The sequence below is a fragment of the Lepidochelys kempii genome, chromosome 9 (genome assembly GCF_965140265.1).
Source record: "Lepidochelys kempii isolate rLepKem1 chromosome 9, rLepKem1.hap2, whole genome shotgun sequence".
NCBI lineage: Eukaryota > Metazoa > Chordata > Testudines > Cheloniidae > Lepidochelys > Lepidochelys kempii.
In genome coordinates, this window is record NC_133264.1 from 18,304,042 (window position 1) to 18,423,233 (window position 119,192).

General features: G+C 41.5%; 2 protein-coding genes across 6 annotated transcripts; both read left to right on the top strand.

Moving 5' to 3' along the window:
* Positions 1-1,436: 1,436 nt before the first annotated feature.
* Positions 1,437-77,883, top strand: WDR49 (WD repeat domain 49). The gene is made up of 21 exons (XM_073359476.1): positions 1,437-1,614; positions 6,657-6,828; positions 10,459-10,675; positions 25,577-26,017; positions 28,070-28,246; positions 29,601-29,775; positions 37,821-37,988; positions 38,482-38,630; positions 41,163-41,396; positions 50,403-50,567; positions 54,338-54,453; positions 57,174-57,304; positions 59,876-59,974; positions 61,459-61,617; positions 62,798-62,985; positions 63,398-63,595; positions 65,991-66,187; positions 68,987-69,087; positions 70,075-70,221; positions 73,717-73,882; positions 77,614-77,883. The coding sequence occupies exons 3-20, from the start codon at positions 10,517-10,519 to the stop codon at positions 73,860-73,862; spliced, it is 3,150 nt and encodes a 1,049-aa protein (XP_073215577.1). The 5' UTR covers positions 1,437-1,614; positions 6,657-6,828; positions 10,459-10,516; the 3' UTR covers positions 73,863-73,882; positions 77,614-77,883.
* A 2,711-nt stretch (positions 77,884-80,594) lies between these two features.
* On the top strand, positions 80,595-100,721 carry SERPINI2 (serpin family I member 2). 5 transcript variants are annotated; one of them, XM_073359471.1, is made up of 9 exons: positions 80,595-80,705; positions 82,176-82,485; positions 86,330-86,557; positions 88,374-88,568; positions 88,673-88,865; positions 89,774-89,871; positions 90,526-90,612; positions 93,866-93,955; positions 100,441-100,721. In XM_073359471.1, the coding sequence occupies exons 2-9, from the start codon at positions 82,221-82,223 to the stop codon at positions 100,515-100,517; spliced, it is 1,233 nt and encodes a 410-aa protein (XP_073215572.1). In that variant the 5' UTR covers positions 80,595-80,705; positions 82,176-82,220; the 3' UTR covers positions 100,518-100,721. The 5 variants fall into 5 exon arrangements, with proteins under 5 accessions (XP_073215572.1, XP_073215574.1, XP_073215571.1 ...); XM_073359473.1 differs by having other exon boundaries at positions 82,283-82,485; XM_073359470.1 differs by lacking the exon at positions 80,595-80,705 and adding an exon at positions 81,817-81,835.
* Positions 100,722-119,192: the final 18,471 nt, after the last annotated feature.

Below are 119,192 nucleotides of genomic sequence, written 5' to 3' on the forward strand. Positions count from 1 at the left end.
ATCCAGCTTCTCGTCCACTGTAACCCCTAGGTCCTTTTCTGCTGCTTAGCCATTCAGTCCTTTGTCTGTAGCGGTGCATGGGATTCTTCCATCCTAAGTGCAGGACTCTGCACTTGTCCTTGTTGAACCTCATCAGATTTCTTTTGGCCCAATCCTCTAATTTGTCTAGGTCCCTCTGTATCCTATCCCTTCCCTCCAGCATATCCACCTCTCCTCCCAGTTTAGTGTCCTCTGCAAACTTGCTGAGGGTGCAATCCATGCCATCCTCCAGATCATTTATGAAGATATTGAACAAAACCAGCCCGAGAACCGACCCTTGGGGCACTCCACTTGATACCGGCTGCCAACTAGACATGGAGCCATTGATCACTACCTTTTGAGCCTGACAATCTAGCCAGCTTTCTATCCACCTTAAAGTCCATTCATCCAGCCCATACTTCTTAAGTGTTGCGGGTCCTGGTCAGTGAGGAGGATGCTTCTGATGATGAGCTTGATGAGGTTGGGGGAGGGGGGTATTGAAGTCCAGAAGAGGGGATTTGGGAAAGATTTTTTTCAGAATATATGGTTCCCATCAACTGTTAACTGTTTAATGATGTCCCATATGGGTCCCAGTGTGTGAGGGTAGGTGACAACTAGGGGTGTGTGGTGTTAGAGGGAGGTTGTCTCTTTCACCAACAGAAGTTAGTCCAATAAAATATATTACCTCCTCCATCTTGTCTCTCCAATCTCTCTTGGGACCAACATAGGTACTTTGGGGAGACATTTCATTCAAATCTTGATTTGCTCCTAAATCTAACTGAGACCTGTAGGCTGGGGGCAAATTCTGATGTCAGTTACACCAGTGTAAAATTGGAGTATCTCCACTGACTACAGTGATTTTAGGATTTACAGTTTTTCCAGATTATGTCTGTGTAAATTAAATCAGAATCTGACCCACTTCCTTTTCAGTCTATCTCTAATCATGACATCTGTTGTTGGAGTGCAGTGGGCAAACAAAATTTAAAGGGAATTTTAAGGGAGGTGGAATTACAGTGGCCTTGATAGATTAGGTCTAGATTAATTTCTGTGAGTGCAAACTGATGATGGTTGCTGCAATAACCTTTTCTCCCCAACCCAGCTGTGATGGAGTAGGGGGTCAGCCTGACATCATCCTTCACTAGGTGTTGTGCAGGGTAGGGTAGATTTACTCTCCGCTTGGATCTTTGTAGGCACCCCTTCCGAGGAAGTGGCCCAAACTACCATATCAATGTTCCCCATCAATCTGGCCCGACCTTTCTGTAGGCAATGATTACTGGCTCTGTAGGCAATGATTACTCTCTCCAGCAGAGGGGGTTACAGATGATTTGCTCTCTTGACCAATTTACCCTGTGATGGGATTCCAAACTGGCTTCTGCCAGTGAAATTCAAGGAGTGATCAAGCCTTGCATGTTTGTATCTATAGGTTCTGCCATGCTTTTATTTATGATATATTGTATCGTTTTCCCTCTCATTTCCTTTTCCTTAGCAGAAGCTTCTTTCAAAATAGGCCATTAGAAGAGGTGTAGGAGGAGCAGACCTCCCTTCCACGTCCAACCACAGCACCTGTGTGATGCCTCTGAGCACCTCCCACTGACGGTGAGTTTTCAGGACCCTACTTTTTTAACATCTCACATTTTTACTTGGACAGAGCAGAGAGAATATAGTGGAATCCTTTGCCCAAATGTAGGGGCAAAAGTGAAAAGGTAAAACAATAGGCATTGCAAATAAATCCAGCTACATTCTCACAAAATAGAAGAGAAGGTAAGATAGGGTTTACATGATTGCTGGAAGGAAAAGAAAAGTAATAGCTATTTTTCCATAAACTCAACAAGGGACTTAAAGAAATCCCCATGCCTGGGAGATACAGTGGAGTCGCATCTTACACAGGGTTAGGTTCTAAAGTCAGCGCAAAAGGCTAAAATCGTGTATAGTCAAAATTACCCTTGAAAATCCCTTAAATCGCCCATAAAGTATAGTATACTGTACATGGTTTTGTGTATACAACCTGTACAGTAATATGTATAATGTATACAGTAATGTACAGTATATAATAAAGACAGGTTTCAGAGTAACAGCCGTGTTAGTCTGTATTCGCAAAAAGAAAAGGAGTACTTGTGGCACCTTAGAGACTAACCAATTTATTTGAGCATGAGCTTTCGTGAGCTACAGCTCACTTCATCGGATGCATACCGTGGAAACTGCAGCAGACTTTATATACACACAGAGAATATGAAACAATACCTCCTCCCACCCCACTGTCCTGCTGGTTATAGCTTATCTAAAGTGAGCATTAGGTTGGGCCATTTCCAGCACAAATCCAGGTTTTCTCACCCTCCACCCCCCCACACAAATTCACTCTCCTGCTGGTGATAGCCCATCCAAAGTGACAACTCTTTACACAATGTGCATGATAATCAAGTTGGGCCATTTCCTGCACAAATCCAGGTTCTCTCACCCCCTCATCCCCCTCCCAAAAACCACACACACAAACTCACTATCCTGCTGGTAATAGCTCATCCAAAGTGACCACTCTCCCTACAATGTGCATGATAATCAAGGTGGGCCATTTCCAGCACAAATCCAGGTTCTCTCACACACACCCCCCACCCCCATACACACACAAACTCACTCTCCTGCTGGTAATAGCTCATCCAAACTGACCACTCTCCAAGTTTAAATCCAAGTTAAACCAGAACATCTGGGGGGGAGGGGGGAGCGGTAGGAAAAAACAAGGGGAAATAGGCTACCTTGCATAATGACTTAGCCGCTCCCAGTCTCTATTTAAGCCTAAATTAATAGTATCCAATTTGCAAATTAATTCCAATTCAGCAGTTTCTCCCTGGAGTCTGGATTTGAAGTTTTTTTGTTTTAAGATAGCGACCTTCATGTCTGTGATTGCGTGACCAGAGAGATTGAAGTGTTCTCCGACTGGTTTATGAATGTTATAATTCTTGACATCTGATTTGTGTCCATTTATTCTTTTACGTAGAGACTGTCCAGTTTGACCAATGTACATGGCAGAGGGGCATTGCTGGCACATGATGGCATATATCACATTGGTGGATGTGCAGGTGAACGAGCCTCTGATAGTGTGGCTGATGTTATTAGGCCCTGTGATGGTGTCCCCTGAATAGATATGTGGGCACAATTGGCAACGGGCTTTGTTGCAAGGATAAGTTCCTGGGTTAGTGGTTCTGTTGTGTGGTATGTGGTTGTTGGTGAGTATTTGCTTCAGGTTGCGGGGCTGTCTGTAGGCAAGGACTGGCCTGTCTCCCAAGATTTGTGAGAGTGTTGGGTCATCCTTTAGGATAGGTTGTAGATCCTTAATAATGCGTTGGGGGCTGAAGGTGACGGCTAGTGGCGTTCTGTTATTTTCTTTGTTAGGCCTGTCCTGTAGTAGGTAACTTCTGGGAACTCTTCTGGCTCTATCAATCTGTTTCTTTACTTCTGCAGGTGGGTATTGTAGTTGTAAGAAAGCTTGACAGAGATCTTGTAGGTGTTTGTCTCTGTCTGAGGGGTTGGAGCAAATGTGGTTGTATCGCAGAGCTTGGCTGTAGACCATGGATCGTGTGGTGTGGTCAGGGTGAAAGCTGGAGGCATGCAGGTAGGAATAGCGGTCAGTAGGTTTCCGGTATAGGGTGGTGTTTATGTGACCATTGTTTATTAGCACTGTAGTGTCCAGGAAGTGGATCTCTTGTGTGGACTGGACCAGGCTGAGGTTGGTGGTGGGATGGAAATTGTTGAAATCATGGTGGAATTCCTCAAGGGCTTCTTTTCCATGGGTCCAGATGATGAAGATGTCATCAATATAGCGCAAGTAGAGTAGGGGCTTTAGGGGACGAGAGCTGAGGAAGCGTTGTTCTAAATCAGCCATAAAAATGTTGGCATACTGTGGGGCCATGCGAGTACCCATAGCAGTGCCGCTGATCTGAAGGTATACATTGTCCCCAAATGTGAAATAGTTATGGGTAAGGACAAAGTCACAAAGTTCAGCCACCAGGTTAGCCGTGACATTATCGGGGATAGTGTTCCTGACGGCTTGTTCCGCATGGCTGAGGTTAATATCACTTGCCCCATAACCTCAGCCATGCGGAACGCAATGCCATCCACAGCCTCAGAAACAACTCTGACATCATAATCAAAAAGGCTGACAAAGGAGGTGCTGTTGTCATCATGAATAGGTCGGAATATGAACAAGAGGCTGCTCGGCAGCTCTCCAACACGAGTTTCTACAAGCCATTACCCTATGATCCCACTGAGAGTTACCAAAAGCAACTACAGCATTTGCTCAAGAAACTTCCTGAAAAAGCACAAGATCAAATCCGCACAGACACACCCCTGGAACCCCGACCTGGGATATTCTATCTACTACCCAAGATCCATAAACCTGGAAATCCTGGGCGCCCCATCATCTCAGGCATTGGCACCGTGACAGCAGGATTGTCTGGCTATGTAGACTCCCTCCTCAGGCCCTATGCTACCAGCACTCCTAGCTACCTTCGAGACACCACTGACTTCCTGAGGAAACTTCAATCCATCGGTGATCTTCCTGATAACAGCATCCTGGCCACTATGGATGTAGAAGCCCTCTACACCAACATTCCACATAAAGATGGACTACAAGCCGTCAAGAACACTATCCCCGATAATGTCACGGCTAACCTGGTGGCTGAACTTTGTGACTTTGTCCTTACCCATAACTATTTCACATTTGGGGACAATGTATACCTTCAGATCAGCGGCACTGCTATGGGTACCCGCATGGCCCCACAGTATGCCAACATTTTTATGGCTGATTTAGAACAACACTTCCTCAGCTCTCGTCCCCTAAAGCCCCTACTCTACTTGCGCTATATTGATGACATCTTCATCATCTGGACCCATGGAAAAGAAGCCCTTGAGGAATTCCACCATGATTTCAACAATTTCCATCCCACCACCAACCTCAGCCTGGTCCAGTCCACACAAGAGATCCACTTCCTGGACACTACAGTGCTAATAAACAATGGTCACATAAACACCACCCTATACCGGAAACCTACTGACCGCTATTCCTACCTGCATGCCTCCAGCTTTCACCCTGACCACACCACACGATCCATGGTCTACAGCCAAGCTCTGCGATACAACCGCATTTGCTCCAACCCCTCAGACAGAGACAAACACCTACAAGATCTCTGTCAAGCTTTCTTACAACTACAATACCCACCTGAAGAAGTAAAGAAACAGATTGATAGAGCCAGAAGAGTTCCCAGAAGTTACCTACTACAGGACAGGCCTAACAAAGAAAATAACAGAACGCCACTAGCCGTCACCTTCAGCCCCCAACTAAAACCTCTCCAACGCATTATTAAAGATCTACAACCTATCCTAAAGGATGACCCAACACTCTCACAAATCTTGGGAGACAGGCCAGTCCTTGCCTACAGACAGCCCCGCAACCTGAAGCAAATACTCACCAACAACCACATACCACACAACAGAACCACTAACCCAGGAACTTATCCTTGCAACAAAGCCCGTTGCCAATTGTGCCCACATATCTATTCAGGGGACACCATCACAGGGCCTAATAACATCAGCCACACTATCAGAGGCTCGTTCACCTGCACATCCACCAATGTGATATATGCCATCATGTGCCAGCAATGCCCCTCTGCCATGTACATTGGTCAAACTGGACAGTCTCTACGTAAAAGAATAAATGGACACAAATCAGATGTCAAGAATTATAACATTCATAAACCAGTCGGAGAACACTTCAATCTCTCTGGTCACGCAATCACAGACATGAAGGTCGCTATCTTAAAACAAAAAACTTCAAATCCAGACTCCAGGGAGAAACTGCTGAATTGGAATTAATTTGCAAATTGGATACTATTAATTTAGGCTTAAATAGAGACTGGGAGTGGCTAAGTCATTATGCAAGGTAGCCTATTTCCCCTTGTTTTTTCCTACCGCTCCCCCCTCCCCCCCAGATGTTCTGGTTTAACTTGGATTTAAACTTGGAGAGTGGTCAGTTTGGATGAGCTATTACCAGCAGGAGAGTGAGTTTGTGTGTGTATGGTGGTGGGGGGTGTGTGTGAGAGAACCTGGATTTGTGCTGGAAATGGCCCACCTTGATTATCATGCACATTGTAGGGAGAGTGGTCACTTTGGATGAGCTATTACCAGCAGGATAGTGAGTTTGTGTGTGTGGTTTTTGGGAGGGGGATGAGGGGGTGAGAGAACCTGGATTTGTGCAGGAAATGGCCCAACTTGATTATCATGCACATTGTGTAAAGAGTTGTCACTTTGGATGGGCTATCACCAGCAGGAGAGTGAATTTGTGTGGGGGGGTGGAGGGTGAGAAAACCTGGATTTGTGCTGGAAATGGCCCAACCTGATGCTCACTTTAGATAAGCTATAACCAGCAGGACAGTGGGGTGGGAGGAGGTATTGTTTCATATTCTCTGTGTGTATATAAAGTCTGTTGCAGTTTCCACGGCATGCATCCGATGAAGTGAGCTGTAGCTCACGAAAGCTCATGCTCAAATAAATTGGTTAGTCTCTAAGGTGCCACAAGTACTCCTTTTCTTTATATAATAAAGAGTACATATGCAAAATACAATTTTACAGTACTGTATTTTTAATTACAGGGGGGTAATTACAGGGTGTCGTCAGAGCTTGATGTCAATCCAGGAGACAGAGGTGACGGAGAGCTTGGGTGACGGAGAACGAGTCGTAGACGAAGTGGTGGGCTCTCGTTCAGCTCGAGAAGTTGATTGCGTAGTCTCATCTGCTGCTGGTTGTTTTTCCTTGAAAAACATGGTAATCGGCAACTTTCACTGTTGTCTCTTGAGCTGCTCAAACATTTCTTAATATGGTCTCAAATTGTCTGTAATACTAAGTGTGGTTTTGAGGCTTCATTCCACATAGGGATCGTATTCAGAAATTAAATCATTCTTCATTGGCAGGTGCAGCTTCACCAGTAGTCTGCAATTTTTTGAGGTTGAAGCAGTTCCTAAAACTGTTAAGCCAACCTTGGCTGGCTTTGAATTCCTTCTCGTCAGAAGGCTGTCCCTCTTCGGCGGGAGGTTTGGACAGCGCGTAGAGGTGAAGAGCCTTTTCTCGCAATGTGTTGCCATCGCTAGGCACACATTTACGGTTCATGTCTTCCAGCCATAAGTTTAATGCCTTTTCAGTCTTCACTAAAGTCTTATCATGCACCTGGCTCATCATCTTAGCAGTTATTGGAGCACTTGATGCCACGGCTTGACGAATTTCTCTCTCTCAAATCTTGATGGCACGGATGCTAGATTCATTGAGGCCATATTTACACGCCATGTTGGAGACCGATATACCATCTCTCAGTAAGTCCAACACAGCCAGTTTTTCCTGCAGCGTTGGAACAGATCTGTTTCTTCGGTTGAGCACCAGATGAAGTAGTTGTCTTGTGTTTAGGGGCCATGTTGTCCGAAAAATATGTATCTTTAAACACTAGACTCACACTCAGAGCGGCGAGATGCTCACACTATGAGAGGCATGCGGGAACTGAGACCGACTGAGGGAACAGCAGATTCACGTCTCCCATCTCACGCTCACTCCAGGGCATACGCTCCTTGAGTGGAATGGTGGGTGGAATCGCCCACGCTATTTACAGGTATCTTGTTATTTTTCTTTGCCGAGCACGTATAGTTGAATTCCCATACATTAAATGCGTGTATGATGTGACTCATCTGTACACTGAGATCAAGCAAAGGTGACTGTAATCTGGCTACCACGCTCTCCACAGGAAAGAAAGAGGGTACTATGGAGGATTTAAAGGGACACTTCCAGGTTAAATTTGACCCCGAACTTCAGTTAGGTGAGCATAATCTTCTCAAAAACTAATGGGAATAGTTCCATTGTTTTGTTTAGTTCCAACAAAGACAATTTTTAATAAACCCAAATGCTCCATCACTAGACCAGATTCTCAAGTAACATAAATCAGCTACGAGTTCTGCACAAAACAGAGCATCATAGAATCATAGATTTTAAGGTCAGAAGGGACCAATATGATCGTCTAGTCTGACCTTCTGCACAACACAGGCCACAGAATCTCACCCACCAACTCCTGTAACAAACCCCTAACCTATGCCTGAGCTACTGAAGTCCTCAAATCCTGGTTTAAAGACTTCAAGGTGCAGAGAATCCTCCAGCAAGTGACCCATGTCCCATGCTGCAGAGGAAGGCGAGAAACCGTCATGGCCTCTGCCAATCTGCCCTGGAGGAAAATTCCTTCCCGACCCCAAATATGGTGATCAGCTAAACCCTGAGCATGTGGGCAAGACTCACCAGCCAGACACGCAGGAAGGAATTCTCCTTAGTAACTTAGATCCCGCCCCATCTAACATCCCATCACAGGCCATTGGGCATATCTACCGCTAATAGTCGAAGATCAATTAATTGCCAAAATTAGGCTATCCCATCATACCATCCCCTCCATAAACTCATCAAGCTTAATCTTGAAGCCAGATATGTCTTTTGCCTCCACTGCTTCCCTTGGAAGGCTGTTCCAGAACTTCACTCCTCTGATGGTTAGAAACCTTCATCTAATTTCAAGTCTAAGCTTCCTGATGGCCAGTTTATATCCATTTGTTCTTGTGTCCACATTGGTACTGAGCTTAAATAATTCTTCTCCCTCTGTGGTATTTATCCCTCTGATATCTTTATAGATAGCAAAAGAAATTAGATGTTTAAATTTCTTTCTGTTTTAAATGACTAGTTATGGGATTTAGGTCCTAGGAAAGGAAATGTCCTTTTAATTATTCATAATTGGTATTTCAAAGAAATATAGTTCCACTCTTCCAACAACCATGTTTGTGCTTTCTTCAACCCTGCCACTATGTCTGGAACACCCTCCCTGAAGTAATCAGTAAGGGCCCTACCACTTTGTCCTTCAAATCCCTTCTGAAGATCTGTTTTCTGCCTGATGCCTGCAAGAAAACACACAGTTAGACTAACACCCACTTGGCAAAAGTCAGTGTAATTACAAACAAGCAAGTGTATACACACATATATAAAATGCATATAAAATGGTGTATATTTGTTTTTCTCCTTCTTCCCAACCCTGCATATGTTGCTTGTCTGCTCCATCACCAATCCTGCAAAACATATGCATGCAAGAAACTTTTCTTACCATTCATGGACAAGTATTGGCAGGGTTGAGACCTCATAAAGTAGACCCCTGGCAGTAAGTCTCAGAGCTGAGGTCGACTGATTTGCATGTGCAGAGCTCACACTATGGGGCTAAAAATATCAGTGTAAACATTTGGGCTCAGGCTGGAGCCTGGGCTCTAAAACCCTGACCTGGGTTCTGAGACTTGCTGCCTCTTTTTTTGGCGGCGGGGGGGGACGGGACGAGACAGGACGGGACTAAGGGGTCGCTTGCAGCCTTGACATACCCATAGGCTGCATACTCTTTAGGGCAGGGGAACCTGGTCTACCTTTGTGCTTATACAGCACCTTGCACATAGGCATCCCAACCTGATATGGGTCTCCGAGAACTACCGTAATATAATTATGATCTAAACCCAAACATAGGATAAAAGGTCAAATCTTGCCCACTCTCTTTGCCAAGTTGCATCATTTATTACCTGGTGAAACTTCACTGAAATCAATAAGATTGTGCCTGGCAGTGGGCATGATGAGAATTGGCAAGGTCGGACTCCAAATTTGCTGTATACTGTGATGTAAAAGCTGGTTCACTTAAAACAAATCTTATTTTGTAGTATGTAAAAAAGGTCGCTTTGACAGGAGGGCTTTGTAGTGTATTTGATTAAATGGTGCCATTGCCATTCCTTTATAGCTATACTGTACTTCTAGTCATGCTTGCAAATAGCCCTCTTATGCAAACACCTCCATTTTAACCAATAACCGGAGGAGAGAAGGGAGGGAAGCTTAGCTAGCTTTGTATACGTTGCCAGGAAACATTTGTAAGCACCAAGAATAAGGAAAGCAAAGGACTCTGCACATTCCTTTAATTTAAACTCTTTATTCGAGAGTAAAAAAAGTTGTAGAGCTTACCAAAGTGTTCTGCAAAAATAATGGAGTTATAATCACAACATTAATTATCACAATATTAACGACAAGGTAAGTAAAATGGATTTTCAATAGCTGACTTTCTAATGCGTATTCAGATATCAAATGGAAATGTTTGTACACTTGCTTTCAGTATTAGTTAGTTACAATCCAAGGAAGCCAGGTACACCGTACCTTTTACAGATAGAATGTTGGAGACTATCTTTAATGGTCTGGTATGTTATGAAATAAAATTAAAAGTCAAGAGTTAAAAATGTTTTTATTGCTTTATTTAAATTGACCTTTTCCATCTTGATGTACGTTGTCTCAGAATTTGAGCTATTGGATTTCTACAAAAAAAACTTAAAAAAAAAATAAATAAAATTCTTCTTCTTAAAGGACAAATACTGAGCCAAGTACTCCCCAATGTGCCAGAAGATGTTAAAGTGAATCAAGCATGAGCTACACAAATCTTTCACTTAACGACTTCCAGCCCAGTGCTGGGTGTCTGACCTCAGACAGAACAGAAGACACTGCAGCAATGAAAAATGTTGTGGAACAACTTGAAAACAGACTAAGTATTTATGATTTTATGAAAATGCAGGAGATTTTTATGGTAAGTGAATTTCCTAATTAAAATATTAATTGAAAGGATTTTGAGTTGCGTATCAAGGAAATATAGAAAGCATTTTCAATTGTGTTTATACTGTCATATGGTATCAAGAAAAGCGTGTCTGTGTCTGCATAAGGAAATATAGGATGTAGAAACAGACAAAATTCTGTTAGTTGGGTGTGAATCCAAGATTAGGACAAGAAGCAATGGGCTTAAAGTGCAGCAAGGAAGGTTTAGGTTGGACATTAGGAAAAGCTTCCTAACTGTCAGGGTGCTTAAACGCTGGATAAATTTGCCTAGGGATATTTTTAAGAGCAGGTTAGACAAACACCTGTCAGGAATGGTCTAGATCAGAGGTGGGCAAACTACGGCCCGCGGGCCACATCCGGCCAGCGGGACCCTCCTACCCTGCCCCTGAGCTCCTGCCCGGGGAGGCTAGTCCCGGCCCCTCCCCTGCTGTTCCCCCCTCCCCTGCAACCTCAGCACGCCGCAGTTGCAGAGTCTGACCCGGTGCTCTGGGCGGTGTGGCTGTAACGTGGAGAGGGGGCGGAGGGTTGGATAGAGGGCAGGAGAGTTCGAGGGGGCGGTGAGTGGTCGGGGGTGCGGATAGGGGTCGGGGCAGTCAGGGGACAGGAAGAAGGGGTGGTTGGATGGGGCAGGGGTTCCAGGGGGCAGTCAGGAATGAGAGGAGGGGTTGGATGGGAGCGAGAAGCAGGGGGGGTTGGATGGGGGTGAGGGCTGGGCCACCCCTGGCTGTTTGGGGAGGCACAGACTCCCGTAACCGGCCCTCCATACAATTTTGGAAACTCGATGTGGCCCTCAGGCCCAAAAGTTTGCTCCCCCCCGGTCTAGATAATACTTAGTCCTGCCATGAGTGCAGGGGACTGGACTAGATGACCTCTCGAGGTCACTTCCAGTCCTGTGATTCTATGATTAGAAATACTAGTCAAGTGAAGAAAAAAAAACACCCAGTAATCAGGAATAATAGGTTACTATCTGGGAAGGGGAAGAGGCAACAATAATCTTACTGCCTAAAAGTGAGGCAATCAAAGAAAGGTTTATCTTTTCTTTCCCAGGACCAGCTTTAAATAAAACTCCTGTACATATTCAACATGACACAATACAACCCTAGCTTTAGGCGAACAAGGGGCCATTCACCTAGCACTATTCTTCAGGAAGCCATGCTGCTTTTCTGTGCAGCCATGACTCAGGCAAATACTGACCACAATTAGAGATGGGCTGAAATCAGAAACTTCGATGATTTCAAACCTCTTCCAGTTTCAGGCAGATTATGTGGCTCAGATTTAAATTCCTGGACTAGAACCCACCCCATCTGTTTTGGTGCTGTGTTGGATCTAGGAGAGGAAGGGGCCTGTTGTCTGGTTGAGATGCGGCCAAAATACCATGAGTAAATGATGGAAGTCATATGAAAATATCCGGTCTCATGAGATTTCTGCCCACTTGGAGCTGAAATATCACAAAAACATCTTGTGATTTTGGGAGTCATTTCATTCAAATCTTGATTTGCTCCTAAATCTGAGCCTATAGGCTGGGGGCAAATTCTGATGTCAGTTACACCAGTGTAAAATTGGAGTATCTCCACTGACTACAGTGGTCTCAGGATTTACAGTTTTTCCAGATTATGTCTGTGTAAATTAAATCAGAATCTGACCCACTTCCTTTTCAGTCTATCTCTAATCATGACATCTGTTGTTGGAGTGCAGTGGCAAAACATTTCCATGAAAAATAGTGACACTTGCAATGGCCCAGTTGCCTTGAGAGAGCAAGATAACACTCTTCACTGCTATACAAGGTACCTGGCTTGAGCCCCTGTCCAAGTCACACAGCTGATTAAAAAGGGGCTTTGACATGCATATAAGGGTGTCCCAGTAAATGATCAGATGCAAAATTATGACAAAGACACAGGGATTTAGGAGGTTGAGTGAAGAGGGACCAAAAAGGTTGATGTGGGGGAAAAATAGAGTTGTTCAGACTTACAACTTAGATTCAGTGTTTTCCTGTCCTCAGACAGAATAGCTTTTCTTGATGGTAAATATGTTCTCTTGGGAGGACAGCCCTATTAGCAGTTGCCATCAATAATCTCCACAGGCGCTGCATTCATAAAGCGGAGTCTTAGGGCTTGTCAACACAGTGCGGGAAAGTGCTCTACAGGGGTGTGATTTGTAGAGCTCTCTAACTGCCTCCTGTAGACCCTGCTGGCATGCGCTTTTCAGTAGCTTTTAGTGTGTGCCAGCAGGGTCTACATGGGCCAGTTAGAGCACGCTACAAATCACATCCCTGTAGAGTGCTTCACTGCATCATGTAGACAAGTCCTTATGTAAAACATGGGCTGCATCCATGAAGCAGACACAGAATTAGGAAAGGTGGGCTTGTGCCTTAAAGCACTGGATTGGGATTTGGAAAATCTGGGGTTCATTCTTGGTTCTGAGAGGCTAAATTCATTAAGGTACTCAGATACTACAATTATGAGGGGTGGAGTGAGGGATAAAGTGCTTAGATAGATAAAGTGACAAAGTAGCCCAGAGAAGAGAGGCCTATGACACTGCAAAAGGGAAAATGCCCTTTCTTTTCTTCTTCTTCTTCTTTTTTTTTTTTGGTGCAGTATAATTCTCTTTTCACTTACAGTGGGATATATCTGGAGTAACTCTGGTGAAGTTGGCAGGGATATACCAGTATGAAACTGGTTTAAATGAGGGGAGATTCAGGCCTGATAGCCAAATGTTCTAAACCTACTTGAATAAGCCTCTGTGACACCTGAGCACTGAAGAAAAAAAATATGAACTGAGTCTTACTTACAGTTTATATACTGCTGTGAGTAATGAATGTTTTTAGGTAAACTGCCCCAGAGCCCAATTTATTTGCACAGAAATGTTTCCTCAATATCTAATTAAGAGTCATGGAATCATAGATTTTAAGGTCAGAAGGGACCATTATGATTGTCTAGTCTGACCTCCTGCACAACACAGGCCACAGAATCTCACCCACCAACTCCTGTAACAAACCCCTAACCTATGCCTGAGCTACTGAAGTCCTCAAATCCCGGTTAAAAGACTTTAAGGTGCAGAGAATCCTCCAGCAAGTGACCCGTGCCCCACGCTGCAGAGGAAGGCGAAAAACCCCCATGGCCTCTGCCAATCTGCCCTGGAGGAAAATTCCTTCCCGACCCCAAATATGGTGATCAGCTAAACCCTGAGCATGTGGACAAGACTCACCAGCCAGACACACAGGAAGGAATTCTCTGTAGTAACTCAGATCCAACCCCATCTAACATCCCATCACAGGCCATTGGGCATATCTACCGCTAATAGTCGAAGATCAATTAATTGCCAAAATTAGGCAATCCTATCATATCATCTTCTCCATAAACTTATAAAGCTTAGTCTTGAAGCCAGATATGTCTTTTGCCCCATCTGCTTCCCTTGGAAGGCTGTTCCAGAACTTCACTCCTCTGATGGTTAGAAACCTTCATCTAATTTCAAGTCTAAACTTCCTGATGGCCGGTTTATATCCATTTGTTCTTGTGTCTACATTGGTACTGAGCTTAAATAATTCTTCTCCCTCCATGGTATTTATCCCTCTGATATATTTATAGATAGCAATCATATCTACTCTCAGCCTTCTTTTGGTGAGGCTAAACAAGCCAAGCTCTTTGAGTCTCCTTTCGTAAGACAGGTTTTCCATTCCTCGGATCATCCTAGTAGCCCTTTTCTGTACCTGTTCCAGTTTGAATTCATCCTTCTTAAACTTGGGAGACAAGAACTCCACAGATACCTAAATTAGACTTTTCAAAGAGGAAATATGTTTTGCTCACTTCATTAGATTGTAGATTTTGGCACAGCAGAACTTTATTTTATGAAATACAAGCAATAATACCACCTGAAGATGAAGCTGAGGATCAACCTGTTGACTGCTCTTCTGTGTGGAGGTGCTTCTCATGAACATGCAAGCAACACTGCTGTAATTTCCTGCCAAGATACAGTACGATAATACGGAAGTAGCAGGCATTAGCAGAGTAATGCCCAGGGAAGGTACAACTAAGGCAAAGGAAGCTATTTGTAATCACAGACTTCATTAGACCCAAATTTAACCACCTGCCTGACACAATGGAATAATTAGATCTCAAAAGCTCGATTTGACCAATCCTCGCTTATTGAGAAGTCAAGTATTACGGGTGACCTCACTCTAGTGCTTCATCTGCAAGGACGTTGAGCCCAGCAGGACATGCTCAGTGATCGCACTACGTGCTTCACAGGGATTAAAAGAACTTGTCTGCTATTGCTCTTCATTTGCCAGTTTACCAGTATCAACACACACAAGAAGATACCACTTTAAATAAACTGTGCATAGCTACCATTTCCCCCCAATGCACAATATACATTGCACGTACAACATGCAAGACAAGGAGACAAGAGACAGACAAGGATGAGGTATAAACATCTTGACAGATCAGAGAGCCTTTATTTAGTGATTGCAACACAAAATTATTTGTGTTAGCTTGACATGATAAAAAGTTGCTTCTGAGCGTAGTTTTTGCTTTTAAGGCAAAAAGCATTTGTGGCCTTTGGGTCTTCGTGTTCAGGGCAGATGGACTGGACTGCATTTGGATCCCCTTCCTGTCTGTAGCTGTGCTGTGCTAGGAAATAGCTTTATAATAGCTTTCAGGGGTATAATTTTTAGTGCAGGCTTCATATTTGTTTCCAGTTGCTTTGCTTTTGTGGCCTTTGAGACTGCTTAAAATTGATGGAGTTCATTTTGTGCAACAAACACCTGAAAACTGCCATTTATTTTCATAGCTGCAGTCACTGTGTGTGTTCAGCCTAAGAACTGCAATTTATATTTCTCTCCAGACTATCGGTCACTGTCCTTTGAGCCTAATTTGGGGAACAAATGGAATGATGCATCACCTAACATGCTTGAGATACATGGACTTTACTATGGGTGTGGTCCAGCTGCAACCAACCATTGTTTCTATTTACCTCCAAACTATGTCCTCAGTGCTGTGTGCTGCAGCCTTATCTGGACACAACCCTCCCATCTCCATCCCCACCCCTGGCATGCCTGTCTAGCTCTCAGCCTGGTTTCTGAAGGGGTCCTCGAGAGGCAGCCTTATATATGGCTTCCACAGTGCTTGCACCAGGGGAATCCCCACACAGCTGGCAGCAGCAAATTCACAGGTCTATGATGTAGCCATGGGGGCCTGAAGAATGGACTTTCATCTCAAACAGTCCCTTGCAAGTCTTCTTCCTTTGGCAAGAGTCAGCATGGGAGGGTGTGACAAACTGACACTTTCCTGAAATAGCCTGACTGAACTTTACTGAGTTAAGTTAAACCTTACTGAATTTATTTTAATATCTTTAGGGTCCACTGTATTAAAAATGCAATTGGGTATGTGGTAGTGTGTGAATACACCTTTTCTAGGAGACAGACTAATACAATCTGTGGAACTTCAATGGGTTTTTTGGAACAATACCCAGGAAGTGGATTTCCTCGGAGGTACCAGGGGTAAGGGACATGCAAATGGCCCGCTTCGACTCACCCTTTTGAAGCTATTCTCTGGAGAGGAAAACCCATTGTCTACTAATTACCTCTTCCTGGCAACTCCAAATCAAACACCCCTGAACTGTATCAAGGGTGGACTAAGCATTTTATGAGTATGCTTGTTCTGAACTGAAGCTGTGTTGGACTTGTGACTGCAAAGGAAAGCTCTAGGGTGGGATGTTAATGGACAGCTTCTGCCAGAGCACATGTAACAGTTGGGTGATGTCTGGTAAGCTTGTGTAGGTTCTTCTATTGTTTTTAATGTTTTCCATGTAGTGCTTTTACCTTAAGAATAAAATAGGCTTGCATAGAAAAAGCTGTGGGGTGACCATAACTGTGAACAGTCACACTGTTAACCATCTCTGAAGAGAAAGCAAGCAGGCATGCTTGGAGAGCCTCTCTCTGCTGGGATTAATACATGGAAGGCAGGGAATTGTGCAGCCTCGGAATGCCCTGATCAGAAAGGAGAGAGATGTGGATCTTCACCCAAGAAAGGCAATGGCTGGAGTGCTGGAAGCCTGAGAGTGGGTACCCTTGCTTGCTCACTGAGGTGAGATACAGATGCAGTTGCTCTGAACTGACAGAGGGTTTAGGCTTCTTAAACCCCTCAGAATTGCATCTTCCAATCTCATTTGTAGTCAGCCTCATTCTCATTCCTTCAGCCTAAGTTCTCTTTAAAAGCGTACCTTGAGCATGTTGGAGATCACCCCACCATTTGCAGTCATCTTGTTCTCAACTGCTGCAAGACTGCAACTTGCTGGGATCATCCAAGTATCTTCTTATTTGTGACAAAATCAAACCAACTGCTGTTAAAAATACACTGTAACTTTTGACACCTGTTTTAAAAAAACTTTAAAAAACCTATTTAGTTTCCTCTCCTCAGATGTTAATGGCCATGTTTCTGCTCCAAATAACAGAGATATCATCACTACTGCATTTATCATTCTTATCTTAGTTGTCACACAGCATCCTGCCACCCAGACAGAGGCCCTGAAGATGCTGAAATGCCATCGATGCAAAACCTATCTGGTGTGTGACTTCTTCGGCTATAGAACCTTCCGATGTCAACCAACAGCCCAGATAGATAAAACTATTCACCTATAGTTCCCCAGATTCTCCTTCTTCCCTTTTTTAAAGATGGGCCCTATATTTGCCTTTTTCCAAACGTCCGGCACCTCCCTCCATCACCACAAGTTTTCAAAGATAATAGCCAATGGCTCTACAATCACATCAGCCAACTCCCTCAGCACCCTTGGATGCATTGTATCTGGCCCCATGGACTTGTGCATGTCCAGCTTTTCTAAATAGTCCTTAACCTGTTCTTTCACCACAGAGGGCTGCTCACCTCCTCCCCATACTGTGATGCCCAGTGTAGCAGTCTGGGAACTGACCTTGTCTGAGAAGACCGAGGCAAAAAAAGCATTGAGTACTTCAGCTTTTTCCACATCATCTGTCACTAGGTTGCATCCCCCATTCAGTAAGGGTCCCACACTTTCCCTGACCACCTTTGTGTTGCTAATATACCTGTAGAAACCCTTCTTGTTCCCTTCATATCCCTTGCTAGCTGCAACTCAAATTGTGCTTTGGCCTTCCTGATTACACCCCTGCATGCTCGAGCAATATTTTTATACTCCTCCCATGTCATCTGTCCAAGTTTCCACTTCTTGTAAGCTTCTTTTTTTTTTTGTTTAAGCTCACCAAAGATTTCTGTGGTCTCTGGTTGCCTGCCTTATTTGCTATTCTTTCTGCACATCAGAATGCAGGTTTGTTCCTGCACCCTCAATTAGGCTTCTTTAAAATACAGTGAGCTCTCCTGGATTCCTTTCCCCCTCATATTAGCCTTGCAGGGGATCCTGCCTATCAGTTCCCTGAGGGAGTCAAAGTCTGCTTTTCTGAAGTCCAGGGTCTGTATTCTGCTGCTCTCCTTTTTTCCTTTTGTCAGGATCCTGAACTCAACCATCTCATGGTCACTGCTGCCCAGGTTGCCACCCACTTCTACTTCCCCTACCAATTCTTCCCTGTTTGTGAGCAGCAGATCAAGTGGAGCATGGCCGATAGCTGGTTCCTCCAGCACTTGCACTAGGAAGTTGTCCCCAACACTCTCCAAAAACTTCCTGGATTGTCTGTACAGTGCTGTATTGCTCTCCTAGCGGATGTCAGGATGATTGAAGTTCTCCATGAGAACCAGGGCCTGTGCTCCGGAAACTTCTGTTAAGTCAAGTTCAGGAAAATGGTCTTTTCCTGCAATTACATTCTTCTTCAGGTGCTTGCTTATGTCCATTCCACTCCACGGACAGGGAGGCCATTTGCTTGTTGGACTTCTGTGTGAAACACTACATCCACCTTGAAGCTTCCCACTTCCTGGGAGCCCAGAACGCTCTGGCAGATCACCTCATCAGGTCTTTCTCTTCTCACCACAAGTGGTCCCTTCATCCAGAAGTGACCAGATCATCTTCCAGAGGTGGGGTTTCCCCTTGTAGACCTGTTCGCAACCAAGCATAACAGGAAATGTCAGCAGTTTTGCTTTCTACGCAGTCATAGCAGGCTCTCTCTCAGATGCCTTCTTACTACCATGGACAGAGCTCCTGTTCTATGTATTTCTGCCCATTCTTCTGGTGCACAAGGTCCTTCTGAAAGTCAAGCAGGACAAAGCAAGGGTTATTCTTATAGCCCTTGCATAGCTGTGACAACGATGGTTCGGCATGCTGCTGGATCTGCCAGTAGCATCCCCGCTGCTGCTCCCACCCCTCCTGGACCTGACTTCGCAAGATCATGGCTGCTTGCTCCACCCGAACCTCAGGGCCATCCCCCTGACCATATGGAAGCTCCATGGTTGAACCTGGTGGAGCAGACATGTTCAGAACAAATCTGCCAACCCTTGCTAGGTAGTAGGAAATGGTCCACTAGAGTGACTTACCTAGCCAAATGGGAGCGTTTTTCTGTGTGGCCTCTCACAAACTTGGTCACCCCTCCAATTGGTGTTGGAATACCTGCTCCATCTGAAACAACAGGGCCTAGCCATTTCATCGATCAAGGTGCATCTGGCAGCAATCTCAGCCTTCCACCCTCCAATGGATGGTAGGTCGGTCTTCTCACATGAAAAGTCCATTTGCTTTCTCAAGGGGTTAGAGAGACTTTACCCTCAAATTCAGAAACCTATCCCACCTTGGGACCTAAACCTGGTCCTCTCAAGACTCATGGGCCCTCCCTTTAAGCCAGTGGCATTGTGCCCTCAGTTGTCTTTCTCCTGGAAGGTTGGCTGCCTAGTAGCGAATACTTCATCCAGGAGGGTCTCAGAAATCAGAGCCCTTCTGTCAGATCCTCCCATATACAGTGTTCTTTAAGGACAAGGTTCAACTGCCCCCTCTCCTCCCCCCCAAATGTTCCTCTCAAAGGTGGTCTAGTAGTTTCATAGTAATCAGGCTATTTTCCTACCCATTTTCTTCCCAAAACTGCACAAGCATGCAGAGGAGCAGAGTCTCCACATGCTGGACCTGCCCTGGTCTTCCATGCTGAGAGAACCAAGCTAGTCTGTAAATCCATGCAGCTCTTTGTGGCAGTAGCAGACAGGACGAAAGGCCTACTGGTTTCAACCCAGAGAATTTCATCCTGGATCACTTTCTGCATTTGTATGTGCTTTGAGAAGGTGGTGTCCCACCTCTTGCCATCTTGAAAGCCCTATCGATGGAAGCTCAGGCTTGGCTCTGGCGGGGCTTCGGATGTAAGGGGCAGGGCTGAGGGCTAGCCTCCCCCAGCTGGTGGTTCACACGCCGCCCATGCTTCAAAGACTGTGTTATCCCAGACTCTTAGGCAGAAAACCATCCAGAAAATAATATAATTGAAATTTTAATAAACAAGTGAAACCACTGATGTGGGATGGAAGGTTGGAGGGGTTTGTTTTTTTCCATCAACCTGCAGACTAGTTACATGCTGTCTGCCTCCTTACAATCTTTCATTAACATACCATATTCAGTGGATGGTGAAAATAGTGGAGGAGTAAGATAGACTGGTGCATCTGTTCTGGAGCAACATATCAATCTACTTGAGAGGCTGTTCACAGTAGCTGGCAGTGATTCTGCTGTACATTTTCATTAAAAGTATATTTAGTAGTTGAATCAAATTGACCAGAGAAGCACAGAATCAAAAGATGGGGGAAAATAAAAGGAAGGTATATCAATAGAGGGAGTACAGAAGAATCCTTCTCACTGGGGCACCTCAGTAGACAATTTATCCTGATTAAGGCTCTGATTCTGGAAACACTTAAGCTCATGTAACTATTCATTTGCTTAAAATTGAGCATGTGCCTATGAGTTTGCAGGATCAAGGCCTAAGAGCTGTGCCTATTAAAAATGAAAAAATCTTGAAATAAAAGACTCCAGTGAACCTTTTTTTTTCAAAAAAATCTTTATATTCAATGCTCTTTAAATAAAGCATGCTTAGCTCTCTCTCTGTACTGCATCTTTAAATTTCTAAGCCGTGTGATTCTCTGCAGGGATGGCTGATATTCTGAGAGTCCTAGGCTAAAAAAGGAGCAAACTCTTTCTCATGTCACATTTTAACATCTCAGTGAATTGAGATCAAATTGGGTAAATACAAAACATATCCCTGGAGATGGCTGTCTCATTTACATGGCAATGTCTTGATGCTGAACACATCACAGTGGGAAAATGTTAAATTAGCTCCTGAATTAATATTACATTAAGATGTAAATATATGATGCTGGGAAATGCAAGATTGGGAATGGGTATAGAACTTTTCATTTCTAAGCTGCTGCTATCAATCCTCCCCAGGTTGAGAGCGTAACCATCTGAGGGATGTTAGGTATCCCAATGAGATTCTCAAGGTGTGCATGAGGGGGGACTCAGCCCTGTTTCTGATGGACAACTGTTCACCACACAGGGCTGGCCTTACCATAAGGCGAACTGAGGTGGCCGCCTCAGGTGCCAGACTGGGGGGGGGGGGGGAACCACTAGGACCCAGAATGTAGAAAATTGTGTCTGCTGCTGGTGCATCTGTATTCTCTCTGCTTGAGATGCACAGAGATGGTGGAGTGCTGTGCTGGAGGAAGGAGGGCACAAGAGACATAACAGGCAGGCAGGAGAAAAGGTGAGAGGGAATAACAGAAAGCAGCAGGAGCTGCAGGGAGAGAGAGGAGGAGGAGCCTCTTATGTATCTCTCTAGCACCCCCAGGAGCCTGGACTGATTAACACCAGCTTCGCAGGGAGCTGCCTGTTTCCTGCTGCTTCCCTGAACCCACTTGAGGAGAACAGGCAGTCAACTGAAGTAGTAGGAGCCAGTTAGGCCCTTAAGACGCTGATATCTTCCCTCACTAAGGCCCTGCTACCAGCCTGCTTATTTGTCCCCTTCAGTTGAGTGTTGAGAGCCACTATAGCTGGCACAGAACAGCAGTCATGAGTAAAAGAAGAAAACGCACCTCTGGGGCAGCATTCAGAAAAAGAAAGAAAGCAAAGGAAGCTTTTCTATCTAAGCAGGAAGGACCTCTCCTGAGATACATAGACACAAATGTACACGGCGAGCCTTCTGGCCCCAGTGAGGATGTGAGTGGTGAGGAGATGCCTGATCTTCCAGTTAGTCAGAGTGCAGGTGACCAGGCAGCTACTGCAGCATCCATATCTCCATCTCAAATGGACGCAACCATGCACATTCCTGAAGAAAAGTGTAGATCAGAGAAGAGTGTGGTGGAGGTGCAAGAAACAGCTGCTGCTGAGTTTAGTTCCTTAAGTCTAGATGATCCAGGACTGTAGACCCACTTGAGCAGTAGCCTGAGGGACTTCCTTGTACTGCGTGGACCACAGCAAGTGAAAAACTTCATGTTCCCCAAAGAAAATGAAAATAGAAGTTTCCATCCAACACATTACTGGCGTGAAATCCCCAGTGGTGACAAAGTGGAGAGGCCATGGCTTATGTACTCAAAACCCAAAATGCTGCATACTGTTTTTGTTGCAAACTCTTCCAGTCTAATGTTCCAGCCACACTGGGTTCTACAGGAACAAAGGACTGGAAAAATCTGGCTAGAAATCTGGCATGCCATGAGAAGGCATAATATCACCAGAGAGCATTCCATAGGTGGAAAGAGTTTGAGATGAGACTAAGGTTAAAGGCCATCATAGATGATCAGCATCAAGAGAAGATTGCATCAGAGTCTCTTTATTGGCAAAATGTTCTGAAAAGGCTCATTGCCATTGTGAGAATGCTTGCTACCCAAAACCTAGCACTGCATGGCACTTCAGATCAGCTGTATGTGTCAAACAATGGAAACTTCCTTAAAATTATGGAGCTGATGGCTGAGTTTGATGCTGTACTCCAGGAGCATCTAAGAAGAGTCACCACCCAAGAAATGTACACACACCACTACCTTGGAAAAACCATTCAAAATGAGATCGTACAGTTACTGGCAACAAAAGTCAAACAGAAGATTGTGGCAGATCTGAAGTCAGCAAGATATTTCTCTGTTATTCTGGACTGCACACCTGACATCAGCCATATGGAACAAATTACTTTAATGGTGTGTTTTGTAACAACAACAGAACCTAGTGAAAATGTTCCTGCAATGGTGACTGTCAGAGAGCATTTTCTAGAATTTTCTAGAATTTATTGACATTGATGATACTAAAGGAGCTGGTATGACAAATGTGCTTCTTAAAAAGCTGGAAGATACGGGAATTGTGATAGCTGACATGAGAGGTCAGGGCTATGATATTGGTGCCAACATAAGAGGAAAGAACAGAGGAGCGCAGACACGGATCCAAGAGTTAAACCCTTGAGCGTTTTTTTGTCCCATGCAGTTCTCATTCATTGAACTTGGGGGTCAGTGATGCAGCGTCAGCTTCTAGTGAGGCTGCTGGATTTTTTAATGTAATTCCAAGCATCTATGTATTTTTCTCTGCATCACCTCATCGATGGCAAATTTTGAAGCAACATTTGGGAACATCCTCTCTGACACTGAAACCACTGAGTTCCACATGATGGGAAAGTTGAGTGGAGGCGATAAAGCCTATCAAACACCAAACTGGGAAAATAGATGATGCCATAGTTGCCATTATGGAGGATAATGGTATGACGGGAACTGTTTGTAGGAGAACAGTGGAATCACCAGAAATATACATAACTTCAAATTTCTGTGTGGCTTAGTGTTGTGGCATGACACACTGTTTGAAATAAATGTTGTAAGCAAGAGACTCCAAGGTGTTGACCTTGATATATCTGGAGCAATGGAACAAATGGACAAAGCAAAGTCATACCTACAGTCTTACCGGTCAGATGAGGGATTTCAAAACGTTCTGAAGAGTGCACAGAAGTTGGCAGAGGAACTTGACACTGAAGCTATTTTCCCACCCATTCAAAAATACAAAAATCACTGAAGAAGATGACATTTTGATTACGAGGCATGGGATAATCCCATAAGAGACCCCAAACAACAATTCAAAGTGGAATTTTTTTAACCAGGTGCTAGATTGTGCAATACAGTCAGCTGAAGAATGTTTCATGCAGCTCAAGGAACAGCAGTATATTTGGGATGTTGTATGATATTCCAAAACGCCTCACTATACCTGAAGAAGACCTACACCATCAATGAAGGGCACTAGAGACAGTGTTGACACATGATGACATGCACAATATTGATTCAAGTGATTTAGGCGATGAACTGAAAGCCCTTTCAAGATACATTTCAGCAGGATTAACGCCAAAGGCTGTTCTGGAATATATGTGCACAGATAAGATGACCACTGTCTTTCTAAATGCTTTTGTTGCTCTGCTCATACTTCTAACACTTCCTGTAACAGTTGCCAGTGGAGAACTCAACTTCTCCACGCTGAAGTTAATAAAAACACATCTATGCTCCACAATGACACAGGAGAGGCTGGTCGGCCTTGCAGCCATCTCAGCAGAGCATGAGCTGGTCCAGACTGTTGACCTTCAGCAGGAAGCAGTTCAAATCTTTGCAACCAAGAAGGCACGGAAAGCACCACTTTGATTATTCAAACCGATAAAAATGCCAGTGTTTACTATGCAGACAAGAAAAGTTACATTTGCTGTTCAGGCGTTTGAAAGTTAAGTGTTACTTAAAATTTTTGAACAAGGCATTTTAAGTTGTTAGTTCTCTTTTATTGGGGTAGGTAGCAGAGCAGTACCAAGAGAGGAGTAGAACAGGAAGAAGGCAGAATTGAGACCTCTCAAAGTTTTGGCCCAAGCGAGGGGACATGGGGGCATCATTTGAGCTCCCTGCCTCAGGTGCCAAAATGTTGTGGGCTGGCCCTGTCACCTCATCACCATTGCAAAGGTGCTGGTCATCCAGAACTCCTACTGCCCTCACTGTGGGCACGGTGCAGCACTTTTGAAAATCAGGCCACAAAAGTGGAGATCCCTGTTCTCCTACACAAAAGTAAAATAAAAGTTCCTGTGTCAACACAAGATAATTTGCATTCTAGGATAGAGTGTCATTGATGTGAGACATGGAAAAACAAGATAGGTAACAAAGAAATACTAATGGGATGCAAATAGGAGAAATAATTAAACCTGATTTTCCACAAAGTAACGAATTTACTTTTTCTTTTCATTTCTTTTATCTTTTTTACTTAATATAAAAACGGATGTGTCAGCATCTGCTTGTTTTTTCAGTAACTAATTGCAATAGTGAGCTTGCATGAGGTATTGCATTCAGAGCCTTTTTTAAAAAAAAATGTAAGTACACTTAATTTGATGGCATGAGCAAATGAATGGACTCAGAAAAAATTTGCAGAGTTGACTGAATGGCTCAGGAGATTAGTAATAAGATGCAGAGCCTTCCAGCCAAGTTCACCAGGTCAAATCCAGCCCAGTGACTAAAAATCACTACTATCTGACAGCTATTCAATAGTCCGTATGCAAAGAGGTTTTGGTCACAGGGGTCCACAGTTTAAAATAAAATGCACCATTGCAACTTTGTTATCAATCTCAGCAGAATTTTCTTTTGGGGGGGGGAGGTGATGGGTGATATTCATCCCTGTGCAGAGAGCCACAAGGGTTAAGTGGTGCATGTGGCCTTGTGTTTGGTCCTCTGCACAAAGGAAAATTTTATCCTGGCTGTCTAGAGAACTTTGACTCCAGGGCTGTCAATCTGGTGTGTTATACAGATATTTCATTGTTAAAATATCTACATGACCCTCTTGTGAAGGGGCAGACTCCTTTGATCAGGTTTTGTAAAATAGTTCATTATTACAAACTGAATGTGCCTTTAGATACACGGGTAAGATTACCACTTGGTCTGTGGCAAATCCATGTTTTTGCTTGTTAGCAAGGGGGCACCAGTGCAACTACTGTTGTCTCACTCTGTCCTTTTTGAAGTCTCCAGGTTTAAATGGAAGAGTGGTCATGACTAGAGAAGAGTTCACAGAGCAGATGTGTGCAGTGATCAGACCAAGTACTAAAGAAGAATTTGGTGAGATGTTTGATAAGATAGATTTGACCCGAGATGGTATCATTGACTGGGACAAAGTGACCTCTTTCATGCTCTTAGACCTTAATGAGAAGGATGAACGAATGAGATCATCAGTCATTCCCCAGTGGAAGAATCTCCGACTTCTTTCACCCATCCACAAAGATATAATTCAAAAAGTAACTTTTTTGAAAGGCTCCAGCTGTTACCTGACTGTAAGTAGAAATGGATTGCTGGGAGTCTGGGGAGAAAACTTAAAGCTACAGAGAACTCTGCAGGTTACTACAGAAGCTATCAAACTGAAAGATCTCTGGGTGACAACGCTGGTCTCGCTAGCAAATGTAAACAAGGTATAAAACCCCCTTTTTAAAAAGTCTGTTAGTACTTGTAAAATATGAAATTGATAACCGCTGAAGTTCTCTGGTTATTCGCCAGACCAGTACAGCATGAGGAATGATGAAGACTATTGCACTTTTGCCAGGTGGTGAATGTCAGCCAAAAGTGCTGGGTTCAAAGTCTGTAGAATCCCTCTTGGCAAATAAGTAAACCAGCACCCAGAAACCAGGGGAAACTAAATGCACCTCCCTGGGTGCCTTTAAGAGGCAAAACTTCCACACATTCAAACACTTAGACTGTGCAGAAACAAGGACATCTTTATTAAGGGAAAGGCACACAGTCATAAGCTTGGAAAAACATAGCAACAAAATAGATGTATAGATAAGGAGTAAAATATCCACCCCTTCCAGTAGCTTTGGCAGTAACTCTGGGTAACTCCCTTGCCACCCAGCTTACACAGTTAAATAAGGAAGTTCCCACTCATGTCATTAGGTCCTGGGGTATCTTCTGTGACCTTCAGAGAGTCAGACACCCCCTCTTTTAAATCTTATTCCAGTCCCATTCACTCTTATGGCCCACCCCAAAACTGCCATCCTTAGGTCAAGGAGAGTTTGAAAGGGCTCCCTTTACAGGGTCTTAGATCAGCTAGAAAGGGCACTGTTTAAAAGCAGTAGTATTCCCTCCCCATATCTACACCTTGCTGAGAGTTGAACGTGCTTCCTTGTTGCTTTCAACCCATGTTATCCCAAAAACTGAGAGACCATAACTAGTCCTGGTCTATACTACAAACTTATGTTGGTGTAACTACATCATTCAGGGGTATGGAAAATCCACACTCCTGAGCAGTGACACTCGCCAAACTCCTGGTGTAGACAGAGCTTTGCTGATGGGAGGGCTTCTCCCCTTAACATAGCAATTGCCTCTTGGGGAGGTGGAGTACCCATGTTAATGGGAGAAGCTCTCCTGTCAGCACAGATAGCTTCTTTGCTAAGTGCTAGAGTGGCGCAGCTGAATTGCTGCAGTGCTGTAAGTGTAGACAAGCCATATATCCCTGAACACTAACAATGGACTAGCCACATACTTTATATTAAATGAAGCTCCATGTGGTTACTTTGTCTAAGAATGATATCCCCTAATAAAGCTTAGCGACATTTGTAAAGTCAGGTGTTAAGAGGATAGCAGCTTCAATGCTCAGATACCGGTAGGATCTGTAAGAGTTTGAAAGTCAGTCACTGGATTTGCATGCGGTACATTCAGATGTGTTTTAACTAGTTACCGTATCTTTACTAGGGCTGGATGAACAATTTACACTTTTCAGAGAAATTGTAACCTTTTGTTCAGTTCCTAAATTGTCAGAACACATTGCAACTTTCTCACTTTTAATCTTTAGTCAAAATGATACATTAGATCATATTTGCAAACAAACCTTGGTTCATAGTTCATTTGCTCAGTTTGTTGCAAGTATTTGATATTAAAAAAATTGAAGCTGTTTTGATTGGACACATCGGTCACTTGATGGGGGCAGATCCCCTGCTACATTCAGCTCCCACTGGTACAACATAATGTGCAACTCTCTCAAGGAGCCAGTTATGGCTCCCTGATTCTGTGCCTTGGTCTAAGCACAGGTTAGCACAGGGATATAGGGACCTTATACTGACTGGGAATAGCCTGAACACAGAGTTTTACTGAGAGGAAGTTTCCAGACTTTTGAATCTTCCCTATCCTCGTACATTTTTGCTACCTGCCCTGGCTGGATGAGAGTAACTCTTAGCATCACGTTTGCATAATCTTAATACTTACAATTTTGAATTTAAAGTTCAGTTTTGGAATGAACATTCCTGCCAGCCAGTTTGATTGCTAGAATTCCGAAAGGTAACCTAAAGGAGTTTTAAATGTAGGCTGTAATGTTCCAGAAAATAATTGGAGATTCTTTGTTGCAAATTTGTCTTCCTATAATTTTGACCAGTTCATTAAAGATTATATATACAATCTGTCCTATATTAAAGGATATTTTAACTGCTTAATCTAGCAATGTTGTTCTACCCCTCCCCATCTCCTTCCTCCAGATAGCTATTGCTTTTACGAACAAAGAAATCTGCTTCTATGATCTGAATTCCAAGCAAGGATTGTCTTGTCAGTACAGGCTGCATGGCCTCCAGGGAACAGTGATATGTATGGACTATTGGTATAACCCTCATGATGAAAATGAAGCTATTCTAACATTGGGGGATGTCTCTGGACAGGCAAGTATGGTATAAACAAGACTAAAAGGTTGGCACAGAGAGTTCCCTATTTCTCAGCAGATAACTGTCGTTAGTGGCTGAATCATATAATTGTATCATCGTTATACTTTGTCAGATAGCTGTGCCATTTTCACCCTGGATTTGTTTGAGTAGTAACAGCAGTCTAACAAGGTAGCGACTGATAAAATCAGAAAGCCGGCCCATTCTCGAATAAAACACTAAAGTGAATGACAGTATTAAAAAAAAAAAAAAATCCAAGTAGCACACACTGATACTATGCATAGTATTACATATGAAAAGGCAGAATACAGATTATAGCTATGTTACAAAATCATAGTGGTCACAGATAAAAAAGACCTCTCAGGGCATTTAGGCTACCTCCTGCCAGTGTAGAATTATTCCCTACAGTGCATTTTCTACAATTTTGTCCAGCAATGTGATTCCTACCTCCTAGCTTGAAAGATTGAAGCCACAGCTTCACTATTAAGGAGCTTCTCCTACTACTCAGAATAAATTGTCTCAGTTGCATCCCATTACTCAGCCATACACCTTATACTGCACTAAACAATCTGTTTCCAGATTACTCCTGTCAATTACTTTTAGATTTGTCACCCCCTTATTTGTCACATAGCCAAACTATACAGATTTAGCTCTTTTAATCTCTGCTCATAAGGAAATCCCTGAAGCCTTATTAAAGAAGATAACCATAGCAATGATACTGAAACTCTAATATCTGAAAGTTATGAATTTGTAATAAGGTAGAGAGTTTGTGCTGTATCAGTTTAACTACCTTGCTATCAGCAGGGATGGATACCACTTTGTACAAAAGCCCAGTTTGAGCAGCCTCAGTCAGTCCTTGACTTAGTCAACAGTGGCTTAAATCACATCAACTGGAGGAAAAAAGGCACACTCCGTAAACATAATATAAACAAGTCAAATAGCACTTTATCCTCAGGGCTTCTACTTCTATCTTCCTCCCTTGTACTTCCAAATGATTTTAAGTCTTTCAGAGGCAGGTTCTGATTACCAGGCGCTTGGCCTTTTCTTGCAGGATTGTCAAACCTGAGAAGGGGCCTGGTAAGCCAATTGGCTGGCAGAAAATTGTTATCCTGTGAAGTCCCAAGTTCATCTACACCCCCCCTTCCCGCCCTGGCCTTTATACTTGGGTTTGCCCTTATTAACTACATCCGGTGGGGGCTTGTTCCTCCATAATTGACATTTCTCCTAAATGAGGTTGCATTTGCTGTCTGCAGGCAGAGAATGTTCTTAATCTCTTCCTGCCTGCATTTGGTATGGGGTCTGTAGATCACCCCCCTTTTTTTTGTTAAATAAAAGTTCTTTCTTTCTTTCTCAGGTTCAAGCCATTTCCTTTACCACTGCTCTGATCTCTTTGTTTGAACGACCTGCTAGCTCCCCTGAAGGTGAAGAAGCAACTGTGACCATTAATTGGCAGGAGCTGGTCTCTGGGTATCACAAATGCTGCTATACGTTAAAGCACAAACTTCATTATAAAGATTGGGTAAAGCAAGGTACTGAATCTGAACAACAATGAAAGCTTAAAAAAATCCCATGCTGTAATTATATTCGTTACTAAAAGCTGATGGTCTACTTGTGTTTAGAAGCTATTGCTAATTGCATGTCTAGGGAAACTGGTACTGTATCTATAGTAATGAGTATCACTCATGCGGAGAGAATTATTTTTCCCTTGAAGGCTTACTGCTGGACACAGTTCATCTTTGCACCTGAACTCTCATGATGAGCAGAGGGAAGCAGTTGTGGTTACTAGTATCTGTGTAACTGCAGCCTGGTTCTCTTCATAATAACTATTATTTTCATGTCAAGAGGTTTGTGATGGTGTACACAGGCCTATTGGTGCCCCTTGGAAAGGATCCTGAAGCCCTGCCCCAATAGTGTCTCTGGCCAGGCCTTGCAAACTAGTAAACAGCATGAGGCACTGGGGATTAATTTCTGGGCAAGTTCAGAGACAGCACAGGGTGGTGTTACCAGCTAATTTGCTAATTAGGTACAGCTGAGACCATTTTGGCTAAGCTCCTTAAAAGACAGGAGATAATGACATACAGGAGACCAAAAGCCAGGGCAGGGAGTTCTGTGGGAAACATAGGAGCTGCCGTATATGGTGTATGCATTTTGCATGTTTTGAGTTTATGTGGAAAACTACCTGAATTGTATGGTTAAAGACTTTTGTCAACTTGGGGTGCAGTGTGATCCTGGTCCCACTGAAGTCTGTGTCAGTGCTCCCATTGACTTCAATGGAGCTAGCATATCATGTTTGTCGTTAGCTGGGGATAAACTAGAACATCCCAACTCAGGGAGCATGAGGTGTGCTCAAAGCTGTGAATTTCTTCTTTTAAAATTCTGCCTTAGTCCTGTTACAGCTTGGTGCTAGGAGTAGGGTATTGGACACCCTCTGGGCAAGAGAGGGGTATTATCAAATAACTAGTACAATAGCAGCAAGTACTGCAACAACATTAGTGGTTCTAGGAGCTGCTGCTTTAGAGGTTCACCACCCTGCCCCAATAGGGCTCTGGAAGATTACTTGGCCAAAGACCATGAGGGTCTATAGGTGACAGTATTGGGCTGAATGGGGGGTATCCTCTGTGACTCGCTGGTACAATTCTGGTCAGACCTGTTCCTCCTGAATCCCTACCACAGCTGGGAGCCTGAAGGATGGATTGGGCCTCTTATTAGATCCAGCTCAAGACTCACCCAGTTGGAGATCTATTGGACTCCACTGCACTGGAACAACAAGATGGACATTCTGACATAAATGAGCATAACTCTGGTACTATGGAAGAAGTAGCTTGTATAATAGAACACTATGTCCCAACCAACTGGCTTAACAGGCCCCTTCTCAGGTTTGACAATCCTTCAAGAAGACACCAAGCACCTGGTAATCTGAGGAATCACTGGAGTTGTCAGGGGCGTGGCTTCCAGGTGGGTGCCTGGAATCTTCACGGAGATACTTCCAAGGGATCGCTGGCTATGGTTTCTCTAGAGGATCAGACCATGGGGTGAAAGGCATCTGACTCAGTAATTTATTTTTGGTGTGTGGAACCAAGGCAGGTTAGCTGGGGTTTCCTCTAGGAGGCATAGAAATAATAAATATGAGGCCAAAGATCCTTGCAAATATACCTGCTCACTTCTTCTCCTTGTGAGATTTTGATTACAAGGATTCCTTGCCCCTTTCTGTAGATCAAACAGCTGAATGTTTGTATTCATGCACACCAGGCCTCTGTTCATTCCTGAGCAGCTATATGGACCAGACTGTGCAAACCCAGGGAGGTGTATGGGGGCTGCAACTGTCTGTGCGCCTGTGCAGGAGCTGAAAGGATGGAGAGAGTGGGCAGCTCCTTTACACTTTTCCCCCAGGGACTCTCCCATGGATCAGTCAGAATCTGGCTGTGAGTAATAAAGCACAGTCATGGTGTCTGGCTCTGGTACCTACCCTAAGAAAAGCCAGCATTTTCATTACTTCAAATCAGCTCAGTCATTTCACATTAACATGCAAGCATTTCAAAGTGTGTCTTTAAAAATCTAGTAGCCCCAAACGCTGTTTACCCCTAGATGACCCTGTTAGCTGCTGGGACTAGTAGGTGCACATAGGCACCAACTTCTCCTGGCGCCGGTGGATGCTCGACCCCCACTCACCCCTGGCCCCGCCCTGACTCCACCCCTGCCCTGCCCCAATTCCAACCCCTTCCCCAAAGTTCCTGCCCCAACTCTGCTCCCTCCCTCCCCTTTTAGACTCCTTCCCCAAATTCCCGCTCCAACCCCGCCTCTTCCCCTGAGCGCGCCACGTTTACACTCCTCCTCCTCCCTCCCACAGCTTGTTACACCGCGAGGAGTGCTGGGAGGAGAAGCGGGGACATGGCGCACTCAGGGGAGGAGGCGGAGGTGAGCTGGGGCGGGGCAGGGCAGGGAGCTTGGCTGCTGCCAATTTTTCCCCGTGGGTGCTCCAGCCCCTATTGGTGCATGCTATGTTCTGCGTGTTTTACTACAGCTCAGTGCTGATAGGAACACATGCTCTCCTGTAAAGCCCTCCCTTTGCTTCTCCTGCATTCAAGGGTGGGGAACAGTTGCAGTCTCTGCACTGAGCAGGTACATTGCTTACTCCAGGCACCCCAGCACTGGACATCACTCTAATGGAGCAGGGATCAGGCAGAGCCTATTGCCCCACCACTCCTACAACTAGCCATACAGAATGGGCTGAGGTGGGGGCAGGGGGGAGGCAGGCTGTACAATGTGCACTCTCCCCCTCTGTAGGATTGACAGTTAGGAACTGTGCCTCCCCCAGGTACAATCCCTTCCTGAGCATCCCTGGGGCAGGTGTGGCTCTGACCTGCTTCCTGCTCTGGCCTGAGCCTAACTGCCACAATTGGGCCCGCAGGGAGAGCGAGTGCTTTTTGTTTTTAACTACATAAATTCTGAGAGAAATGTGAAATGTACACCGATCTAAGTAACTGCAAATCAGGCATTTAGGTCTGCTTTTTATTGATGTGGGATGCACGAAGCATGAAAGATAGATCAGCGGGGTATTATAATGAATGCCCCTCTAGAGTGCTGCACAAATTCAGCATTTAGGGCAAAGGCAGTAAAGTCATACAACATTCTGATCTAGTTCCAAATGGATCCCATTAAAGGGAGTTTATTGCATTCTGAGCTGTAATATCTCGTTTTCTTACATTGGCAAAGTAAGCAGTTTTGCAGTTTGAGACTTAGAACACCTAGTGGTGTCTAGAAGGACTTTTCGCTCTATCCACACACACAAATGCATCGTGCGAGGGCACAGATCCTGGCGCTCCATTAAGGAAACCTATTTATCCAGATGGATTTATGGCATGGATTTCCTGATGTGCTCATCTGGGCCATACATGGGGAGACTACATAGTTGGTAGTGCCCAAAAGTACCTTCCAAAAAAGTGTCCCAAAGCAGCTCAGGCTTCTTATTACTAGCCTGTGTCATCTAGTGCAACTCCCAGCACAAGTAAAGAGCTCCTCTACCCTGTCCTACTGAGTGTTAAAACCATACTACTCTTCAGTATGACCTGCGATGGCATCTGAATGACACCTCCAGGTAATTCTTGGGTTCCTCTTCCTCATCTCTTCTTCATTTCCTGTGCTGAACTATTATGTAGTGCTGCGTTGAACCCAATGTACATGCAGAACTAAATCTTGAGGTGCCTGAGCACCAACAACTCCCATTTTAAGGTGAATAGCTTGCAAAAGCACTTCATAATTCTTCTGGATCAGCTATATGAGATCAATGCAATAAGTAACATTAGTGTTTACTGTTCCATCACCTCAATGACCACTTCTTAGGTCTCTTTGTAATAAACTTGTATTTTCCTTTTTCTGTTGTCAAGCCAGTATACTTGATCTTGGGTCCTCACTGACAAACTCCAAATAATTTCTCCTCTTTCTCTTTGTTACAACCCCTGAAGGACATACAAACCACCATAAGAAAGATTCTTTGCAACACCTCTTCAAAGCTTCTCATATCTGATGAGTTCAGCTTCTCTTTAAGGTTGCATCTTGGAATCCTTTTTGTAGCCCTTCCTGGAACTACTTTCATTTTACTGAGACCCCTTTATTATTTTGGCATTCAAAATAGCATAATTAGCTGGTTTTAGTCTTTCTACCTAGGCCTACTGAAGTCAATGGAAAGGCTCCCGTTAGCTTATCGGTCTTTGGATCAAGCCCTTACTAAGGCTTATGGGTGAAATTCACTCTTGTGCAGAAGGCTAGTTCAAGGTCAATGCACTACTTAATTCCTATTTTGAGGATTTAAGTGGTGTGTAAGCCTTGCCTTGGGCCTTGCTTAGGGGTGAATTTCACTCTATTTGTTGGTTATCATACAATCCCTGGCTAAACAATTTCAGTTCAAAATTCACCCACTTCCTAACTGCTCCCAATCTATGGTACTTTCCCCTCGATTTTGAGTAGCTCATATAATTCTCTTCAAGAGTCAGAATTTTTCATTTCTATTTTTTCTTTTCCAGGAAAAAAAAATCTAAACCCTTCTGGCAGAACCATTCATGGAGCACTGTAATAGAAGTAATTCCATCTTTACAGAAAGGATTTTTCTCTCTTCTCAGATTGGAGATGTATAATTTTGCATTTTGAATGGAGAATATTTCAGATGTGGTATTAAATGACCTTGAAATACTATCAAGGGGAGGTAGCTGGAGGAGGAATTACACATACTCAAGGGGCTTTAAATAAGTGAGAAGGCCATTGTTACTAACAAGTGGTTCATATATAGAAGGGGAGATGATAGAATACAAGAAGCCTCAATGCAGTGCAATATGGATAGATTCCAGACATACCTGAGTTACCACAAGGACAAAAGAAGTTAAGGGGGAGGGGGGGAAGAGAATAGAGGGAATAAATACAAGCTCAGCATTTCCAAATGATGTTGGAGCCTTGAGACCATGAATGTGTTAAAGTTGAGAGGAAAATAACACAAGAAACAGCATAACTTATAAAGGCAGAGATAGTACCTGAGACCTTGATAAAACACTTTATAGATAGCCAATGTCATTTAGATGTCCTGTACTCTCTGTCCTTTATTTGTCTACCAAGGCTAAAGTTACAGATTTGGGGAGAGAATAGATTGGTAAACTCACAGTACAGGGAAATGGTTTATTCAACGTGTGGGAACTTCAGATAAAAGGCAAATATATATAGGGTTTTTTTTGGTTTTTTTTTAAAGATGGGATTTAATCAACTTACATGAAGACTTGAAAGAATAGTGATAAGTTTTCTTGTCTACTGTCATTCATAAGAAAGGGCTATAGTTCACTGAGAAGGATGCAAATACTGCAGCAAAATGATACTTTCTGAAAATAACTGGAAGTAATTTTGTGGCAATACAAACAGTGTTACAATGGAACAGGAGGTGTTATAGAGAGGGGAAAACAAAGTCTAGGGTCCCCATTCCACAGTCCTAATGCAGGCAAACCCTCATTAAAGTCCATGGAATTTTTGACAGTACACTTGTGCACAAGGAGGTAGATTTTCAAAAGCACAAGTAACAGTTAGGCACCTAACTCCCAAGGACTCTCAGTGTGATGTAGGTGCCCAACTGCCATTTGTGCACTGGAAAATCTCATCTTTGGTCTGAAAAACGTGCATGAGTGGGGAAAGGTGAAAGACGTTACATGCTTTCTTGATGGGAAGGAATATTTTGGGCTTGTTGAGGTTCCTGTTGAACAAAACATAATGAAAATTTACTCAGAGTATTCAAAATCTGTTGGTAAATACAATGGTGAGAAGGGGCATGGTTGAATTGCAAAAATGTTAGGAAATATTTTAGTGAGAAAGGCAGTAATGGTAGATCCAGGAAAGGAGTGGGTGTGCCTTTCCCCACTTCCCAGATGGGAGCAAAATGGCAGGAATCCAGCATAAACTGAGTCATGGGAGCTGGATGAAGGGGAAAGCTTCTCCAAGGAAGGCTCCATCTTGCCACAAAGCCCCTTTGCCCTTTGTAACATGGAGTGTAGCATTGTGTGGCCACAGAGTGTGGCCTGGGACATGAGTTGTGAAATGCTTGCTCAGCATGGCGCATTCCCCTTTCAGAACAGTGATTCTTACCCTAAAAAAATCCATCTGAACAAGCACTAACTCCCTCTTCCTGGCTTTTGCAGAACACACATGAACTGTAGTTGCCTGGGGGAGCAGGACAGCAAATCACAGTGTGGCTTGTTGCCATTGCTGAAAGGACAAAACAGAGGGGCTCAGACCCACATAGGAAACTGCATATGATCTGAGATTCACAAAGTCTTAAGTGACAATTCCAGAGGATCTTTGACTCCTCTTAAATTTGCTGGTCCCATGGGATCGTGCACTTTGCTGGCTGTTCTACAAAAGCTACTGGACCCTGGAGAGCCACGTGACACTATTTGCAAAGATGAACACTTATTACAATAAAAGGGATTCCTTAGTCAAAGGTGCATCAATGAGAATGGAAAGTAGAGGTAGCTGTGGGTCCACTTTCTGTCAGTTATAATTTGTGATACTGCCTCTATTGTGGGGCTATATTCTGCATTTGCAAGGACTTGCTGATCTAATTAGGTCTTTTAATAGGTCACTAATTTTTCTGATAATATCAGAGGGTAATGTTAGGATTGTCCATGTTTGTGAATGGAATAAAATTGTTCATCACGCTTATTGGAAGAACACTTTGGGGTCAGATCCTTACCTGGTGTAAAATAGGGTAATTCCAAATGAAATCAATAGAGCTATGCTAATTTATAGCACCCGAGGATCTGGACATAGAGAATATTTCCAAGGACAAAGCTACTCGTTGCAAAACATTTGGAAATAAAATTACTTTTTTTCAATGCAGATTCAGATATTTTCATGGCCATATTTTGATTGTTTCCACTCCCTAACCTATGTTTGACACTAAGAAGTCCTTTCTGTCTTAATCTGCCCCTTTTTCTTCTTCTCCATGCAGATAAGCATTTGAATTTGCTACATACTTTGATGTTATGGAAATTCCTTTACCCTCACCTTTTAGTCAGACATTCTTCAAGGAGCTTGACTTACAATACAATTTAGTCAGAAACAAGTTTGTTTTTGTAACAAACTGTGCAAATCACTGAGCTCCTGAAACATACAACATTTTATTCCCGCAAAAGTCACTTATAACCTCCAGATTCAAGTCCTAGGGCAACACTCTGAGTTTAAGATTTCCAATTTGTCTTTCCTGATGGACTGCAGAGCAAGAATTGTAACAGTATTTGAATGTAAAGTGGAAATATAACAAAGTAATTTCCCAGATATTTGCACTTTTTGATCACACAGTAATTAGACTGTAGCATTGCCATGTATTTGTGTAGGAATAATTGTTGTATAATGTGGACTTTAGATTTCAGTATCGCTTTACTGAATAAAGAATAACTAGCTTAGTAACATGGGGTCATATTGTGTCGCCAGTTTTATATCCAACCTCCTCAGGGATTAGAAACCAGTGGCAAAGCTCTGTAGTTCAGAAGGGATTACTGCAAGGAGAGTTAGTTGTTACCAGTATATAGGATATGGTATGTATGGTTCATTAAGTCTCTATACCAAAAATGTAAATGAGACTTCATTGTATCAGCAAAGCAGTGTGATGTATTTTTACCATGCTTCTGTTAGATTTCTTGCTTGTCCAATTACAAAGTATTGAACGCCCTCTAATACTGCTGAACTTCATGAGAGATGAAGCCATTGAGCACTTTATTAGACCCACGCTGTATATTGTATGTCCTTGACATCTAGGGACTCATCCCTGAATTGTGCTGAGAACTCTGGCCACAATCCAGCAAAGCACTTACGTGTGTGAGCAGTCCTGGATCAGGTCCAGAGTGCTCAGCACCTTGCAGGATTGAGCCGTGTGGGCCTGATCCAAACCCCTTTGAAGTCAAGGTTAGTTTTCTCCCTGACAACAATTGTTTTTTAAAATTAGGCTTAGATTTAATATACCTTGTTCTTTATGAAACTAGCTCTGATTGGATTATATTAAAAGAAATCAATTCAAGGCTTCTCTCTTTCTTTTCTCACCCATTAGTTGCATACAGCTCTTCTTTTGATGCCTTTATTTCCAGTACAACCAGTAACGTTAACACATTGGTGCTGGCTTGGAGAGAAAAATTAAAGCCTCGTCTTAAAACTACATCCTTTGACATTGCCCGGGGAATTAATGCTTTTGACTTCCACTCTCGACTCAACTTAATCGGTATGTTTTTAAAAACTGACTAATTTATGTTCTATAGTAAAACCTAAGGGGCTAAGAAAACTGTATTCTGTATGTGTACATATATAGGCATTTTCTTCCTTTGTATGCATTCTGCCTGCAAAAGTGAAAGACCGAGTCCTAGTGTTTTATATTTATGTGATGATGTTTTATATTTCTGGCTTATGAAGTGGAAGACAAATTAGCTGGGGGGAAGGGCATGAGAGAAATTTCTGCTCAAAAAGTGCAAGTTTAGGGAAGTTCTGAGTAACTGCAGATGCGATTACAATGGAAACTGTTCTGCATTATTAATTATTGCAGTCACTACCGTTCTCACATATTCACTGGTAACATAAACAAACACATTCTCATTTAGCAAAGCCATTATCACTGTGTATTTCAGAGAGATGGCAGTTTCTTTACTATTAATTGAAATAAAATCCCCTTTCAAGAGTACTTTTGGTTTTAATGTATTTTGCTTTATGATTGTGAACAGCTACTGCTGGCATCAATCACCGAGTTTGCCTCTGGAACCCCTACGTCACCTCGAAACCTGCTGGAGTTCTTCAAGGCCATTCAGCCAGTGTAATAGCTGTTCAGTTCATTACTGAACGAAAACAGCTTTTCAGCTTCTCGGAGGACAAGGTAAATATAGAAACTGCCTACAGGGCCTGATCTGCAGTCCCTGCATTGACAAACAGAACTGGATCCACAGGGCCAGATTTTCAGGTGTTGAGCACACACAAGTGGAGCATTTTCAGAAATGCGCCAGCAGCTCCCATTGTGACATGATTAAATTTTCAAAAAAAGCTCCATACCCAACATATGAGAATCTGGCCATTTATCTTGCTGCTTAATTGAGAGCTGAGGTCTTCTGGAAATATGACCCCAGTTGTGGATGCAAAACTTTCTTGAAAATATGGTCCATAGTGTGTCCTAGTGCTGGTCTCCACTAGAAAATTAGGTCGAACCAGCCATGTCACTGAGGGGTGTGAAAAACTCACACTCCTGAGTGAGGTAGTTAAGCTGATCTAAGCCCCTATGTAGACAGCACTAGGTCAAAGGCTGAATTCTTATGTCAACCTAACTACTACCTCTGAGGGAGGTGGATTACCTATGCCAATGGGAGGTAGTGTCTATGCTCTCAGGAAGCTCTCAGCAATCGCCTTACCCATCAGTGTAAGGAGTGTCCACGCTAAAGTAAAGTGAAGTAGTGTCCATAGCTGCAGCTGTGCCGCTGTAGTGTTTTAAATGTCGACAGGCCTTAGTTTATTTTCACACTCAACATTTCTCTAATGCTAATTTGAGACTGTGATCCAGGTTTGTCATTATAAGGGCAAGAAAGGACTTGCTGATCAACACCTGAGCAGAACAAGTGAGGCCAGCACCAATATTAAACACCACTGTATGTCTTTCAATTGCAGTGTTAAAATTGTGTTTTCTCTTTAATTGCTAAACCCAGAGCAGTGCATGCTGTTCTTGGCATTAGTATGAATCTATTTCACTCTGATGAATGCATGGTAATCTGAGTCTCTATGTCTATATAATAAACAGAAAGCCCCCTCTGCTACAAAGAGCACTCTCTGATTTACTGCCAGCAGAAACCACAACAAACTTTTTCCATCCGACGTTATGTGGGATGAGAGGGATGCAAAGAGGTAACATTCACCATTTTAAAAGGCGGAATTTTGACAGCACAAGAGAAATTCTGAGTCACTGATTGCACCATGTGTTGTAATGGATAAGTCATGGAGATAGAGTGGGCTTGTTTTAAACCAGCACAAAGTCACATGTTTTAACACTTTTAATCAATGTATGGCTTGTGAATTGAGCTGTGTTCACAGACCTGGAGACAGAAGCCCCATATCCATAGAACAGATTCAGTATGGGAATACTCAGGATTCCAACTAGGATTTACCAGACTGGGTTAAGATGGCAGCTATCGCTCCATGGCTACTCATTCTCTCCCCAGTAGACTTGTTTCTTGCTTGTCTCTGTATAATCTACTTGATGCTTCTGCCTACCCACTCTCCGGTAGTGTTCTGGGATTTGCCACACTGCTGTGACCACATTTAAATAACTGGGTCACCCAATGCTTGGGATTCTTTAAATAGATGAGAACTGGTGTATGCAGAGACCTGTAGGCTCATTGAGTTTGGATGTACTCCTAATGACTATAGCTCTGGAGAGGGGCTTTAACTTAGCACATTTGTAAGTCTTTGCTTCTGGTGAGAAACCTGGTGTAAAAAAAGAGCCAGGTTAGTGAGGCACACCAAGGGAAGTGCATTGGCAATGCTGTTTGAAGAAGCTTGCATAGCAACTACTTCTCTGCATCCACTTGCTGATATATTGCTGCTTTATGCTTTCAAGAAAGCTAAAAAATAGCTCCCTTTTATCCTCCTCCAGAACGGGCCATCTCTTATTCGCTATAGCTGTTGTATATTTATAACGAGCCTTTACAGTCTACCAAGTAAATAATGGCATAAAAATTACCTTTTTATTTATACACACAACAGACCATAACATTTGCCACTAAGCTGTTAGTCTCTTGTGTCAACACTCATACCATTCTATAAGAGAGATTTTTATTGTAACTTTTACTAACCTGCCTTAGTGGATCCAAAGCTCATATATATCACTTCTAACTCCCTGGGGACACTAGTAAAATATAGACACAACAAGGTTGATGTTTCAACCTTGTTCTGACTATTCTGACTCACTAATTGTTTTTCTAAGGGTAACTGCCAGAGGCTTTTAGATTCTCTTCTCAACTGCACCCATATAAACCAGGAAACCAGTGGAGTTACAGTGATGTAAAACCTTGGACAAGTCACTTCACCGCTGTTTCCACTCCCCCCTTTCTCTGTCTTGTCTGTCTAGACTGAAAACTCCTCAGCACAGAGGTTGTCTTATGTGTTTGTACAATGGCTGGCACAATAGGGTCCTGACCTTGGTTATAATACAAATAACAATAAAACAAAATACTCACTGATAGCTTTTGTAAAATAAACTGAACAAAGATGGCCTCTTTCATCTTGTATTTGGTGGTAAATGTTAATCAGGCAAATGAAGCAAGCCAGAGCTATCACTGCAATAACTAATGACTGCAATGCATTCTGAAACAAAACAAACAAAAAAAGCAGATAATGTGTGATTTCTTCATCATTATGTGCACAGGTGTTAAGGCTCTGGGATATTCAGCATCAGCTGTGCATCCAGAGGATTGTGGGCTCATTTCCAAAGAGTCTGGACTTCCAATCCACCCTTTATTTTAATGACGCTCACGGACGGCTTTTTATCTCATTTAATAACCAGCTGATGTTATTGGAAATGAAGCAGGAAACCGGCAGAAAGGTCACAAGTCATGGGAAAGCAGTTACTTGTGTTCTTTACAATTCAGTTTTTAAGCAGGTAAATGGGGGAGAAATAAAGAACCTTTCTGCATTTTCGTGATAAGGAACTTGAAAATGTGTATTACTACAAGGTGATTTTCTTAATTTGATTTCAGAAGGTTACATTAGAGATGGAGAGACCATTTACTTTGGAAAGAAAATTATCTCATACTAAAGCATGCTAATTACAGTCTTTGTTTGACTTTCCTGCAAAGGACAGTGGGTATTTTAGTATCCCAACAGTTTAATTGAACTAGTAAACTACCTGTTTTCTTTAAACCTTCTATCACATTTGAACGATAGAATCATCTGTGGTTTGGTTTCCAATAAAGGTTCAGTGTTAAAAAGTGATATCAGATATCAGGATACCCAACATTTCTAAGAAACACAGATGATAAAAATAAAACCACTATTGTGAGATGGTCTAGGGTTATCTCTGATGTAGGTTAGTCCTGGTATGACTGCCAATTGCAAATGAACTTAATTATAAAATTCTTCTTTATAGCCACCTTGCAGTATCTCTGAGGATAGTTCTGAAATATGCATGAATTGTAATTAGTGAAGATTCATTTTCGCTAGAAAATTTTACACAAGTGGCTTACAGTGGCAGACCTGGATGTATTCATAATAAAATGATTCAGTTAAATGTAATACCACTTGGTATGCAGTGAGAGTGTTGTTTGTCTTCACAGTACTTTAATGATGCACTGCAGTCTTTGGTATCAGAGCACTACCTGCATCTCAATGAAGAGCCACAGTTACTATACAGGGAAATGTCTCTGTGATAGATTTTCCTGAGCTCTGCCCAACCAGCCCCTTTTATCTATAGATTGAGATTCAGCTAAGGCAAACCTCAGAGCATATAGTGGTCTGATATGGGGTATCAACAGATCATCATGGTTTTTGGTGGTGATTTGTTTGGTACAAATGAGCATTTAAAGCATGGTAGCAGTAGCCTGACTGATTAAAAGAAAAAGGAAAAAAAACCAGCTTTCCTGCATGCTGTCAAAGAAACAACCATGCTGTAAATTAAACAACAAAAAACATCCCACTTTGATGGAACAGACCCTAAATTTACATTAAAAATAAGTGTTTCCATTTGTTCAAGCTTTAGAAACTCACCCATCTAAGGGAATGTAGTTTATTATATTATCACTAGGGGACTATTGCTGTATTCCTCTTCCGCTAAAAGCTTGTGTGTTTAGGAAAAGCCCCTTTACATACAATTACTTTTTAAAATGCCACTCATGGGACCAAAGTTCGTTTCGAAATCATTGTATTTTATGCCAGTCTAATTCAGCTGAATTGGATAATTTAGGGAGCACTTTAATTTTTTCATTGCAAAATATGGAGAGTATTTAGATCAGCAAGACTAGTTTATGAGATGGGTACTGGAGAGTTCCTTCCAGGCACTAGGAGTTAAAGTGAAGCAGGATAACCACTTATGGCCTGACTCTGTGATCTGTAGTATGGAAGTGGACTGTGGCGCAGGTCTGAAGCCCTGCTGAAGTCAGTGGGGCTTCATGTGGATTCAGCAGTATACTAGGCACAGTGAATTGCAGGATTGAGACTTTAAGGTAGTGGGAGCCCCCGTCACACCTTCTTGTGCTGTAATCCATTTAGATCTCACAAGCCAACCATGACTGGACTGGGTCAGCAGAATTTGGCTGGGCAAGGAAGGAATAGTCTCAGTTGATGGTCCTTGAACCAGTGCTGAAGCAATACCTCAGATTGGAGTTAGGGCGAAAGGTGCTTTGCTTTAAGATGCGAAACTGATGTCCTGACCTCTTGTAATCACTGGAGAGCTTGCGGTGCTTTTTGAAAGAGTAGGATTTTTAGGCTGGGTGTCCAGGCCAGATTCCAATTCTGTTCATTGCATTCTGCCTACCTAAATCCCTCTTGCATTTCCACTTGGCTGACATATTCTTCATTTCATTCATTAAACAGTTGTGCATTGTGGCTGTGTGTTGTTAAAGAGGGGACAAGTTTTCACCCTTGAGGTAGCTGCATTTCATTGAGGAATGATGGGATCCCTGTATGTTTAAGTTTCCAAAGCCATTTAGGACATGGTAAAATATTGTAATATAGTTTTTTATTATTAATAAAAATACTGATTAGCCCAGGCCCTAGCAGAGCTTGTGTCCCATGACATTGCTAGAGTGGCTGATGAGACATACCAGCTGCACTGGCTCTGGTGAAAAGGAGTGCCGTGGAATTCTCTGTGTAGTAGGCATTGAGCAAGGCAGGGAATCAGAAGTGGGGGCGGGGGGAGCAGCGGGTCAGAGAGAGAGAGAGAGAGGAGGCATTAGAAAAGGATAGATAGAAAGGGAAGAAAGGTAAGCAGCAGGATACAGACCCTGGACTTCAGGAAAGCAGACTTCGACTCCCTCAGGGAACGGATGGGTAGGATCCCCTGGGGGACTAACATGAAGGGGAAAGGAGTCCAGGAGAGCTGGCTGTATTTCAAAGAATCCCTGTTGAGGTTACAGGGACAAACCATCCCGATGAGTCGAAAGAATAGTAAATATGGCAGGCGACCATTTTGGCTTAACGGTGAAATCCTAGCGGATCTTAAACATAAAAAAGAAGCTTACAAGAAGTGGAAGGTTGGACATATGACCAGGGAAGAGTATAGAAATATTGCTCGGGCATGTAGGAATGAAATCAGGAGGGCCAAATCGCACCTGGAGCTGCAGCTAGCAAGAGATATCAAGAGTAACAAGAAGGGTTTCTTCAGGTATGTTGGCAACAAGAAGAAAGCCCAGGAAAGTGTGGGCCACTTACTGAATGAGGGAGGCAACCTAGTGACAGAGGATGTGGAAAAAGCTAATGTACTCAATGCTTTTTTTGCCTCTGTCTTCACTAACAAGGTCAGCTCCCAGACTGCTGCGCTGGGCATCACAACATGGGGAGTAGATGGCCAGCCCTCTGTGGAGAAAGAGGTGGTTAGGGACTATTTAGAAAAGCTGGACGTGCACAAGTCCATGGGGCCGGACGAGTTGCATCCGAGAGTGCTAAAGGAATTGGCAGCTGTGATTGCAGAGCCATTGGCCATTATCTTTGAAAACTCGTGGCGAACAGAGGAAGTCCCAGATGACTGGAAAAAGGTTAATGTAGTGCCATTCTTTAAAAAAGGGAAGAAGGAGGATCCTGGGAACTACAGGCCAGTCAGCCTCACCTCAGTCCCTGGAAAAATCATGGAGCAGGTCCTCAAAGAATCAATCCTGAAGCACTTACATGAGAGGAAAGTGATCAGGAACAGTCAGCATGGATTCACCAAGGGAAGGTAATGCCTGACTAATCTAATCGCCTTCTATGATGAGATTACTGGTTCTGTGGATGAAGGGAAAGCAGTGGATGTATTGTTTCTTGACTTTAGCAAAGCTTTTGACACGGTCTCCCACAGTATTCTTGTCAGCAAGTTAAAGAAGTATGGGCTGGATGAATGCACTATAAGGTGGGTAGAAAGTTGGCTAGATTGTCAGGCTCAGCGGGTAGTGATCAATGGCTCCATGTCTAGTTGGCAGCCAGTGTCAAGTGGAGTGCCCCAGGGGTCGGTTCTGGGGCCGGTTTTGTTCAATATCTTCATAAATGATCTGGAGGATGGTGTGGATTGCACTCTCAGCAAATTTGCGGATGATACTAAACTAGGAGGAGTGGTAGATACGCTGGAGGGCAGGGATAGGATACAGAGGGACCTAGACAAATTGGAGGATTGGGCCAAAAGAAATCTGATGAGGTTCAATAAGGATAAGTACAGGGTCCTGCACTTAGGATGGAAGAATCCAATGCACCGCTACAGACTAGGGACCGAATGGCTAGGCAGCAGTTCTGCGGAAAAGGACCTAGGGGTGACAGTGGACGAGAAGCTGGATATGAGTCAGCAGTGTGCCCTTGTTGCCAAGAAGGCCAATGGCATTTTGGGATGTATAAGTAGGGGCATAGCCAGCAGATCGAGGGACGTGATCGTTCCCCTCTATTCGACATTGGTGAGGCCTCATCTGGAGTACTGTGTCCAGTTTTGGGCCCCACACTACAAGAAGGATGTGGAAAAATTGGAGAGAGTCCAGCGAAGGGCAACAAAAATGATTAGGGGTCTGGAACACATGAGTTATGAGGAGAGGCTGAGGGAGCTGGGATTGTTTAGTCTGCAGAAGAGAAGAATGAGGGGGGATTTGATAGCTGCTTTCAACTACCTGAGAGGTGGTTCCAGAGAGGATGGTTCTAGACTATTCTCAGTGGTAGAAGAGGACAGGACAAGGAGTAATGGTCTCAAGTTGCAGTGGGGGAGGTTTAGGTTGGATATTAGGAAAAACTTTTTCTCTAAGAAGGTGGTGAAACACTGGAATGCGTTACCCAGGGAGGTGGTGGAATCTCCTTCCTTAGAAGTTTTTAAGGTCAGGCTTGACAAAGCCCTGGCTGGAATGATTTAGTTGGGGATTGGTCCTGCTCTGAGCAAGGGGTTGGACTAGATGACCTCCTGAGGTCCCTTCCAACCCTGATATTCTATGATTCTGTGAGATAGAAACTGGCAGAAGAATTCAAGAAGAGAAAGGCATGGCCAGAAAAGATGGGAGGAGTGAAATAATGAGAAGTAAGGTTCCATGAGAAAAGGAAGGCGGAGGAAGAGAAAAATCTCTGTTCTAACAAAGGGCTTTGTGAAGGACTTCAGTCGTCTTTGTATTTCCCTGTTGAAGACCACAGTTGCTGGGCCCAGCTGCTAAACAAGTCACAGTGATATGTATCCACCACCTAGCTTTAGGGTGCATGTTTTTCAAAGAAGCAGTATGGGATGCTGGAGGCTGTGCTAATGAGCAGCACATGTTTTCAGTGACGTTATTAATTTTAAAGGCTTCTGTGAGCCATGAGAAAGGGAGACAGAAGAGAAGGGAGGTACATTCCTTTAAGATGCAGGCATTCTGGAAAGCTGATGTCTAAGAGATAAAAGTGTGGCTCATATGTACACTCACTTCAGGAATGGTAATAATACTTGATACATCATATTTTTGGAGCACAGAACCACCCTTAATCCTCATAACAACCCTCTGAGGTAGGTAATCTACTTTCCCTCTAAGTGTATCTAATTCCAAAATACTTATTACAAATTAAATACCAATAGCATAGACAGAGTGATGCAAAATGGTATATGCCAACCAGAAAGGGGGAGCAGTGTAGTTTAATTGGCTGGGTCACCGGTCTGGAACTCAGGCAGGTATATGTTCTGGTCCTAGTTCTGCCATGAACCTGCTGAGAGATCTTGAGCAAGTTTGTGTTTCTGTTGTAGAGCTTGTCTACACAACAAGTTACTGTGCAGTAAGCCAGGGTGTGAATCTACAATGCACCAGATTGTCCTGCAGTGACATTCTGTCTGGATGCTGCTATAATGCAGTGATAGTCCCAGAGGATGCTTTCAAAAAGTGGTAGTAAAGAGTCATTTGGAACAGTGAGAGAGAGCACAGCATGAGAGCGACTCCTGGTGGTTAGAGCTCTCACCTAGGATCCAGTTTCCCTGCTCCATTGTCTCTTTAATTATTTAACCAGAGTCCAACATCTTCAACAAGAGAGACTAAGGGAGCTCCACATCAGACTATGCCATATCCCAATGGTTAGAGTGCTCACCAGAGAGATGGTAGATCCTAGTTCAAATCCCTTTGCCCCCTGGGTGGAAGGGGGACTTGACCCAGGGTTCCCCCACATTCCAGGGGAATACCCTAACCAGTAGGTTAAAATTATGATGGAATTCTTCCTCCTGCTTCTCACATCTTGCTAAAATGGCTTAGGCACCTAACTCCAAAAAAGGGTTGCCAGCTGTGACTCGCAAGCACAGCTAGGTACCTCCCTGCAGCATGGACTTAAGTACCTATCTCCATGAGAGGGGTGGCACTTAGCATGCACCACTCTGGTTGGCGTCTTCCATTGATTAGTATGCTGGCTTTAGTTCATTGCAGATTACGGCGCCTATGTCTTCTCCTTCATTGTATAGGAGCTTAGGCACCTAACACAGTATTTGTGGATTGCAGTGATTTTCCAGGGACTCAGTGTCACAACAACTAACTCCTTTTGTGCATTCAGGTTTTAATCTCTCTGTGTCTCAGTTCCCCATCTGTAAAATGGGGATAATATCACAGCCCCACCTCTCAGGGGTGTTGGAAGGATAAATGTTACAGATTGTGAGATGCCTGGATATTATAATAATGCGGGCCATATAAAGTACCTTAGATAGAGCACAAGATTGGGAAACTTGGGATTCCTCAGTTCTAACCCTAGCCCTGCTATTGCCTGGCTCTGTAATCTTGTCACAGTGCCTTAGTCCTCAAGCAGTTTCTACTGAACTCCTTAAACTCAATAGGTCTAACAACACTCACGGATGCATGGTCATACTGATATAGAAATAAACACTTTTTGCCTGAGAATACATCTGAGGCCTGCATTCATGCTATGATTTCATAGTCTTATGTCGTGTATTATTTTAACACCTATATGCAGAGAAGTAGCCAAAAAAGTTGAGTGTGCTTAGTAATTACTAGCATATCTAGCAAAACCTGTCAGTTCTGTTATTGGTAGCTCAATACATGACATTTCCCTGAGATCAAGATCAAGTGGCCGGCCTGTGCATCAGTATTTGGCTAGGTATTTATAGTCTGCTAATTACTTAAAATAAATAAAATTAATTGGAGACGGACTAAACCCAAAGCCTTTAGTCCAAAGCACCTTGTGCTTTTGGAAGAGCTAGGAAATGGGGGCATCAAATTCAAATCACTGGATTTAAACCCATCTATACCGTTCTGGTTCTGGTTCTTAAACTGGCCGGCCCTGCTTGAAGGTTCTGATTGACCATTGCTGTGAGAAATTGAATGTAGTCATTATCCCAAGATTGAGATGAAACTCTTCTGAGATCAAGTGATCCTGTTAGTTTTCTCTAATTTGGGGATGAAATCTCACAAGAACATCTCATGAGAGTGTGACCTCTGATCCCTGGCCTTGATTCTGACTTGAACTGTGACTGCTGAACACTCACTCATCCAGAGTCTCACTTCCTCTGGCCATCTCTAATATTAATATAACATTTTCAGCTTCTTTGGTGTCCGTCATCAAATAATCTCAGTGCACTAAGTAGGCCTCATCAGGTAAGTAGGTATTATTAACTTCATCCTACAGATGGGGAAAACTGAAGCACAGAAGTTGCAGGACTCCCCCAAAATCATACAGTAAAGCAGAGGCAGTCAGCAACAGAATTTACATTTCTTGACTTCCACTCCTATGTCTTAATGGCTAGACAATGCTGTCTTGTCTCACACTCCTTATTTAAATTATCTAGGACTCCTTAGATAATAGAGTGAGAGTTTAGAATAACAAAGGCAAATTGCGGAACTTGTATTCAAAACAGACTTGGTTATAATTAGAGTTCAATTTGGGTCTCCTTTGGATGGTGCTTTTAAGAACATGAGCAACATATCTAATTTAACACAATAAATTTGCAGTATTTTGCTTCTCAACAAGAAAGCCTCATTTAATTACTAAAATTTGAAGGGAAGCGACCTTATTTCAGTGGATTTATAGTCTTTTTTTTTTTTATTAAACAATTAAGGGAGTCCTTTATTTATTTATTTTGCCAGGAACTAATAAAAAAACCCTGTCATTGGAATAATTCCGTAATGGTATCAGGTCAAAGAACATGAGTTGTGCAGAAGCTGTACTTCATTGTGTTTGTGGTCAGAGGTATTATGAATGAAGATAAGTGGTTGATATAAAATTTCCACAGGTGCTGACAGGTATGGCATTGGGCACATGACTTTGAACTTCTTGAAATGTGAATCATCATGAAAGAAATTTGATTTTTGTTAAGATTGCTGAGAACTCTTTGATTAGCATTTTCTGGGGGAGGAATTGGATTCCTTCCTGGAAGAAATAGCCAACTATCTTTTTGAGCACCTGATTTTAACTAGGAGGAAAAGTGTTTTGAAAAGAGTGAAGAACAACTAAATCTCAGCAATTATTGTGTATTAACTTACATGGGCAAGGTGTTTAAATAACAGCATGTGTATAGTTAGTGGGTGCCATTTAAAAATTCACCACTTGCCAACAGTTGCCATGCTTGACTGAGATATCACTGTTATTTCTTATTGTAAGAATAGGACTAGAATAGTGATACCAGTGTGGGGACTGTTGATGAAACTTAACCTCTTTAATGATGAGCATCAAAGGCAAAAAAAAAAAAAAAAGTAAATCCCAGAATGCTTTTTTTCAGGCAAAACTCCCATTGACTTCAGTGGGAATCTTGCTTGAATTAGGACTGAGGTGAGGACTGAAGATTTCACCCAGCAGTAAGTATATAGCAAATGGAAGTAAGAGTGAGTGCATCTCTTTTGAGCAATTTAACACACCACACGCCAAAAAAGAAATAACCATAATCTGTTCAAATGGACTTTTTCCTAATTTATGTCTGCTCTCACTACTGAATTCTAAATTGAGGCTAATATATGCTGAGAGCTTCCCTAAACTATTTCCCCTTCCAGAGATGTTGTTTTAAAGATCCATTACTCGGTGGATCGGTTCTCTGAAATAAGCAGGGAAGATTTATCTGACCACTTAGCACAAAGCATTCAGTTGAGCATGCCTGCAAGATTCCAAGCTGAAGGGCTGTGGACGTGTTTCATCCCTGCTGAGAACATTTCTAGTTCCCGCATGTAACTTGGGATATTGTCTCTTGAGGGAGCTGATCACCCTGTCTTCCGTGCTGAAGGATAATAGGGAGTAAATCATTGCTCTTTGGCTAATTGGAACTAGCTGTGGATGCAGGTTTTACAAGGAACACACCTGCCCATAAACTTTGATTGTGGGGAATGATAAAGCTTGTAATGAGATGAAAGGGAAAAGATGGGGAAAATCAATGCAAAAATTATCTGATTTGCATTTCAGATGTTGCTAATTATATAAGTGCAGTGCACATATGTATGAGGTTATTGTTTTATATATGTATAAAGATTGTAAATTCCATCTCAATTTCTGCTCCCCCCCCCCCCAGGTAATCAGCTCAGATACAGGATCTACCATTACCTTCTGGCTGATAGACACTGGGCAGAAAATCAAACAGTTTACTGGTTGCCATGGCAATGCTGAGATCAGCACTATGACGCTGGATGCAACTGAGACAAGGCTCTTAACTGGAAGCACAGATGGAACAGTAAAGGTGTGAGGGGAAAACATTTCAAACTATTTGCTTCCATTGCAGTCTTTTCCACATAGATATAATGTGCCAAAATACTCAGCTACTAAACAATGGCTGCTTTTTCCATTGGCCTTGTTAAAGAGGAGATGGGATGAACTCGGCATGTAGAGGTTGAAATCCTAACACTGTTGGGAAAACGCAGTTAAATTTAATTGCTTGTCTAACACTTTGGAGACACACAGTGCTTTACAGAACACTTCCTTCTTTGTTACCTCCCTTCCTTCCTTCCAAGTAGTTTCCTTACAATCCATGACTCTGTACAGCACATGGCCCTTATTGCCTTAATCACCAGACAATCATTTCCTTTGCTTTTCTTGGAACACTCACTTGTCATTACACAAGGGCATATTATCATGGTAGCCAATGCATGACTGTAAAACAACTATTTTGAAATGGTGACTAGGTTAGTTAAAACACCAGCCTTTTACCCCTGGACACATTAATTCAAATTTTAGTTTATTGAAAGTTAAAATGAATTTTAAATCTTCTTAATCATCTCAGTGAGAATTTGACCATATCAAAAACCACCATAAAATTTAATAACTTGTACTTTAGTTTCTACTAAAGAAAGATTCTTGTGTTTAATACCAAGGGTGTATGCTGTTAAGATCAAGATATAGATGTATTGACAGAACACTGCCCAACATTATGACAGGTTTTAAGTCAGTGCTGTTAGTCTTTCACTTTAATGTACACTAAATTCATACCATTTAAAAAACTTAATAGGTTTGCCAGACAGATTTCTAGCTCTTCCTATTTCATTGGCCGAAGTTGCTGAAAATCATCAACCTGAGAGACCATTTCCCCAGATTCGGCTAATTTTGACATAACTAGTCAGACTTAAGCTATTTATTATATTACGTTAGCTCCTAGAGGTCTCAACTAGACTGGGGCCTTGTTGTGCTAGGCACTGTACAAACACATAATATGAAAGGACCCTGCTCTGGACAGCTTACAGTCTAAACAGAGCAGACAAAGGGTGGGAGGGAAAACAGAAAAGTGACCTAACAAAGATAGCACAGAAGTTCAGTGGGAGAGCTGGCAATAGAATTCAGGTCTCCTGAGTCCCAGGGCAGTGCCCTATCCTCTGTGCCATGGTGTCTGTCAATTTTCTTGCTTATTAACTTGTGCCTGTGGTAGAGATGGGCCTGAGTCATAAAGTTCAGATCCAAATCCAATGTTTGGATTTCTGTCCCATTATAGAGATAAGACAAAGCCACAAATTCTGGACCAAATGCTGCCAAAATCTGGCAGTTGGGGAGAGTGGTGTGGAACTTGTATCTATTATTCCAGTTTTTGCCCATCTCTGGTACCATTCAAGGTATTTTTGGCAGTTGAGCATCTCCCAGAAAGGTAACCTTTCTGGATAACAAGACAAAATGTACTGTATTGCTTCGTCTCGTTACTTCCTTGACTGCCCAGGTTCTAATATGGGAAGATCAAGCTAAAGTTTATAAACACATTCTTAAACACCAGAGTCTGCACTGAAATTTGGGATTGTGCTGAATTATACTGTTGGCCTTGGCTGAGTAGAAGTGGCCTGCCTTAAATGCTGCCCAAGGAGCACTCTGCTATTTCCAAGCAGTGGAAATCCTAAGGACAAAACATTCAGTACCTAGGAGGTGGGAGGGAAAAGTGATGGATTCAATTCATGACAAAATACCCATCCTAAGGGCTTGTCTGAATACAAATGCTGTACCGTATTAAGTATACTAGTATAGTTAAAACAACACAACCAGCCCAGTGTGTGTGTGGGTAATACACAGCATAAAGGTGGTTTATACCAGTATAGTTTATTCTAATATGGGAAACAGAATAAGCTATACCCGTACAAGGCACCTTTATACCAGTATAATTGTGTCCCCACTTGTTGTACCAGTATAACTATTTCAGTAAAAAAACCCACATTCTAAACTGTGTGTAGCTCAGGCCTTAGTCAAAGAACAAACTGAAGAAAATCCACAATTAGGATGTAGACAGAGTCTTGAGCTAGTGTCAGGAAGCACAGGGTAAGTCTGTCCAGCAGTAATACTACAGGATGACAATGTCTTATTTCAGTTTTTCATACTGTCAGTACAATTTGAAAAGGAAGCTTCCCAAACCTCATTCTTATGAAAAAATTACTTCAATGCCTTTGCAACGGACTCCTATGAATATAAAACACACATCTATGTAAGAATATGGAATACCAACATTGAAATGAATGTATTGTGTTTAAATGGCAAATACATTTTATTTCAAATTCCTACATACATACATTATTGCTGTATCCAATAGATTTATATGTAAAATGAGATGTTTGAGCAATGTTTTCCCAAACCATGTGTCTTTTTAAATGTTATTTTAATTTACAGGAGCCCATGAATGGTAAATTAATTAATAATAAGCTGAGCACATACCTGGGGGAGTGGCAAATACAGAGCTTATTGGCTTGTGTATAGGATGACTATAAATTGGTGAACACATGAGTGAATTATGGAGGTCAACTCGAATGAGTGCCAGAAAGCCCTTAACACCACTCCAGAAAATCTGTTAGAAATGAGAACTACTTGTCTCCCTTCACCTGTAAAGATGATTCCTCACTACTGTGAGTCCAACTGAGCAAATGTCAGTTTGACAGGAAAAGTAGAACTCATGGTCTAGTGCTTAAGATATTGGACTTGAGAAATCTTCATTTAATTCCTTGGGCAAGTTACTCAATGACTTTGTGCCTCAGTTTCCCAGTTGGAAACTCTCTTGCCCTTTGTCTCGTCTATGTAAGCTCTTTGACTCTATGTTTGTACAGCACCTAGCACAATGGGGCCTTGATTTCAGGTAGGATCTCTAAGTACTAGTGTAATATAAATAAAATTAATTTTTCAATGGTTTAAAATGTATCCAAAATAGCTTTTCTCTAAATGAGACTGTCATGATTTTATAAGGCTCAGTCTTGCAACTGGCTACATTTAAAAGGTCAGACCTTCAAAATATCACTGGTCCAAGACACAAACATGTCAATTCAAGATCTTGGACCAGCATAACTTTTTTTTTTTTTTTTTTTACGAATTCTTCACGGTGGAGTAGGGAAAAGTCTTTTATGGCAGGTAAATGATTCTTATTTCTAAGAAGAAGCTGTCACAAAGATGTTCAAATTGCTGGCATATTAGTAGAGTCCCAGGAAAGATTGCTTAGCGGTGAACAGGTGAGGCAGTCAAAGGTGCAAAATAAATGCGCTTTTGCATATGGTTTCAAGGGGTTCCATGGATAAAGAAGCTGTCACATGTAGGTCATCTCAGTGTGTGTTTGTGTGTGTGTGTGTGGGGGGGGGATAGGGCAGGCACAGAATGGAGTATCAGACTTGGATTTCAGTCCTGGCTCTGCCACTTCATTCTATTCCTGACCTGCTGTTTGTGGTTGGACAAGTCATTTCATCTCTGTCTCTCAGTTTCTCCATCTGTGGAGGGGGGTAATATTTGCTTCCTTTTTCCAGTATCTTGATATCTATAGATGAAAAGTGCTATACAAAAGCTATGGAGAAGCATTATTATTATTTGCTTACTATTCAATCCTATGAGCCTGATTCTGATGAAGACTGAATTGTCTTCAATGCAGTCACCTCTGATTTACATCAAGGTATGAGGCAAATCCAATTCAATAGATTTATTTCTTCCTTGATCCTTAAATTACAAGATGATTGTCTGCTTTGCCTATGCTGAGAGGTTATGGATAACTTATTTATTTTTTAATTGAAGATTTGGGATTTCAATGGACACTGTCACCATAAACTCAGTGTTGGAAGAGACCGAGCAGTTGATATCTCCCAGATCATGGTACTAAAGAGGACTATATTAGTTACAGGCTGGGACAGGTACTGTATGCATTATTCAAAAATGCTGGAAGAAATACATTCTTAAAATGTATTCTTTGACTCAGTTTCTGGAGATAAAATCTATCTTTTAAAAGTCTAATTTTTTTCCAAGCACAGCAACTCACTGAGTAGTTGGCAACTCAGTTCAGGAAAAGATTTAGATCTGGCTGCACATCAGTGGAGAAAAAGTGTGTTGCTTAAAAGATACAGCACAGCTAGGGAAATTGCTTGCTTTTTCTTGCAAACTAGGGCCCCAATCCTGCAATGGCATTGCAATGATGGATCCCTAGAAGCCAAGCTGAATCCCATTTGGAATCTAAATTCTGTCCACTTTGAGACCATTGTAAAATTAGTGCCTAAAGCATGGAATTACCACAGGTTTAGCCTTGCTTGGCCTTATGAAGTATTATTCCCCTTGCTTTTTGCTAGTGGAAAAATCTTCTTTAATGTTGCTTGAGCTTCTGGAGGAATAAAAAAAATAAAATAAAAGATACTTCTCTTTTCTGCATCCAGACAGTATACGGATGCTAGGATAAATTATAGCAGGACATAATTTGAAAACATTGTGTCCATAAATTAGAAAACTCAGAGAATACAGATGCTACTGTACCTAAGGAAGTAATTTATAGATCAGTTGTTCACTGTAGAATTATGCTAATAGGTTGGGAATAGGATGGGATAAATTGCTTTTGTGTCTTTTCATCCCCTTTGAAACTCAGAGAACCAAATATATATTTTTCTGACTTTTAACAGCTATAGAATCAGAAGGAAAATCCCCACTAATGACCATGAACATGTCATAGACAGAAGTAATGTTCTGAAAAAAAGGAGAAAAAGTGTCTTTTAATATCAAGACTGCTCATTGCACGTGTTCTGAGGCTCAGTCCTGAAACATAAATTTACCTTATAAAGACAGCTGCTGCTTACACATACTAGCAAAGCAATCATTGCTCATTGGTGACTCAAATCCACTTCATTACTCTGAATCGCAGTGATATTCATAGCGAACCACAGAGAAGTAAATGAGTAAATGATTTGGACCATGCTCATCTCCTCCTGCCTGCTTCAAAGAACTCTGCATGGGTGCAGCTTTGTCCCCAGGGAAACCTCATTGGTTTTCATTAAGCTCTGTGTGAGTGCAGGGGTCTACCTGTGTGGAACCTTTTGGAGTGGGACTGCAGGTGGTGAAAATGATGTTGTGGTGTGAATCTTATGCGATTGTCCCATAGGTGGTATGATGTTTTACTAAATTTATCTTAAGCTACAGCCAACCAGTCAAGAGAAACTGACACCATCAAAAACTTTTTTACTCTAGAAGTCATAACCCCAGTACAGTTCTCTGTCACAAACCTTCATCTTCATAACAGTGGGTCAGATGCCTGATCTGTGAATCTAAGTGAAATGGATTTAGTGGAGGCCTTCTAGAAGAAGGAGAAGGAGAAGAAGAAATAACAGTCTCTAATTCAAAGCCAACACATGCCATTAAGAAGAGTTTCAGAGTAGCAGCCATGTTAGTCTATATCCGTAAAAAGAAAAGGAGTACTTGTGGCACCTTAGAGACTAACAAATTTATTAGAGCATAAGCTTTCGTGAGCTACAGCTCACTTCATCAGATGCATATAGTGGAAAATATGGTGGGGAGATTTTAAATACACAGAGAACATGAAACAATGGGTGTTACCATACAGACTGTAACAAGAGTGATCAGGAAAGGTGAGCTATTACCAGGAGGAGAGCGGGAGCTGAGGGGGGAATTTTGTAGTGATAATCAAGGTGGGCCATTTCCAGCACATTACAAGAACAGTAGGAGAGGAAATAAACAAGGGGGAATAGTTTTACTTTGTGTAATGACACATCCACTCCCAGTCTTTATTCAAGCCTAAGTTAATTGTATCCAGTTTGCAAATTAATCAATCCAGTCAGCAGTCTCTCACTGGAGTCTGTTTTTGAAGTTATTTTGTTGAAGAATTGCCACTTTTAGGTCTGTAAATCAAGTGACCAGAGAGATTGAAGTGTTCTCCGACTGGTTTTTGAATGTTATAATTCTTGACGTCTGATTTGTGTCCATTTATTCTTTTACGTAGAGACTGTCCGGTTTGGCCAATGTACATGGCAGAGGGGCATTGCTGGCACATGATGGCATATATCACATTGATAGATGTGCAGGTGAACGAGCCTCTGATAGTGTGGCTGATGTGATTAGGCCCTATGATGGTGTCCCCTGAATAGATATGTGGACACAGTTGGCAATGGGCTGTGAAGCAAATACTCACCAGCAGCCACACACCACACAACAAAACCACTACCCCAAGAACCTATCCTTGCAAGAAAGCCAGTTTCATCATGTCTCAGCTCTGGTTAGAGTATATATATATATACGAGTTATATGTTAGTATATATATATATATATATAGAGAGAGAGTATATATATATAGAGTATATATATACTAACACTGCAGGGAACAGTATGTGTGATGATGGGGACAGATTCAGCATTTTGTTTTGGCAGAGCGATAGAACAATAGCTGCTAAAAGTATAGTGTTTGGATTGTAACTCAGAATTTCAGTGGTAAAGGAAAGCAAAAGGACAGAGCTTTTAAATTTTTCCACTCAAGATTATATGATCATATTAAAAAGATACCAATGACATTTTTTGGAGTGGTCAGATAGGATTAGTTCACTTATGCTTTTTTTTTTTGTTTGCATGTCTCTTTTATTAGAATAATTACTGTCTTCCGACTGAGCAACTTGACTCAGTTTTTTGTTCTGCCTGCAGAATGGAAAGGAGGAGTGCAGCATCAAGATGACATCCTATGTGCTGCGTTTTTACCTCCACATACTCTAGTTACAGGTAGCCTAATATTTATTGCCTAATATATCATCCAGGAATTGGGATTTGGGGACATTATTATTATGCAAGGCTGACTCTGTTACTGCATGGGCTGGCATAGCTAATGTGCTGCTGGCTGAGGTACATAACTTACAAGATATGAACAAATTAGAACTTCTTAAAGAGACAGAAAAAGCACACTTTTGGTTCTCTTCTGTTTTATTCCAATGAATTTCAATTTGTTTCATGGGGTTACATCAGCCTCTCACTGGAGAAAATGACAGGGAAGTCCGCCCCATATTTTTCATATCCGAACAGAATGATTAAACCTGGATATTTTTCATGTACCAAAGCATGAAGACATTTATAATAGGAGGCCCATTATCCTGGATTCAACAGGAATTCTATGGAGGTGGTGATTGGAGTTATTAAGACTTAATAGGAAAAGATTGAGAATAAATGGTTCAGTTTACCAAAAATTACACACACTAAAACGTTGTGGGTTGTTTTGTTTTTTTTTGAGAGGGTACAGTTATATTAATTTATTTAAATATGGTGGCATATAGACTTATTCTTCACTTGAATTCAGTGGAAATTTAATCAATTGTACTTTGCTGGCTTAGTCCATATGACTGTCTCCCTCTAGTGACTAGCCTCAGTAACAGCCTGCTACTTACAAACAGCTAAAACAGTTATTCCTCAACTCAAGTGGCTGGGCCTTATGCTGAATATCCCTTGTTTGATTGTTGCTAATAGTCATGGTTATTGCCCGAGGACTGAGTGTGGGATGTAGGGTTTGGTTCCTCTTTAATCTGGTGCTTGTGAATAGATATTCCTGGCGGCTGAAGACCTGTCCCCTAGCAAGAGCACTGTCTGAGATGGCTAAAAAGTGTAAGCTTTGTGATATGGATTTCTTACTAGAGTACAATTTGAGGCCACAAGCCACTAAATAATCCTCAGATAGTAAAAATGCTTATTGCTACTAGATATAAACCAGAACCTCAAGGTCTGGGGGAAGATGGTTTTATGCAAAGAGTTGAGAAAAGGCTCTGAATCAAATTTCTGGGTCCAACCCAATAGTTTGATTATCAGTTAGATAAAAAACTGGGAGATATTTATTTTTATTTTTGTTTATTTATTTAGTTAGTTTGCATGTGGCAGAAATCTTGTAAGAGCAGCTAATCGTGTGATATTTAAGCCTAGGGTGCCTGACATATAATATCAGCTCTCAAGATTTTGGCATCTTCCAGTCTCATACTGAATCCTAGCTCTAGTCTGGCTTTGAACCAGCACCCAAACCCTAGAGGCTAAAGCTAATTCAAACATCTCCTCCATGGCCCATCTTTAATTAATGAACAAAGGAAGTCATACGAGTGGACTGGAGATGAAAGGCTTCCAATATGGTACCTAAGAGCAAATGCCATAGTCAGTGAGCTACTCGGAGGTGATCGGAAAGTGCTGTGTCTCCATTCTTACACAAATACATGGACAAAAAGGAAGGCTTTTTTCTTTAAATTAGGTAATACTATATATTAGTTATTTTGCTTTATTTACCCCCCAAAGCTTTATTCTTCCACTGGAGAAGGGGGATTAAGAATGTTCTCTATATTAAATTTTAATAAGTAGCCCTCTCCAATCTCACTAAGAACTGCTTGAGATAAGCATTATAATGGGCTTGATTCTGATCTCACTTAAGCAATGTCTACACTTGGAGCTAGTGATGTCATTCCCAGCCAAGTAGACAAACTCGCGCTAGCTTTCAATAACCTAGCGAGCTAAAAATAGTAGTGTAGCGCTGGTACATGCTCTCTATGGCGAGCCCATGCCACTGCCCATGTTACTGTGGCTACGCGACTATTTTTAGTGCACTAACTCAATGAGAAGTTAGCTCAGCTCCAGATGTAGATGTAGCTGTACAATGATCTCGTACAGATGTATCTCTGGTGGCTACTTGTGAATTACTCCAGTGGAAGTGAGAATAGCATCAGGTCCAATGTATGGTAAACAGCTTAGTTTGTCAAATCAGGGCAAGTCTGACCTTATATTTTGTTAAACTGAAAGCAAGAATTAGAACTTCAGCCATCATCCTCATTCCGTCCTGCTGATGGCAGGTATATTCCAGCCATTAGTTGCTGAATGTACCCAAAATCACAGGGCTCCAGAGAGTCATTTGTGCTGCTTATGTCTAAGGGTAGTTTTGGCTGAGGGGTCTGAGATCTGTTACTTTTTGTTTTGTGAACTGGTAGATTTTCAAAGCATTGTAAGGGATTTGGACACGTTACAACTAATGGAAGATACGCATCTGAATCCACTAGACTGCTTAGAAAATCTCTGTCAATTTCTCCAGGGTCTGCTTTTCTATGAAACCAGAGAAATGTCCCCTTTACAGCAATCTTTGTAGGAGAGGATTAAACATTGAAAGGTTACAGACACATAGAAATACAAGCACTGCTAATCCTTTTAATCCATGCGACCTATCATGTAAAAAGTGAAAATATTGCTGTGTTGGCAATAAAATAATTCTAGCTGCCTGAAAGATCAAGGTTGGCTAGTGACTGTAACAATGTTTTGTCTTTTCTTTGCCCAATGCAGGGAGCTATGGTGGTGAAATTGTTGTCTGGAATAATAATACAGAAAATGCTTACCTTAAAATGTACCTGGATCCCCAAAAATCTCTGAAATCTAAATCAGGTGAATGAGCATCTTATTCAAGCAGCACTGCTTCCAGGCTCTAGACAAAACATACATACTGTTTGCCTTATGCATATAATATTAAGTGTGCCACTAAATTACTGATAATTGAGAGGAGATTAGGGGGATTATTTATATCTTTGTCTTGTCAGAGTGACAGAAAGCAGCCTTGAGGTTATACTTGCTTTATACCCTTTAGTTTATTCCCTATACGTCTCAAGGCTATTGCTTCTGTTTATTGTCACAGTTCTACATCAGCATTTTTGTATTACCTTCAGCAGGGAGCATTCCCTTAATTTTTGCCTTGTTCAGTGTTGGGTAATAAATAATACCAACTGAACCTTGCAGAGGCTGCTACCCCTGAGGCTACCCAGAACCTGAAAACTTCACTGGGTTGATAGTCTGCACAGACTAGCAGCATAACATATATTAAGCACCATGCCAGTTGGAAATCTATAATTATTCCCCACTGTAATCTGTAGTACATTTTATGGTAGCGCACACCTAGTATAAAGAAAATGGCTTGGAAAAAACCTTCTATGGTTCTTATTTAGACTTCCTTAGGTTTCTTCCAAGTTTTGTGGGGGAATAAATACTGAAATATATATATCATGTCTTGAAATTCATTTCTTACTTGCACATACTGTACTCAGCAGGGCCATAGGAAAGGACTATCTGGTGTACTGCCACTTTATAATGAGCAAGACACTTCAGAGTGAGAATGCTTAAAAATTGTGAATACAGTAGATATGGCAAAGGAACCATATGAGCTTTCTGATCTTTAAAGGGTCTAAACCCCAGAGGAGCAGATCTTAAACTGATGTAAATTGGCATAACTGCATTGAACCACACTGACTTTAATCAGCTGAAGATCTGGTCCAGGCAGTGCAGATCAAATTACAGCTAAGTGACTCTTAATGGTCCTGCTGTTCAGTAAACATTCCGCAGAGATCATGGGTCAGATGTTCAGACAGTGTAAATTGGCACTTCTGCACTGACATGAATAGAGCTATGTCATTTTATACCCTCTGAGGATCTGGCCCCCCATAACTGGGGAAAACTTCTCTTCAAATAGGTATTTCTTCATAATACAAATTATGTATGCAACTCATTGATCCAGCTGCTGGCAATAGAAAATGAGCTAGTTAATATATTTTGTGCTCATTAAACAGGAGACTGGAAATCTCATAGAGCCAGAATCCACCATTTTTACTGCTGAGGAAAAACCTTATTCTGTGAATAGTGCTATTGAAATCCAAAGGGCAACTTGCAGGGTGAGATACTGCTCACCAAGAGTAAGGGTGGCAGAATTTGGCTCACATAAATAATTTCAATAGTATGAACATCCAAAAGATTTCATTTGCATATGTAAAGTAACAGATAAAAAAAAAACTTGGAAAAAATCAGATGCCAAGTGTTTTTGACATGTCTACTTATACACATAAAATCCTTTTATTGACTATCATAGGGAATGTCTCTTACAGATACTCTGTTACTACAACAGCAACTTAGTTCTGCTCGAAGAATGTCCTCTAGAAGACATACAATGTCTGTAGCTGACTTCTATGACACTGACACTGAGTGCAACAATGCTATTACTAAGCTTTTATTCCTAGAAGCTAGAAAGAATATTTCAGTGACAGGTACTGTAAAGTAATTTCTACACAGTAGAATGGTGGCTCTTCTTACTTTGCCCAAACTGAACATCAGTACTTGGAAAAGCTCATTATTAATGGTGATAATTGATTATTGCTTTCACAGTTTCCTTTCCTTCTTGCCCCTCAATAAAGACCTTACAATACTTCTCCTATAGCATGTTAGAATATTTTTCAAACAATGTTCTTTTGTTTTGCATTCATTCTCATTGTCGTCTGAATTGATTTGCCCAGAACTCATATTGACAGTAAATTTAAATAATCCAGCGGAACTGGTCTGTATCTGAAGCCTGGCTACATACAGACATCCAAACTGTGTATGGGATTATACCCCCTGCAGTTCCAATTAAGTCAATGAGCTTGCACAGGATGCAAGTCATGGCAGAATTTGGTTTCGTACTGGTATATGCAGCTCTGCCTTTAAGAACGTAAATTATAACTTCTGCTGCTTTAACCAGACATTTTCTGAGTCAACATCATGTATTTGACAGGTTTCAGAGTAACAGCCATGTTAGTCTGTATTCGCAAAAAGAAAAGGAGTACTTGTGGCACCTTAGAGACTAACCAATTTATTTGAGCATAAGCTTTCGTGAGCTACAGCTCACAATGTCTTCTGCAGTTTCCACAGTATGCATCCGATGAAGTGAGCTGTAGCTCACGAAAGCTTATGCTCAAATAAATTGGTTAGTCTCTAAGGTGCCACAAGTACTCCTTTTCTTATCATGTATTTGCAAAGCATATTGGAAAACGTCTGCAGATTTATCTGCAACTATTAAGAAATCTGTTATTAAAGGCTCTATTTAGGGTTTTTTTTCTGTATCTATAAAATAAATTGATTGACCAGGTTTCCTTTCACTCCCATAAAGAGAACCAATTACATAAAGATTACAGTGTATCACAATATTCATGAAAAGGTTAACAACAGGTCCCCAAAGAGTGTTTTTAGTACTAGACTTTGTTTTGTTGTATTGCTCTGAACTACATACCTCAAATATCTATTGAGTAAAACATATTTCATGTGACTGGAGTTTACTGTGCCAAGGTGCTCTGCACAATATTGAAACAGTGACAAAAATAGAAATATGGGTTCCTGCATAACAGAGAATTGCTTATAATAATAAATGCTGATGATTCTTTCTGCTTATTCAGCCACATTTCTGTGTTTTAGGTGGAGCAAATTTAGTGTCATGTGGAGGTGCTGGCTATGTTAGGTTTTGGAATACCTTGAAAAGCCAGCTTATGGCAGAGTTTGAAGCACACAGTGGAGCTGGATCCATTATCATGACCATTGATAAAATGAGTCAATACCTCATTACTGGTGATCTAGCTGGATGGGTGAAAATATGGAATATACAGGTACAAGGAAAGTATTTGATTCTCTCTTTGTATTTCTCATGTTCCCAGTTTGTTGTGATACATGCAAATAAGTTGGGTTTTACCTATTTTCTAACAAAGTAAAAAGATTGACCAACATTTTCAAACTTGGGGCCTAAGTACCCATTGAAGTCAGTGGGAGTCTTTCCATTGATTTCAGTGGGTGCTGGATCAGACCCTGGGGCACCTAATACAAAGCCTGACTGTCAAAAGTATCTCATTTTTCTTTAAAACACAGGGGAAAGAAAATCTTAGAGTTTTGCCCCCATCCTTCCTTCAAGGGCAGGGTTTGCTCCTCCATCTATCTCACACAGCAAGCTATGGAGCTTGCTCAGAAGATCTCCAGGTCCAAAATACACCTTTCCTCAGATAACTGCCATTTCCTTTTCACCAGGACTACTGCCTTGGTTCCAGTGAGAACAAGGTAACCCAGCCACCTCGCCTGATAAGATCATTTCAGCCACACAATGACTGTGTTACTTATCTGGAGATCTGTGTGCGAAGCAGTTGCCTGCTCATCCTCTCCTCCTCTTCAGACTGCAGTATTGTTCTTAGTGATGTGTGTGGTACAACAATTGGAATATTTGGCCAGGTAGAAACACTTCTCTTAGCAACTCTTATGGGTAGCGCTGGCTGACAGAGAACATTTCACTTCCAGAGACATGACTTTTTAATTAACTGCTTCACTGCTGGTCCTTCACATCAGCTTCTATACTGCCAGAGCTGTCCTGTGGGGGTCTGCTGTTCCATTTAACCATGTTTGCTCTTCCTGTGCAGGACATAGCAGAAATAGCTTGAACAGATTTTCTCTTTAGATTTTGGCATGTCTACTTGAATTCTTGTCTGGGAAAACAGAATGCAAATGAAAACATACATGTGGCTAGGAAGTCATCCACACTTTTTATTTAAGTTCAGAATGCTTGGTTTCAGTCCCACTCAAGTTTTGGGCAAAGATTGAGTCACTACTGGAGCTGATCTGGAATTTCCTGACAAAATGGTTTTTAGATGGAAAATGATAAAACATTTCATGGAAATGTATCCGTTTTTGACAAAACTTTTATTGGGAAGGTTTCTTAAGTCCAGGGTGGAACTTCTGGCCAAAACAAGCAAGAAAGATACTCTGCTTCTCCCAATAGCTGATTTAGAGCAGGGATTTGAACCTGGGTCTGCACAGCTCGGGGACTGACTTAAACCATAGGCTACTGGCTATTCTAAATTAGGCTTCTCTGAACCTTGCCTCTTGGAGCTGCACAACTTTGTACCAGTGGGCCAAAGAGAAAGTGGTTAGGGAGACCCAGGTTCAAGTCCCTGATCTGTCTGATTTGGAAAACTTTTTTGGTGCAGGAAAATTGTTTACTGTCCAGCTCTAGTCACCACTGACTTTTTCTTACCTACCACTACTCCTGAAGCCATGTTCAGCAGATAATATCTGAATCATGGAGACATGTCTTCTAAGAAGAACAGATGGAACATTGTGAAACCATCATAGCTCTAATAAGGATAAATAATGATTTAATAATATATCACATTTAGTCACTATGAGTGGGGTGAACCTCCCTGCCTAGTGGTAAGAGTCCACCTAGTGATATGGGGTAGGGAAATCTGGGCCCACTCCACCAGATTTCCCACCCAGGGTCCTCTTGAGCACTGTAAAGCAGGAATCTGCTACCTGTGGTCCCATGAACACTCTCCTCTGGGTCCCTTCCTACAGCTCTGCTCCCACCATCATGATGTGTCATGACTGGTGGCTGTCCTTGGCAATCTGGGGGTCTCAGTAGGCTAGGTATTCGTGGCTCTGTTCAGGACACATCCACATGAGGAGGCCTCCATGGTGTAGTCCCTCTGCAGCAGTGAGTGCAGCTCTGCCTCTTTTGCCTGCCACCCTGCTGTGCTGAAGAGACTCCCTTTTGAGTCCCTCTTCCAACTGGAGCCGGGCTGTGGAGGTGGGGCTTTCTGGGCCCAGAATTGTTCCTATGTCCTTAACTCTCCAGTTTGGGGTTTATTCACCTCATCATAGTTGCTCATTCCTTAACTACCTAAAACATTTAAAACATTACAAGCTTCTGCTCAGTATGTTAGTAGAGGTGTTAGGAAAATTTTTGTATCCCTTTGGGGGGAAATTTTGGCTTTTTGAAATTAGTTTTTGTTCCAAATAAGAACAAAGAGTCAAAAGATCAGAAAGTTTTGGGAAATGAAAATGTTTGAAATCAGAAATGCCGAAACAGACAACTGACATTTTTAACAGAAATTATCTGACATGTTGCTATAAGAGTCTTCAATTTTTCTGATCAGCAATGTGAAAAATGTAATCAAAGTATACATTATTCTCTCAAGAAACTAAACTATATTTTCAGTGGAGGTGGAGGGGGGGGTCAGGAATTTGTTGAACTAGCTCAAATGATTAGTTTTTCAAGGCAGGGTCTTGTGTTTGTCTCAGTCTCTGAGTTTATACAGTGCCTAGCACAACGGGACTCTAATCTTGGGTGTAGCCTCTAGGATAGTGGTGGGCAACCTGCAGCCCGTCAGGGTAATCTGCTGGCGGGCCGCCAGACAGTTTGTTTACATTTGCACGGTTGCCCGTAGCTCCCAGTGGCTCCCGGCCCCGGCCAATGGGAACTGCAGGAAGTGGCGTGGGCCACAAGGACGTGCTGGCCACCACTCTCATTGGCCAGGAACGGCAAACCACAGCCACTGGGAGCTGTGGGCAGCTGTGCAAATGTAAACAAACTGGTGGCCCGCCAGCAGATTACCCTGACGGGCCGCAGGTTGCCCACCACTGCTCTATGAGGTACTGTAATGTACATAATATGGATCTGGGTCCAGGGGACCAGTTGCTCACGTAAGCATGCAAGAAAATAATGAAAACCAATAACTGTCTTAAAATTTTGCATCTGGTGATACTTCTATATGAAAGGGGTTTTAAAAAAAAGTAGTAAAATATTTCTAGTTCTGAGCGGCTTTAAAATGCTTTCTGCTCTGCTTATTAGGAAGAGCACTGGCGAATTGAAAATGCTCCTTCCCACCACAAAGGAGAACAAAATCAAGATGAAAATATGGGCCAAAGGGAAGAAAAGGATGACGTTCTAAAGAAAAAAGAAGCCCCTGTTCTTGGAGGAGAGCCATCTCCTAAACCCCCAGAACAAGCTATACTTGGTATGGAAGACAAAGAAGAATCTGTAAACATGTAAGTCATTTATCAAAAGGGGGGTTGCAATGGCAGACTTTGGCATTTAAAAAAAAACACATTTGTTTTCATCCCCAACTGAGACAAAAAAAGTTTATTTTTGTTATGTATGTGTTTACTTATTTATTGTGGAACAGAAATTACAAACAATTTTTGTTTGGAATTTTTGAAATGTTTTATTTCTTCATTTTTGATCAAAATGAAATGTTTCTACATTCCCCAAACTGAAATGTTTCATTGTGGTTTGTTGCCCGATGGAAAATCTTCTTTTTTTTTGGCAAAATTGAAATTTCCCCACAGAAAATGTCAATTTTGCAAAAGTGCATTTTCTGTCAGAAAATCATGTACCCTTTGAAGAGACAGAGCCACAATGTCTCTGCACAGAATTCCTCCTGGAGTGTCCCATTATGCAGTGCAGGGCCATACCATACCTATGTTATAATACCACCTAGCTCCTTCTGTTCATCAGTAGATCTTAGAATGCTTTATGAAGGGGTTAAGTTTGATTATACTTTCTATTTCCCCCCCATTATATTACTGTTTCATATACTTTATAACTGAGACAGAGAGGTGAACTGTCACAGCAGGCCAGTGGAAGAGCTGGGAGCAGAACTCGGGTGTCCTGAGTCCAAGTCAATGCTCAATTCACTAGGCCATGCTTCTTTCCTATAAATGAGCCCTAGCGTGGTATGTGTTAGTTTGTTAAGCATTTTAAAAACTCTCTGTGATTGGATTACTTCCTGACACATTTTATGCTGCTTTAGTGATATTTTTTAGACTGTACTGTTCCTTCTATCATAACCATAATAAGTATGCAATTCATTACCTCCCATTCCAAGGGTTTATATTTGTTCTTAATGCTCAAGTAGTTACGTCTATATCTCTGAGAAAATACAGTGTACTCCTAAATGTTACATCTTTAATGACTCTTTGTAACATGGACTGTGTCAAGGCATAAGAGCAGTAAAATTAAACTGTACACAAGTCCTTCTTTGGCTTAAAAAAATTCCTGAATGTAATAGCATGAAACATTTACATTAATAAAAGGTTATATTCTTACATGAGATTATTAGAAATGTCACATAATGTCAGCAAAGTATGAGCAAAATGGATTCAAATTAACAGCATTTTTGTGATAGATAAGAATGTTTGTGCAGAGCATAGTGGTACGTCCTTAAAGATTAAAGAGCAAGTGATAAGTATTTATTGTGGTGAGCAGCATTTTTAAATATAATGGATCTCGTTATAATCTTAGAACAATTCCAGTGATTTCAGTGCAGTAGTTCCTGATTTACTCTATGGTAAATGACTTCTGAATCAGGCCCAGTATCCACAAGTTTTAATATTTTAATAGAAAATGAAAAAAACTGCCAAAAAATAATCCAAGTTGAACCACTGCAATATAACAATGAGCACATACCTTGCTTAAGCATTCTCCAAATGCTCCCCAGCAAAATCTCTGGGCTCAGTAAGATTGCAGATTCTGCTGTTTTCAGAAACATACTAAATGTGTGCTTAGAGAAGTGCCAGATTTCCCTTCTACCCTGGAGCAGAACAGGTGGTTTAGTAGACTTCTCTTGAGAGAGGAAGCTGATTTTTTTCAGAAGCACCTGAAGACAAAGAGGTGGAATTGTTCCAATTCTAATACCTTTTACAAGCATATGAGAAAGGAGAATGGTGTTTGTGTACTCTTGCAAATATTTCACTAGTATGTAGTCTTGGGAGCAATTACATCTTCAGTCAGGGCCAGATGCATCAGAAGTGGGGCCTCTTAGTGCTTATTGCTAGAACACGCTGATGTGGTTCCAAAGCATTAAAGGTGCAATGACACTCCTTTACAGCATGTTCTCTTTGTAGACCTATAATATCATGAGGCTGTAGCTCGGGTAGTAGGTTAATCATATTTATTATTTCTTAACAGAATGACCGTGAGTCTGGATGGAAAGTAGTGCTGGTCATAAATATTCCAACAAAACATTATTTTCTCAAAATATTCTGATTTGAGAGAATCAAAACGTTTCACAGAGATGGTTCGATTTTTGCCAAAGTTCCAATGAAAACCTGCCTGCCAAGTTTCCTGCTAGCCCATTGGCCCAGTTCCTTGGCAGCTGGGGCTCCAGGCCTACAGTTCTGATAGGCTACAAGGCCCCAGAGCTGGTACTCCACTCTCTTTTTCAGAGAACTTCAAAATATTGGGGTTTTGTTCCAAATTTTAAAAACCTCTGCGAAACAGAATTGCTTTTCTCTGCACAGTTATAGTCACAAGGAAAAGTGCTTACTCGCCAGGAGGATGGCTTGGAGTCTTGGTAAATGGCCTAAAAGTGCTTTCTCTCATGGGATCTTAGTGAAAGAAAACTTCTTTCATTCACTACAAAGAGATTTTTGCAATCATTAGATTCTTTTTTGCTAAACATCCAGCCTCATACTTCAATGATCAGTAAGTCATTTTACACATGAATAATAAAAATGACTATGGGCCCAATCCAAAGCCCACTGAAGTCAATGGAAACCTTCCTATTGATTTCAATAGACTTCTAATCAGACCCTATAAGATTATATGTAGTCATGAAGCATTTGGTTACTGAAACAAAATCCATATGGAGCTATATACATGTACTATATTCTGACAGTCAGTGTATTTGGACCCAGAAAGGTGTGACCCTTTGAATGCATGATAACATATGCCAGGCAAAGGATAAAAATAGAAACTTCAGGAGGAGACAAAATAGATGCCTATCATTTTGTTTTTGCATTTAAATTTTAGCCAAAAAAAAAAAAAAGTCACTTGTATCTTTCTAGGATCAGTCCATGGGACAACACGATATTGGGTAAAAAATACAAAATCCAGAAAGGAAAGAAACATAAATTCTTCAATGGGAAGACCATGCAAAACTCCACTGGTAAACAGTCATTTTGACTTCATAACCTCAGTAGTTGTTATCTTGCATATTTGTAAATACAGAATCTTATGGGGTCTTTCCTGGGGAGCAAGCCTGAGCGAACCAATGGTAATGGAGTTTTTCTACTGATAGGGAGTTAATAACGGTTCTGGTCTCTTCCTTGGGCCACCTTACAATAGATGTCTGCACTCAGACACAACCTGCTCTCCTACAAAAAGAATCCAGGTGGAGACAAGAAGTCCAATTTGCAGTGAACTCAATGAACTACATGATTTGTGGGTGGGGGCACATTCATTTCTTACAGGTGCACTTTAGGCATCCCTACTTTCAAATTTGGCCAATGCAGCGTAAAGGAGGTTGGGGCACTATTGATTTGGTTGAGATGTGCTACATAAATATTATATCATTTTATCAAGTGCATTTGTAATTTGCTTCAAATAACTTTGAATTACATCTTTAAGAAATAATTGAAACTCTTTTAGTATCTGGAATTTCACAGGATGGACCCATTCTTGTTCTCAGTGATAAAACAAAAATAAGTGGGTGGCCCTTAACATTGTTAATTATCTTTAGAAACCTAATCCATTTTCTTTGGTTTTACTTAAATAGGTATAAGAAACTATTTTCACTCTGTATTTTATGGAGGATGTTATGTATTATAGAGAAGAAATTGGAGAATATCCAAATTGACTTGTGAAAAGTGTCACTTCCAAGTGAAAACTGGGTGTTTTTTTTCCCCCCTTGAATTCTCAGCTAAGAACCGACAATCTTGAGCTTTCTCTGGTTGTTTTAAATAAAAATGATCGTTGATTTAATCTGTACAGCTGTGTTTACAGAGCTGAATGTTTCTTGTCTCTGAGTATTATAGCAGCACAAATGGAGTAATATGAATGAAGATAGACAAGAAAAGTTATCTTATCTTCAAAATACAATTGGGCTGTTATGTGGAATTAATTATGGTTTTTCAGTAATCCTGCTGTTTTAAAGGAACATTTAGGTCATTAAATATTGGAGCCCTTGAGGACGTTGTTGAAATGAACAAGCCTGACTTTGTTCTAAACCCTGACAAATACTTCAGGGAAATGACTGAGGAGAAGTGCCCTGAAAATCTGAAGCTCCCTACTCTTTCAGAAAGTAAGTAGACCTTGATTATATTCACATTTCTCCAGCTTTCAGTACAGAAAGGCAAAAATAAAGGTTACTAGCTTTTGCCATCTATGCAAAAATAAGATGAAGGTAATAGAGAACTCTAAGATTTATTGCTTAGCTGCTGATCTGGGGCTTCAACACAGCAGCAGGACACATAATCCTATTTGAACAACTTCTCATTTTGTAAGGGCTTGATCCAAAGTCTACTGCAGTCTGTGTCAATGGGAGGTCTTTCTTTCAGTAGGTTTTGAATCAGCTCCTAAATGTTCCGAGACAGGATTACTCTGAAGCATTCACTTTTGATTCTGTTCTTGGCAGAAAAGAACAATCTTATTTTTAACAGGTTTTGACAAACGAGAGAGAGAGAGAAAATATATATTCCAGTGAATTTCTGCTAAGCTGATTTGTGTCCCGATAAAGCGAGATGTTTCTGGTAGTATGCTGAGGAGTCCCCCTTTACGGAAACTTTCAAAGCACACACTGGACTCCTTCCCACTGACAATCAAAAAAAGATAGGAGGTGACAGATGGGGCAGAAGAGTGTCTAGACAAGCATGAGGAGCAATGCCATCTCTGACGTAGCCCCATTCAAGAAATGGCAGAAAGAGACAATTCTTCAGTCAGCTTTTCACACCCAACTTCTGAATCTTCATATGGCTGGCAATAACAAAAGCACTCACGAAAAACAAAAATTCAGTGAAACAAGGAGGGAAATGGTGAGAAGATATGTGCAGAGCAGTTCTATCCAGGCTGACTGGAGAAAACATTTACTGCTATACTCAATGATTACAGAGTGATCTTGAGCCATTACACTGTGCTTTACATATTCCTACAAAACAATCACAAAATGGATCCTCAATAAAATAACTATTACATCGGACTGTTCTTTAAAATACATATGGGTTTTCTGTACCTCTTGCCAACCTACACTTTCCCTCCCACACAAAACCAAGCTGACTTTTTTGGCAAGGTTTATATAACTGTTTAAGTGTTGATCCATAAAGAAAATTGGCTTGTCTGATTGTTTATTGTGACTGCACTCTCTCTGGCATTTTCCTTGATGACTCTCCAGTGCTTCTCCTTTTGCTGCTCCTTCAGAAATCCTGATGTTGAAACATCACTGCTAACCATTCTACTATAGCATTGAGGGCCTGTTGTAGAACACATCATTGTAATATTTATTTGATAAGGCTCATCTACAAAATTTAGCCATTTTAATGTCAATAATTCATGGTTATAGTGAGTTACTGTTAGGTTTGTGTGAGCCAATCAGCAGGGGTCAATTGAGAAGTATGAGGAAAACACTGCGAGTGCATGTGTGTGTTGGGGGTTGGGAGGGGGATGAACCAATTAAATGAAAGCCTTTGCAGCTGAATCAGCAAGGCCAAATTTTGGCATTGCATGTCTACATTTTAATTTTAAAGATTGCTTCTGTAATCTATATCTTGAGGTTGGATTAATTGCCACATGAACTTTATTTACTAGTCAGGTGCCTGTTCCCAGCTGGCAAAAATATCTTTTTTTCTCACAGTGTATGTTTACCAACCTACTGGTGTTCTCTCTCTCTCTCTCGCTTTGTTTCTGACTTGCTCCTGTGAAAGATTCAGATGTGGAATAGTAGGGTTATATTTATGTCTGACTGATTCCATGCTCTTTTCATTAATCCAACTGAAATTCATGACGCATAGACTGAAGAAGCAGATTTTACACTTCCATATGTACATTCTATTCTATTAACCAAAATAACATAAATTCACAAAAAGTAAAGATTGGGATCCAATGTGTAATAACATGAATTGAATTAAGTGTAATTTGGTAGGTTCAAAGGTAATAAAACCAACAATCAAATGTCACAAACATAACACTTAGTAAATCCAAGTTTATAATAAAGTGGTGATGGCATCTCACTAATCTGGGAAAGCAACTATTGGCCAAATATGGATCTTTAATATAGATCCTTGTCAAGTCAGTCAAGTTTCTGTCAATTAGTAGTTATGGGCTATCAGTTACCAAAATCAAGGTAAGAATTTTTTTTAAAATGTCAACAGTTAGACCTTATCTTGCACATGCTTAAGCAGGTGACTAACTGTAAGCATATTAGTAGCCATATTGAAGTCCCATGAAGGTTAGGCATGTGCTTGATCATCTTGTTGAATCAAGGCCTGGGCACAAGTGCACCATTGTTCTTGTGCAGAGCCTCACTGATGTCATGGGAATTCTGCCTGTCCCAGGCACTTATAGAGCCCCCACCACTGTCGTATCTGACCACCTTACAACCTGAAAGTGTATTTATCCTTACAAAACCACTGTGAGGTAGGGAATTTGTGTGGATCCATTTGCAAAGTCTAACCCTTACTCTGTTTGCTGTCCTGCTCCAAAACCCATTGAAGCCAATGGAAACACTCCCATTGACTTCAGTGGCCTTTGGGTCAGGACCTAAATGCCCAACTCTTTCCCTAAGTATTAATAACAACAAATTATAGTGAAGATTATTCACACGCAAGCACACACCTAGATATTAAAAACTGTAAACTCCAAATATATTCTGAATGATTTTAGAACTGCTCTCTAATTTCTTCAGAAATTTACCAATTAGTAAATTACAAGTTAATTATGTATTAAACATAGATAATGTATTCATTAGTCTTTTCTCTGTTTACCTTTGTTTCTGCTTCTGTTTAATATCAGGATATGGTAAATTATTTAAAATTCTAATCCTTTAAATCATTAAGAATCTTATCCAAAGCCCACTGAAGTCAATAGAGAGATTCCCATTGAGTTCAAGTCTCATGACTCTAGATGAAGTTAGTGTGAGCTGCTGATATTCAGCACCTTTGGAAATTATGCTCTTAATTCTTTGAGCCATGTGCTTCCTTATCTCCTATTCTGCATGAAGGATGCAGCTTCTTGCCTAAGAAGTAATGAGCAGTGCACAGTACACTTGCTCACTCATGCAGACAGTCAACTATCAGTTTAAATTCTTTTGTTTCAATACAGGATAATTTGATTTCAGCTTTTTATGATCCCTTAAGAGCAATAAAGAGATTAAAATAAATTAAAAGAACAGTGTTTTGTTTTTTTTTTGTTTTAAAAAACCACAACAACCTCTGTTCTTTCTCCCTCTATGTTAGAGGATTCATAGCTTCACATCTTCAGAGGCAGACTGGAATTTTAAGGTCCAGATCCTAGAATGAGCACTCCATATGAGGCACAGGACTTTACCCACAGGGCATTCTTTGCAGAATCTGGGCCTAAATGCTTAATGTACAGATTAAGCCAAAAAGAAAGAGCAAAATGTAAAGTAATTTCCAAAAAGCCACAAACTTTTCTTAGCAGATCTGGAAGCAAAAAGTCAGTATTGTTCTCTCAGATTTATTCTGGTTTTGTTTCTGTTTTTTCCCCCCTTCTGTGCCTTTCTTTTTAAGAGTGCATCTTACCCAACATGATTGATTTTGATGTGAATTTCATTCCTGTTTTTTAGCCTTGAAAGCTGTATTTGATGAGAAGTGCCTGTTCCCAAAAGAAATTCTGGATCGTGAACAAAAAGCAAGGCAACTATGTGAGCAAATGTGCAACGAAGGCAAGATGAAAAGAAATAAGAAGCAAGCAAAGATGAAAGAAAAATAAACCTTCCTGTTACAAAGAAGGTAAGTGCAAAGAATACCATATACAGAATGAAGTTGGCTTTGCCACAAACAGTTTAACAAAGTAAGCCCTACTTTTAGGGTCAAATCTTCCAGTATTTGCTTGGGACTTGCTCCTGCAGCCAGGCACTCAGTGAGTAACTTTACTCATGTAAGTCTCATTGAAGTAACAGGAGTCAATCAGAGCACTCCATGCATGTTTGTCTGCAGGCTCAGCCTTTTGGAAAAAATCTGCCTGAAGTTACTGGCCATTCCACATGCAGAGGGTTGCTAATTTGGATAATTTTGCAGGCCTAATCTTGGAAACTGTTAAACATGTGATTCCCCACTGAGTTCAGTAGGACTACTGATTTATGTAAATAAACTCATATGCATAAAGAACAGGAGTACTTGTGGCAGCTTAGAGACTAACAAATATATTAGAGCATAAGCTTTCGTAGGCTACAGCCCACTTCATCCGATGCATAGAATGGAACATACAGTAAGAGATATATACACACAGATAAGTTGGAAGTTACCATACAAACTGTGAGAGGCTATTTAGTTAAGATGAGCTATTATCTGCAGGAGAAAATGGAATGGAATGGAAGAGAATGGAAATCCATCAACTTCATGAAAAAACTCGTACAGATACAGACAGACATCATCTTCCTTTCCAAATGCAAACAGATGGACATCGTACCAAAAGGACTAACGGTAAAAAATCCATTACAATCTCTATATCACACAGACTGTGCGGAACCACCTGATCAACATCCTCTACAGCAAACAGGGAAAGATTAAGAATGAGCTCTCAAAACTGGATACTCTCATAAAAAACAACCTTCCACACAAACTTCCTCATGGATAGATTTTACAAAAAATAGACAAGCCATTTACAACACAACTTTGCTTCTCTACAAAGGAAAAAGGACACTAAACTATCTAAATTACTACATGCCACAAGGAGCCACAACAGTGGTTCCCTTAACACAGCCAGCAATATTGTTAATCTTGCCAGCTATACTCGTAGTCTGGCAGAAGAGTCTGTCCTATCTCGGGGCCTCTCCTTTTGTCCCTCCAGGTCCACAAACATGATACAGTTCTGTGGTGACCTAGAATCCTACTTTTGACGTCTCCGACTCAAAGAATATTTCCAAAACACCTCTGAACAACGTACTAACCCACAGAATCCTTCCTACCAACACTACAAAAAGAAGGAGTCTGCGTGGACTCCTCCTGAAGGTCGAAACAACAGACTAGACTTCTACATAGATTGCTTCCGTCGATGTGCACGGGCTGAAATTGTGGAAAAGCAGCATCACTTGCCCCATAACCTCAGCCGTGCGGAACACAACGCCATCAAAAGCCTCAGGAACAACTCTGACATCATAATCAAAAAGGCTGACGAAGGAGGTGCTGTCATCATCATGAATAAGTTGAAATATGAACAAGAGGCTGTAGGGCAGCTCTCTAACTCCACATCCTACAGACCATTATCCTCTAATCCCATTGAGGATTGCCAAAAGAAACTACACCATCTGCTAAAGAAACTCCCTGAAAAAGCACAGGAACAGATCTGTGCAGACACATGCCTAGAACTCCGACCAGGGGTATTCTATCTGATTCCCAAGATCCGTAAACCTGGGAATCCTGGATGCCCCATCATCTCGGGCATTGGCACCCTGACAGCAGGATTGTCTGGCTATGTGGACTCTCTCCTCAGGCCCTACGCTACCAGCACTCCCAGCAATGTTCGAGACACCACTGACTTCCTGAGGAAACTACAGTCCATCGGTGATCTTCGAGAAAACACCCTCCTGGCCACTATGGATGTAGAAGCCCTCTGCATCAACATTCCACACAAATATGGACTACAAGCTATCAGGAACAGTATTCCCGACAATGTCACGGCAAACCTGGTGGCTGACCTTTGTGACTTTGTCCTCACCCATAACTATTTCATATTTGGGGATAATATATATCTTCAAGTCAGTGGCACTGCTATGGGTACCTGCATGGCCCCACAGTATGCCAACATTTTTATGGCTGACTTGGAACAATGCTTCCTTAGCTCTCGTCCCCTAACACGCCTACTCTACTTGCACTACATTGATGACATCTTCATCATCTGGACCCATGGAAAAGAAACCCTTGAGGAATTCCACCATGATTTCAACAATTTCCATCCCACCATCACCTCAGCCAATCCACACAAGCGGTCCATTTCCTGGATACTACTGTGCTAATAAGCAATGGTCACATAAATATCACCCTATAACAAAAACTTACTGACTGCTATACTTACCTACATGCCTCCAGCTTCCATCCAGGACACACCACACGATCCATTGTCTACAGCCAAGATCTAAGATACACCTGCATTTGCTCCAATCCCTCAGACAGAGACAAACACCTACAAGATCTCTATCAAGTGTTCTTACAACTACAATACCCACCTGCTGAAGTGAAAAAACAGATTGACAGAGCCAGAAAAGTACCCAGAAGTCACCTACTACAGAACAGGCCCAACAAAGAAAATAACAGAAAGCCACTAGCTGTCACCTTCACCCCCAACTAAAACCTCTCCAGAGCATCATCAAAGATTTACAACCTATCCTGAAAAATGATCCCTCACTCTCACAGATCTTGGGAGACAGACCAGTCCTCGCTTACAGACAGCCCCCCAACCTAAAGCAAATACTCACCAGCAACCACACACCACACAGCAAAAACACTAACCCAGGAACTTATCCTTGCAACAAAGCCCGATGCCAACTCCATCCACATATTTATTCAAGTGACACCATCATAGGACCTATTCACATTAGCCACACCATCAGGGGCTTGTTCACCTGCACATCTACCAATGTGATATATGCCATCATGTGCCAGCAATGCCCCTCTGCCATGTACATTGGCCAAACTGGACAGTCTCTATGCAAAAGAATAAATGGACACAAATCTGACATCAAGAATCATAACATTCAAAAACCGGTAGCAGAACACTTCAATCTCTCTGGCCACTCAGTAAAAGATTTAAGGGTGGTAATTTCGCAACAGAAAAGCTTCAAAAACAGACTCCAAGGAGAAACTGCTGAGCTTGAATTAATATGCAAACTAGATACCATTAACCTGGGTTTGAATAGAGACTGGGAGTGGCTGGGTCATGACACATATTGAATCTATTTTCTTAAGTTAAGTATCCTCACACCTTCTTGTCAACTGTCTAAATGGGCCATCTTGATTATCACTGCAAAAGTTTTTTTCTCCTGCTGATAATAGTTCATCTTAACTAATTAGCCTCTCAGAGTTTGTATGGTAGCTTCCAACTTATCTGTATGTGTATATACATATATCTTACTATATGTTGCATTCTATGCATCCGATGAAGTGGGCTGTAGCCCACGAAAGCTTATTCTCTCATAAATTTGTTAGCCTCTAAGGTGCCACGAGTACTCCTGTTCTTTCTAAGGACACAGACTAATACAGCTGCTACTCTGAAACCTGCCATATGCATAAGTGTTTAAAGTGGTAGAACACTAGTTTTGACTGGCAGGAGGAACTCCAGGTTTTTTTCTATATGAATTTCAAAACATGTTAGATAAACTCATGGTAAGAGTGATTTAAAGCAAACAAAATGTGCTCTGTAACTACACTGCAGTGACATTCATAAATAGTCATATTATAATGTAAAAACTAAAAAGACTTAAAAATAAAGCATATGTATAATTAACTCAACATCTTCCTTTCAGAACTGTTTTTGATCACCTTGGCAATATGGAAATAAATATCAGTGAACAATTGCACCAATAAGTCAAGCACAAAACAATTAAACTACAGATCTTGAATGTGAAGAATAAATTTTCAGAACACTTTTATAGCTAGAACTGTTACTCCTGTTTTTGAGTGTTTGTAAACTTTATTTTGTTCCTAAATGTTGTACATTTCTTTCTAAAGAGAAGCAGTGTATTAAAAAATCCCACTTTTTTGTCTGAAAATTATTTACTTACTGTAACAAGTAGTGCCTAAGATCAATTTAGATGTACTTTAACATTGCCTAAATGTTATTTATACAGTATCATAAATGTGTATGCTGTTTTATAAAATATGACAAGATTACCCGCAGCCATTTCACATATTCCATGTTGTTATTATGACTTACTGTGTTTTTATGGTAGTGCTCACAATGTGCTTGGTGCTTTCCAAACACTGAAACATGATCTCTGCTCTGAGGAGTTTACAGTGTAAGGATAGACAAGTGCACAGAGGTTAGGGGAAAGGAAACACGTGTGACAGATATGGCATTTTCCTGCAATATCCTTGGGAGACCTTATGGAATTAACTTTAAGTATCTTTGGGGTCCATTGTATTAATGAATGTACGAATGGTTTATGTTTTATTGTGGGCCGGGATTGTATGTGACACCTCGGGAGAGAGGGGATGCGATGTGAGACCTGGGTGTTCAAAAGACTATATTGAACAATGTGCCACGTAAGAATGCACTTTTGGAACAAAGTGTGTTAAGTGGTTTCCCTGGGGAATATGTAGGGGGTGGTGAATGCAAATTCCCCACCTCCGATGATGCCAAAACTCAGCCCTTTGAAGCTGTGCCTTCAGGGGTGGGCCATTGTCTGCTGATTACTTGTTACAAGAGATCAAGATCAGAGACCCAAGTTGTTTAAAGGAAAGACTGAGCTATTCATTGTAACTTTGAATCTGAGACAGTTATGAACTTGCAACCATGGGGGAAACCCCGTTGTGGGTTTTGAAGAACTGATACCTATCAGAGAACTAGATTGAAGTTGGGGGGTAATCTCTGGTAAACTTTTTGTATGTGTGTAGGTTCTTTTATTGTTTTCTGTATCATGTTCACACCTTAAGAATAAATGTGCTTGCTTAGAAAGAGCTGGTAACTGTGGCAATTATACTGTTCATAGCCTCTGGCAAGAAAACAAAGTGCTGACCTAGCTTGTTTAGGCAGCCTGGCTTGCTGAGGATAGCACAGTTTAGGCAGGGAATTGTGCAGCCTGGGAAAACCCCAATCAGGAGGGAGAGGGACATGGGTCTCTGAGGACCCTTGAGTGAACGCCCTTAGTGGACCATGGAGGGGGAATATAGGCAACAGGCACAACACGCTCCTCACATACAGGTCATTTTAATTTACTGTCAGCACCGTGGCAGGAGTCTTCAAGAGGAATTTGGACGCGGCAGGGCAAGGGCACTGCAGGTGAACTTGAGCTGTACCATGCATAGGGGTACATGTGGATGAAGACATAGGGGTAATTTTCATGAAAAGCTGAAGAAAAGTGAACAAAGCCGAGAGCATTGGTAGAGCAGAGGATACTGTCCCTGTCAACTGTGTGGTGCTGAGTAACATGAATTAACTTTATTCTGATCTCAGTTCCACTTACATTTCAAATCTGACTAGCTTCAAGCAGAAGCCTTTAAAAAAAAAAAAAAAAGCAACCTGCCATTGAAATGCTCCTTCTTGTCTTCTAGAAATGGAAGGCAACGCCCTTCCACCCTTGTCTCAAAATCATACGGCTCTGAGGTGCAAGCTGGGAAATATGTTTATGTATAAAATTCTTCTTCTTCTAAAGCTTGTGCAGTTGTAGTTCTGTACTAAGGAAGCCTGACTCATAGAAATAATAAATATTGGCACTAATGGTTTCTCAAACTTCTTAAAATACTATTTCTGTAATACGTACAGGCTATGTCAAATGTCTGATTGGGGCAGTATTTTATCAATTTTTTGATTGGCATGCATTTGGGATGACTTGCATAACTCGTGATGGGCCCATCCCATACTCAGACTGACTAAAGGTACATTTACACTGCAATTAGACACCTATGGCTAGCCCACACCAGCAGACTTGGGCTAAGGTGCTGTTTAATCGTGGTGTAGACATTTGGGCTTGGGCTGCAGCCCTACGTCTGGGACCCTCCACACTTGCAAAAGCCCGAGCCTGAACATCTACAGTGCAGTTAAACAGCCCCTGAGCCTGAAACCCAGAAGCCTAAGTCAGCGGGCATGGGCCAGCCGCAGGCTTTTAATTGCAGTGTAGACACACCCTAAAACCTCTACACCACACTGTCATGTATTCCTTATATCTATTATATAATGTTGCAGTATTTTATCACTGCTTGCTGCACTAAACTGTTTAGGCTAAAATTGTGCCAGCCCTTATGTAACTGTATGTGTGCGGATGGAATAAGGAGCCTTTCCCCAATCATTGCCCCAGCACAATGGGGAACTCCAGGCAGTTCTGTGCCTTGTGGAGGCAAGAGCCTCCCAGTGCTCTGCACTACTCTATTACAGGCTGGAGCTAAACACATGTAACCCTTTATCCCTTTTCCCCTCTCAGCTATGCTTAAAATATATACATCCACAATGGCTGATGTATTTGCAATTTGCAGGTGAAACCATGTGGAAAAAATAACCATTATTTCTGTGGGTCAATTCAGGAGCATAGTCCATAGTTCTGCTTCAAATACAGACTCTCTCAAGGTAAACTAAAAGGATCAGAAGGGCACATTAGAACTGAGGTCATGTTTCTGAGTTACGCTGTCATCCCATTAAACTGAAACACAGTTCTCCCCATTAATTTCTTACACAAGGCAAGACATCCCAATTAATATTGACACATTTTAGAAAGACAAATTTTCATAATAAACTTTGTGGCCACCTGTTATGGGTTTTGGTACATTAGTCATGCTGCTTTTCATGATAAACATAGTAGTGTCCTTGTCCTTGTTGCTCTTTATTTTTCGTTTCAAGGCAAACCAGTTTTTAAGTGTAGTGTTGCTGTGAAGTGTGGAGAGAGAGGTGAAACTGTTTTTCCGGGTAAGCATATGCATTAATTCTTTAAATTGCTTTGGGGAACAGGAAACGCTGGTTGCTATTAGTATAAAACTAAATATTTTAAATGATGTAGGTGGGTATTTTTATTATTGCCTAATCCAAATTCCTTTAAGCTATAGCTTTCTTAAGGTAGGACAGAGCAGTAAGTATAGACCTGATTCTTATTCCCATTGAAATCAAGAAGTGCTTTCGGTGACTTCAACAGGAAGGGAGTGGGTAATTGTAACTGAATTCAAAATATAGTTCTGCAACTTAACATGTTAGGGCTTAAAGCCATTATAGTCAATGGAAAACACCCAGTGATTTTCAGTGGATTTTGGATTTTGAACTAAGTAGCAAAATCTAGATCCCTTAGACTCCTTTGAAATTCCAATCTCTAGTTTCCTAACATGATTGAGGCTTATACTCAATGCTGATGTTGTTAGAGGTATCCTCTCTCTGTCTGCCCTTGATGCTTGCTCATCTGGAATTTAACAATTCCAAGGTAACTCCTGAGTAGGAGGGATTCCATTGAATTTCAGGCTTCATGTGAGTTAATTTTGAGTTTTGTAATATCTGCTGTATTACTGTGCCAGAATGTAATTAATTATTTAGTAAAATGCTTTTTTGATAGACTTAGAGTGCTTTATAAAACCAGATCTATTCAAATGTACATTTGTATTATGAGGCTACATTTCTAAAGCAATATTTGTCCTGGAATTCAAGAGCGACCCACACCAAAATCCTGGATTCAAACACACTTTGGGGTCTGAAAGCTCATCCCTGATCAGTGTACTCATATGATTCAAAATCCCAGATCCAAACACCCTAAAATTCAAGATGCTAGAAGTATAGATTCAGATTAATATTTTACAGCTACAGATCATTTAGAATAGTATATACCACCCCAGATAAAATCAAGCACAGCATGGTGTTTTCTACTACATACAAGTGTGGTAATACAGCTGTGTGTACATATTCGTTGCTAGCATCAATTAAATGGATCAGTTACTTAACTGATTGCACAGAATAAAGGACATTCCTTTTCCCTTCCTATGACTTGTTAAAGGATAACTTCTAACTGTGGTAAACAGTGAACTTACTATGGGAACACTACATACATCATGCCAAAGGTACACAGAATGATACTTGCAAACAATCTTTAAATATTCACGCTAACCTACTCTTATATAGGTTTTTGTTTATCAAGATTAAACCTCTTTTCAGGTATAGAAGTTTACTTTACGGGATGATTTACGGGATGATTTACATAAGATTCTATTAGAGATCAAAGGTAACATTTCCTTGTGTTAAAAAGTTTCTTTTATACTGGGTGTATAGTTTATGGGTGAGATAAAGAAATTGACCAATAGAACTACGGGAAAGAGCTAGATGCTGTTTATCGTAACTTCTTAGAGAAGTGTGGTAGTATGAAGTTAAATCACTATTCTGGTTTTTATAATGTGATTTCAGTTCCAATCATTCAGAGGGGAAAAAGCTGCAATAAACTGTGCTACGATGAGAAGTGCTTTATTTCAGAGCCTTCTCTTGATTACAGCTGGAATGTCCTTAACTTGCAGCCCCATCTCTAATCCTATGGCTGATAGCACTACCCAACTTGCAGTGGAGCTCTACCAAGTTCTTCATTGTTCTCTTAAAAAGGAGAACATCATACACTCACCACTTGGTGTTGCTTTACTTCTTGGAACGGTGCAGTTGGGGGCAAAGGGAAAAGCACTTAAGGAGATAAGACAAGCTTTGAAACTGCAAGGAAATAAAGATGGTGAGTATCGCTTGATCTACTGTCATTCATGCTGTGTAATAATGGTGAAACACACTGGTGAGTGGCATTTAGTACCCAGCTCATGTCACATGACATGACTGTCAGGGTTTTGAATGATTATATCACTGTCACATGGCACTAGCTCCTTTTGCTAGATCTCATTCTCTTATCTTAAAATGTAAATAAAATATCAATCTCAAACTAATGAAGCTAACTAGTAAAACAGAAATGGACATATCTAAGATGCAGAACAGGGTAGAGGACATTGGCCAGTAGCTACCATCTCTGATCCTCAGTTGCTTTCTGATCACATAGACATTTCTTGTTCTCAGAACAGGTTCTTCCATAGCAGCCAGCTCAGTCACTGACATGGATACCATACCATGCCATCCTTACTTCTGTGCTTCTGCTGGCAGCGATGCTGCCTTCAGAGCTGGGCTCCCGGCCAGCAGCCACCACTCTCTGGCTGCCTAGCTCTGAAGGCAGCGCCGCTGCCATTTGTAGCACAGAAGTAAGAGTGTACCCCCCTACAATAACCTTGCAACCCCCCCTCCCACCACGACTGCCTTTTGGGTCAGGACCCCTACAGTTACAACACCGTGAAATTTCAGATTTAAATATCTGAAATAATGAAATTTGTGATTTTTAAAAATCCTATGACTGTGAAATTGACCAAAATGGACCGTGAATTTGGTAGGGCCTAATACATTTTATATATACAATTTGCATAGCACCTTATCCATTAATCGTCCCGTTGAAGTCTTGAGACTACTTACGGAGGGCAGTGCTCCCAAACATGAGTTAAGAGTATCAGAATCTGGCCTATGGGGTATAAGAAGTCAACTCCAGCCACTCACCCCTGGCCTCCACTTCCTTATTTATATTTAATATCATCTTAATGAAAAGTAATAGGAAAGTCATTACAAGTTTCAAAAATAACCCTACAGTAGGTAATTCTACAGTGAAAAAGACTTACAAAAATTTGTTGGCTAAATGATTTTAAAATGTGTACATTTTGTACAAAAAACACTGCATTCTTAACAGCTAGAAGTAGAAATAATTGAAGCCCATGTTCAATTACAGGTTCCAGGAAATGTAGTAAGTCCATTTTAATTGCTTTGAATAGTTTTAATGCAATCTGTCCTAATAGAGATCATTGATCTGCAGATCAAATCCAATGTGCAAAGGACATTTTTAACATTACTTTGCAGCACTTTGTTTGGTACAATGGTCTTTTCCCATAGACTCCCAAGAATAATGACTTATCAAGGGACAGCTGGGCATTTATAGCTACATTTGTAGATCTTCAGTGCATGACATAAATCCATTCATTCAAGAAGATGATTATTAACCATTTTAATTTTTTTAGAAAATATTTAAACAGACAAGTTACTTAGAAAATCAAGTCTCTGACCTCTGCTATGTGTCATGCTGCCAGTCACTGGCAGAAAGGGATGTTTCCAAAATGCCTATGCAATGCAATATGGCACTAACAGAAACTAGTTAGAGTGGGTGGTTACAACACTGAATGGATTTCATATCTCCGTGTTGTTAAAAGATGTGACACAACAGGAGAGGAATAGAATGAGATAAACCTGGGACATAAAAGGGAAGATACCTGTAAAAAAATGCAGCTTGCAGTGCATTAAATTATAGAGTTAAATGAATCCTTGAGGCCAAAATTCAGCCCTGTTATAATAAGTGACTTCAGTGGAGTTACTTCAGGAATTTATTTGGCCTGGGAACTATAAAAAATCAAACATGTAATCAGTACATTGTGCATTTTAAAGTGTAACTACACTCGGTAGGGGTGACCCGTTATCCTCCCCCAGGGTGTCTTTCAAAGATAAGGTTAGCCTGAGCATGTGCAAGTGACTTCAAAAATCTTCTCTATCAGACATGTTACCAATGCTGAAAGCCATACAGAGTCAGACACTTGGAATACTCAACTCATAGTATCTATTTAATTAGTGCACCAGTGAGATTCATTCACCCTGTCTTAAAATATATTTAGTTCATGCTTTGCTTATTCAATATTATCCTCTGAAAGAGGACATAGGTTAAAAGATCCAGACTTTGCCACCCTTACTCACACTGAGTAGTACCTTACTCTAGGTATAATCCCACTGATTTCACTAGCCCTGCTTGTGGAGTAAGGTACACCCAGTGAGAGTAAGGAGAGGCATAATCTGTCTCTGCACTAAAGCTGGTGATGTGAATTAATCTTGTATGTGTAGGCTAATGCATGTTGTTCCTTGTATAGAATATGTTTATACCTTTCACTCAAGAGGACCAGGAGAGAGAATGGTTTCAGTGGGGTGTGAAGGAGGTATGCATAGGAGAGTTTTGAGTGTGGGAGAGAACAAGAGGAGTTCCTACTTCTCTCTCTCTACCCCCACTCCTTCAACAAGCAATCCCTGTCACTTTCAGAATTGAACTTTGTGGGGGTAGCATTTGCCCCCTTAGGGTTTTCCAGTCTTGAACCCTTTTGTTGTAGTTTACTTCCCTGCATCTGCAGGTGGCTTGTGCCACAAAAACATTCTTTTACGACACTGACAGGGATGGTTGGAAGAAGACTGGTTTTAAAACCACTGACAGTTTTGAAGAATATTGTCAAGGTTCCTCCCCCACTCTGAACTCTAGGGTACAGATGTGGGGACCTGCATGAAAAACCTCCTAAGCTTATCTTTACCAGCTTAGGTCAAAACTTCCCCAAGGTACAAAATATTTCACCCTTTGTCCTTGGATTGGCCGCTACCACCACCAAACTAATACTGGTTACTGGGGAAGAGCTGTTTGGACGCGTCTTTCCCCCCAAAATACTTCCCAAAACCTTGCACCCCACTTCCTGGACAAGGTTTGGTAAAAAGCCTCACCGATTTGCCTAGGTGACTACAGACCCAGACCCTTGGATCTTAAGAACAATGAACAATCCTCCCAACACTTGAACCCCCCCTTTCCTGGGAAATGTTGGATAAAAAGCCTCACCAATTTGCATAGGTGACCACAGACCCAAACCCTTGGATCTGAGAACAATGAAAAAGCATTCAGTTTTCTTACAAGAAGACTTTTAATAAAAATAGAAGCAAATAGAAATAAAGAAATCCCCCCTGTAAAATCAGGATGATAGATATCTTACAGGGTAATTAGATTCAAAAACATAGAGAACCCCTCTAGGCAAAACCTTAAGTTACAAAAAAGATATACAGACAGAAATAGTTATTCTATTCAGCACAGTTCTTTTCTCAGCCATTTAAAGAAATCATAATCTAACACATACCTAGCTAGATTACTTACTAAAAGTTCTAAGACTCCATTCCTGGTCTATCCCCGACAAAGATAGACTATAGACAGACACACAGACCCTTTGTTTCTCTCCCTCCTCCCAGCTTTTGAAAGTATCTTGTCTCCTCATTGGTCATTTTAGTCAGGTGCCAGCGAGGTTACCTTTAGCTTCTTAACCCTTTACAGGTGAGAGGAGCTTTCCCCTGGCCAGGAGGGATTTCAAAGGGGTTTACCCTTCCCTTTATATTTATGACAAATATCTAATCACCTTACCAGTTACACCTTTACAAGGTAACTTGGGTAGAAAGGGCCTGTATTCTGGGGATGGGGTGGTGGTGGGGAGAGTCTCTGAATCTTCTGTTTTTTTTCCAAATGTACATGCAGCATAAAGGAAACAATCAGAATATTGCAGCTCATTTTCAAAAGCAGCCTTAGTTGTACTGCACCTGAACCTTCAGGAGATTATGGAATGCATTTTGTATATGGAGAATGATGCTATTACACAGCTGCTTTATGTTCTTCAAGTGAAGATGCTACTATTAACATTTATTTTCCTTAGGTGAAGAATTCTCTCTGCTCCAGACACTTTTCTCTGTCACCACAGAAAAGAAAGAATTTACATTTAATCTTGCCAATGCCCTCTACCTTCAAGAAGGATTCATTGTAAAAGAACAGTATCTCCATAGCAACAAGAAATTTTTTCAGACTGCTATAAAACTGGTGAATTTCCAAGACACACAAGCTTGCACAGAGGCCATAAGAACCTGGGTAGAAAACAAAACAGATGGTAAACTCTCTCTACAGCTTTCATAAAATCACTGTTTGCTAGTTAAGTTCTTCCCCTTTAATGCCCGAAAATACATAGAACGGGTTGGTGGTTGTATCATTGATCTGTGACAGATATGAGACTTTGCAAGAAGGAATCTGGAAGTTAGTACCTTCTTTCCAATATAGCCTGTTATTAAGACCAGCAACTAGCCCTTAAAAAGAGAAAAATACCAGGCTGTTTGCTAACTCTAATGATCTTCTTTTGATTCACAGTCATGTGAAGCATTTTTTCATAAAATTATTTAGTATGGCATTTTTACACAGCTATAGGTTTTGGGACGCTGGAAATCATCACTCCTTGCCAAGTAGATGATTATTTAATTTGTTAATAACAAGTGCTCCATTTCTCACATTTACTGTAAATCATTAATACATGTTAGTAAAATCTATTACTTTTCAGAACACTATACAGCTGCTAAATAAACTCTGATACTCCAAGTAAATATAGAAGCTAGACACCAAAGCCCCATGTCCAATGTGAAACGTTCAGGCTTAATTTTACAACAGGGTCCACAGAATTATGTAACTCTGCCTATAAGCCCTCTCTGACCTTCCTTCACCAATTAATATAGTATACTGTGTGTTATTCTGTTTGATAATGTTCCATTTATTTTATGCTGCTCCTATATTTTAACTCTGACGTGCTGCACATTTTTGTATTGACATCGAATAACTGAACCAAAGAAGTTGCCAGGGGAAAGCTGGAGGTTTTGGAAGCTGGGTATGGGACAAAAGGGGATTTTGGTATCTAGGAGTGATAAGTGGTGGGGAGGCTGCTGATATTCTGGAGTCATTTAGCGGGTTGGTACCAGGGAGAGGAGATAATTCTTCCCCTTTCCCTTTCGGACAGGTGGAGAGCTGACTTTAAATCTGGAGGCAAAAGGCATTTGAACGGCTCATTCCTTGCCAAAGCAACTATTGACACCAACTATCTGCCCCACTGTACCCATCCTAATATCTGCTGCTCCATTCAACAACAGTGGAGAAGCCCATTCAAGTTGCAGTGGGGGAGGTTTAGATTGGATATTAGGAAAAACTTTTTCACTAAGGGTGGTGAAACACTGGAATGTGTTACCTAGGGAGGTGGTAGAATCTCCTTCCTTAGAGGTTTTTAAGGTCAGGCTTGACAAAGCCCTGGCTGGGATGATTTAACTGGGAATTGGTCCTGCTTTGAGCAGGGGGTTGGACTAGATGACCTTCTGGGGTCCCTTCCAACCCTGATATTCTATGATTCTATGATTAGCTTGATATTTCTGCTAAAATAACAAGCAATTAAATTACCCAGATGTCATTGTTAACACCTCCTTTTAGATAATGTTGTCTGCGGACTCAGATAGACATCCTTACATCGCTTACACTCGATTCATAACATGAAGGTTTTCTTTATAAGGGAAAGATGAAAGTTCATTGAAAAATAAATCCTGCATTCTGGAGCAGAGCTCTGTGATAATATCAAAATAATCTGGAACTCTGCAGGAAAGTATTATATTCCGTATTATACACAAAACCGTCCTAACATAATGAACATGCTCTGGTTCCCATTTATGTCAATGGCAAAATCCCATTCACTTCACTGGGACAAAAGTATAATGACAAACTATTCTCTAATGTCAGAGTGCAACAGCCTTTTTTTCCAGAGTGTTGTTGTAACAGGGAATCTTTAAAATCACAGCCTGTATATTACATGCATGCTCATTTTAATTGCGTTTAAGATAGACTAACTGGCGTTTATAGCATCTGAATATTTTGCTCATGTCCTTTTTTCCCCCCCATAGGCAAAATAAAAAATATTGTTTCAAGTGAAGAATTTGGTCCCCTTACTAGGCTTATTCTGGTGAACGCTATTTACTTCAAAGGAGACTGGACACAGAAGTTCAGACCAGAAGCTACCCAGGAGATGGATTTTACTAAGAGAGATGGTTCTGTAACTAAGATACCAATGATGCATCTTCAGCTGAGAACAAAGTTTGGTAATGTAAAATATGCATGTCTGTGTCGTGACCATAAAATCATATATATTGTCTTAGTGGTTGCAGTTTTCTTACTGAAGCCCATGGTTTTGTATTTATTCTAGGTTATTTTTCTGACAATAATGTGAGCTACCAGGTGTTGGAATTATCTTACAAAGGGAAGGAGTTCAGCTTAGTTTTAACACTTCCTTCAGAAGATGTAACTATAGAAGAAGTAGAAAACCTAATTACAACTCAGCTGATAAAAAACTGGTTTGCTGAAACACAAGAGGAAGACGTAGAAATAAGCCTCCCTAGGTGTGTAATGTACTTCTCAATATTCTTATTTTTCATTATCCCATCTAATCTTCCGTTATGGAAGCATTAGGGATTAAATACAAAAATAGTCAAGAAAGCCTACTGACGACAGGCCCTGATTCTGCTCCCACTTAAGTCAATGGGAATTTTGTCATTCGTGTCAGTGAACAGAGGATCAGATTGGACCTGATTTTCCACTACCTTGTACCTTGTGTAGACCTTTACACCTGTTCCAAGTAGGTGTGAAATGCTACCGGATCAAAACTCTTCATTCACTTACATGAGTGGTGGCATTTTATACCGGCTTCACTCTCTCTTTGTAAACGAGCCTGGCAAAATGAGAACCCAGGTTTCCTGGATGGCAGAGCAGAGCGTGAACATTGGCTTGGAAGTGTGCCCTCATTTGGTTATTTTAGCCACCAATGATCTAAAAAGGTGCTTTATTTAGTAACACTACATGGACAAATTAAAGTTAAATTAAAGGTTTGCGCTATTTAATATCCACTGGTAAGTACAGCTGCTCTCAATGACGCTTTACATCTTGAGTTTTCGACCACATAATGCCTCTATGTCTGGTTTCTTTATAATTTTAAACGTTGTCTCCCTTGTGCAAAATAGTAATAGTACGACTATGAAACCCTTAGATGGTGCTTTTCATCCGTATAGCTCTGAACACTTTACAGTAAGTGGGCAAGTAGCCTTTAACTACTTACTCACTACATCGATTAGGAAACGATTAGAGAGGTTAAATGATTTGCCCAGGAGCACACAGCAGTGGGATATAACCTAGATTTTCTATCTTCCTGCCTCCTGATCTAACCACTAGGCTTGCTGCTTCTATTGATAATCATTTATTGACTGGGAAAATATTGATAGTTATATGAGTCTCTTTTCTATACGCTCTATAGGTTTAAAATAGAACAGACAGTGAACTTACAAGAAACGCTGCGCTCCCTCAATGTAACAGAGATATTTAGTGGCGGCTGTGACCTTTCTGGAATAACAGGTGCAATGATTAACAATTCTGATATTACAATTATGAAACTTTTATCTCTGTTTTCAGTTGTCATCACTTTTTAACCATGTACTTTTTGGTATATACTCAAGGCAAAACTGCACGTGCATGCATACACACATCCGTGCGCACACACAAAAATTTTTCCCCCACTCTACATCAGAGAACAAGGGTGGCTTATTCTTAGATTCACGTTAAAATGTGGGGAGCAAGTGAATTGTAATCTTGAATGTATAGAAGATCTAAGGTTTGAAGTTCATGGACTCCTAATTTCTGGAAAACGTTACACACGTGACCCAATATTGTTTAAGATCTAGATTTCTCAGATCCCAGTGTTCCGACAAGACCATTTTCCTTATATTACGTGAATAATATATGTGTGCATCTAAAGATAAGTGTACATGCTATATTTTCAATATACAGTACCTCTCCTTTAGCCTAGACTTTGCTTCTTTGTTTCTTCACCCTTTAACTCATCAAACATTAATGGGAGAGTGGGTATGGTGGAAATCGCACATGCATTTTTTGAGGCTGGGAACTAGGAAATGAACATAGAAAGGGTCCTCTGATTTTAACAGTTAAGCATTGTGCATGAGCCTTCATCTCTCAATATAAAATGTAATAATTTATATATTTCCCCTTCAGAATCATCTGACATACACATTTCTAAAGCCATCCAAAAAGTTTGTATTGAGGTAAATGAAGATGGCAGTGAAGCGGCAGCATCCTCAAGTAAGATGTGAATATTTTCTTTGCTTAGGAGAATAAACACTTATCACTCCAATGTATTTTGAACTTGATGCGAGTGGCTCTTGAGTAAATTTTGGATGCAAATCATTTGGTGCACTTTTCACCCATGGTTCTTCCATTTCAAATTAAATTATTAAAATCCATGCAACAGGCTTACGTGTGTCTGGACTTTATTCCTCAACCCATAATCGGACAAAAAAATCCAACCTTTACCCACATATTTGGCTATAAGGTGATATTTTTTTCTTCAGTATGCTTACAGTCAAAGGCACCTGTTCTTCCAAAATAAATGATTTTTAAGGCAACTTTTACAAAATGAAAGACTCCGCAACTATTTTTATTCGTAACTTTGTATCAATGCAGGTCATGCAAAATCATCGCCCTATTGTTGTTTTTAAACAGATTTTTGACACTGTACCTATTCTGATTTTCAGTATGTTTTCCTTGTCCCTACCCCCAAAGTAAGCAAATTTTTAAAATATGCATGCCTATGCATGAGTGCAAGGGGGTTAGAGGAAGGACAAAAGGATCTAGTGCAATGCACCTTGTGTAGTGAGAAATCAGAATTTCATGTTTGGTCTTCTTTAATGCAAGCCATAAGGAATCATAGCACTGTCAGGGCCCCGGATCCCATAACATCGATGTGAGGTTGGAGTGTGGCTATGTTACCATCTCCCCAGCCTCCTTCCACACCAGCAGAGACTTTCCCAGGTCAGCTTTTGGGTAGTTATATACATTCCACTCTGTGTGTCATAAGGTGCTCTGCTCTGCACACCACCAAATGCCCTGGCAGCATTTTAATTAAGTCTGTCCTTCACAGGCACAATGTCTCTGGCCATTATCACTGCTGCACCCCTCTCGTCCCTAGTGTTGGGTAGAGCAGTGACTGCTAAAGCTACTGTCAAAGCCTGTATTTTCATATTTGGTGTCCTCTGCAGGAATTGTTTTCTAAGTGTCATGTAGGTCCTAGGAAAAAAATACACCTTGGACTATTTATTTTTAGGGGTTTTTAATTTAATATATGTTTGATTTGGATTTTGAACACACACACTAAAAACACAGCTAACAAAGTTAGGTAATAATAGCAAATTCTGCATCGTGTACCTTCATGGACCATAATGCAGTTACTCTTGCTGTTTGTTAATGTATGTGAGAGGAGAATTTGGTGCATTGTGTCTCAACTCAGCACTTAGTAAAGAAGAATATTGGAAGCAATCCGCTTGCTAGCAGCTATTAAATGAATTCATAGCTCCCAGACACGCTACTTGAAAGTGTTCTCTATATTAAGTACTTAATAAATAATCTGTCCCTGGATTGAACAACACTAATTGAATTACACAGTGCATATGATACTTATAACACTATCTGCTGGAAGTCAGAGGTTGCTCCCACACCGAGTATACCATCTATTATGTTTTTTGGTTCCTGTCCTCATTTTCTTTCCTCATAGTGTTCCTCCCAAGTGTTTCTTAAAGCCTAAATATCCCCTCTCAATTTTTGCATCTACTTTTTTCTGTATCAGAAGGATGACTGGAGAGTGGGGTGGGAGGAGGTATTTTTTCATGCTTTGTGTGTATATAAAAAGATCTTCTACACTTTCCACAGTATGCATCCGATGAAGTGAGCTGTAGCTCACAAAAGCTTATGCTCAAATAAATTGGTTAGTCTCTAAGGTGCCACAAGTACTCCTTTTCTTTTTGCGAATACAGACTAACACGGCTGTTACTCTGAAACCTGTTGTAACATTAGGTATTTTGGTGGACAGTTATTGACTGGCATATGCTCAGATATTACAGTGATGAGGAGGGCATCGTCGTATCAAAGCAACTCAAAATCATTAACTACCCCCACCAAAATGACCAGTGTTGTGACAACCATCCCTCCTATTAAGGCCTGTTGAAGATGGTTCCTTCTGAGCTCATCAACGTCACTCTCAAAGTGGCTAATGAGTGATAAAAGGCTCTGTTCTGCAAAGGTTGAGTTCTCGGTCTTCTCAATTTTCCCAGTTGCTGCTGACCCAGGAGCAAAGGATTTGAATTCTGCTCCCTCACATAGTAACAAGTGCTAGACTGCTGTGCCCAGCCTGTTGGCACAGAAGTTGTATTACACTGCATGAAAAAGTTCATCTTGTCTTTATGATAATTTCTGCTCTAGCTTTTAGGAGTGGCAAAATTCCATATTGGCTGCTTATGAAGCCCTTTGTAATGGAGATGATTTACTGTATCTAGCAAGGATGTTAATATGAAACAGAAGATAACCTGATTTTATTTTAATGACAGCCTTGCAGTATCATATCTTAATTCTTAACCAGCCCATTTTCAGTGGTGAACCATTGTTCTTGAGCACATATATCACTGCTTAAATGAGCCATTTTAAGCTTTCAGTTTGACAGATGCCTGCTAGGAAGATAATAACTATAGTTAAAGAATATAGTTACAATATTCTATTCAGATGAGTTTTAAAATGAAATGCCACATCTTGAGCTGAAGAAGGTAAAGTCTCAAGATATATCCAGCAGGTTATTATCTTAATAGTTTGTGCTAAGTCCTCAAAGAAAATGTCATATTACAAAGCAGCTGTATAATAGAGGAGTGATTTGTTCTTGTAATTGTGCAGTTGTCTTTATGATTTGTAACTAAAGAAAAAATCCAGTTAAAATACGTTTGTCATTTGGTAATCAAGAACAGCAGTTCATCCAGTGTGTGTGTGTGTGTCTCCGTGAAAGGCATTGTACATAGATTTATCACTTCTCCTTACTACACCATATACTAGACACCTGACATAATGGGACAACAGTCTGATCTGTTATAGCAAAATCTCTTCCGTAAGAATGACTAATATTTCTAATCTGTGATGTAGAAATCCAGCCCATGGACCATATACAGCCAATCTCCATGGCCACAGAAGGCCTCTGGTACCAGAATGGGTGTGGTTCCTTTATGCTGGGGGGAGGTGACTGGCTGTATGGTGCAGAGGCTAGCTTTGCTTATGCTCCCTGCACAGTGACTCATTCAATCCCCTGGACATTAGAAAATAACCTGTTTCAGTCACTGGCCTCAGGTAGCTCCGTTCCCCCGCTCCACACAGGGTGGCTTCTTAGCAGCTTCCTTGGCTTGCGGGGAGGATGCCTTCTTTACCCCAAAGACACTCCTCCAGCACCCAGACCTTCTGCTTAGGCTTTGTGTTGGGCAGAGGATTTATCCCTAACAGAAAGTCTATTGCTTTGTGTTTGTAGGCACGCAGATGGCAGCGATCATGAGCATGTCACATAACCAGTTTGTGGCTAACCGCCCATTCCTATTTATCCTGAAACATAATCCAACAGGTAAGTTATTGCAATTACACTCCCTCTCCTGGGATTTTTCAAAGGGATACGTGTCAGATAGCACTAGCCCAAAATGTGGCTTTTGTGGGGAAAATATGGAAAATAAAATTAAGAAAAAATGTTCTTGTTTGTATTTAAACATTCCTGGGCAGTGTCTGCAACCCAACCAGGACCGCACATTGTACTAGTGTGGGGGAACAAGGAAGTGAAATGGACTATGAAACTTCTCATTACAAATAAAAGTGAAACTGATTAGTCTGACTATTAGAGAAACAAGGTGAGTGAGGTAATATCTTTTATTGGACCAACTTCTGCTGGAGAGAGAGAGACAAGCTTCTTGTGTAAGCTCGAAAGATTCCCTCTTACCAACAGAAGTTGGTTCAATAAAAGATATTACCTCACCTATACTGTATTTATAATATCCTAGGACCAACACAGCTACAACAACACTGCATAGTCTGACCATTATCTAAGATAAGTGAAATGCAAAAAGAAAAACAGTAAAAAGAAAACTAAGTACTATTAATAAGGAAATCTGTTGGTTTGAATTTGTGTCTCTTTAACAAGGCCTGTAAATTTCATATATATTCACATTCAGACCATTCTCTGTCTTCATTTTATCTTCTCACATATGTGTTTCAAACTCCAGGCCTGACAGCCTGATGTGGCTTTAATCTATTAATCCAGACCCCACACTGGTTGAAAATTCTTCAGAATTTCTACTTTCTTTACCTGTTCTCTGCTCCTGACAGTCCTTATGTCCTGTTGAGCCCCACTGAACCTTAGATGAGCAGCCATTATGCTGGTAGGCCTAGCTTCAATCTCTCTGAAAACAGTGGGAGGTGGAAGCCAATTTTATTCAGGGCAGCTTCCCTTCCACATGCAGATAGGCTGTAGGGAAGTGGCAGCCATCTTGCTAGCTTCAGCTCCATTGACAGGTAGGAAAACACCCAATGTCACAATAAGATTGTGAGATTTAGTATGGTTGTCCATTCAGCCAGCACGTCTACTGGTCAGGGCCTGCTGCTTTAGTCTCTTTTTTAGTTCAATGTGTCAGGGACAGGGTTCAGAGGGGTCAGCTTTCTTATCAGTAACTCCCTAGTCCTGCCCGTCTCAGGGCAAGGCATAGGTGAATCTTATGTGGGTAAGGGGACCCAGTCTCTCACTCCTCCAGATTCTAGCCAAGTGAGACAGCTCAGGCTGACCTATGCTTTGCCCACCTCTTGTTCACCTTACTGTGGGCCACTCCTTACCCCACCTGATGTCTCAGTTTGGGGCGTGGCTGCTGTTTGATTACAGTCCTTTGCTCGAAACCCTGAGTCTCAGGGCTGACGCACGCAGGCAACCCTTTGGTGCCCTGTACATGGTTCTCCCTGCCTCTTGGATGATGTCTCAAAGAAGTGGGAGAAAGATTCATTGCAAGACCTCCTCAGTAAAAGCTCCTCCTCCTGGAAATGATTTCTCTCCTCCCCTCCGCCTGAGTTGCTGGAGCTCTTTTTATAGTGCTAATTTCCCCAAACAAATGCTTGGCAGTGCCCGAGAGGCAGCTCTTTCCTGGTTCAGTACTGCTCCAGCCTTTCCCCTGCCTCCACCTTAGTGAGGGGTTTGTAAACCCCATCACACGAAAGCTGACAACACTGCTGATGTCAATTAGCAGCAGCATAACAGAGCAGAATTTGGCCTAGTATAGCCAAAAAGTATCCCCTTCACCTCAGTAGGATAATAAATATCAACATTAACTATTTAACTGCTGATCACTTCAGCAGAAATATAGTGGTTGGATGTAGGCAGGGATCAATATAGGAGGACTGGACAAAGGCAGTTGGCATTCTACTTCATATTCACATCAATTTTAAAAGTACACTGCTATAAGCAGTGGAGTATGTGGTGCTTTCACTTCATTTCCTGTCTCTTAATGCTTGTCCTCTGAGCTCTCTACCTCCCTCCCCCCCCCCACGGGTAGGGGCTCAGAGAACAGATACTGTTCTGTACACAGAACCCAATAAAGAGCTGAATTTATGGTAGTCCTAAACATTATTTTCATTCTCCACCAATCAAGTGGTACTGAATGCAACGTCTAACTTTGCTAACTAAAATATTAGTTACTACCTAAGTACCATATTTTTCCCCTTTGCAAAACTTCTAGACATACATGTGTTGATTGAGAGCAGGATATTGCCCAAGCTTTGTAGCCCTGACCTAAGTATTAATTTAAAAAAAAAATGTAATTCAGCCATTTCCACAGAATGAATGTGGCACCCATATTCTAATGATTTTGGAGGAAAGTTTGTTCATGGAGGCTAATATAGTTATTTAAAAGTTGGGCATGACAGAATCCATAAGTATCTTTTAGATAAGCTTTGTGTCAAACTATTGTTTTGAAGTTATGTGAAATCAGTTTGGTTTTAAGAATGTTTTATTTTTTGCTAGTAATAGACTCCATAATTCTATAGGTAGTAGGTCCCAGCAGAAGTTTTAGGTCAGCTTCTTGCGTTAATATTTTAGCTTTAGTTCTTTTCACATCATCATTTTTCTTTATTTTTTCCTTTCTACTGGTCATCATAAATGATTCTGCTGAACTAAGATCCTTTAAACCCCTTCCAAATAAACAGAGCACTTATTTTCCAGAAATATTCAAAGCTAAGACCATGTATCCATCCCACCTATGCATAGGAGTCAATTGAGGAAGACCAGTTTTGATTTTAACCTTTAGATAGTGCAAATTCCTTAGAACAAATACATTTCATAAACCTCATGAATCAAAGAAGCATGTGGCATTGATGCAATGGGAAATCATAACATTCAAAATAAACCTTTTTGATTTCATTACCACATGGCAGCAGTTATTGGTTATTTTGTATTACAGAGCCATGTGATGGCAATCAGCACACAAAAGTGTGTGGGGCAGGGAATACCAGGGGAAAATTCCTCTTTTTTTTTTTAAGCTATAACTTTTTAAAAACAATGTGTTTAATGAAAATCTCTACTGTTTTACAATCTGCGCCGAAATTAAAATGTCAAAACTAAATCTCTAATTAAAGGAGTATCTAAGATGAGTGACAACTCATTTATAGGAGATGGTAATGGCTGCCATAAAAGAGGGAAAATTACTGTTATTTTTAACAATTACACAATCAGTAGTTTGTTATAGCAACTTTGGAAAGGAGTTTCAGGAAATCTGTCATAATGATAGGCATTTGAAGACCAATATAGGCCTGATTCATGCCTGACCTAAATAGGATGTATGGGCCAAATTATTATTTTGGAATATTTGTATCAATTCCCTGTCTTCTGATGAAATAATCCCCTTTCCTGGAGGCTGCTATACTGCCCTTCCCACATACGATTTGTCTGAACACTCATCCTGGAGAGAAGATGAGAGAGAGAATAAATTACACATGACAGAGGTTAATTATGTCACTTAATGCTCTAAAGAAAGGCGTTCAGATATTACAGTGATGTGGAGTGATAGGAGAACAGTAGCCATCACAGTTAATGAACACCAGTCCCAGACATGTAACAGGAGTATTAACCTTCTCTAACTCTGAACCATGTCAGACATCAGCAAATTAGGTTCAATCTCTTGAATATACAGTACATATAGCACTGGTAAAAAAGAGCTTCAAGGACTCCCATAAATAGTGAAAACCAGAGACTGCTGGGAGAAGAATCTGAATATGTAAATAACTCAGTCAGATATTTCCATTTAAAAATAAAATTAGAGATGCTCAAATGTGCAAAAATAAAAATTAAATAAATAAATGACCCAACCTTAGATCAACTTGAGAGAGTAATTTGAGACGGATGGCCAACAGGAAAAGCCATGGCGATTGTGAAGATAAAAAAACCCTATTGAGACCAGGAGAATAAATTGCTGTGTGAGATAAGAGTCTGGATAAATAACATTGTATCACAACACTGAATAGCATGGGGACAAAAATGCTAAATACAGACACAGCCTAACTGGGCAATGTGAAGAGAGGACCTTTTCTGGCCTTATATGAATGCTGTAATCCAAGATAAGTTATCTAAGTTGTAAATCTTCAGTGAATTCACATGCAAAAGAACCAGTGAATCTACATGGGATTTTTGGTAAACATCTCTAATTAAATGGGAAAGATATGACCTCTTACTAATGGACTACTATCTGGGTTTTTAAAAAGTTTAAGCACACAGCACACTGCATAACAACTTAATGTTTTATAAATGTCAAGGAAGCAGGGTCTGCCATGGCTGAGAACCAATGCCTTTTGAGTAGCCTCTGAGGAGGAGATGTAGAGGCAGCTCTGTGAAAAGACTTCCTCCCCCAGAGCCAGACTTCCATTTCGAATCTGACACTTGTCCTGGGTAGTGACTTTACTGCAAAAAGAGATTTCCAGTTGGGGAGAAAAATGGGATTTTACTATGTATAATACTAGAGTCAAACTGAAATGGCCTTTGGCAATAGCAGGAAGTCACAAAGAGGTCATACCACAAAGGGATTCGTTCCTGAGGCAAAGTAAAAAGTCTTTAATAATGGTAAACTATTCCGGTGTGTGTGTGTGTGTGGGGGGTAAAATTCCCTAGGTTTCGTAGTCTGAGTTATTGGAGCTGTCAGCAAGTAACAGGAAGAGACTTGAGGCACAATAGGGCATATACTGTAAAAATGTCAAACCCAGGGGTAAGGATAAGATTTTTGTCACAGAGGTTATGAAAATTATGGCCTCTGCGACTTTGAGGACTCCGTGACATTTTCTGTTTCAGCCTCATGCCCTGGGGTAGCAGGGGCCTCACAGCTCCCAGCTGCTGGCCCCAGAGATCTGAGTTGTCACAGGTGGCGGGTGCCCTTGAGCTCTGAGATGCCAACCCTGAGCTGCTGTGGGCGGCAGGGGCCTGGAGCTCCTGGCAGTTAGTGCTCCCCCTCCCCCAAACCTTATTTTTAGTAAAACTCAGACAGGTCATGGGCTTCCGTGAATTTTTTTATTGCCCATGACCTGTCCATGAGTTGTGTTAGTGAATTCACTTCAACAAAAAAACAAAACAAAACCGACTCCAATGAGACACTGCAGAATTGGAATTAATTTCCAAACTGGACACCATCAAATTAGGCTTGAATAAAGACTGGGAGTGGATAGGTCATTACACAAACTAAAAACTATTTCCCCATGCTAATTTCCCCCCCTACTGTTACTCACACCTTCTTGTCAACTGTTTGAAATGGGCCTTCCTGATTATCACTACAAAGGTTTTTTTAATCCTGCTGATAAAAGCCCACCTTAATTGATTTGTCTGGTTAAGGTTGGTATGGCAACCCCCATCTTTTCACGTTTGACCAACCTACCGTGTTTTCCACTCCATGCATCTGATGAAGTGGGTTTTAATCTGTAGTGATGGGACGACTCACCGACACAGCACCTCCTACTGGTCATCTGGGAGGTCGCTCTTTTCCAGCTTTTGAGCGCCCTCTGCAGGCCAGTGTCTCACCTGCCACTGCCCTCCCCACCCCATGTCCCTCCTGGACCCCAGTGCCCCTTTACCTTGGGGTGCTGCTCCCTGGCAGTGCCCCCACACTCTAGGTCTCCCCTCCAACCCTCTATTCCCACCTTGCCTCAGTGGCTACTGCCAGTCCTCATCTAGCCCCTGCTCACTGGGGCAGACTACAGTCTGTCATGGCCACTCATCATTGGCAAGGAGGTTGGAGAAGTTGCTTCTGCCTATTCCCAGGCTGTACCTCTGTAGCCCCAGTACGTTTGTAGGCCTTCACCAAGGCCTGCAGGTCCCCAGCTCCCTTTGCCCTTTTCTATTGCTCTGCTCTAGGTAGCTTGCTCCCAGGGCCAGAGTGAGACTCCTTCTGCTCCTGGACCTCAGCCCTCTTATCAGGGCCAGCTGAGCCCTAATTGAGCTGGCCACACTTGTGGCTAACTACTCAGGTGCTTTCACTCCTTTTCCAAGCCACAGCCCTTTCCACGGCTACGTTTAGTATTGGCTCCCCAGGGCAGCCCTCTCCCAGGGCTGTTTTAACCCCTTCAGGGCCGGAGCGAGGTGACCACCCAACTACATAGTCTCTATGGTGCCACAAGTACTCCTCGTTCTTTCTACCACAACTGACCATAATAAAATCTCTGGTACACAAGAAAAAAAGCAATCGCCGTTACAGAACTACACATACACCATACTGTACATGCAAAGAAAGTATGATACAAAATAGTGTATCTTAAGTATTCCAAGCCATACAATTGTAGCTTAGATATAAATGAAATTTTATATGTTTAGCATAGGATTTCTTCTTCGTACAAATAATAAGGGCTTGCAGGATCAGTTTGGCCAGATAGGGGAATAGAATTTAATGTTGTTTGTGTCACTACATTTAACTCTGACATATTTTCTATTGACAGAGAAAAGTAGGAATAGATGAAAAAAAGTTATGTTCTTATTCTTAATAATTGGTACTGAAATCCACACTAATGCTTACCAGCAAACATATGTAATATTCTTTCAATTTCTAGGTTCAATTGTGTTTATGGGAAGACTGGCAAATCCTGACATTCAGAACACAAGGAGAAGAGATATGGAGTCACTATAATCATAACAAAGGCAGAAAAAATGTAATGTTCTAAAATTAAAGTCTGATCATTATTGCAGCCAAACTTGCTGTTTTTCCTTTTCATTCTTTCAATGCTAGAGCATGAAGAAGTTTGAAATTTCAGAATAAAAATGTTATTTGCTTAGTAGCTGATTTTCTGACTTCACAAAGACAGAATGATTTTGTGTTCCTTGTAGAGCCTATACTAAGATGACTAACAACAAGATTTCTTTGTAATGTGTGTATATTAAAACATACTTAATCTAGTCACTTCTCAACATGTATCTAATTCTCTCTGTTCTCAGCTTCTTGGAATGCGAAGAGGTAGTCTGATCTTATCCTCTGATGGAAAGATCTTATATTAATTTTCAGACAATACTCTGTCCACTTTTGTTGTACTTTGAGAACTAATGCTTTAGCATGATTGTTACCCTAGCATGCCACCAGAGAAGATCATTTTCATTGCATTATGGGACAAAAGAGGACTCTAGTGGTGTTAGTGATACAATAGATGTTTTTGTGTTTTTTTACAGGCACTCTTACAATTTCTCTCATATTAATCTCTGATATGCTCTCTCTTGTCAGCAATTTGTTGCTGGGGTCTCTATCTTATCCCTTCCAGTTAATGATATTGTACTAATGATCTAATAACACTTAGACTGCTATGTCTTCACTGCCAAAAGGTGTGTTTTTTGCCGTGAGAAAATTGTGAGTTAGCTATCTTGCTATAAAATGCTAGTGGAGATGACTCTAGTTTTTACTCAGATATAAGAAGGTGAGGGATAGTATAATGTTGACCTCATGTAGATACAGTGAGGCAGTAACTAACTGTGCCTTGTCTCCACTAAGATTTTAAAGTGAGAATGCTAACTTGTTAGTTACCTTGCTGTAAAAATATCCACCATTTTTGGCAGTAAAGACATAGTCATAAGTTCCCAAACTGTGAACAATTCATAGTGTCCGGAGCACTTGCTGGTGGTCTGCATATAGGTAAGCTGGTCACAAGTTGCTTGTTCACTTTGTTTCCGGTTGACAGACACAGAACACATGGGTGGGGTGGATGGAATGAAGAGTAAAAATAGACAGTGTGAGAATTTATTTTCAAAAAGGACAACATAGTTACCACTAAAGAGAACTAAAACTACATCAATATTTCCAAGTTCCATACATGGAAAAGTAATACTAGGAAACCTTTGCTAGCAAAAATGGAAGGAGAGACAGACTGTGTGATCATGAAAGGCAAGGAGGGGTTGGTCCATGAGATACTCTTTCTATTAAGATTTGAAAAGTTTGAGAAGCCCTTTTCTAACCAGACCTGTCTGAATGGTTAAGTATCGAGTTATGTGGTCTGGTTCTCCTTCCTCCACCTCAATGCTACAGCAGCTTCCAGATACTTGTAAGAAACTGAATGCTTTTTCATTGTTCTCAGATCCAAGGATTTGGGTCTGTGGTCACCTAGGCAAATTGGTGAGGCTTCTTACCAAACCTTGTCCAGGAAGTGGGGTGCAAGGTTTTGGGAAGTATTTTGGGGGGAAGGATGCGTCCAAACAGCTCTTCCCCAGTAACTAGTATTAGTTTGGTGGTGGTAGCGGCCAGTCCAAGGACAACGGGTGGAATATTTTGTACCTTGGGGAAGTTTTGACCTAAGCTGGTAAAGATAAGCTTAGGAGGTTTTTCATGCAGGTCCCCACATCTGTACCCTAGAGTTCAGAGTGGGGGAGGAACCTTGACATGGTGGCAACCTTGCACCCCACTTCCTGGACAAGGTTTGGTAAAAAGCCTCACCAATTTGCCTAGGTGACTACAGACCCAAACCCTTAACAGAGTTAATAAGACACATGCATCTCTAAATATACTACCAAGTACATAAAGACTAACAATATTTTCCACATCTCAAGGACGATTTTAACCAGTTGATTCTGGGAAACTTTCACGGGAGAGTGCATCAGCCACTTTGTTAGAAGCTCCTGAGATGTGTTGGATGTCGAAATCAAAATCTTGGAGAGCTAAACTCCACCGAAGAAGTTTTTTGTTAGTTTCCTTGACGGTGTGAAGCCACTTCAGTGCAGCATGGTCGGTTTGCAGGTGGAAACGCCGTCCCCAAACATATGGGCGTAGCTTTTCCAGAGCGTAGACAATGGCATAACATTCTTTTTCAGTGACTGACCAGTTGCTTTCCCTCTCAGACAGTTTTTTGCTGAGAAACACTACAGGGTGGAATTCTTGATCAGGTCCTTTCTGCATTAAAACTGCTCCCACACCACGCTCGGATGCATCTGTGGTTACTAGGAACAGTTTGTCAAAGTCTGGGGCCCTTACTACAGGGTCAGACATGAGTGTCGCTTTGAGCATGTTAAAGGCCTTCTGACACTTTTCGGTCCACTGAACAGCATTTGGCTGTTTCTTTTTGGTTAGGTCTGTCAGTGGGGCGGCGATTTGGCTGTAGTGCGGTACAAATCGTCTGTAATAACCGGCCAAGCCTAAGAAGGATTGAACCTGTTTCTTTGACTTTGGGACAGGCCACTTTTGGATAGCGTCCACTTTGGCCTGTAGGGGGCTGATAGTTCCTTGACCCACCTGGTGTCCAAGGTAAGTCACTCTGTTTAGGCCTATTTGACACTTCTTAGCCTTAACAGTTAGTCCTGCCTCCCTTATGCGCTCAAGGACTTTTTGTAGATGTTCCAGGTGGTCTGCCCAGGAATCCGAAAATATGGCCACATCGTCAAGGTAGGCGACTGCATATTCTCCTAATCCCGCTAGGAGACCATCTACAAGTCTTTGGAAAGTGGCGGGTGCATTTCGCAGCCCGAAAGGGAGTACATTAAATTCATACAGCCCGAGATGTGTGGTGAAGGCTGACCTTTCCTTGGCAGATTCATCTAGCGGTACCTGCCAGTACCCCTTGGTTAAGTCCAAGGTAGAGATGAACTGGGCCCGTCCCAGTTTCTCTAATAGTTCATCTGTGCGTGGCATTGGATAGTTGTCTGGGCGAGTTACAGCATTTAGCTTACGGTAGTCCACGCAAAAACGTATTTCCCCATCTGGTTTGGGAACTAGAACCACTGGAGATGCCCATGCACTTTCAGAGGGGCGGATTACACCCATCTGTAACATATCCTGGATCTCCTGTTCTATAGCAGTTTTAGCTTGAGGAGACACCCGGTAAGGTTGGACCCTAATTGGGTGAGCATTACCTGTGTCAATGGAGTGGTATGCCCGTTCAGTCAGTCCTGGGGTGGCTGAGAACGTTGGCACGTAGCTAGTGCACAGCTCCTGGATCTGCTGTCGCTGCATACGCCCAAGGGTCATGGAGAGGTTCACCTCTTCCACACCACCAGCACATTTCCCTTCGTAGTAGACACCTTCGGGCCACTCAGCATCATCTCCTCCCTGGGCTGTAAACTGAAAAACCTTTAATTCTCTGGAATAAAAGGGCTTTAGAGAATTAATATGGTACACCTTAGGCTTTCGGTTGGAGGTGGGGAATGCTATGAGATAATTAACAGCTCCCAGACGCTCCTGGACCATGAATGGCCCTTCCCACGATGCTTCCATTTTATGGGCCTGGAGCACCTTTAAGACCATGACCTGGTCCCCTACTTTGAAGGAACGCTCTCTGGCATGTTTATCATACCAGGCTTTTTGCTCTTTTTGAGCATCCTGTAAGTTTTCTCTAGCAAGGGCTAAAGAGGTTCGGAGGGTGTTTTGTAGGTTGGTTACAAAGTCCAGAATGTTAGTTCCTGGAGAAGGTGTAAATCCCTCCCATTGCTGCTTCACCAACTGCAATGGCCCCTTAACCTCACGGCCATATACAAGTTCAAATGGGGAAAACCCTAAACTGGGGTGTGGTACAGCTCTGTAGGCAAAGAGCAACTGCTGCAACACTAGGTCCCAATCATTGGAGTGCTCATTTACGAATTTACGTATCATGGCCCCCAAAGTTCCATTAAACTTCTCCACCATGCCATTTGTTTGATGGTGGTAAGGAGTGGCAACCAAGTGATTTACCCCATGAGCTTCCCAAAGGTTTTTCACAGTTCCTGCCAGGAAATTAGTCCCTGCATCTGTGAGGATGTCGGAGGGCCAACCTACCCTGGCAAAAATGTCTGCTAGTGCCTGGCACACACTTTTAGCCCTGGTGTTGCTTAGAGCTACTGCTTCCGGCCATCGGGTGGCAAAAATCCATGAAAGTCAGTATGTACTGCTTTCCTCTGGCTGTCTTTTTCAGAAAAGGACCCAGAATATCCACAGCTACTCGCTGAAATGGAACTTCAGTGATGGGGAGTGGCTGGAGAGGGGCTTTGACCTGGTCTTGGGGTTTTCCCACTCTTTGGCACACCTCACAAGACTGGACATAGGTAGAAACATCCTTGCCCATTCCCTCCCAGTGGAATGACCCCCCCAAACGGTCTTTGGTCCGGTTCACCCCAGCATGGCCACTAGGGTGATCATGGGCAAAGCTCAAGAGCTTGGCCCGGTATTTAGTTGAAACTACCAACTGTCTCTGAGGATGCCAGTCTTCCTGGTGTCCACCAGAAAGAGTATCCTTGTATAAAAGTCCTCTTTGTACAACAAACCTGGATCGATTAGAAGAGCTGAGAGGCGGTGGGTTGCTCTGTGTCGCCGTCCAAGCTCTCTGGAGGCTTTCATTTGCTTCCTGTTCGGTCTGGAACTGTTCCCTTGATGCTGGAGACATCAGTCCCTCATGGGATTGTGGACCTAGGCTTGGTCCCCCTGGAAGCGATATAGGGGATGGAGCTGTTTCTGCTGACTGTGAACCGCTCTCCGCTGGTGCACTATGTTGGGATTCAGGCTTCGGCTGAGCCTCTTGTGTAGGGTTATCGGCTGCTGCCAGTTCAGGTTCGGTGGGGCCCTCTGGTGTTGAGGTTGCAAGTACTGGATTCAGTGCTGACATGGGGTCTGGTGTTGGTTGTTCGGCTGGTTCCGGTTCTGGGACTGGTTCCGTCTGGGTCTCAGGGACTGGATCCACTACTGCTGTTGCAGACATTGGCCTGGGGTCCGGGTCCATCACCTCTGACCGGGTCCTGATAGAAGTTTCCGGAACAGAGCTAGGCCCCACGGCTTGTTTAGCCTGGCTGCGGGTGACCGTTCCCACCTTCTTGGCCTGCTTCACATGATTGGCCAAGTCTTCCCCCAACAGCATGGGGATGGGATAATCATCATAGACTGCAAAAGTCCACATTCCTGACCAGCTCTTGTACTGGACAGGCAACTTGGCTGTAGGCAAATTGAAAGAGTTGGACTTGAAGGGTTGAATCGTCACTTGGATCTCTGGGTTGATTAAATTGGGGTCCACTAAGGAAGCATGGATAGCTGACACTTGTGTTCCGGTGTCCCTCCACGCGGTGACCTTCTTCCCGCCCACACTCACAGTTTCCCTCCGCTCCAAGGGTATCTGGGAGGTATCTGGGCCTGTGGACCTCTGGTGTGATTCCGGTGCAATGAACTGTAATCTGTTGGGGTTCTTGGGGCAGTTGGCCTTTACATGCCCCAGCTCGTTACACTTAAAACATCGTCCAGCTGACGGGTCACTGGGGCGAGGAGGGTTGCTGGAGAATGGGGTGGTGGGACGATAAGGGGTCTGGAGGGTTCTTTGGGAGGTAGGTGGGGCTTTGGGTGGCCCCCGGTAATAGGGTGTGGTCTGGGGTGGTCCCTTCTGGTCTCCGCTCCAACTGCGACCAGTTTTCTTCTTCTCTGCCACCTCCACCCATCTGGCTCCAATCTCTCCTGCCTCGATTACAGTTTTGGGCTTCCCGTCTAGGATGTATCTTTCTATTTCCTCAGGAACACCCTCTAAGAATTGTTCCATTTGCATTAGGAAGGGCAAATTTACTGGAGATTCAACACTTGCTCCTGATATCCAGGCATCCCAATGTTTCACAATGTGGTAGGCATGTCGGGTAAATGACATGTCTGGTTTCCACCTTAGGGCTCTGAACCTCCGACGAGACTGCTCGGGTGTTATCCCCATTCTGACTCTCACCTTGGATTTAAACAGTTCATACTTGTTCATGTGTTCTTCAGGCATTTCAGCTGCCACCTCAGCTAAGGGTCCACTGAGCTGCGGCCTCAGCTCTACCATGTATTGGTCAGTAGAGATGTTGTACCCAAGGTAGGCTCTTTCAAAGTTTTCTAAGAAGGCCTCAGTATCATCACCTGCCTTGTAGGTGGGGAACTTTCTGGGATGGGAAGTGGTACCTGGAGAAGGATTGCTAGGGTTTGTTGGTATATTCTGCTGGGCCTTTATCCTCTCCACCTCCTCCACATGCTTCCTCTCTTTTTCCTTCTCCTCCTCCACATGCTTCCTCTCTTTTTCCTTCTCCTCCTCCACATGCTTCCTTGCCTCCATTTCCCTCTTGTGGGCAGCCTCCTGTACCTCCTTCTCCAGCCGCATGAGTTCTATCTGTCTTTCATGTTCCCTTTGTTTTTCCTCAGCCTGAAATTTGGCTAATTCCAGCTGTAGTCGAGCTGCGGATTTGGTCATTCTAACCTCTCTGTTTTTAACTAACTTTACACCCGAGGTTTATAAATAAAAAAACAAAACTTGGCTGTAAAATTTTGCTGTGCTGGAATAGAATACCTATTCTCTGATAGTGATTGTCAGCCTACAGAAAAAGACAATTCCCTTGTCTCTGCTCTGGGCCTAAATTAAAGCAAAAAACCTCCAACTACTTGGAAACCTGCTTACCCAGCCCAAAGAAAAAGCAAAAGGGTAGAACACACACCCCCTATTTACTTTTAGGAAGAAAAGAAAAAAAAAAACTCTGGGTTGGAAGACTGTGAATTTCCCTGCAGGAGTTAAGTACCCTGCCTCCAGGCAAAGAAAACCTGCAATTCACAAAGATAATCCCCTTTTGTCTCTGCTTGGCCACAAAGCAGAGAAAAAACAAGCTGCTTTCAGTTTCAGCTGCTTTCTGGACTTCCTTTCCAAAGGAAAAAAAAATTTCCTTTTTAAAATCTGTATTTCTAGTTCAAAAAATCTCAACTGGATCTCAAAATGATTTCAGGTTAATCCCACCACTATGCCACCATGTCAAGGTTCCTCCCCCACTCTGAACTCTCGGGTACAGATGTGGGGACTTGCATGAAAAACCTCCTAAACTTATCTTTACCAGCTTAGGTCAAAACTTCCCCAAGGTACAAAATATTCCCCCCGTTGTCCTTGGACTGGCCGCTACCACCACCAAACTAATACTAGTTACTGGGGAAGAGCTGTTTGGACGCATCCTTCCCCCCAAAATACTTCCCAAAACCTTGCACCCCACTTCCTGGACAAGGTTTGGTAAAAAGCCTCACCAATTTGCCTAGGTGACTACAGACCCAGACCCTTGGATCTTAAGAACAATGAACAATCCTCCCAACTCTTGCACCCCCCCTTTCCTGGGAAATGTTGGATAAAAAGCCTCACCAATTTGCATAGGTGACCACAGACCCAAACCCTTGGATCTGAGAACAATGAAAAAGCATTCAGTTTCTTACAAGAAGACTTTTAATAAAAATAGAAGTAAATAGAAATGAAGAAATCCCCCCTGTAAAATCAGGATGGTAGATATCTTACAGGGTAATTAGATTCAAAAACATAGAGAACCACTCTAGGGAAAACTTTAAGTTACAAAAAAGATACACAGACAGAAATAGTTATTCTATTCAGCACAATTCTTTTCTCAGCCATTTAAAGAAATCATAATCTAACACATACCTAGCTAGATTACTTACTAAAAGTTCTAAGACTCCATTCCTGGTCTATCCCCGACAAAGACAGACTATAGACAGACACACAGACCCTTTGTTTCTCTCCCTCCTCCCAGCTTTTGAAAGTATCTTGTCTCCTCATTGGTCATTTTGGTCAGGTGCCAGTGAGGTTACCTTTAGCTTCTTAACCCTTTACAGGTGAGAGGAGCTTTCCCCTGGCCAGGAGGGATTTCAAAGGGGTTTACCCTTCCCTTTATATTTATGACAGGCTCTCTCCCTGCTGAATTTCAAAATCCTGCTGCAAAAATGCAATGTTAATGACAGCTTCTCAAAAAGAGCTTTAAATGGAAAGTGTTAAGCAACCTAAAATAGGGGGTCACTCCCAGCTCTGCCTATAACAAAATAAAGACTTTGAAAGTGCACAGATCAGTTTCCCCTAAAAAAGTTTATATTCCACCACCTTCCCCAACCCAGCTGATACCAGTAGCTATCTCAGTGAATTCAGTAACATTTGTCCATTTTTCACAGTGCTTCCCAGTCAACTGATAAATTATTTAGCAAGTTTAGAAATGGAAATGATATGAAATAAGTTGTTTTCCTTATAGCTCAGCTCTCTACAAGCCCAGACAAATGTTATCTATTTTCTGTCAATTTTCACCCATCCCCTTCATATTGGCATGTGATGGCAGTGCCTGAACAATGAAAGGTTTTTTGCAGGTGAGTTGAACCATCCTTATCCGCATTTTGCAGATAAACTGCTAAAGACACAGCAGTAGGTGAACAGTCTGAGTCTGGCAAAAATATGTGGCTCTGTGCATTTTACTGTTGATTATATATATGTATAAAATCTTCCTGGAGAAGCAGTTCCTCATCTGTCCCTCTTCCCTCTAGATCTGCTGAATCAGCATTAATGTTTTTGATTGCTGCAGGTACTTTTGGTGAAAGTTCACCTGAAAAATTACTTTTTCCCCAACTACAAAAGTGTGACTGTTGTCTAAATTCCTTTTGATACTTTAAAGATGCTTTCTTCTCTCTATATAAAATGTATAGTATTCTGTTACGCTAAGGGAGTTGATTTGGTCTTGCTGTTAAGGCAAGTCAGTATTGTTCATAATTGTGAACTATCCCATTTTACTTGTTGGCATGTCCTAGTTTTTGAAGGAACCGTTTAAGTAGAAGTAGAAATCTGCTGAGGATTTTAAAGAGACACTCTAATTTAATTTTAGAAATAATTTGAAAAAATTTATGGCATAACTCTGGCACTCGATGATGACCGGACATCAAAAAAATCTGCGAAAGTCTGGATCCTTATAGGAAGTTTGTCCACACTACTTAGATTGTAAGCTCACTGGGGCATGGACCTTCTTTTTGTTCTGTCTTTGTACCATGCCTATTACAGTGGGGTCCAGGTTCATGACTGAGGCTCCTAAGTGTTACAGTAATACCAACTATAAATAATAATTCAGGCCTGTTCTGTCTCGAAAACTGGATTCACGCAAACCAGCTTTCTTATTATATCTGGCACTTCTGATTCCAGCTAAAACCTGGAGAGGCTGAGGTTAAAAAGTACTGAAAATTAAAGAAAAATATTAACCATTTCAGACCTCAGAAAAGCTCAGCTCAGTTTAGGTAAAGTCTGCAGCAGTAAACTCAGGGTCCTGAAATGACTCCAATCCTTTCTTTCAGACTGAATCCAGAAGATAGTTATAGGCAGTTGTGCCTCTGTCTCCAAATCCCTCAGCTGAGAGTCCACCAGAATCAGTCCTCTCCCCTATATTATTCACCATGGCTATGAAGCCATTGGAAAAAACTGATGAAAGAGCAAGGACAGAAATGCCACCAAGACATGGATGACATCCAACTGTAGGTCTCCTTTATGTCAATCATAGATAACAACATCTCTCACCTTCCTCAATGTCTGAATAAAGAGCAGCAAGCGAAAGCTGAACACAAGCAACACTGAGATGCTGACTGGAAGAAGAAGATGCCTTGAAGAAACTTGTCATAATTCTCAGTCTGGCACATGCTGTTGTAGACATCTGTCCTGGGATTAAATTGGTCCATAGCATTGTTAGACTCCTCAGTGCCACAGGATGCTTAAATAGCTGTGTCAGGAAAAAAAAAGAAAGGCTGGGGTGGTGGTGGAGGGAAGCACAACAAACCAACCAACCATACCACATGCTTCCATATGCAACTGGCCAGAAGACTGTGGCCCATCTTACTGAATACAGTGTAGACCATGGTGAGCCATATGTTAGTGACCCGGAGGCTTGACTCTTACATCTCATTGTATCTAGGAATTAATCCATATGCCCAGAAAATAGCTCCAAATGGTACAAAACACAGCAGGCCATCTGCTTAACAGTATAGGTGACCATGGGCACATCTTGTAGCTCTGCTCTTTGCACTGGTTCTCCACTCAAGAGAATTCAATTCAAGGTACCTCTCCTTATATTCAAAGGCCTACCAAGATTTGGGACTGAGAGAGTGGCTTTCCTTCTGCGACCATGTCTGTCAATGACAGCTATGTTCCACTATAACCATAAACCTGTCAACCAGGAGGAGGAGACAGAACTTTCACAGGAGCTGGATTTTGACTATGGAAGTCTCTCCAGCAAGAAATAGGAATGACTACGGGGCCTCACTGTGTGTTCAGCATTCATCTCTTTGACTTGGCTTTCCCTACCCCCCACCTCCACAAGTTTATTTTCCTACAGGCTGGAATGGAAAAAAGAGTGACACTGTTGTTTCTATTTTTAAATACTTGGAGTCTACTACACAATAGTGAAGAGGGCTTAGATAAATTGATGGACAGACAGGCAGAAGACAGCAGCTGCATTCTGTTTGGATATCATAATCAAGCAGCAGTTAAGTGGTTAAAACAAATATTGAGTCATTTTGTTACATTTATATCTTAATTTATCTTTTTAAGAACTCTACTGTTGTTTTTAGTCTTCAGATCTTTTATTTTCTTAAGTCTTTGTCACTACAGCTCTCTTAAACTTTGTAAATAAATCTTCCAGTTTGTGGTATTTTTCCTTAAGGCTTCAGTTGTCTTCAGTCTTTTCATTTCATCACATTTAAATATTTCAGACAATTTCAAGACATTCATAAATGGATATGATTAAGATTAGGTCCTAAAAAGTGGTAGGAAAAAAAAACAAACTTGTCTTCCAATCAAGACAATGAAAGTCCATCACAAGCCTCAATGGATTAAGACAAGTCTTTTTTTTCTTATCCTTACAAAATGAGCAAATTAAACACTATCCCAGCAGCGGTATTCACTAGAAGCACTAAAGATAATTCCTTCCATTTGTTATTGGAATGTGTTTTCCTTTGTAAGTATCAGCCTGCTTTACTGGCAGCCATGTAGGCCATAGATTAGAAAGCTGAGCAACACTTGGTAATGAAATCTGAAACTCACCTGGTTTTACCACAAAGCCAAAGCTTGGCTCAGATTTGTGATCCTTTGGTGTGAATGAGAGTAGTAGTAACATTTTATCTTCTAAGCCATTTGCAATCAATCATTAATTACATAGTCCTTACAACATCCCTGCAAGATATGAGTTTGTCTCCATATTTTTCAGGGAAACTGAGTCACAGAAGAGAAGCACTCATTGCTGCATCAGATGTCAGAAGATGTGCGCACATGCTGAGCTGCATGCATATGCTTAGCAGGGAACAAATCATGAGTTTTTAATTAAACAAATGCCCAAGGACTTCCAATGGGAGTCGTCCCCGAGTACAGACTGTTGAAACTAACGAACATCAGGATTTAGCTTTGAGATGTGCAGGCAGCTACTGTCTAGTGTGTCTAAAGAACACTTTTTACAATGCTGCTAAACCTGTAGATGGGGCATGGATACTGGGGGCCCTTCAGTGACAAATTTGTGTGGTATTTTAGTGCCTACGGTATGGAATGTGAGCAGCTGCCTATTGACCACAATGGTAACTTCAGTCCCATAAGCAAGAACAGTGGTTTATGACAACCCTGGCTGGGGCTCTTTGCAAGTTCTCATCTCCTCCTAGCTAAGATGATACCTCTGTCTAATGTTCCTCGGACTTCTTCAATAAACATAAAGCTTCAGGACACTTTCCCTGTGACCTTGAACACCCCTCGCCTAGCACATAAAGGATGCTGGAACAAAATCAAATTGCACATTTAATTTTAGAGAGAGAAGGTGGGTGAGGTAATATCTTTATTGGACCAACTTCTGTTGGAAAGAGAAACAAGATTTCTCTCTCACCAACAGAAGCTGGTCCAATAAAAGACATTACCTCACCCACCTTGTCTCTCTAATATCCTGGGACCAACATAGCTACAATAACACTGCATAATTTTAATTTTACTCTGTTTAGGGGTTGTCCCAAATAAATGGGTTTGCAAGACCCAGACTTTGTTGAACTGTAGTGGTGTGATTAAAAGCGCAATGTGCTCAGAATGTTGGTACGTGGTGGGTTATAGGAGATTGATTGCACAAATTATCTGTGTCTCTGCTCAAAGTGTGTTGATTAGTTGTGGGTACTCAGATAAGTAAAGTGGTATTGTTTCTATTCCCTGACTGGATAATTGCACAAGGTTTTCCAGAGCAAATTTAAAGTTAATTTCCCACAAATTGTATAGGAGATTTTGAAATTTCCTTTCTGTGAATAGTTATGCCAGTAGAATTCAATTGCATGAATGTTTTGCAGAAAGTAAACAAAAGAGGCATGAGAATGGCTGAAATAATATTTGCAGATTTATTTATTTATTTACTCTGAGACCTCGTACATAGTATGGAAATGGTGTCGGTCTTGCTTTGAGCAAGGGATTGGACTAGATTGTTATACCAATAAAATAAAAACCAGCAGGATCTTATTAAAGGGGAAAAGGCAAAATGCCACATTTATTGTGAATACAGAAAGAATCATAGTAAGCAGTTAGTTATAGCTATAACATTCCATTCAATTTCATATTTATTCACACATTCATACACACACACACACAGGTTCTGCAAGGTTGTTATCATAGTTACCAGGCTTAAAGTTGCTCATGCCAAGCCACTGGCCAGGTGGCCTGGACATGAGGAGGGAGCAGGGCCTTGTCAGATGCTCATCTGATGCTCCTGGAAGTTGGTTTGCAGAATCAGACCCCAAAGTTCTCACTTTCTAGAGTCCATTTTTATAGGAATTACTTCCTATACCAGTCTATGGGAATTGCTTCATCATGCTGTTGCCGAATCAATCAGCAGATGGCACATTCGAGACGGCTCCGTTCTGCCATATGTTATCTTGTTCTTTGGTTCTCCCATTTTTGAAGCTGTTGGGTGGATTCCAGTCTGCCCTCCGGGGGTCCTCTGGTTATTTCCACTTGACGCCTTCTTCAGCCGATGGACAGTGGATTCTTAGGCTGGCACCTCCCTGATCATTCAGTTATTATCCATACCAAGCATTCATCCACATACATCCTCTATCTCTATTTTAATCACAATTGTTAACAAAGCGAGATGAATACAACAAAAGGGCAGGGAGTCTCTGGGTGCTGTTTCTGTTGTTACAGAGTATTGCTTTGAGTCTCTCTCTGTGTGAGTAGTTCTTGTTACAAAGAATTGCTTTGAGAACAGACTCTGTCTTAGAATGTACTAACACAATTAGCAGCTTGCAAGTTTCACACATAGAGGGAGAGAAACAGTACCAAAAACCAAGAGACCTCTTAATTAGTAATACCCTGGAACTTAAACTATGGGGAATCAAACTCATTTGTGATTTTAATACAGAACTTCTTTAATATGATCCAACATGATGACCTCCTGAGATCTGTTCCAACCCTAATATTCTAATTCTATGAAATGTACACTAACCAGGAAAATAACTAAGAGGGCAAAACCATTCCATCACTGATCTTGGTGAAGGATGGTGTGTCACCTAACTGAACTGCACTTAGCAGACCTCCTCACTTCCCTGTGGTTCTCTTAATGCTTCCTGTCTGTACAATGGAGAGTCAAATCCTAAGTAATTTACCCAAAGGTACAAACAGGGTCAATTTCAAAATTTGATTAGAACTTGGGAGTTCCTCACAGGCCAGTGGGATCTGCACCCACTTATTCCACAGCTGAATTTGGCCTTTTATGTAATTTGAAACTAAAATGCTAAGCAAAACTCCGTTATTCCTGAATAGAACCAGAACAAAAGTTGGCATAAACCCTAGCAAACCAATCCTGCTAAGGCCCAATGAGCTGTACGTGATAGATATGGCAAATTCCTGCAATATGCTTGCAAAATCTTATGGTATTAAATGCAAACTTTATGTATCATTATGGGTTGGGATTGTATGTAAGGGGGAGGCATGGGAGTTCAAAGGATTATATTGAAATTGTGCCAAATGAGAATGGACTTTTGGGACAATAAGTGTGAAATGGATTTCCTGGGAAAGATCTAGGGAAAGGTTAATACAAAGTCCCTACCCACGGTTATAGAAAAACTCAGCCTTTTGAAGCTTTGTACTGAGAACAGCGCGATTGTCTGCTGAATACCTGTGCCTGGAGGTTGGAGATCAAAGGCCCAAGCTGTAAAAAGAAACAGCTGATCCACACAGTTTGGGTTCTGATTCTGAATCTGAGACCATTATGAACTTGTAACCATGGGGAAACAACAGTTGTGGGTTTTGAAGGACTGACATCTACCTGTGCCTGACATTTCTCTGTAATGCTTTCACCTAAAGAATAAATGTGCTTGCTTACAAAGAGCTGTGCGATAACATAAGTATGGGTAATTACTGCTGTTCATGGCCTTTGGAGAGAAAGCAAAGTGCAGACGCTGGCCTGTTTTGGCAGTGTGGCTTGCTGGGAATAACATAGTGTAGGTAGGGAACTGTGCAGCCTTAACACCCTGGTCAAGAGGGAGAAGGATGCAGGTTCCTGCCCAAGAGAGGTGACAGCTGAGGCATGAGGAGCAGAGAGTGCCTCCTTGTGAGGGACCATGGAGGAGTAATACAGGTGCAGTTGCCCCAATCTATAACACTGTACTCCTGAGTCCTTTCTAACTACAGGTTACAGTTTTAAAAAGACTATTCCAAAATATTTTCAGTATAGATTGAGTATAAAAAAGCACCAGGATAACAAACCTGGTTTTACCTATCACAAACAGATTAGAAACAAAGATACATAATGGCATTTTAAGAGCCTGGAAAAACAAGGAGAGTTTATAACTTATAGCACAACTCCACCAGATGGATTTTAGCTGAATTTCAGTTTTGTCCTTCTGAACTTTGACTGTATATTTACTTTCAAGTAAAGTAAACCTGGAGGAAATAATGCATTTATCTATTTTATGTAATCTGCATTTTTGAAACTTGCCAAAAATGAAAGACAACATTTGATTGTAAAAGTCAAATTTAAACATATAAAACAAAAATGAGAATTGAGCAGCAGAGGAAAGGCACAAAATATTGTGAATGGAACATAAATGATCTAAACATGTTTATGGTGAAATCTGCTGAAGTTCAAAATTCCAGCTCTAAATACACTGCCCCACTGAATGCCCCATGTATTAAAATGTTCCAAATCCTCTACATAAAGGAGTTAGAGGCTCTGGATGATCTTCCAGCTATGGGGCCTGATCCAAAGCCCACTGAAGTCAATGGGAATCTTTACAACTTACGGGGACCGATTCCAACTTTATCCAGAGAGGAGTGTTGTGTGAATTCCTCTCATAGAATACAATTTGAAAGAAAGGTTTCACTGCCTTCCCAGTTTTTGAAATAAAGGTATTCTTGGACATTCTTTCAAGGATATTGAAATGTGAAGTATGTCTTTCACATGCATTAACAATAACAAACAGGTTAGCTATATACTTGTCATTGAAAGTTAATGTCACATAACACCTGAAAATGAGTTAACAATTGCATTTATCTAATTATTGGTAGCAAGATTTTTTTTTATTTACAACTGTGTTAGACAATTATACCATGCTAGCCAAACTGTATTCCAGACCATACGTCAGGCATAGTTTTCAGAATATATCCATTGTCCACCCACAATATAAACAGGGCTACAGGAGGCTATTGCTTTCCCCAGCTAATATTTCACTATGTATGTATTTACACTTTTTTTTAAAAAAGATGTTTGTTTTGGGCACAGCATCTCTAAAACAAATGTTTTTTGATACCAGAAATACACATTGCTCATCTTCTTATACAAGTAATAGAGCACTAATTTCTTAGGTGTAGTCAGTGTGTTTCTATCACCCTTGGAAACATTTTTCAGTGTAAAATAAGTTAAAAGTAATGATCTATTGTGCTTTTTCACCCACACTTATTGTGAAACACAAAACAATCCAATATGAGTTTGAGAGAAGAGTATACTTAATAGTTTTAGCTTCACACATTATGCAGAATAGGGTCCCTTCTTAAGATTAAGTAAGCACATGAGTTTCCACAGACTCTCATCACAAAATTGCCTGTTGGTACAAAATCTTTAAAATTGTACTGTAACCAAGTTGATGAAGGAAAAAATACTGCCAGACATATTAAGAAGTCAAGAAAAACTGTGTAACTTGTTTTGTGCCTCCCAGCTTGAATGCATAAGGGACAAATGCAAATTTTCCAAATGAAGTACAGCTCACAGTGCATAAATCTCAAACAGACAGTAGTTTGCACTTATTAACACTTGGCTTGGATCATAAATGAAGCACTTTTTCCTGAAATGCCAGGAAAGGCATTTTCTGCAAAGATTGGCTTTTCCCTAAAGGAACATCAATTATAAATCATGGTCTGGTAGCAAAATTGGCAGAGCTAGGCTTGAAGCAAATAAACTGGGAAATACGACTGATTTAAAAATGAGTGTGTTGCCATGCATTTTAGCCATCATTTGAGGAAATGGTTTGGGGGTCATTATTCACTGGCAGGCATATAAATTCCATTGCTGGAATTTTTAAAAGTTTATGAAGGCACAAGTGGCTTGCTGCACATCCCAAATGGGGCTCACCGCATCAGGGAATTTCCAGAAAAGCTTGCTTATCATGATCAAGTTTCCCGAGCTCTGTGAGGGCTGATCACTCCAAAAGCATGGTGCTGCGAGCAGTTAAGGGGCTGACAGCTCATTTGAGACTTTGAAAAGCACTTAGATGCTTCTATGTCCTCAGCCAGGTAGGTTTGGAGTTAAGCGTTGCAAGGGGCATGCAGGTGCAGATTAAGCCACTCAGCCATCAGTTATTTATTGGCTTCTCAAGACACAGTGCACCCAAAGATGCTTCTCCTAAACAGTTTTTTTTTTTAAAAAAAAAGACCTAAGGAGCATGGGTGAAAGAGAGACACAAACCTTTGCAAAGAGAGACACAAGCCTTTGCAATGAGTCCTGGTGTTAGGACTGGGTTCAAGGGGGGTGAGAGAACAGATAGAGTAGAAAACATGGATGGGGAGGAAGGGTGGTTGGAAGGAGGGTATTTCCAGTATTTTCCAATACAGATTGGGGGCTACATCAGCTACTGGATTCATCATGCTGCCATGGATGCAACCAGGCTCCGTACGGAAGTGAGGGAAAGTGGGAGGTGGGCTAAGCTAACCTTGACTCAGATAGAAGAAACACAATTATTGAACATAGGATTTGTCAGCCAAGGAGGACCTTCCTTGGCCTAACTGAAGCACACAACTGATGCAAGCATATCCCAGAAGCCATCGTGAACTAGAGTACAGAATGCCTCTCAGTTCCCATCAGGGTCATCAACACTCTAAATGTAATTGTTAATAGGGCCATCAAAGACACAACTGGAAACTGCCAATCTACTTCCTGACCCAGGCTAGAGAATTTCTTAATCACCCTGGTGAGCAGCATAGCTCAATACATACCCTTTTCCAGGGCCTAAATCCATTCCCTTGACTGTAGGAATTCACCCAGCTAAGTCCATCAACTGCTGAAGAATTAAAACTTTCATATTAAAATAAAATAGCACTTGAAAATATTCCCAGTGTGAACCAAGCAGAACACAGCACCGTATCAGTTACAAAGCCTGGAGAAAGATAAATCCAGTACTGCCTTCACCATTGGTAGGTTTGCAGTGGGGGGTCAACTACCACTGCTGCTTGGAGTAGAATGCCATGGGCCAAATAGCTCTGCAGCTGTGGAAGTGGAGGGGGATCCCTTCATAAAACCAATCTGCTGTGACATTGGGTGGGGTGGGATTGGGAAGGAATTTTTTCCCAGGTCACATTAGCAGTGACCTTGTGGGTTTATTCATTTATTTTGTCTTCATCTCCAGTGTGTGGATGTGGGTCACTTGTCAGGATTATCTGAGTATATTTCACTTAATCATTTCCCTGTCATTATGGAAGCCTTGAGCACTGGTGTACATTATCCCTCCAATTATCTGCTTGTGGCACATAAAAGTCTAGTCTTTTGTGGGCTGTAATACTTTGGTCTCACCTTGGGTGCTTGGTTCAGCGTGCAAGTGCTAGGTGGTGGTGTTGGTGGCCTGTGATAGATGAAGTCAGATGAAATGATCTGGAGGTCCCCTCAACTCTATGTAGTGCAGAAGGGTACAAACATCCCACTGATTGGTGGCACAGGCACCCACACATATGAGGAACCCTGTGCTTGGTGTAGTAACATCGGGGTGAGGGGAGCCAACCATACAAGTGGCTATGGTAGCAGATAGGTTCTGGTTGCAAGATGCCTCATAGCTTCTTAGCCTCCTGCTCTAGTTCTGGAAGGAGGACACCTAAGCCTCCCACAGAGAGCTCTATGTATGGGGCCGGTACAAACTGAATTCTTGGATGGGGGGAAGACGGTGCAGCATTACGATAATGTGGTGGGAGTAAGACCAACTGATTTGAGGGCAACAGCGATAGCTTTACCAAATCTCATGATTTCATTGCAAGTCTCACAATGCTTTTTCTTAAACTCCCAGCTGCTAGAATCAAAGTACTACATGAGAATCTCAGCTTTCCGGGGGGGGGGGGGGGGAAGGGGGGAGGGGTGTGTTTGGGCA

Excerpts from the sequence above, each read along its gene's own strand:
- WDR49 (XM_073359476.1), top strand. The coding sequence starts at position 10,517 with ATGAGCTACACAAATCTTTCACTTAACGACTTCCAGCCCAGTGCTGGG. Across the intron at positions 50,568-54,337 it reads GCACAGATGGAACAGTAAAG|ATTTGGGATTTCAATGGACA; the intron begins GTGTGAGGGGAA and ends TTTTAATTGAAG. Across the intron at positions 61,618-62,797 it reads AAAGAATATTTCAGTGACAG|GTGGAGCAAATTTAGTGTCA; the intron begins GTACTGTAAAGT and ends TCTGTGTTTTAG.
- SERPINI2 (XM_073359470.1), top strand. Across the intron at positions 82,486-86,329 it reads ACTGCAAGGAAATAAAGATG|GTGAAGAATTCTCTCTGCTC; the intron begins GTGAGTATCGCT and ends TATTTTCCTTAG. Across the intron at positions 93,956-100,440 it reads CCTGAAACATAATCCAACAG|GTTCAATTGTGTTTATGGGA; the intron begins GTAAGTTATTGC and ends TTCAATTTCTAG.